We start from the raw sequence: 113,511 nt of genomic DNA, 5'->3' as shown, positions 1-113,511 counted from the left end.
ATTTCTTCATTTTTGGTTGGCTGGTGGAACTATTGAAAGGACACTGATCTGAGGAGCCAAGAGACAGTGACTAGCCACAATCCGGGTGGGGACAGTCAGTTTCTCACCTCAGCAGCTGCACAAGAGAGCACAGGGGAGCACACAGTCCCCTTCTCACCTCTCCCTGCCAAGGACTCACGTCTCAGGCAGATTCCAGCTGGTTCTCCTGGGTGACCTTCACTCTAGAACCTTTGATCTCCAACTCAGCTGTGCCAGGCTCTGCCAATAGATAACTGTCCCTCCCCCTCTCTCCCCCCCCAGGGAGGGGGCACAAGCCTGTCTCAGCCTCCTAACCTTGATAAGGGCACCTGCTCCCAACAAGGGAGGGATCCCTTCCTAGCACTGCTCTCCTATTGGCTAGTGAGAGGGGGTACTGCCCTATCTCCCAGTCAGCACTGGCTGTGGCAGGGGAACACCCCTCCACCTCTCTCCACCCCTCAACCCCTGCTCAGAGCTCCAGAGCTGGGGACAGGTGGATTGTTTCACACTGGCAGACACTTTGCACTGGTTCCTGGGTCAGGGGAGGGGTGAAGCCCTGGGGCAATCAGTGTGGTAACGGTCATATGGGCAGCAAATGGGGCAATCAGTGGGGCAGGGGTACCATGGAGCAGGGAATGGGGTGACTGCTGGGTGAAGGAGCTGGGGGGCAGGAGCAGCTCCCCCTTGTCCTGCAAGCAACAGGAAACTGCAGGGCTGTGTCTAGACTGGCAAGTTTTTCCGGAAAATCATCTGCTTTTGTGGAAAAACTTGCCAGCTGTCTACACTGGCCGCTTGAATTTCCGGAAAAGCACTGACGATCTCATGTAAAATCATCAGTGCTTTTCCGGAAAAACTATGCTGCTCCCGTTCGGGCAAAAGTCTTTTTCCAAAAGACTTTTGTGCAAAAGGGCCAGTGTAGACAGCACAGTACTGTTTTCCGTGAAAAAGGCGATCGGGGCTTTTTTGCGGAAAACCGCGTCTAGTTTGGCCACGGACGCTTTCCCGCAAAAAGTGCTTTTGCGGAAAAGCATCCTGCCAATCTAGACGCGCTTTTCCGAAAATGCTTTTAACGGAAAACTTTTCCGTTAAAAGCATTTTCGGAAATTCATGCCAGAGTAGACGTAGCCCAGGTGGTTATGCCACGAAGGTGCATGTGGGGGAGCTGCACCCCCTGGGGCTGGGCATCGTGCGCCACTTCCCCCACACCCTGCGTGGGGGGGAATCTCACTGGTTCCCTTCACCAGCCCTTGGGGCAGGGGTGGGGTACAGCCCTTGAGGGTGACCAGATGTTCTGGTTTCAAAGCGATAGTCCCGATATTTGGGCCTTCTTCTTACATAGGTGCCAACCTCCCCCCCCCCCACCACCACCATCGAGCTTCCCCCCACTCGTGCCCCTCCCCCCGCTGGTGGGTTGATCCCGTGTCATGGGGGTTGCACCCAGCGCCCCTCCACACCCCTCCCCCCCCCCACACACACACAGAGCAAGGGCGGGGCTGCCGGCTCCTGGGTGCTATAAAGCGGCAGCGGCCCGCGTGCTCCTCCTCCCGCCATCGGCGCAACCCGGGCTCAGGTCAGTCCCGCCGCCGTCCCGCGTTGCCCGGGGGCAGGTTTCCAGCCAGCGCGCGCCCAGGGGCCACGGGGCTGCACGAGGGTGCCCGAGCCGCGCGCTGAGAGGGGCCCCGGCAGGGTGCGGGATGGGGGGGGGGTCGCTCTGCCACCCCCTGGCTCCTGCTGTCCCAGCGCGCGGGGCCGGACCCCGGGGGCCCCGTGCAGCGCGGGAGACCCGCGGACTGAGCTCCCCAGGCACGCGGGCTGCGCCACTCGGGCGGCCCCGTCCCCTCCTGCAAGGCGCAGCCCGGTGCCGCGCGCTAACGGGGCGCCTCTCGCTCCCCAGGACCAGGATTATGCCTGTTACGTGCCCCGCTTCCAAGCGACCGTCTATGGCCAGTCCGGGGCCGCGGAGAGTCGTGGCCTCAAGCACGTTTGACGAGCGGGCCGCGTTCAGAGAGTCCTGATCAAGCGGCAGCGGCGGTCCCCGGGTCCGGGGATAAGGTAACGCCTCAGTGTACCGGCTTCCGGCCTGCTGCCTGCAGTTTCTGGCCAAAAAAAGTGGCTGCGTTACTGATCTCTAATGTGTTACGCTCCGAGTCTCATGAATAGGGGAGTCCAGTAACGGCGAGTCGAATACCCCAGCGACTAGATGGCTGTGTCTATGTAACACCTGCCTGGAACTGAACCTGGCACCTCTGGAGCTTGGTGCCTGAGCAGTTACAGCTTGAGCTAAAAGCCAGCTGGCTTTCCTCTATGGTTGTAGAGGAGACTCATTGGTTCTCTCAGTGGGCTAGTACACCACACCTAGTAGGCGTGCAGGTTACATGGTGTCTGTACCCCTGTGGAAAGGTCTTTCTTCGAGAGCTCCATTTTCTAGCCTCGGTTGACCACCAGCCATGTTCCCAGAGCTACTTCAGGAGGCAGTAAAGCCTTATCCTCTTCTGTCACCCTGCTAACGGATGAAATATTCATTTACGGTGGCAATTACCCTGTTTAGGAGAGACCTCGACAAGAAAAGCCTTGCTATCTGGAGGGTGACTCAGTGACAGCTCTCAGTTCCTGTTGACTCATCACTAGTCCTGACATGGTTGCAATGGGGAAAGCCACCCCTGCAGGAAAATCTCAGTGAAGGCCAACACGAGCCTGTCTGCACTGGGACCAGAGGTGCCCTACCCTACCTGTGCTCAGGGTTGGTGCTGCTAGAAGGCTGCTAGTCCAACTGTCTTCACTAGATTGACTTGTCTGAGAACCTTCTTTGAAACAGTGTTACACAGCTAAGACACTTAATTATTTTTAGAAGCATTCACTGGTGGCCCAGCTCCACTCCTGTTAGTCCTGGGAACCCTTGCTAAAGGAGCAGAGGTAGATTAGTGCTCAGGAGTCTGGAAAAATGCCACTTCTAGACGACACTACAATTCCTACCATGCTACCAACACAGCCACCTGGCAGGTTGGTCTTCCAGAGTACAGGCAGTCCCCGACTTACGCGGATCCGACTTATGTCGGATCCGCACTTACGAACAGGGCTGTCTCGCCCCGGAGGTCGGGGCGAGAAAGCCCCGTTCGTAAGCTGCTCCGGTGCCCCTGGTCTCCTGGAGACCGTCTCCAGCAGACCAGGGGCACCGGGCGGGTTCCCGCGCTTCTGAGGCTTTGCCTCAGAGGCGAGGCAAAGCCTCAGAGGCACGGGACCCCGCCGCGGCTGCGGTTTCAGTCCGGGAGCCTGTGGTCTGCTGGGGATCGTCCCCAGCAGACCACAGGCACCCGGACTGAAGCCACAGCCGCGGCGGGGTCCCTCGCCTCTGAGGCTTTGCCAGAGCAAAGCCTCAGAGGCGCGGCACCCCGCTGCCGCTGCGGCTCTGCTCCCCGTGTCCCTGGTCTGCTGGGGGGGGGGGGGGCGCAGCTAGTGTGCTCTCCCTCGGCCCCCCCCCCCCCCGCAGACCAGGCTTTTGTTTTGGACTCTGGGGCAGAGCAGCTGGGGTGCTGCCGATTGGTCCTGCAGCGCCCGCTCTGGGCACTACTGGACCAACCCGGCAGCACCCCAGCTGCTCTGCCCCAGGCATCCCCAAGTCAGCTTCTGCTGAAACTGACCAGCACTGACTACAGGAAATCCCAGGCAGAGTTGCTCTGCCCCGGGCTTCCTGGAATCAGCTGCTGATCAGTTTCAGCAGCAGCTGACTTGGGGACGCCTGGGGTTCTTAAGTTGATTCTGTATGTAAGTCAGAACTGGCGGTCAGTTTCAGCAGTGTCTGAATCTGGACACCAGTTCCGACTTACATACAGATTCAACTTAAGAACAAACCTACAGTCCCTATCTTGTACGTAACCCGGGGACTGCCTGTACATGGCTCCGAACTGTTACCTTCATCCTATCACAACTTTGCTGAAGTCCCTTGGGAAATGCCCAGACTGCATTTTGCCAGTATCTCTGAATGTATTAGATACTCCTGGGGGTTTTTTATGCAGGCTCACATAGGGGTATAGTTACACAGCTTTCAAGTCCCTGGGCTTGCATTGAGCTATGCTACTTAAAATGATTTTGTGCAGCTCAAAGTCAAACTGTTGAATTTTGATCCCTTATATTGATGGCTGGCCCACTAGGGAGTGGCTGTGTGTTGAAAGCTGTCTAATCACCACATCCTGGACAATGGGAGCTTGGTTTCTCTGCAGGTCACAGCCTAGCAGTAGGCGCATCCAATCACATCAAAGCTCTATGCTGGGCTGATGCATGTTGTGTCTACCCCATCAGTCACTAGGACAACAGTCTTTCAGCTGAACAAAATAAGCATTAATAATCTGGGTGGGGTGGAGGGGGCTGGCTAGTGATGTTGCTGCATGGGGAAGTGTTTGCTGCAACTGGCCAAATGATTCATCCTCATTTCCAGCTTGTGTGGGTTAATCGGGCTTAACTTGCCCCTGATCCTGACTGCTGTCCTAGAGACACATTTGCTTCCTCCGCCCTGACTTTGCACTGAGGCTGTGTACCTCAGCTTTACATATAGTGTCTTCATGCACACAAACTTGGAAGAACTCTTCTCCTGGTTCAAGCAACCAAAAATAAAAATGTCATCTTCACTATTGAATGAAAGCCTGGCTGGACAGACCCAGGATGTGGGCTGAGTTAGTGATGAAATCATCTATCACCAAACCTTTTTTAAACTTGAGACAATTAGTGACACTTCCCTATTTGCAAAATTCCTGCTCTCCAAAGCAGAGAAATGGATAGCTTAGGGCGTAGATTTTGCATGGCCCAGACAACAAAGACATGTACTAAATGCAGAGTGATGCCTATTTCCAGGGCTGGTCCTAACCAATTGGCGACTACCCGGCTCGCCTGTAGGGTTGCCAGATGGTTTCAAAAAAATACCAGACAAAAATTTGTCAAGCCAAAAAAAAAAAAACCCCAGGGAAAATGGGGGGGGGGGGAGGCGAGAAGAGGGAGGGGGAAAAAAAAGGGACGGGGGAAGACTTGAGAGGTTGGGCTAAAATGACTGGCTCTGTCAGTGGCCCCTTGAAAATGGCAGTCCCGGGCAACCGTCCAGCTCGCCCACCCCTAAGACCAGCTCTGCCTATTTCATCACCCTGTAGAACAGCATTCAATGTGGGTCAGAGATGAGGGTATGTCTGTATAAACCTCCAAAAGATCCTAAATGCACACAGGATGGCTACGTCTATGCTACATTCTTCTTGTGCAAGAAGCCTTTTGAGCAAGAGTTTTTGTGCAAAAACTTCTTGCGCAAGAGCATGTCCATACCTCAAAGCACAAGAGAGCATCCATGCTGTATAGACACTCTTGTGCAAGAAGGCTCTGATGGCCATTCACAGAATGGCCATCAGAGCACTTGTGACTTTTTCCCATAGAGGTTTCTTGCACAAGAAACCCTTCTGGAGCATCCACACTTGCCTTTTTTCACAATAGCTGTAGTGCAAAAAGGAGTTATGCCTCATAAAAGGAGGTTTACCTACACTGGCAAAAGCCCCCTCTTCTGCTGTTTAATTACTGATTTACTTGCGCAAAAGTGTATTTGAGGTGTGGACATTCCATGGGTTTTTGCACAAAACCCTTGCAGTATACGTGTAGCTGATAAGTTAAACTTAGCTAGTAACCTAATGAAGCAGTAATGCCTGCACTTCTCTTCATGCCAGATATTTAAATGCGTTTAATATCTCAAGTTGAGCATGGGAGCCAAATCAAGAAAGTGATGTGGACTAGGGAATGATGAAGCCAGGTTTTCCGAGTCTCTTAGTCTCAGGTCTGCCATTAATTCTGACTCCATTTGCCCATCTCACAAATGGCTGGTATGAATGGCAAGAGCCCCCTGCCTGCCTCTTGCAGTGGGATACCAGTATCTCCACTTGGAATGGGAGTGGCTAGTATAAGGTGAATGGAATGCCAGAGGCCAGGGATGGAGTGATGTTAAAGTCTTGGTTGATGCAATGTAGAAAGTGGCCGAGTGTGGCCCAGATTTTAGACCTCTATTTACTGCTCTTGTTTTGCTTCCATCTAGACAGGGGCGGAGTCCGTTGGTCTACGTCAGAACGCAGCTTGTTCCCCTGCCACACCTCGTGCATCCCTCAGCTTCTCCAGCGCCACCCAGAAGTTTGCAAAATGGTTGGATTCAAGCCCACCGATGTGCCCCCGACAGCCACAGTGAAGTTCCTAGGGGCTGGGACGGCTGCTTGCATCGCGGATCTGATCACCTTCCCCCTGGACACGGCAAAAGTTAGACTGCAGGTGAGACTTCTTGCAGGCACATGTACAGGGCCTGCAGTGCCTGCTCTGAGCTCAGGGCTGTTGTGGAAGATGTGGTTTGAGCTTTTGTTATGGCACGTTGCTGAGCAATGGCAGATGTGCCTTTGTGTGTCATCCATAGCTATGTCTGTTCTAAGCCTGCCAGCCCCAGCCAGTCCAGTAAATGTGCTAATATGTGGTCCCAACGAGTGACTCCATTGCTGCTTTCTTTAGACAATAATGTCACAGTTTAATCCATTTCAGTGCAGATCCTAGTAGATATCAGTCTGAAATTTTCTCCCCCCCCCATTGTTCCTAATTACACCCCTTTGTACTGGCCCCTCTTTGGTGTGTATCCCTTTAACAATCTGTGGACTTGCCCGAGCTGCTCCTTGCGCCTTATATGCACAGCTTGGCCGTGCCATGCCTTTAGCCCTCTAGCTCTTCCTTCCAGCCGCAGGGCCAATCCTGCAATGGGCTGAGTGCTTCTTGTCAAGCACCGAGCGCACCCACAAGCCTTGCCGCTGCGAGTCACAGGAGCATGCGTCTCTCCAAAAGTCCTTTGGATTGGAGGAGGGGGAAACGAAAGCTGCTATGTTGCTGGCTCAGGCGTTAGAAGCTTTCATTGGCCTTGAGGGAAAGGCTGCAGGGGCCTCAATGGACTCATTGGGCTGGGCTCTTGGTGCAAACCTGGCTTGGGCCAGTGGGGCTCTAATGAGACTGGCTTTTGCACTTGGCCTAGATTTGGGGGGATGGGGCATCATTCATATTCAGGCCAGCAGCAGGCCACTTGCTATGGGCCCAGGTGGGCAGTTGCTCTTTCCCCTCCTCCCCCCGCAGACTTTTCAGAAGTCATTTAAATTTAACCTAATGACCCTTTGTCTGGGCCACTGGAAATTGGTTCTGACCCAGCCCGTTCGTGTTCTAAGCTTGTGCTACTGTCAGATGCGCCTGAGGCAGCGGGGGCCACCCCAACTCACAGCTTTTTTTGCAATTTCTGCTTTAACCACCAAGGACCCGAAGGTGCAGTCCAGCCCCGGTCTCCAGGACGGAAAGGCGGATCGCACGTCAATGCAGGCGTCTCGTGGGCTGGGGTAGTGAGTTGGGCCAGAACCCCAATCACTGTAAAGCCTCTTCATCCCATTCTCTCCTGTACAGATCCAAGGAGAGACCAGGTCAGCAGGTAGCACACATGCTGTTCAGTACAAAGGTGTCTTTGGCACCATTGCCACCATGGTGAGGACGGAAGGTCCCAGGAGCCTGTACAACGGCCTGGTGGCTGGGCTCCAGCGTCAGATGAGCTTTGCATCCGTCCGTATCGGGTTGTACGACTCGGTGAAGCAGTTCTACACTAAAGGGTCTGACAGTGAGTGCCTGCTAGCCTGAGAACTTGGTGTGGGCCTCTGTCTCCCTCTAGTGGTTGGGGTGTATAAAGGTTTGCCTCTGTGGTGGCCTCCGAGCAAATGGACCAGGTCCTCTAGCTCAAGCAATAACAGCTCATGATCTGATCCAGAGGTTGTGGGTTCTCCCCCCGTCTCAGAGGGAGTCGTGCGTATCTGTTGTAATGGGTTCAGCTGTACTGAAATTAACTCCTGTTGCGACCAGATGAGTGTCCCAAGTGGGGCCTGTGTATTTATGGGCACTGTGCTAGACCGCCAATAAGGGAGTCTCTTAGGGGCTCAGCAACTCGTATTGCTGCTTGTGATAATTGCCGCACAAGGGCTTTGAGTCCCTAACACTGAGAGTAAGGGTGGCTTTGTGGCGAAGGCGGTGGGAGATTTGGCAGCCATTCTCCATGGCATTAGGCTAAGTCATTTAAACCCTCCATTGCCTCCCTTTCTCTTAGTGGGGACAACAAAACTCCTCCCTCAATGTGTAAGGGGCTCTACTTCTGGGGAGTAGAGCAGGCTAGAAAACCATTACCCATTGGTTAAAGGGCTAGTCTGGGCCATGGGAGACCAGTGTCAGGTTCTTCTGTCACAGGCTCAGTGTGTGACATCTGCCCACAGGGTAACAGCCCTGCCCCGCCTTTAAAGTCCAAGGCTCCTTTGGGTTAACTTGATCTTCCTCTTTCTGGTCTCACTCGATTCCCTGCTGTTTGCTAGATGCTGGCATAGGTAGCCGACTCCTGGCTGGCTGCACCACAGGAGCAATGGCGGTGGCTGTCGCCCAGCCAACAGATGTGGTGAAAGTGAGGTTCCAGGCCCAGGCTCGAGTGGAGAGTGGCAGGCGATACCACGGGACTTTGGATGCCTATAAGACCATTGCCAAGGAGGAGGGAGTCAAGGGGCTGTGGAAAGGTTGGTGCAGTTACAGAACCCTGCATGCAAGGGGCTGGTTCTATAGCAACACTGGGTATGTTTACACTGTTTTTAATAAAAAAAAAAAAAAAAAAAGAGCAGTGGCTCCTCTCAGAGCCTAGGTCAGCCGACTCAGCCTGACAATATGGGACTAAAGAGCAGTGTAGACGTTCCTACTACGGTGCCGAGACCTGCCCCATCACAGGATTCTAGCCTGAACAGTTGGGTCTACACTGTTTTTATCTCCATCGTCCAACTCTGTTGACGTTAGCATCTGAGACTTGCTGCTGGGAGTTTTGCAGTGTAGACTTACTCAAAGAATCTGTTTTGCTGACAGGTTTTTTTTCCTTGTTCTGCAGGAACATCCCCCAACATAGCCCGTAATGCGATTGTGAATTGCACTGAATTGGTGACCTATGACATAATAAAGGACACGCTGCTCAAAAACAACCTCATGACAGGTGGGTGTCGCAGGCTCCCTGGAAACTCAGGGTTGCCATGGAGCCTGGGTATGATTATTGCCAGATGCTGAGTGCTTTCAGCTCAAACTTCACTGGGTAGCGCGGAAGCTAACTGCCAGCCAGGCGTAGATACATGCAGAGCTAACTCTGACTGAGGACATGGGCTCCTACTCCTAAAAGGCATGAGATTGCTTGGTGCAGGCTGGACTGCACTAGCAGATGTTACTCCGGCGTGACGTGGCACCCCTGCCTTAGGACTGTTGCAATCACTGGAAGATCAGGCTTTCCTTAGACACACTAAAGATTGCACAGGTGAAATGACCAACCCGCTTGCTATGGCATTAGCTGAAGTGGGTGTTAGGCTTATTCTCCTGCTGGTGAATTCTCCCCTGTGATTGCTGCTGGCGGAGAGTGGGATAAAGAAATGTTCCCAAGCCACAAGGGGCTAACAGAGCCAGTCCTTGGCTGCTGTGGGGGGCTGGGGAGGGTGCTGGCTGGGAGAGCTATGTAGCAGCAGATCCATTGGCTAAAGGAGCTCACCAGCCAGGTGCGAGAGGCATGCACGGAATGCAAGTACTTCCCCTCACTCCCTGCTAGTCCGGGAATGGGATGAAAAGCAAGCCACATCCCAGAGCGCACGGCTGCTGCCTGCCCTACCTTCTCAAAATGGCGCCCTTGATCCCATGGCACTGTGCTCCTGCCAGACTTCCAGAAAGTCCTGTGGAACTGCACCAGGCGGGAGGGGTCAGGGTTTGCCCCTGAAGTGCATACTGCCTGGCCTGATGCTGTGCCTTGTCCCCTGGCGAATGCTCTAGTGGTGCTAGATTAGCCCCCAGGCAGCTGTGAGCCAGGTCACTGACACACATGGCTCAGCCCCCATCTCCTCTCTGTCTGGCAGATAACCTCCCGTGTCACTTCACCTCTGCCTTCGGGGCCGGCTTCTGCACCACGCTCATTGCTTCCCCCGTGGATGTAGTGAAGACCAGATACATGAACTCTGTCCCTGGCCAGTATGGCAGTGCCATCAGCTGTGCCCTCACCATGCTGAGGAAGGAGGGGCCCGTGGCTTTCTACAAAGGGTGAGTGGAGAATCCTAGCACTTGGTCACACTATGCTAGTGACTTTCCATAGGGCTGTACTGCTGTAGCTGCATCCCTGCACCTGCCACATAAATGCAGCCACCTCTGGTGTGGATCCCAGGTTCACAGCAAAGCTCTGCACCGAGACAGCAAGTGGAAATAGTCCCGCCTAGGGAAGCTGTGAGTAGTGGGGAGAACCTTGGGCAAGAGAATGGTTCTGCTTGAAGTGTCTAAAGCCCTTGGGTCAAAGTGCAGGCTGCTCCCATGACCAACTAATGCATCAGGGCTGAACTGATCCTGAGGGAGGGGGAGGGAAAGGAAGAGGCTGGAGCCATGCTAGGAGGGATCTGTTTCCAGGGTGACAAGCTCTTAGGGAGTGGATCTGGAGACCAGTGGCTGAGTTGAGGGGGCAGTTGTAGTCTGCAAAGGAACCATGTGCAGGGCTTGTCCCTGATTGTAGATCTGCTCTTAAGTCAGGGGCCACTGATTGTGTAACGCCTGAGTAAACCAGCAGCGTGAGCCCCGTGGAGCTGGCCCGGCCGCTGGAGCACCAGCTGGACTCTTCTTTTTACACTTCATCAACAGAATCCTGGAGGCAAAGGGCTGTCACTGGTGTGACTGGGAATAACTCAGCCTACTGTGCAGGGGAGGTGTCACGTGGGAAGGGTCTGGCTTGACACAGATTCCAGGTTTGCTGTCAGCACTGCAAACTCAGACCATCTTGCTTAGAAACTGAACCTGTTTGACCTGAAAACTAATGTACGTGGAGCTCCAGTTCTAGTCTGAGCGCTGAACTGCACTCGGAGGGTTCTGCTTCCATGTAGCTTGGTCAGATCAGTTCCTTGCTGAAGAATCACTTGGGTTCACATCAGCTTATCTCACCATGCACCTGCAGCAGATACATGCAGGGGAGTGACCCAAAAGCAGAAATGCAGGACATTCTAACCCAGGGCCCTAGCTCTGATTTCTTCTCCCCTCTCGCTCTAGGTTCATGCCCTCGTTCCTGCGGCTGGGATCCTGGAACGTGGTGATGTTTGTGACCTACGAACAGCTGAAACGTGCCATGATGGCTGCCCGCAGCTCCTGGGAGGCCCCTTCCTGAGCCTGCCGATTGGTGCCATTTACATCCGCTGGCGCTGTCTGTCCTGGCGGCTCTCTCTCCAAGATTGTCTCCGGACTCTTCTGAAATGCCTTCGGGTCTCCAGCCTGTCAGCTTCCAGACTCTGAACACTTGATTCCTGTTCACCTTGAACAAAGCTTGGCCTGGAAACCTCTTGTTAATGAGGCAGGAGAGGAGACTTAGCTGTGGTCCACAGTGAGTGGAAGCAGGAGCCTCCTCCGCCCTAGTAGTGAATGTGGTGATGGTTTAAAAATTCACAAACCCCAATTGAATGGCAAGTTTTCTTTCTCCAAATTAGAAGGGCAAATGTAACATTTCCCAGTGCCAAGGGCTGACAGAGCTAGGATGGCATGACCTTCTGAGCCATTATGTGGGAGAGGTGCTAGAGTTAGCAGCTGGTATGTAGCAGAGCCCCACAGCAACAGCCAGCCCTGTTACTGACAAAATCCCTCAATCCGGAAAATGCTGGTCTAGAGCTTTGTGCAGCAGCTCTTCTGGGGATAGTCAAGGACTATGTAAGGATTCCAGGGCAGTGATGCTGGAATATTGGGGAGGAAGGTTGGTGGTTTTTTAAAGTCCTAGTAACTATTTATTTTTTAAATTAAAGTGGAGAAAATGTGGTTCTGCTCCTCACGCCTCAACTCTCTTGCTGTAACTTTGTTTTGGTAGGACAGCAATTCTGTGGTGGAGCAATGAACACACGTGTTTCATGTCTTAAAATAAAGCTGGAGTCCAACACTTCGTCTGTGCCTTGTGAACTTAATTTGCTGAGGAAAGACCTGGTCTACTGACTTTTGCTCATAATAGACTAGGCCTTTATGCATGGTCCTTGTCATTCAATCTATGGAACTCCTTGCCAGAAGATGTTAAGACCAGGACTCTTAACAGGATTTTAAAAAGAGCTAGATAAATTCATGGTGGATAGGTCCATTAATGGACCTATTAGCCAGGATAAGTGGGAATGGTCTCCCTAGCCTGTCAGAGGCTGGGAATGGGCAACAGGGGTGGAGTAATTTGATTGCCTGTTCTGTTCATTCCCTGTGGGGCACCTGGAATGGCCACTGTCAGGAGACAGGACACTAGGCTAAATGGACCTTTGGTCTGACCTAGTGTGGCTGTTATGTTCCTGGTCAGAAGCTGCTGTGGTCTCTCGGTCCTGAATGGGGCACCTTCAAGCTTCTGTGGGGTGCACCTCTCTTTAAAAAGGCGCCACTGAAAACCTTGTTAATCCAGCTGTTTCTATGCTTCCATTACAGGCAGTCCCCAAGTTACGCGGATCTGACTTATGTCGGATCCGCAGTTACGAACGGGGCTTTTCTCCCCCTGGAGGACGGGAGCGGCGGGACACCCAGATGCGCCGCGGTCCGCCGCCCCCGTCCTCCGGGGCGAGAAAAGCTGCTCCCCGTCTCCCTGGTCTGCAGTGAGACGGGGAGCAAAGGCTTGGAGCACGCCCGCAGCGGGACAGCCCAGGCGCGCCTGGACTGTCCCGCTGCCCGCGTGCTCTGTGGCTTTGCTCCGCATCTCCCAGGTCAGCAGACCAGGGAGACGGAGCAAAGCCGTGGAGGACTTGGGCATCCCGCCACCCCCCCACCCCTCCCTGGTCTGCTGCGGGGGGGGGGGGGTGCAGCTAGTGTCTCTTCCCCCCCCCCCCCCCCAGCAGACCAGGCTTTTCTTGCCTACCCCTGGGGCAGCTCCGGACCAACCCGGCAGCACCCCAGCTGCTCTGCCCCAGGTGTCCTGATTCAGCCGCTGCTGGTCAGTTTCAGCAGCGGCTGAATCAGGACGCCTGGGACAGAGCAGCTGGGGTGCTGCTGGGTTGCACCAGTAGCGCCAAGGAGCCGCGCTACTGGAGCAACCCAGCAGCACCCCAGCTGCTCTGCCCCAGGCGTCCCCAAGTCAGCCGCTGCTGAAACTGACCAGCGGCTGACTACAGGAAGCCCGAGGCAGAGTTGCTCTGCCCCAGGCTTCCTGGAATCAGCCGCTGATCAGTTTCAGCAGCGGCTGACTTGAGGACGCCTGGGTTTCTTAAGTTGAATCTGTATGTAAGTCAGAACTGGCGTCCAGATTCAGCCGCGGTTGAAACTGATCAGTTTCAGCAGCGGCTGAATCTGGACGCCAGTTCCGACTTACATACAGATTCAACTTAAGAACAAACCTACAGTCCCTATCTTGTACGTAACCCGGGGACTGCCTGTACTGGTATCTGAGCTCCTTGACATCACCATTCGAACGCAAAAGCAACATGGCCAAAGCACCTTTTGTGAACCATGCTCTATCAGGCCTGCTCTGAAACTTCAGCTCTAGTCTCTGTGCTGTGGGTTCTTCTATTCTCTAACTTTCAGCAGCTGCCCCTCAATATGTGCATGCTGATCAACTCATTTTGCTATCGCTGGATTAAAGACATAGATGAAACACCTCTCAGTAGCATCTCCTGCCCAAACAGCCAGGCTTGGAGCTGGTGCTCTGCAGGTCATAGTGAGCCTCTGTCAAATTAAGGGGTCAGGCAACTGCTGTGACCCTAAAAGTGTTCTCTTTTTAGGAGTTCAATTTCAGGGCACTGCAGGAGTGGCTCAGTGCAGCTGCCATAGTTAATTGGGATGTTAGGACACAGCAAGGGGACAGCTGATGAAGAGGGAACAGATTTAAAGCTGATGGAAATAAGGTGATGTGCAGTAACACTGGAGAAAGCTCACAAGATGGTGGTGCTACTAGAAACTGATGATGGCAATGAATATCCAGTGATGGTATGTGGGAATAATTGACTAGAGCAGACTAATGCTTATCTGCCCTAGAAAGAAGAGTCTGGCTCACTTGTGATTCCACAAACCAGCCATGAGCTTTAACACCACCCTGTGCCTTGCTCCCCATCCCATTGTCCAATGAGAGGAGTTCAGATGATAAAAACGTCGGACTCCTTGTCATACTTCCCTTTTTCTGCCCACAGGCAGATCAAGCAACTCCCAGAGGGGACTGTTAGCATGGGCTGGTGATTCTCTGACTGTTGGGATGATTGAGGGATATATGCACAGAACACATGACACTCCAAAGATGGATGAGCAGGACTGCCAGTGAGGGACACAGTCAGGGAAGTAGCCCAAATTCTTCCCTTGCAGACTGTATCTTCCTATAGAAAGTCTGTCTAGGCACAATCCCCATCCATATAAGTATCCACCCTACCATGACTGACTCTATTAATCTTCCCATGGGGGATGCACCCAAACACTTACTCCCTAACACCTAAAAACTCACCTGCCTGAATCTGGATCCCTGCTAGTTACGTACTGTATGTATCTCGTGACTGCCTAAGCGAGGCTTTTAACTTGATAATCCAGGCATGGTCCTAGATGGACAGAGCCTTTCCTCTAAATTTGCAGAACATGAATTTTGATTTCAAACGTTAGCTTTGATCATTTTACTGCTGCGCCCTAGATTAGCACACTGTCTCCTGCACTGACAGGAGCTTTTTTTGCTCATTTCTCCCCAAATCATGCTACTACTCTAGCAATGTAACAGGGCTACTTCTACATTGGCATGATTTTGCACAAGAACTCTATTGCGGAAGAGTTCTTGTGCAAAAATTCTTCCAGAAGAGAGTGTCTACACTGGCATGTGCCTTTGCGTGAGAGATGTGCTTTTGCGCAAGAGCATCCATGCCAGTGTAGACGCTCTCTTGCACAAGAAAGCTCTAATGGCCATTTTAACCATAGGGCTTTCTTGCACAAGAAATTCATGTTGCCTGTCTACATTGGCCTCTTGCACAAGAACAGTTGCACAAGAGGGCTTAGTCCTGAGCAGGGACACCATAGTTCTTGCGCAAGAAGCCCTGATTTAATACATTAGAATGTCAGTGTTCTTGCACAAGAACTCGTGGCCAGTGTAGACAGGCAGCAAGTTTTGGCGCAAAAGCGGCTGCTTTTGCTCAAGATCACGCCAATGTAGACAGCCCTAGAGAAAAAGGGCTTGGGGTAATCTCAAGGCAGACTCAAAGGGCTTGGTAGAAAACCCATGTGTTTTACTTAAATGGACTTCAAACCTCATTTAGTTAAACCCCATATTGGTTTGATCCTGGCTTACAGCACAGCTTGCATCTTCTGGATGTAATGTGCAAAAGGAGGCACATGCCATGTAAGTACTGGCTTGATACCAAGGCTGCTAATGGACACACCTTAAAGCTGTAGCTACTGGCTCTGTAACCATCATCTGAAATGAGAGCAGCAAATGATCCTGCATGAGTCTCTGGCAGATGCTTCTTTTATGAGACTGTTGTAATCAATGTTTGCAGCTAACCAGCCCCTTAGCTAACCTGTAACTACTAGAATGATAGGAGGTAGGGCTGGAATAGGTGATGAGGTGGAGGTAGGGCTGTGAAGAGTCATCAAGTCCAGCCCCCTGTGCAGGCACATCCAAGCACACCAGTCACTCACTCCTAATGCTCCAATTCTGTGCCACTGCAGCCAAGGTGAGCAAGTCAGGCCTGGCTGGCTGGACATGCCAGCAGGAGCTGTAAACTCCAGGGGACAGGGCAAACAAATCTGGGGGAGGTGCAATGGGTTGGCAGCTAATGCCCAGCAGCAGGAGCAAGGGGTAGTTAATACATCATGTGATCTTGAGCAAGTAAAAGCTCATTAGTCTGTAGTGGGGTGTAAATGGGATAGCCCCTCCCCTGGGAGGCCTGGGTTAGGAGGGGCGGTTTCTGCAAAGTGCTTTGAGAGCCTCAGCTGGATGCTGTTGTAGGGTAAGAACTGATGTCTGCATTTCTGACTCACACAAGGGGCTCTGGAGCACAGCGAACCTACTTCTAGCCTGCACCCATCCCCTCACAGAAACAGCACTCAGCCTGCATCCCCTCCTACATCTCAACCCCTGCCCCATCCCAGAGCCTGCATTCATCTCCCTGTCCTGCACCCCCAGATGCCATCCCAGAGTCTGCACCCCAATCCTCTGCCCCAGCAGTGGCAGTAATAGCAGCGCTCAGCTGTGACTGCACAGTGAAAACAGGAGCTGCAGTGGTGCTGCCAAGATGCCTTGCAAACAGAGCTATTTTCATGAGGGGTGGGGTTTGGGGGGTCTTGCTTTGCCTTTAACTGGGGTGCTGGGCAGGAAGGCTCAAATCAGGGTGGCTGGACCTGTGTGAGTTAAAGGAGCAGTGGGAACGGGCCGCCCAGCCCAGTAAGCAGCAGGTGAGTGGTTGAGCTGCTATCTCAGTCATGGGGGTAAAAGGTGAGAGTTAGTCACAGTAACCTGTAGGGAGTGTAGTTGGAGCTGCTGAGCCCCTCCCATAAGGGTCAGTGCCAGTTTACAGGTGGGAACCTGAGCCACAGATAGGAACTGACACTCCCAAAGTCACAGGAAGTGGCCCCCGAGGTGAGGCCTAGCGTGGTGCTGTACCTCCGCAGTGAGCCTTGTGCTCTCAGCACAAAGGCAGGGGTCCCACTGACAACAAGGCTGTTGGGTTTGTTGGTGCCCTGCCAACACGTCCAATTCAACCCCTAAGGATGATCCCGCAGTGGCAGGAGCTGACCTCAGGAACTAGTTCCGAGCTGCAGAGGCCTTGCTAGCTCCGTATCCTGACACCAGATGGTTCAGAGACTGGCATAAACAACCGCACAGTAGCAGATGGGGGTCAGGTCCCCACCTGTAAACTGACACTGACCCTTGTGGGAGGGGCTCAGCATGATATCGGCTATTGTGATCTCGACACGTTAGAAACTGGCCTAACCTGATGCATAAGGTGCCATGTGGGAAGGGATATCATGTTGCTTTCATTGATTATAGCATCGCAGGCCATTCTTGTTATGCAGCTACGTGTCCAATCCCCATTTGGAACCCTACCAAGTTCTTGGTCTCAGTAACTTCCTGTTGCAGTGAGTTCCACAGTCTAAAGACATGTGGAAAATGTACTTTCTCTGATCAGTTTTGCCCCCTTTTGACTATCTCCTTGTAAACGATGCAAGCAGTTCTTGTTAGTAACCATCCCTTTTGCCTTGCCTCTTCAACTGTCAGGGACCAGGGGGACAGAAGTAGAGTATGTAAAAAGTCCTGGGGGGAGGGGCACCTTCCATTGCCACTAAGCAGAATTCTCGCTGACTGGCGTGCCCCCAAGTTCCCACTCCCAACTTTTCTCCCGAGCGCCTGTAAAACACCACTGCCTCCACTAAGCCACTTTTCAAGCAGCAATAACTGCTGTAAGCATCACTGGATTTACACTGCTTCTACCCAGTTACAGGGCACACAGCATAACTACAGGCTTTGACACCACACTGGATTTAGCCCTTTGAACTGTGAAGAAGCAGAAATACTCCCCTCTCCCCAAAACAGAATGTCTGCTCCACCTCTGCCCCCCTAACAAGGCCCCTGGCAGAGCCACAGGAGGGGAGGAGGGACAGGATGGAAACCAGGCCAGGGCAAGGAGACATCTGCTTGGTGCTGAGCAGAGGGAGGGCAGCAGCACCTGAGTGGTGGGCGGTGGTGTGATTTCTGCCTGTGTTTTGGGGGTGGGGATTTCCAGTGCTAAGGCCAGCACTAGGCCAAGGGGTGGGTAGTGGCTCTCCTGCCCTTTAGGTAACAAACCTTCCAACAAGGGGAAAGAAAGGTGTTTCTTTCTCTGCATGGCACTGCACTTTGCACCCTGCTTCAACCACTACAGAAATGCAGCCACCTCTAGGGAGGAACATGGCGGCTCTTTAGCTAAGCACAGTATCCCTCCAAACCGCGGTGTAGGACTGAAGATGAAGAACACTGTGTGGGGAGGAATTTAATATGGCCAGGCCAGCCAGGTTCCCTGCTGTTATAAAAAGTGCTGCAGCGCTTTATCCGGCACCGGCAGTGCAGAGCTCAGTTTTGTGTTTTGTCACTAACCTTGGGTGAGTCTCTCATTGCCCTTTCAGGCAGTCATTGAAGTGACCGTTTCAAGACTGTGCAGTGGGAGAGCCATTGAGAACATCAATAACATACAGCAGAGATGGGCAACCAAGGCCATAGAATGTGCCGCATAAGTGGCCCTCCATCTCAGCGGGCCGCAGGTGGGCAACCTGCAGCATGGGGCCCACAAGGGTTCTGCCTACAGCCCACGCATCTCCTCTCTTCCCCTTTCCCCCACTCCTCTCACGCACTGGAGCCCCACACTTCCTACTCCTCCCCCTCCCTCCCTCCCAGCATTTTCAGAGTGCCCTGAATCTGCCGATTTGCATTCCTCCCCCTCCATCCCAAAGCCCGAACAGCCACAATCAGTTGATTCATGGTATTCAGGGGGAGGAACAGAGCACCAATCAGGCCATTCCAGTGCCCCAGTGTGCAGGAGGTGCATGGGAGAGAGGGGAGACTGGGGTCAACAGGCCACATTCGGTCCATGGGCCACAGGTTGCCCACCACTGATATACAACCAACATGATGACTATAAATATCTAGAAAGCTTTATTCTCTTGGGCCACATGGAGATGAATTCACAACAGCCTCAAGTCAGGAGTGCTTGTCTCAGGAGCTGCTTCTTAGCCGGAGTGAGCCTCTCCGGGAAGCGGATATCAAAAAACATGATGAGGTCCCCTTTACACGTGGGGTCACTGGGCAGAGGCATGCCTTCCCCTGGCACGATTTTGAAGTACTTGGGGCTGCAAACGCAAAAGCCAGCAGCATTATGCAGGAAGGTGCAGGGAGTAACTACCTAAGGTTGCAGCAAACACACACACCCCAGCGCTGTGTCTACATTGGCACCCTTTTCAGAGAACAGTGCTTTAAAGAAATTACGACATGTGTCTTTCCAAGTGCGGTGCTACATATTGCCCACCTAGACCAGCTTCTGCCAGGAGCGGGAGCCACAATTGCTCCTTAATGAGATTAGCCCTCCCCTGTGTACCAGACACCACCGCTGGGCTGTGTCTACATTGGCACCCTTTTCCGGAAAAGGGATGCTAATGAGACAAGTCGGAATTGCAAATGCCCCGGGGGATTTAAATATCCCCCGCGGCATTTGCATGAACATGGCTGCCGCTTTTTTCCGGCTCGGGGCTTTGCCGGAGAAAAGCGCCAGTCTAGACGGGATCTTTTGGAAAATAAACCCTTTTCCGGAAGATCCCTTATTCCTCTTAAAATCAGAAATAAGGGATCTTCCGGAAAAGGGTTTATTTTCCGAAAGATCCCGTCTAGACTGGCGCTTTTCTCCGGCAAAGCCCCGAGACGGAAAAAAGCGGCAGCCATGTTCATGCAAATGCCGCGGGGGATATTTAAATCCCCAGCGGCATTTGCAATTCCGACTTGTCTCATTAGCATCCCTTTTCCAGAAAAGGGTGCCAATGTAGACACAGCCCAGCAGTGGTGTCTGGTGCACAGGGGAGGGCTAATCTCATTAAGGAGCAATTGTGGCTCCCGCTCCTGGCAGAAGCTGGTCTAGGTGGGCAATACGTAGCCCCGCACTTGGAAAGACGCATGTCGTAATTTCTTTAAAGCACTGTTCTCTGAAAAATGACACTAAAATGGGCTTTCAGGCTTGCTCTTTGCTCTGTGCCATGCTTGGATTTTCTCAGATTGTTGTTCCACCTGCCACCCCTGGGATCTGGATTTGACTGGCTCAGGCATTGCTGCAGTCTGCCCCAAGTGACATCAGCACAGGGAGGTTGCGTGGGTGCAGCGAGCTGCCTCCAGTGGAGGCATATGGGTACAGAGGAGGGCAGAATTCAGCAGTCAGAGTAACAGTCCTGTTAAGCAGCCAGGTCACTCTCCTGGGGCAGTGTGGGTTCCGCAGGGCTGAGAGGAGAAAAAGCACTAACCCTTGGCGTTGTTTGTGTCTTAATGTAACTAGATCATGCTCTGCACGCACAGGAGGAGCAGAGATGCTTAGGAGGGAGGGGCCATTTTGACAGCCAGGCAAAGACTTTCAAAAGTGAGCTGTGATTCGGAGTGCCCAAGCTAAGACCCCGAAAAGGGCCTGATGGCTGGAGAGCACTGAACTCCCGCCCTCTGGTGCAGCTTGAGCATCCCAAAACACTACAGAAAATCTTGCCTCCACTTGTCAGAGCAGACCCAGGCTTTACTAACCGTGCCATGAAAGAGCCTTTCTGAACACAAGGAGAGCAGAGTAGCTCCTCTCTGTACGGAGTGGTGCACTTACTGGACTATATCGTTGATGGGAATATTAAGCAGTCTGTCATCTAGGGTCCTCACATCCACTGTGCAGCCAATCAAAGCCTGCAAAAGACACAGCGAGGCAATGAGCTCAGAGGTTCAGTGATTAACAGGCAGAGGCTGAAAGAGAGTGTGATACATGGAGCCTGAATAAGGCTACTGCTAATAGCCCTTTACACCTGATAGTGCAGAGTCAGGATATTTGCTTCTGTGCCGCATGCACCCAAATGTCCAGCTGCCAGCTAGGGGATGTAGCCAGAGAAAAGGAGGTACGGCTGAGGCTCTGCCCCAACCTTGGTGGTCTCCATCTATTCGTGCAGCCCCCAAGCTGATTAACATTACACTGGGTAGATCAGATCAACCCACTCAGAACTGAAGGACTTAAAACCACCTTTGCACATCCCCTCCCTCAAGTTGCATTTTGCACACCTCTCAGCTAGCGCACAGGATGTGGGGCAAAAAGTGGCAAAGTACCAGTGAGTGTCCACATGTCAGCAATGAGGAGAGAAGCTGAAGCTATTTCTAGATCACTCGCCTTCATGGGGAAGGAGATGAGAATACCTTGTCCTAAAAGGCCAGGTGAGCAAAGAAATGCAATGCAGAAAGAGACAAGCTTTTACCAAAGGGGGCAGAGGCCAGAGCACACATGGAACCCTTCAGAACAGATGATTGTAACAAAGGCTGCGTCTACACGGCTTCCCTCTTGCAGAAGAGGAAATGCAAATGGAGTGCTCATTTGCATATGTCATGCTCTCATTTGCATATCCTCTTCCAATCCTTTTTGTGGAAGAGGTTTTTCTGCGTTTTTTGCACTGTAGATGGGGCCATTTTGTGCAAAAAAAACATTTTGGGCAAGAACCCTTATCCCTCAAAAAAAAGATGTTTACAGAGTTCTTGCACAAAATGGCCCCTTCTACACTATGGGTTTTTTGTGCAAAAACCTCTTCCACAAAAAGGATCAGAAGAGGATATGCAAATGAGAGCGTGGCATATGCTAATAAGCACTCCATTTGCATTTCCTCTTCCCCAAGAGGGAAGCAGTGTAGACGTAGCATTAGTGATAATCCCTAGTTCTGCCATGGTGCTTGTCATCTGTGGCTCTCAAAGGGCTTAACGAAGCAAAATGTCATTCTCCCCATTTTACAGAGACAAACTAGAGGTACAGAGAAATGAAGTGACTTGTCCAAGATACCCAAAAAACCACTGGCAGGGTGGGAACAGAACCCAAAGCACCTGAGTCCTAGTCCAGTGTGCAAGCCAGTAGGTAACATTGTCTCCCATGTCATTAGTCAAGACCTCCCAGAAGCTGATATTTTAAATAAAGACCTTTTGGAAAAAGTATAGGCATAGAATCATAGAGTACTAGAACTGGAAGGAACCTCCAGAGGTCATCAAGTCCAGTCCCCTGTACACACAGCAGGACCAAGCACTGTCTAGACAAGGGCTACTCAACACGTGGGCCTGTATGTTTGCAGCCTGCGGTACAGTTTGGGTTTACACGGGGTTCAACACACAGCCTGCAGGTGGGATACTTTGAACATGGCCTCCACTGGGAACACGCTCCACAATGGTGAGGCATCTCCCAGGCATGGTGAGCACTGAAAGATGCAAATAGATGGACTGGCTAGAACAAGGTGTCGGCGTTTCTAGCGCCCAGGGAGGAGGTGCTGGGAGCACCAGGGCATTGTGGGAAGTGCTTTGTATTCATGCCTGCAAGTGTGAAAGAAGCTATTTGTATATATTTGCATATATATTTGCATGTATATGCAGCCACACTTAAGTTGCGGTCCTCAGCATGTGCTGTGAGTATTATTGTGGCCTCTGGAGCTTTCAAAGTTGAGTAGCTCTGATCTAGACCATCCCTCACAGGTGTTTTTTAACCTGCTCTTAAAAGTCCTCAATGATGAAGATTCTACAGCCTCCTTAGGCAATTTATGCCAGTGATAAACCACCCTGGCAATTAGTAAATTTTTCCTAATCTCCAAGCTAACTCTCCCTTGCTGCAATTTAAGTCCATTGCTTCTTGCCCTATCATCAGAAGTTAAGGAAAATATTTTTTTCCTGCATCCTTGTAACAACCTTTTAGGTACAGGCAGTCCCCGACTTACGCGGATCCGACCAGGGGGACGAGGAGCAAAGCAGAGCAAAGCCACGGAGCCCAAGGGCAGCAGGACAGCCACGGCGCGTCTGGGCTGTCCCGCTGCCCCCGTGCTCCGCGGCTTTGCTCCGGACACCTGTGGTACAGCAGCTGGGGCGCTGCCAGTTGGTCCCGTAGCGCCCCAGCTGCTCTGCCCCAGGCGTCCTGATTCAGCCACTGGACGCCAGTTCCGACTTACATACAGATTCAACTTAAGAGCAAACCTACAGTCCCTATCTTGTACGTAACCCGGGGACTGCCTGTACTTGAAAGCTGTTATCACGTCCTTTCTCAGTCTTCTCTTTTCCAAACTAAACAAACCCAGTTCTTTCAGTCTAACCTCATAGATCATGTTTTCTAGATCTTTTACCATTTTTGTTGCTCTTCTCTGGACCTTTTCCAATTTGTCCTCATCTTTCCTAAAATGTGGTGCCCTGACCTGGACACACTACTGCATTTGAGGCCTAATCAGCACATAGTAGAGTACAAGAATTATTTCTTGTGTCTTGCTTACAACACTCCTGTTAATTCCACTCCTGTTGTGGAATCTCTATCACTGGAGATATTTAAGAGCAGGTTAGACAGACATCTATCAGGGATCAACTAGACAGTGCTTGGTCCTGCCATGAGGGCAGGGAATTGGACTTGATAATCTCTCAAGGTCCTTCCCAGTTCTAGCATTCTATGATTCTATGAATACATCCCAGAATGATGTTTGCTTTTTTTCAAATAATGTCACATTGTTGACTCATATTTAGCTTGTGGTCCATTATAATCCCTAGATTCCTTTCTGCATTACCCCTTCCTAGACAGTCGCTTCCCATTCTGTATGTGTGAAACTGATTACTCCTTCTAATATCAGTACTGGGCAAATTAGTTGAAACTATGGTAAAGAATAAAATTGTCAGACACATAGATGAACATAATTTGTTGGGGAAAAGTCAACATGGATTTTGTAAAGAGAAATCATACTTTACTAATTTACTATCGTTCTTTGAGAGGATCAACAAGCATATGGACAAGGGGGATCCAGTGAATATAGTGTACTTAGATTTCCAGAAAGCCTCTGACAAGGTCCCTCACCAAAGGCTCTTTAAGTAAAGTAATTTGTCATGGGATAAGAGGAAAGGTCCTTTCATGGACTGATAACTGGTTAAAAGACAGGAAACAAAGAGTAGGAATAAATGGTAAGTTTTCAGAATGGAGAGAGGTAAGTAGTGGTGTCCCCCAAGGGTCCATACTGGGACCAATCCTATTCAACCTATTTATGAGTGATCTGGACAATGGAGTAAACAGTGGGGTGGAAAAATTTGCAGATGATACTAAACTGCTCAAGATAGTTAAGACCAAAGCAGACTGTGAAGAGCTTCAAAAATATCTCACCAAACTAAGTTTTTTGCAAATGAAATTTAATGTTGATAACTGCAAAGTAATGCATATTGGAAAAAATAATCCCAACTATACATACAAAATTATGGGAATGAATTTAACTACAGTTAGTCAAGAGAGAGAGATCTTGGAGTCATTGTAGATAGTTCTCTGAAAATATCCACTCAATGTGAAGCAGCAGTCAAAAAAGCAAACAAAATGTTAGGAATAATTTAAAAAGGGATAGAGAATATGACAAGTAATATCTTATTGCCACTATATAAATCCATGGTACGTCCACATCTTGAATACTGCATACAGATGTGGTTGCCTCATCTCAAAAAAGATATATTGGCATTGGAAAAGGTTCAGAAAAGAGCAACAAAAATTATTAGGCGTTTGGAATGGGTCTCATATGAGGAGAGATTAAAAAGCCTGGGACTTTTCAGTTTAGAAAAGAGGAGACTAACAGTCTATAAAATCACTGGGGTGGAAAAAGTGAATAAGGAAAAGTAATTTACTTGTTTCCATAACACAGGAACTAGGGGGTCACCAAATGAAATTAATAGGTAGCATATTTAAAACAAACAAAAGAAAGTTTTTTCTTCATGCTGTGCACAGTCAACCTGTGGAACTCCTTGCCAGAGGATGTTGTGAAGACCAGAATTTTAACAGGGTTCAAGAAAGAACTACATAAATTCATGGAGGTTAGGTCCATAAATGGCTATTAGCCAGGATGGGTAGGAATGGTGTCCTTAGCCTCTGTTTGTCAGGCTGGAAATGGATGACAGGAGAGGGGTCATTTAATCATTGCTTGTTCTGTTCACTCCCTCTGGAGCATCTGGCATTAGCCACTGTTGGAGGATAGGCTACTGGGCTAAATGGACTTTTGGTCTGACCCAGTATGGCCGTTCTTATGCTCTGATGTTATCTTCTTCCTAATTGGATTACTTTGTATTTGTCCTTATTGATTTTCATCCTGTTTACCTCAGACCATTTCTCCAGTTTGTCTGAGCTACTCGTGCACCTGACACTCTGAGTGGAATTCTAGTTTTAATGACCTATTTCCTAACACATACTGAATATTTGTGCAGTGAAAACAAAAAGGAGTCTGGGAGCCTTTTAAAGACTAACAAATCTATGAGGGTATTAGAGCATAAGCAGCAGAGTTACAATTGCTCATTGTGCTGTTCTGGCTTGTCCATGGGACATTGTAACTACAGCTGGTTAACACTGTGACCAATACCACCACCAGTAATTGCACATTCAGCAGAAATCAGGGTCACATGACCGAAAACTATGCTTCAGGGCATGAATGGACAACAGAAGGGGACTGCAAGGAATTCTCCCTCCATCTATTATGTATGACATTACAAAACTGGGGAGGTGCGCTGTTTCAGGTTGGTATGGGCAGTGCCTATTGAGAAACAACAGGCATTAGCCATTAATAGATAATCAATAAGATGCCTACCTTTTAGGACAAGGATCAAGTCTTTGTTCTGACAAGAGCCCAACACACTTTTGAGCACTAAATAAAGAAAGAATACTGTATATACTGAATTCCTGGGGCCTTATTTTCATACAGTTGATACATGTGATTGCACATCTAACTGGCATGTACAGCTACCAGGAGAGTGTATGTGCATGCATACGTGCACACACATGCACATACACACAGAGATAATTAGATGTATTTGCAGGCATGATGGTAGTATCTGCAGATGCAAAACTCCATATCGCAGTGCATTAAAATGAGGCACCCAGATCTTCTGTTCTCTCCTGTACGATCAAGGATGACTTCAGTCAACTCAAGAACAGTTAATCAATAAAAGCTAAAAATTAAGATGGTAAGTAATAAGCAGCCTCCCAGCAATCTGATTGGCTGGCCCAGACTCTGTTTGGTCCAATTATAAACTGGTGATTCCTTTCACCTCCAGTGCAGTTTGCTGTCAACATACAAACCCTGCTGCCTTATGGGAAGGTAAGAAAAGGAAAAGGAAAAGGAAAAGGAAAAGGAAAAGGAAAAGGAAAAGGAAAAGGAAAAGGAAAAGGAAAGACACCATCCATTTCCCACTGGAGTCAATGTGCATCTCTCCCTTTTCCTATGGGCAAGCTGGATCAGGCCCCAGGTGCCTTGTCAGTACCCTTACCTTACCAAGGGGGATGGTGGCTACATACAGCAGGTTGTCATCCTCCCTTTTAAACCTTGGATGGAGTTTCTCTCGTACAATGAAGATAATATCAGCAGGGATAATGTTCGGGCCCTAAAATACAATAAACCAAGAAGCAGGTCAGTATCTGGCAAACACAGGCCCAGTTTAGGGGGAAAGATAATCAGGTCTTTGCCCCCTTTTTTGGCTTATTTCTGACCTCTCAAGAAGGCCTGAGAAGCAGAGGGGCTGGAACAATTAGTGTAGTGGGGGTTCTGCGATCCATTGAATCAAACTGGACACCCTGTATATAATGGAAACCTCTTCAAGCCAGGGGTTGCTGCAGTCCCTCACACCCCTAGTTTCAGCACCTGTATTGGGAAGTGAGGTCATGACATCACAAACACAAGGAAGCAAAACCTCAGCAACTGAGAAAGGGAAAGGATTTTAATTGGATTGTTTAAAACCCTTTTTGTTTATACAAAGGCCTTTTAAACTCTTAACATCTGCTACACATTTGGGACAAAAGTTGTCTTTGTTAAAGAGTCAGGTTCTTGCTTACATACTCTTGTTTTCCCTTATTGCAGGACTCTTAAAATATTTGTAAACAAAATAAAGTAAGAAAACTAGTTCTGCTACAGGAAAACTGGTACTTCTCCTGTACTACAGTAATTCCTCATTTAACATGGTAGCTACGTTTCAGACAATGATCGTGCTAAGCGAAAACGTGTTATGCGGGGTCAATTTTCCCATTGAAAATAACGGAAAAGGTGGGGGTTGCGTTTCAAGCGGTAGTGTCGAAGTCAATTTTCTGTTGGTGCTGAGTCGTCAATGTCAACATTAGACGTTGTACTGTACAGTAAAATTCCAATTGTCCAGCATCCAATTGTCCAGCATCAACTGAAACCCGGAAGTGCTCCGGTCAGCTACTCTCTCGGCCAGGCTGCTGTGAGACGCATGTGTGCTCGCGGCTCCAGCCTGCACATGCTAGCAGCTGGCCACTGAGCACAGGCAGCTGCCTTGAGACCAGGACATAAGGTTGAGGGAGAAAGGGGACTGGGTTACAGCAGGGAGGGGAGGTGTTTGGCTCTGGGGAAGGGAAAGGGAGGAGAGGGGAGGGGGACTGGGTTGGGAATATGCCCGTGACAGGTCTGCCGGGACCCACACTGTGTCCAGCGATGCGGGGGTCGGCAGGGAACGGCGTGGCGAGTGGCGAACCCTCCGCTGCTTTGTGGGGGGGGGAGGGGAAAGGGGAGAAGCCCCGTGCAGCTGACAGCGACAGGCCAGCTGGGGAAACCAGCCGCTGGCCTGCAAGCGGGTGCAGAGGAGAGGGAGCAAGGCATCCGAGGACGTGGGCTCCCTGGATGCCTCACCCCCTCTCCTTCGCCCCCGCTTGCAGGCCGGCAGCTGGGTTTTCCCAGCCGGCCTGTCGCTGACGGCTGTGTGGGGCTTCCTTTGCCTCCCTGCAAAGAGGCGGAGAGTTCGCCGCACGCTGTGCCGTTCCCCTCCGATCCCCCCCCTCACTGGATGCAGCGCGGGTCCCGGCAGCCGCCTTATAGTACCTCCTGGTACACCGGGTTATCAGAAGTCTACTGTATTACCGCTGTTTTCATAATTTATACCGCTGCACAAAGTAGTCCACCACTTGATTTTTTTTCGTGTTATTTCGGGGACAGTCGTGTTATTCAAAAAAAAATGTAGTCCCTAAAAAAAATCGTGCTATCATGAAAATGTGTTAAGTGGGCACATGTTAAATGAGTAATTACTGTATTTAGATGAGAGATCACAAATGTTGCAAAAAGCCAATTACTGAAGCCACCAAAAGAATATTCTTGCATAAGCAACCTTAATTCTGGAATTTCCCAGCAAATGAGCGCTTAACATGAGAACATAAGAATGGTTATGGTGGGTCAAACCAATGGTCAATCTGACCCAGTAGCTTTCCAACAGTGGCCAGTGCTGGGTACTTCAGAGCGAATGAGCAGAATAAAAGATCTACCTCCTGTTGTCCATGCCCGGCTAATAGCTTGATTTTGCAACCGTAAGGTCATTCTTTTAATGTAGTTTTTTGGATATAATTTCTGTACTGACCACTGCTGTATGCTCTCCCTTCACCCCACGCAGAGGGCCAGGACACGCCACATGCTTCAGCTAAATCCCACTTAAGCACTCAAATAGGATGTGTGAAGTGAAGCCTGAGCCTGGTGCGCACACTCTGTATGGGGTGACTTTCACCCAACAACTTTGACATCTTGCATTTCTGGGACCTGGTTCTCAGTTACGGCTCCCCAGTACTGAGGGCTGTCTGTGCCAGCCCAACCCCACTGAGAGCGACAGCAGCCAAGAGGCTGCTCGACTCTTTTCCACTGGCCAGGCTCCCCTTTCTCCCGACATCTGCTAAATGGGGGGCAGGGAATGCAGAGGCCACCTCCTTCAGCTTCAAGCTAGCAGTTTTAGTTTTATGGTCCTCCAGTGCCAGGAGAATGCCTAGCTGGCTACGTGTAAATGGATTCTGGGCCCTCAAGAAGGCCTAAGCAGAACCACAGGGCTGGATCTCAGTGGAGAGTCGGGCCCCTTGTCATCAAAGCATCCAACAAATCTAAATTAGTTAATCCTGACAATGCCCTGCTGAGGTAGGGGAGGGTTATCGGATGGGGAAACTGAGGCAAGGAGGTTATGTGATTTGATGGCAGGAGTCTCTGTCGGTGCTAAGACTGGCTCCTGCATGGGACTTGTGTTCCTAAAGCCCTTAGGCAATATAAAAAAAATCTGCCCCATAGACTCTCTGTGCTTCATCTTAAAATAGACATAATGCTTCGGGCATGTTTTGTGGCTTGTTGGTTGTGGGTGTGCCCCCATCACACAAATATGATTCAGTTCTGTGGGGATCTGGAATCCTATTTTCGTCGCCTCCACCTGAAGGAATATTTCCAACACGCTGTATATATACAACATACTGACCTCCCTGCTCCCCCTGCCATTCCCACAAGAGGAGGGCTTCTATGTGGACCCCCACCAAGGGGTGTAATGAAAGTCTTGATTTCTACATCGACTGCTTCCACAAACATGCTCGAGCTGACATCATCAGCAAACAACAACATATAACATGCAACCTCAGTCATGCAGAACGCAATGCTATTCACAGCCTCAAAACCAATCGTATCATCATAATTAAAGAGGCCAACAAAGAGGATGCTGTAGTCATCATGAAAGGACAGATTATGAACAGGAGGCGAACAGACAACTCACCAATACCAGATTCTACAGGCCTCTCTCCTGTGACCCCACTAAGGAATACCAAAACACATGAAAAAATTGCTCATGAAGCTCTCTGATGGTGCTCAGGAACAAATTTACACTAACACTTCCCCTAATCCCCAACCAGGAACTTTCTATCTGATACCCAAAATACACAATCCTGGTAATCCTGGATGGCCCATCATCTCAAGCATTGGCACACTCACCACAGGATTATTTGGCTATGTCGACTCCCTCCTCAGACCCTATGCTACCAGCACTCCTAGCTAACTCTGCGACACCACTGACTTCCTGAGAAAACATCAGTAATCTACCTGAAAATACCATCCTGGTCACCATAGATGTAGAAGCCCTTTTCACCAACATTCCACACAAAGACAGATTACAGGCCATCAGGAACACCATCCCCGATAACAACACTGCATACCTGATTAAAAGAGCTCTGCGACTTTGTCCTCACCCACAACTACTTCCAATTCGGAGACAATTTCTATCTCCAAGTCAGCGGCACTCGCATGGCACCACAATATGCCAACATCTTTATGGCTGACTTTGAACAACGCTTCCTCAGTTCTCGCCCCCTAACACCCCTACTCTACTTATGCTACATCGATGACATCTTCATCATATGGACCCACGGAAAAGAGACTTGAAGAATTTCACAAGGATTTCAACAACTTTCACCCCACCATAAACATCAGCCTGGACCAGTCCACATGAGAAATCCACTTACTGGACACTACAGTACAGTTAAATAATGGACAAATGTTCACCACCCTATACCGGAAACCCACTGACTGCTACACTTACCTTCATGCCTCCAGCTTCTATCCCGGGTGCATTTCTCAGTCCATTGTATACAGCCAAGCCCTAAGATACAACCGGATTTGCTCCAACCCCATAGACAGAGACAATCACCTACAGGATCTTTACAGAGCATTCCTAAAACTGAAATACCCACCTGGAGAAATGAAAAAACAAATTGACAGAGCCAAAAAAGTATCCAAACATGAACTACTTCAAGACAGACTCAAAAGAGAAAATAACAGAACTCCTCTTGTTATTACATATAGTCCACAATTCAGACACCCCCCCCCCCCCCAGCACATTATACACAATCTACAACCCATCTTGGAAAATGATGCCTCACTCTCAGAGGCCTTGGGAGAAAAGCCTATTCTGCTTACAGACAACCTCCCAACCTGAAACAAATTCTTTCCAGTATCCATGCAACACAACCACATCATAAGCATCCAGGAACCCAGCCCTGCAACCAAACATAATGCCAACTCTGCCCACATATCTATACTAGTGAATTCATCACTGGAGCCAACAACATAAGAAACCAAATCAAAACATTATTTGACTGCACATCCAGTAATTTGATCTATGCCATCAAATGCCAGCAGTGCCCCACTGCTATATATATTGGACAAACTGGACAGTCTCTGCGGGAAAGAATCAGATACACGTAAAGGAAACATACAGAAACCTATAGGGGAACACTTGAATCTTCCTAATCACAGTTTAAAAGATCAAGTGGCTGTCTTGTCACAAACCAGTTCTACTAGCCAGATACACAGAGAAACATTGGAATTAGAGTTCAACAGCAAATTCAATTCACATGCTAATGGACTCAATCGTGATGAAGGATGGTTGGGGCACTATCAACTTAACAGTCGTTGAAGGTGCAAACAGCTCTTTGTGTAGACTCTTATGTCAGGAAGGATACTATCAATTGACTTTTGATCCTTATCTGCTTTGTTTTAACTACCCAACCTTCAGATACTTACAGATTCCCTCTAGCTCCCTGTCTCCTACCCCCCTCTTTTTTTATCCCCCCCCTCTCCTATTTATTTTGGGTCTGCACATCCTAAACTCAAAACTCCGGTCATCTGAAGAAGTGGGCTGTGCCCACAAAAGCTCATGATACCCTCTACATGTTTTGTTAGTTTATAAAGTGCTACCAGACCATTTGTTGGTTTTTTTGTTGGTTAGTGTTTGTCAGCACATTTAGACACAAGGTATCAGCAAACAGTGAATGTTCCAGGAAGTACTGATGACATTGTGTCCAGCAGTTATAGCAAGAGCATCCGACAGTCTTTGTAAATTACCTGGTCTCCTTCTTTTTGGAATGTAATCCTGGTGCCTGGCTTCCACCCTGGCTGCACGTCAATCGTTAAGATCTTATCTCTGATGGTGGACGTGTGACCGTCTTCATTCATCACCTAGGGTTTGAAACAGCTGATTGGGGCCATCCAGTTTGATCTGTTTCTAGGCAACCTGGGCCTTTGTTTGGCAAGGATACCAGTGATACAGCACCAGCTGTGTGGACAATTGTCTTTAGAAGCCAAAATCAGTTACTTGCTTGGATTGCAGAGCTTCTGTGCTTAGACAGATTGGCAAACTGGGTTATTACAGTAGCATCTTGGGACCAACCAAGACTGGGCCCCCTGAAAAAGGTTGGGGGAAAGGGGCAAAACACACAGAGGGCACAGCAGGATGGATGGAAAAGCAGGCCCACTTGGAGACAAATGTGGCTCCCAGTTACTCCTGTGCTACCTCAATGGAGTCTGCCACAGAGATTAATATTTGCACTGAATTTCCCTTGGACCTTAGTGAGCTACCAGTGAGTCACTGGACTTCATGTTTGGGGATTGTTTTTTGTTAATTTCAAGGCAGTCTGATCGCCAGCACAACCCACCAACCCCTCCGAGCCTTGTTGATGGCAGGCAATGAGTCACAAACCTGTTATGTCAACGCTAAGGAAGCCCAAGCCTTTTCCTGTACCCTGCTTGATGCGGCATGGGACAAAACTTCCAGCAGGGCCTCCTGCGTTCTGGTAATAGGACAGGGTCCCACATCACCAGGGAAAGCCCTGAAACTGGCTATCGGGGTCTTGCCTGAACCTATTGCTCTATTCAGTGCGAGCGAGCCTGATCTGCCCTGCATCACTCACGGAGTAGGCTACTCCTCACCTGTCCATCCCCCTGTCGCCTGGGACTTGGAAAACACTACCACAGAATATACTAATCAGTCACATCCCCAGATTTCAGTGAAACTTCCAATGCCCTGGCTTCTAGTGAAACATACAACCCATCCCAGTGGTAAGGAACTGCTCTTCCACTACAGACTCCCTTCCTGCAGCCATCACACCCCTAATGCCACCGATTCAGAATTATGTCTAATTCAGTCCCCATCTTTCCTTACCCTGCGAGAAATCTTAATTTTCTTGGTGCATCCGTAGAACAGGTCCTCCAGCGACAGGTAGAGATCTCGCTCAATTGGGGGGTCCTGCTTTGCCACCCCTTTTCCTCGCAGCCCCCCGAATGCTGTGTTCACCTCAGATCCATCTGGAGTGAAGAATTCTGTGCATATGGGAAAACAGAATCCCAACTGTGCATACAAACAACGGGGTCTAAATGAGCTGTTACACACAAGAGAGAGATTTCGGAGTCATCATGCATAGATCTGACATCCGCTCAGTGTGTAGCAGCAGTAAAGAATGAACATAATGATACTGACAATTAGGAAAAGGACAGATAAGATGACAGTTAGTATGACAGTGCTATGATATAAATCCATGGAGCTCCCACACCTTGAACGCTACATGCCGTTTTAGTCGCCTCATCTGAAAAGAGATACAATATAAATGGAAAACTGGGAAAAGAGAAGGGCAACAAAAATGATTAGGGATATGGAAGAGCTTCTATATGAGGAGAGATTAAACAGATTGAGACTGGTCATCTTGGAAAAGATATGATTATAGAGAGAGAAGGACAGGGGTCTATAAAATCATGAATGGTATGACATGAATAAGGAAATACTGTTTACCCCTTCACATAACAACAGAACCATGGGTAACTCAATAAAATTAATAAGCAGCAGGTTTAAAACAAGCAAAAGGGAGAACATCTTCAAACAAAGCACAGTCAATATATAGAATTCATTGCTAGGAGATGTTGTAAGGGCCAAAACTATAACAGAGTTCAAAAAAGAGTTAGAGAAGGAGGATGGTTCCTTCAATGTCTCTTAGTTAAGATGCACATGGATGCAATCCCACGCTTTGGGGGTTCCTAAGCCTCTAACTGCCAGGGCTGGGACTGGATGATGGGATGGATCATTTGATCACTGCCGTCCTCTGTTCTTCCCCTTTGAAAGCCTCTGGCACTAGCCACTGTTGGAAGACAGGATACTGGGTAAGATGGATCAGTGGTCTCACTCAGGATGGCTATTCTTATGTTCAATGATGCAGAAATAAATGTAGATGCAATCACACCATTAGCTGAGAGTGGTGTGAGCTAGCAGGCTGAGCATAGGTCTGAGAGACAGGCATGCCTGCGTTTTACTCCTAACTGTGATAGTGAATCTCCTCTTTGTCCTTGGGCAAGTCACTTAGGTCATAAGTGTCTTGGTTTTAAGATGCCCAGCCTGAGGCATGCCGGGCTGAACATAAATGCCCACAAACCTCCCCTACCCAGTTCTTACCAATTTCAGATGGTATTGTGGGTGCTTGGTATCTCTGAAAATCAGGCTCAAGGTGGTTCACATCAATCACCCATCAAGTGGGGCAATCCAAGACACTGATGGCTTTAGGCAATTTTCAAAAAGATCTCCCCATGCCTCAGTTTCTCTGTAAAATGGGGGTGATCTCACCATTCTACTTGCTAGGATAACTGTGAATGTTTGCAAAATGTTCTGAATGTGAAAAGCATGAATTTATGTATGTTATACATATGTATATATAATGTCCTGAGGGACAACACAGTGACATCAACACATCACAGTGTCCACAGGCTGGGAGGATACACATGGGCAGATAAAGCACCACCCCCAGCACCACCCCTTCCACCCCAGGGCCCATCCCTGGAGCCAAGCCCCACCCACTGCGAGCCCAGCCCTATCCAGTGGCTACATGCAGAGCTGGGCCTGGTTCACCGTGGCCCGGACTTCCCCAGCTGCAGGGGCAGAGCCAGGCCTGGCACACCATGGCCCAGTTTTCCCCTGCCGCCGAGGGCAGAGAGGGGCATGGCACAGCCTCAGCTGGGACAAGGGGAGTTAGAGTTAGGCCGTGGTGGGGGAGACGGGAGGGGGAAAGAAAGGGCCCAGAGAGGAGAAAGGGCTCGGGCTGGCGCAACTCGGGGGGTAGGTGGGAAAGAGGAGAAAGGGCCCAGGCTGGAGCGACTGGGTGGGCGGGGAAGAGTGGAGAAAGGGCTTGGGCTGGCATGGCCCGGGGGGTGGGAGAGAAAGAATCCAGGCTGGAGGCAAGTGGGGGCAGCTGGTGCGGCTGGCGACGGAGAGAAGGCCTGGGCTGGCGAGGGCGGGGGCAGCGAGAAATGGCCTGGGCTGGCACGACCGCAGTCAACCCTCCCTGTTGGCCAGGGGGAGAGCTGGGGTTGCCTACCCCCCCCCCCACAAGAGGGGGGTTGAGAAGTGTAGCAAGCAGGGGGCACAACCCCCTGGTTATTTATGTATTCTGTATTTATGCTCATGGAAAAGGAATTCCTGTTTCTTCCAGGAATCCCTGAAGTTGTTGTCACTCCCTTTGTTTAGGAAAGTTTTATAATCCCCCTCCCCACCTTTCTAATCAAACATAAACATTAGTGCTGCATCTAGACTGGCAGGATTTTGCGCAAAAGCAACTTCTTTTGCGCAAAATCTTGCCGCCTGTCTACACTGGCCGCGAGTATTTGTGCAAGAACACTAATGTTGTAATGTATAAAATCAGTGGTTCTTGCACAAATATTCCGACGCTCCCACTCAGGGATAAGCCCTCTTGCGCAAGTATTCTTGTGAAAGAGGGCCAGTGTAGACAGCCATGTTAATTTCTTGCACAAGAAAGCCCGATGGCTAAAATGGCCATCAGAGCTTTCTTGCACAAGAGAGCGTCTACACTGGCACGGATGCTTTTGCGCAAAAGCAAATCTTTGGGCAAAGGCACATGCCAGTATAGACACTCTCTTGCGCAAATACTTTTAACAGAAAAACTTTTCCGTTAAAAGTATTTGCGCAAAATCATGCCAGTCTAGACACAGCGTAGAAGTTTTCATTCCACCATCTAAGCCCTAACATCAATAACTAGACTTTGCTCTCCTGAGATACCTTCCATTCAAGGACTGACAACATTTATGAAGTAAGCCTCCCAACTCCTCTGAGAGGTGAGACAATAAGAATTATTAGCCCCATTTAAATAAACTGAGGCATAGTGATGTTAAGTGACTTGTCCAAGACTGCCAAGTGAGTCAATGGCAAAATAGGGAACAAACCCTATGTCACCTGACTGACAGACAGGTACCTTACCCGTAACAACCTTCTTGCTTTCAGCATGGCTGTTTGTTGTAAATTGCAAATCTTTGGGACCTGACCCTGGGACCTCCCCAAAAGGACTGTAAACTTACTTGTGCAGATTTACAATATAAAGGCTTCAGTTTGTTTGAAAACTTCACCAGATTGGGAAGAAACCTTTCCATCAGACCTTGTGAGTGTCCTGACCTCAGCTTAGACCACGGTGTGCTTTCATGAAGGAGACATACACATGAGTAATCTGGGGCTGAGAATGTCTCAGTACTGATGGTCTCAATTACAGGAGAAATTGAAGACATGCTTTACGACTCTTTATCACCACCTAGTGGCTGGCCACAGCATGGCATTAAAGTCTCTGGATCTCAGGATTATGGTAGTTACCATTATTTGGCCCAAGGAATTTTCAAGAGACAATACTGGATTCTGGTGAAGACATGACAAATTCTACATGTGTGGTTTAAAGCACTGCCCAACAACGCTTCCGTGGAGATATGGGGTGGCGTTACAGGTCAGGTAAAACCTGACCTTCAAAGTGGAATTCTTGAGGCCTGATGGTGGTAAAGGCAAAAGCACAGAGTCTGGTTTCCATGTGACTATGCAAAACTTTAACCCACTTCTTGACAGTGACAGGGTTGGTTCTGTTGAAGAGACTATACTTGGGACAATCACCATAAAAGCATACCATGAAGCATATGAGGAAGGGATTATACTTACCGGAAAAGGGATTATCGCCACCAAAGAACTCCTTGAAGACTTTCTCAGCATTGCCATGAAACACATAGCCAACAGACCAGGGGTTTTCACTCCCAAATTCCAAGGGGATCCCTCCTTTGAGACCCTCTTCTCCAAATTTATCATAGATGGCCCTCTTCACAGCTAAGGGAGAAAGAGGCATTAGTAGATGTGCAAAAGCTTTGATCATTTGTGTCAGATGAAAGTATACCGTTCTAGATTCAGGTCGGTTCAGTTGCCCAAAGCCATCATTAAGCATTCTCCTTGACTTCAGAAAGCCCAAAGTAGCAGAAAGGATGCTATTGTACCAGTGTGGTTGCAACTTCCTATCGGAGTCGCATCCTTAGATCCAATCTTAAAGACTCATTCTCCCAGCTGGGGAACGGAGATACACTGAATGATCCAGGGAAAGGTGGTTGATACCCTCTTCTCATCCAAGACCCAGAATGGAAACCACAGAGAAGTCTGTTACAAATCATTTTCTTAATAAGCTTATTAAAGTTTCCCATGACACAGTTTTCACACAAGTATTCCTTTATTAGTTCCAAAGGCTGCTAGGGGTAAATTACATCCAAAATACAAACATAAGCATATACACACCTATATTCTATACCCCAATGCCAATGCAGTTACAATAACTGGGCAAAGTGCTCACAAGAGGATCAGGCGTGGGAAGCACCTTGCTATCATAGGCTACGTCTAGACTGGCATGAATTTCCGAAAATGCTTTTAACGGAAAAGTTTTCCATTAAAAGCATTTTCGGAAAAGCATGTCTAGATTGGCAGGATGCTTTTCTGCAAAAGCACTTTTTGCGGAAAAGCGTCCGTGGCCAATCTAGACGCGCTTTTCCGCAAAAAAGCCCCGATCGCCATTTTCACAATCGGGGCTTTTTTGCGGAAAACAGTACTGTGCTGTCTACACTGGCCCTTTCGCGCAAAAGTCTTTCGGAAAAAGACTTTTGCCCGAACGGGAGCAGCATAGTATTTCCGGAAAAGCACTGATGATTTTACAGGAGATCGTCAGTGCTCTTCCGGAAATTCAAGCGGCCAGTGTAGACAGCTGGCCAAGTTTTTCCGCAAAATCAGATGATTTTGATTGGTAACTAATCAGATTATTTTGATTGGTAACTAATTGACCATTCATTATCAGTGGGAAATAGGTCAATGGAGGGATGATAGGAGTTACTATAAAGAACTTTCTGGGTGTCTGGCTGGTGAGTCTTGCGCACATGCTCAGAGTTTATCTGATCGCCATATTTGGGGTCGGGAAGGAATTTTCCTCCAGGGTAGATTGGCAGAGACCCTAGAGGTTTTTCGCCTTCCTCTGTAGCATGGGGTACAGATCACAGCTGGAGGATTCTCTGCATCTTGGGGTCTTCAAAGTATTTGAGGGCTTCAGTATCTGAGATATAGGTGAGAGGATTATTCTAGGAGGGTGGGTGAGATTCTGTGGCCTGCACTGTGCAGGGGGTCAGACTAGATTATCATAATGGTCCCTTCTGACCTTAAAGTCTATGAGTCTATGATTTTGCGGAAAAAACTTGCCAGTGTAGACACAGCCATAGTGTGACTCTAGAGCAGCGTTTCCCAAACTATGGGCTGTGGCCCGGTACCGGGCTGCAGGAAAAAACTACTGGGCCTCAGCGTGGTTGCCAGGGTGTTCTGCGCTCCTGGAGTGCCCATGTGGCACCAGGTCCCCAAGCCCTCGGCCAGCCTGGGTGGAGTCTTCAGCCAGATGTTCCAGTTCCCGGCAGAGTCCTAGCTAGGGGAGGGCAGCGGGGGGAGGAGAAGGGGAGAGCCGGCCACTGGAAGCAGCACTGGACAGAGAGGGGCAGGCTGGGGAGATTGGGGGGCTAGTGGAAGCAGGGCTGCCGGGGGGCATGAGGTTGGGGGGTAGGAAGCTGGCCAGGGAAGATGGGGGAGGGAGGGAGAAGTGGCCGCCGGAAGCAGGGCTGGACGCGGGCAGCGGGGTTGGCCAAGGGAGATTGGGAGAAGTGGGGGGAGAACTGGCTGTCCGGGAGGGGGTTGGGGGAAGTGGGGCTGGCCAAAGGCACAGAGGAAGGAGCGGGGGGAACGGGAGTGAATCGGCCGGCAGGGAGTGGGACTGACCTGGCCATATGCAGATCTCGGGGCCTTGCCCCCCCCCCCCCCCCCCCGCGGCAAAGCACGAGTTAGTCCGGCCCGGGGATTCTATTGTGTCCCCCCCACACACACCCACACCCACACACACCCTCGAGTAGTTGCGACCTGTCTGGCTGGTAGACACACTCATGCAGCCTGAGCACATTTACCAGCCAGGCAGTTTGAAACTACAAACTGATACATCTAGTAATAATAAAACTTACCTAATGAGAAAATACCAGACATGTTATATGTTATATGTTACATGTTTCTCAGTTTGTTTTTTATGTGTTTATATTTTTGGGCTGCAAAAAACAGTCCTGAAAAAAAAGGGTTCCAACTAAAGTAAAAAGTTTGGGAAATCCTGGTCTAACCAGCTTTCTGTCTGTCTTACAGTCCATTTATCCAATCCATATTCCTTAACTTGCTGGCAAGAATATTGTGGGTGACCATATCAAAAGCTCCTAGGTGGAATGGGGGGCAGAGCACACACAGCTCCAGGCACTGCCTCTGCCCTGTGCACTAACTCTACACTCCCATTGGCTGGGAACCTGCTGCTAGCTCTTTCTAGGGTGCAGCATGTCTGCAATGTCAGGAGAGGCAGGAAGCCTGCCGTACCACCCCTGCTGACCAGGAGCCGTTCAAGGTAAGCACTTCCAGCCAGGGGCGGATATAGGGCAGGGCAAGCGGGGCAGCCGCCCTGGGCCCCGCGCTTCACAAAGCCCCGCGCATGCGCCGTGGTGCCACCGCGCATGCGCGTTGCGTCGCTGCACATGCGCCGTGGCAAAGGGGGACCCCGCAAAATTATGCTTCCCTGGGCCCCGCAAAACGGTCATCTGCCCCTGCTTCCAGCCACAGCCTCAAAGCCAGAGCCCCCACCTACACCCAAAGCTCTCATCCTCAGCCCCACTCTGGAACCCACACTCTAGTTAAATAATGTTGAGTCACAGACATCAACAATTTTCTTCAACTGGATCATGAGAAAAAAAGTTTGAAAACCACTATGGTAGATAAATCAGACAGCTGACCCAGATGCAGTTGTCAAGGTAGGTTGAGAGCCACTGCTACAGACCATGATCAAGTCACCTCTTAACTATCTCTTTGCTAAATCTAAACAGATTAAGATGCATTTACTCCTACTATAAAGCATGTTTTCCAGATCTTGAAACATTAGAGCTCTTTTCTCCATTCTCCAATTTTTCAGGATCCTCTTTGAAGTGAAGACACCAGAACTGGAGACAGTTTTCCAGCAATGGTTTCTCCAGTGCTGTAAACAGAGATAATATAACATCCCTACTTCCGCACCCAAGGTTCATGCTAGTTCTCTTAGCCACCGCATTGCATTAGGCCCTTCTTCTGCAATCTGACTAGCACAGGCAGGCCCTTGAATCCATGCTAGTGAAATCAGTAGGTCTCCAAACACATTCTAAATACACCAGCCTGGATCAGACTGCAGGAGCAGGGATCAGTGCTGCATGCAATAGATAAACAATTAAGTAACTGACATGGACAGACAGACAGAGGTATAAAAGCTAACCAGCATGGCAACAAACCAAAGGACATGATGTGCCTGCCTAATGAAATCCCCCTGCAGTAAGTGTACTCTGTTCTTGGATGTGACTTTCCAGTCCTTCTCCTTGAACTGCACGGTTTATCTGTGGGAAAAGAAAGATGTTCCTACTTACGATCACTCAGCACTTCGTAGGCTTCTGCGAGCTGCCTGAATTTATCTGGCACCCAAGGTTCTTTATTTTTTAAAGGATGGTTCTTCAAGGCTAGTTTCCGGTAGCTACAAAAGAGAAATGAGGGGAGAGAGGCTTCAGCCCCACCGTGAGCACAGTTAGATGCGTTTTTGACAAGCAAACTGAAGCGCTATTCAATTCAGTGAATTTTTTGTTAAAGATCCTGAATTATCAGCAAAACAGGTGCGTAGGATTAGGGCCCAATCCTGCCCTTCTTGCAAGGTAAGAGTTTTACCCTAGGCTGTGTCTAGACTGCATCCCTTTTCCGTAAAAGGGATGCAAATTAGACATATCGCAATTGCAAATGAAGCGGGGATTTAAATCTCCCCCGCTTAATTAGCATAAAATGGCTGCCACTTTTTTCCGGCTCGGAGCTTTGCCGGAAAAAAGTGCCACACTAGACACGGATCTTTCGGAAAATAAAGCCTTTTCCGAAAGATCCCTTATCCCTCTTAAAATGAGGGAATCTTTCGGAAAATAAAGCCTTTTCCGAAAGATCCCTTATCCCTCTTAAAATGAGGGATAAGGGATCTTTCGGAAAAGGCTTTATTTTCTGAAAGATCCGCGTCTAGACTGGCGCTTTTTTCCGGCCTAGCTTCGAGCCGGAAAAAAGCGGCAGCCATTTTTATGCTAATGAAGCGGGGGAGATTTAAATCCCCGCTTCATTTGCAATTGCGATATGTCTAATTTGCATCCCTTTTACAGAAAAGGGATGCAGTCTAGACACAGCCCTAGTGTTTTCAAACTGAGTTCATCTGCATATTGCACAGTCTGGTTCCAAGATCCTGTCTCTCTGCCTGTCTGTGACAGAGGAAATCACTACAGGTTGAACCTCTCTAGTTCAGCACCGTTGGTACCTGATTGGTGCCAATCCAGAGAATTTGCCATTGCACAGGAGGTCAGTATTGTCTAGCATTGTTATAAACACTTCTACTGCTTACTGGGTTCTTAGAAGATATTCAGAGTTCAATTAGAGCTAAATAAAAGCCCAGAACACTGAGAGCCAGGACTAGTGTCTGTAAACAAACGTTATGGGACAGCAGGAAACTTGGCCACACCTGTGATAAGTGGACTTCCGGCTAACTAAAATCACGCCGGACCACGGATATTGCCAGACCAGAGTGTTGGACTAGAGAGGGTTAACTGGTAGCACCTAAATGCAACTCCCTGTACGGATTTGGGGCCTGATCCTCTAGCATGCTGAACACTGGGGCCAGTGGATGGTACGTCAGCGCAGTTACCATCACTCCAGGCACCTTGCCAGCCCCTGGCACTGACAGGCCCGTGGCAGAGGTGCCCCCACCCCGGCACTGACAGGCCCCTGGCAGAGGTGCCCCCCCCCGGCACTGACAGGCCCGTAGCAGAGGTGCCCCCCCCCGGCACTGACAGGCCCCTGGCAGAGGTGCCCCCCCCCGGCACTGACAGGCCCGTGGCAGAGGTGCCCCCCCCCCCGGCACTGACAGGCCCCTGGCAGAGGTGCCCCCCCCTCCGGCACTGACAGGCCCGTGGCAGAGGTGCCCCCCCCCCCCGGCACTGACAGGCCCCTGGCAGAGGTGAGGTGGGGGGCGGGGCGAACTCCCCCTCCGCCACTTACGCTTTTTTAATGTCAGCGTCCTTGGCGGTGCGGTTGAGCTCCAGCACCACGTAGTAATCCTGCCCCATGGCGGCCGGCGCTGTCGGTCCCGCGTCCCCGTTGCTATGGGCACCGCCGCGCTGGGGATTGTGGTCGTTGTAGTTCTCGCGCGCATCCCGCGTCCGGGCGCATACGTCACTTCCGGACTACACACCCCTCCCCTTTTCTTTGCTTCTCAAGGGCGTGTGTGGCCCTTCCTCCCCGTCCCCTTGTCCCCAGAATCTGAGGTGTGCGGGGGAGGGGCTTCAAGCTTAGGGAGAATAAAGGAGCCACTGAGCACCCCCCCATCTCCTAGGGGCAGTGGCCCAGCTGACTCATTGCAGAGCCTCCCCTCCCCCCCATGGGACACTGCACCCCAAGTCCCACAACAGCACTGAACCCTGATCCTTCCCTCACACCTCCATCCACCCTGCTGGGTGGGGCCACCTTTTATCAGTTCTCCCCTTGCACAGCTTCAGCAGAGCAGAGCCCTCCACATGCCTGGTCCACTGGGGCAGGGAGTGAAAATCTGCTTTAGAGGGCATTCCTTGCAGCAGGGAGTAAAGCTGCATAGCACCAAACGCCTGCCCTAGTGTGCATTAATTCACCAACACGGCCTAGCTCATCACACACATTTGTGGTTCAGTGGGTGTGATGGTAACCTTATCAATGACAGGGAGGGAGGACAAAAGTCTTACAAGTGGATAGTGAACTAGATTGGATGGAGCCTTGTTGCAGTTTAACAAGCCAATCCACTATGGCATACACCATGTTAGTAATTTAAGAGTAAATGGTTACTTGTCTTCAAAGTACTTTATATACATTCTCAGCCATTATAAATTCAGCTGGGTCTAGTGGATTTTATGAACAGATTTTAAGGAGTGAAAAGTAGGAAAAATTTTGTATGTAGGCTAAATTCTCATGACAATTTTGATTGTCCATAAGATAGTAGCATTTCACCCCTTTTTTATAGCTGAGGAAACGAAGACAGATATTCAGTGATTTGTTCAAGGCCACACAGTGAATCAGCTGAATTTGATTTCTGGAGTTCCTGAATCTTAGCCCACTGTTCGTTCGCTCTTGGATATCATGAGCTAGCACAGGAATTTACAGATACATGCACACAAATTGCGTAGATAGACCAGAGTCCACAGGATTGTACATATAGCTGAGAGAGGATTTCAAATAATGGCAGACTGCCTATAAGGGAAAAAAAAAACATTTTCCCCATATATGAGCTATACAATTACTGATTTAAAAGTAACGGGTGGAATTTTAATGTGGTCTTCGCTGTAATGGTTTTAACTACAATTGGATATATTTTAATTGCCTAAGAACATATGTATTTCATTTAAGTGAAGATCAAACTGAAATCTCAAATTTCATCTAAGATCAAATCGTAGCTGCTCATTACATTTACAAAATAGTCATACTTTTTGTTATTCATGATAGTCACAAGAAAGATTACGAAAAATTGAATATGGCATGGACAGAGTGGTTTTGCTTTGAAATTAGCAATTTTGAAAATGCACGAACTTTGAAAATGCACAAGAAGTTAACAAAAGTCAATCCCTTTATTTCAATCATTTCTGCAGTACAGTAACTTTTAGACGACTTCTCTCTCCAGCCTCCAAATCAGTCTTCTCTTCAAAATACCAAATTGCTCACTAAATGTGTAAATATATTGCATATACAAAAGATCTTACACTAACATCTTCTATAAGCTTCTTACTGGAAGAGACTTGTCTGAACTTTGGTTTTAATAAGCAGCAGATCAAGAATTCCATGTACAGTCTTGTTCTTAGATTTTTATCATAAGTGTTCGCCCAGCTTATATATACACACGTTTCGTATATACCGTACAATCACAGAAAGCTAGCATTACTTTTATTTCGAAGTGCTATGTAGCCTAGGTTCAAACCTAGCCAGACTTTAGCTTAGTTCTGAATTTATCTGTTTTCCATAACCCTCAAATGCTCAGAGGTCAGAAAGCTGGTATCTCCTCACCACCCCATCTCTGCAGCATGTATAAATCTGTTTCTCCCATGTAGCAACCTAGAAGGAAATGAAAATATTTAAAAATAAAATCACTTGCATGAACATCATCTTCGTCTGCCTTTGTAGTTTCTCCTGTGCAACCCTATATATATATGGCCAAAAACTTCCATCCTCTTAAATCCCTCCTTTAAACAAATCTCTCCCATGAGACACACAAATCACAATAACAGGCGACTGGAAAGATGAAAGATCAGCTGGGGCTGCTTGACAACTCATAATGGAAACAGAGCTATATTGGGCAGGGAACTCCCTCCAACCCTCATTGTTTGGATAGCCTTCTGGACAATAGGCCTCTCTGATCTTTGACTGGAACCGCTATGAGCTACTGCAATATACAGTGAATGTATCAATATCTGGCTTTTAACATCTCCCTTGACTGTTATGGCTTCAAAGTCATGTCAAACATTCTTGGAACGATAATTGTCCCTAGATGTCCAAAAAGGAAGATATCTCCATGTGTTAATTAGAAATCCTACCAGTATCACCATGGACAGAGTAGTTTGCTACTCACAAGAGCTCATGTACTTCCCCAAATGCTACACTGTAGTGGGCTCTGAACTGAGAAAAAGCCTGAAGAAAAATGGGAACATTTGAATGTTTTTATTTTATGAGATGGGAAAGGAAGAAATCAGCAACCTTTGAAAAAGTATTAGCTCTTAAACTAGCCATAGAACACTACAACTAGCTGAAAATGCAGCAGTTTCCCCTCAAGATGCACTGGAGGATGAGGGAAGAGGATACATTAGTAAGTCCTGTTGAACAGCACTATTGAGCATGTTTCTTGATTTGCATGCATGTTTTTATTTCAGCTTTGCCATTATAAAGATGACTGTGTAATAGCACCTGGGGTCTACAGTGTGATAGCTAAGTGCTTTATAAATCAGTGAGCAACAACTTTTAGACACAAGGTCCTTGGGGTTTGAAATTGTTTCAAAGACGACTGATCAAACACACTCCATTTACAGGACAGACTTTCTGTCAGATCTGAGGGTCTCTACTACGGGAAAAGGTTGAATTAAGATATGCAAGTTCAGCTATGTTAACTGCGTAGCTGAAGTTGAAGTACCTTAACTCGGCTTTTGGCACTGTCTACACTGCAGGAAGTCAAAGGAAAAAACACTCGCCCTTTGACTTCCCTTACTCCTCTTGAAAGCAGGACTACTAGCATCGAGCAGTACGCCCCTCTCAGTTCAAATGAGCTGTTTTAACTAGACCCACTAATTAAAACGCCAGAAGATTGACAACAGCAGCTTTGTTCTCCTCTGTAGTGTAGGCAGACCCTAAGAGAGAAGATGGATTTCTTTTGCTCGCACATCACCACCAATTACAAGTCTGCAGGCCAAATGCTGCACTCAGGTATGCTAGCCTACACTGCCTTCAAGGTGCTGTATTGTTACAACAGATGGCAAGGTATGGCATTGCAACTGGAACCTGTTACAAGACGACCTAAGCAGCAGCAGCATCAGTACCATGGCTGTACGAAACGGGATGCTAATCCAGCACCCTCTCCAACAGCTGTGTTAGCTCAGTGGGGTTTATGGAAATAAAGGGCAGCAAAAACTCAGTTTCTGAAATCAGCTGATGTGATTCAGAATATGAACAGTGGGCAGCTCAGCTAAGTAAGGATTTCTGTAAAAATGGCACCACTTTTCTAAACAGAATTGCCCTTTAAAACAGACAGGCCTGAATGCAGAAGTAGAGGCTCCCAAGTTGTAATCAGAGCTCTCTGACAATGGACAAGTTACTTAACCCCCGCCTCAGTTTTCGCATTTGAGAGAGGCGAAATTACGCTACTGCTCCTTAGCCAGGTGACCAAAGGATTTGTTTTTGTAAAGAGTTAAATTATTCAAATACAAAAATTAATTTAAAAAATTGACTTTTCAGAAAGGTGACAGCTCTGTTGGTTGCCAAATCACCAGACAATGGCAGCCATGGCAGGGTGGCACCTTTATTTCCCCCTTGCTGTTACTCAGGTCAATGATAAGCAGACTTAGCCATTACCTTGTATACAGGGTCACAATCTGCTTCTGTGAGGTCAATTACGTGATCAAGATCTTGCTGAATAATAAAACAGGTTCCATCACCTAGGGGGAAAAAATCAAAATAGAGAAGGAATACAGAACTGCTTGCAAGATCCGACATTCCCATAACTACAAACAGATGCAGGTGGGCGTATATAGGAATGGTTTTGTATTCGAGCCTTTGAATAGGGGTTGTGGGGTGCCAGTTTGGCCAAACAGACTCTCGGAAGGTTGGGATATCTCATGGAAGAGTCAGTGGTATTGGAAGGGTACTGGGAACTGATGACAGAGGAATATGAAATATTAGGAAGTTAATGAAACACTGATTAATACTATCCCTATTATGTCACTTGTCATCTACTTGCTGGGGACATGTTCTCTAAAGGTGTGTCTACTCTTGAGCTAGAAGATGTAATTTCCAGCTCGAGCAGACATGCCCATGCTAGCTCTAAATGTAGCCACAGGAAGTGGAAGGAGATGCTAAGTACATACTCAAGTTGGCTAGTCCCATCCACCCATTTGCACCACTGCAGCTACTCTAGTAAGCTAATGCAGGTATATCTGCTCAAGCTGGAAATTACACCTGCAGGTCCAGTGTAGATGTACCCCAAAATGTTACTGGGACAACCAGCTATCAACTCACACCACAACCAAGGAATTCAGAGAAAGCACAGATCCATGATTGCATGACATGTAGAGTGATCATATGGAGGGATGTGCACATAACCAAGAGGAGAGAGAAGAGCAACTCCAGCTAGTTGGAAGCCCCTCTCCAGCATCAGACTGAAAAAGGTCAGAAGGGGAAATAAAGACATGATCTAAAAGCTCTGGTCTTTGGTCAGAACACTCATTGCATCCTCTTAATTAGGGACGTAAAAGGTTAACCAGTAAACCTCACCATTAAAAGATGAGGCTTACCAGTTCCAGCTCCAACCCTATGGGGCATGCTGGGCAGCTTCTGTCTGTGGCAGTCTCACCCTGCCACAGAGGTTGTTCTAGCCAGTCAATCAGAACAGCCCTTGTCTGTAGCAGGCTCAGTCCCTACACCACAGATTATATGCTGGCTCTCTGGGAGCAGGGCCGGTAGGGGCTGCCAGTCCTTGTTTCATAAACTGCCTTTAACAGTTCTTCATTTCAGGTGACGGCAACAGAAACCAATGCTGAAAACTCAGCAAAGAAATGTGCAAAAGTGTCTTATAAAGATTCTGATTAAGATAACCATGTTGCAAAGTAAACACTGTTGCCTCAGTACAGGCAGTCCCCGGGTTACATGGATCCGACTTACGTCCGATCCCTAGTTACAAACGGGGGGGGGGGGGGGCGCTCAGCTAGTGCGGGGTGCCTCCCCCACTGTCACCGCCGGAGGAGGCGCAGGGGGCGCTTCCCCCCAGCAGAGCAGGGAGATGTGGAGCTAGCGTCGTCCCCCCCCCCCCCCAACAGACCAGGGAGACGCGGAGCAGCTTTTCTCACCGCGGAGGATGCGGGTCTGCTGGGGGGAACAAGACACCAGCCAAAAGGGGGCACCCCAGAGCGGAAAAATTAATTTCCTAGGGAACAGCAGGAGCAGCAGGCAGTGAGACCCATTGTGTTACAGTCCCCACCTTGGGAGCAACAGCTCTTTCCCTCTTCAGCACTAGAGCTGCAAGTATCTTGTTAGCGTCACGTGAAATTAACAAGTCCCTTCCAGCTTGGCAGAGGTGAAGCTGAAAAATTACCCAGTGGTTTGGGTGGGCAAGAATGGGGAGGAGCAGGACAGAAGGGAAGAGGGGATAAGCCCCAACCACACACCCTGGCTGGAGTGGAGCAGGGTAAGCCCCGAGGGGATGGGTCTGGTTGCAAAGTGGGTGAGTGGACAATGAGGACCCACCTGTGGCTAAACTCCTGTTCCCAACACAGAATTTTTCTTTAAAATTAATCCTGTGGATAAATTCACACACACACACTTCACAGGAAGGGATTTCCATATTCTGCTGAGCAGAATACAACAACAGCTTTGTTTGTACAGGCAGTCCCCGGGTTACGTACAAGATAGGGACTGTAGGTTTGTTCTTAAGTTGAATCTGTATGTAAGTCGGAACCGGCGTCCAGATTCAGCCGCTGCTGAAACTGATCAGTTTCAACAGCAGCTGAATCTGGACGCCAGTTCTGACTTACATACAGATTCAACTTAAGAACCCCAGGCTCCGCGGCTTTGCTCTGCTTTGCTCCCCGTCCCCCTGGTCTGCAGACCAGGGGGACGGGGAGCAAAGCGGCGGAACACGCGGGCAGCGGACAGCCCAGACGCGTCCGCTACCCGCGTGTTCCGCCGCTTTGCTCTCCGTCTCCCTGGGCTGCAGACCAGGGGGACGGGGAGCAAAGCAGAGCAAAGCCGCGGAGCATGCGGGTAGCGGACAGCCCAGATGCGTCTGGGCTGTCCGCTGCCCGCGTGTTCCGCCGCTTTGCTTCCTCTCCCTGGTCTGCTGGAGACCAGGGAGAGGGAGGGCCCCGTTCGTAACTGCGGATCCGACATAAGTTGGATCCGCGTAACTCGGGGACTGCCTGTATCAATATTTCACTGTGCTCTCCAATGACTATTGATTACACTTAATACCCATTTCACTGAACCATCTGTAGCAAATTCTATTTGGAACAATAATATGCATTGAATAAACTTTTTTTAGTTATAAAAAACAAAGATTCTGACTATTAAATGAATAACTGGGATCTTTCAGGTACCCCAAAAGGAAGATTTGGATATAGCATGAAACACTGAAACTTATGATCAATTTTTAATTAAAATATCAACCAAAAAAACCTTCATATCAAAACAGTATGTGTTTTTCTTAGAATAAGGAAGTTGTATGAGAATCAGGGTCTTTTCCACCTAACTCCAGCTCCCCGTCCCCCCCCAAAATATGTACGAGTTCCGACTTACATACAAATTCAACTTAAGAACAAACCTACAGTCCCTATCTTGTACGTAACCCGGGGACTGCCTGTATTACCTTGGCTGGCAATAAATCCATCTCTATAAGGGAGCAGACAAAGCACTGGTGCTCCTGATCTATGAATGATCTGAATCGGGGCCCTAAAAAGAAAGTGGTAAAAACAAGGTGAAAATATTATAATCAAGGACACTGTTGTATTAATACAGATGGAATATATGAGCCAAAGGGGTTAAAATAACTCAATCACTATTTAACATTTACACCGCACTGCAAACTGCTTAGTACCAGGGCAAACACACAGTTTAACATCCTTTTAGCCTATTAACAATACTGCAAAAAAGGAAACACAATCAAAGCATCTGAAAGGCAAAGTATTACATAATGCTTCCATTCTGACAACATCCCTTAGACCCTTTCCCTTTAGCTGGAGAGTTTTGAGAAGAAAAATCCATTTGTGTTTGACAGTCTCTTAGCAGATATCAAAGCTGGCAGTAACTGTCCTTTGGGGTAAAAAGAGAAGTTAGCAGAGGTGGGTTGGAGCTGTTGAAATCTGATCCCATTTCATCCCACCTGATGTTTGCAGTGGATGGTGGTGATGTCATCTACAAAGTAAACACCGTTGCCCCAGTAACTCTAGTACTAGTCTCTTTGTCTGGGTCTGGTTGGGACATCTATCCGGGTTAGCACAACAACCCAGGGTCCCAGGAGATGGCAAAAGATGGCAACATGATGGTTAAGCTTGCTTCAGTGACCCTGTCCTTCCACTTCCCCTCAAAATTTTCTTTGTTCAAGGACCCAAAAGGGGAGCAGAGAGTGGAACAGCTCTATCCCGCATTTTATCTACCAGTTAGGCCTAGTTTCCAACACACCAGTTTTGGCTCAATTTGCAAACCCACATTTTCTTGTTTACAAACCCTGATCTTAAGAGCTCTTGAGCTACATCAATAGGCTTTTTTGTTGGAGGAATTCTGTTTCTGTGTCTGGTTTTCTCGCACCTGTTTATAACATTCTTTATTAAAAATAACTTGACCTATGTTTCATGGTTAATTCCCAAGCAGGCAAAAAGTTATAGGCCCAATTGCCAGAACTCTGCCCATATGCAAACATAATAAAGAACAAGCAACAGAACAGAGCAAGAAGGTGATTAAAGATGCATCAGACAACCATTAAGGTCACATGAATTATGCAGAATGAGATTGGCAAACTGATGATTAGCCACCATGACAAGGGCTAAAACTGGAAAGCTACAGAAGCATCCAGTCTGCTTAGCTCAATATTTTAATCTTTCAGTGGATAGCTCAAGGCAATGATCCCTCTAAAAGGCCATTCCAGACAATATAAAGGGATCTAAATGCTAGTTTCTTTAGAGGCATGTACCAGAATTCCCTCCACACAGAATTTCAAAGAGATTATTATTAATCAAACAGATGGAAACGTGGAGATTATCCAACAACAGAAAAGGAATTGTTCAGACACGGAATGCTAAATTCTCTTGTTTCTTTATCCAAAGGTACCATCTTGACTGCTTCCCAACTGGAATGTGCATTTGGCACTAATCCAAACAATGTTAATCACAGTACTGTCCGTATGAGCTTGACTAAGTGCTTTCAGAAAAAGTAATCACTTGGCAGTGAGCAAATCAATTTAACAATACCAAATGGGAATGGAGGATCATATTGCAATGAGAATGCACCACTTACAAGGCATGTTATATCTAGCACCTAAAGAATTAAGCTCATTGTCAGAGGCAGTGGAGGATGGGATTTCCATCAAGTGGAAAGCATTTTAAACTATTGCTTATAAGACAGCTGATAAAATGATGTGGTAGGAAGAAGTGCTTCTGCTTTTAACTGTTTTACATTTAATGCCTATATTTTTGTGATTTTAAGTGTATATCAAGAATATCGAAAGCTTTGGATGAGTGCACACTCAGCAAAACCCAAAATCTACATAAAGCAAAACAAATTCCATTTTTCAGTATCTCAGCAGTTTGTATAAAATAAATCTGTATAGTAGTCTCAATCTAGGTCCTAGTGAAGGGAGTCTATAGCAAAACCACTGCATACACAATGATGGGTGAACTAGGGATATGTTACACGTTTAAATGGTTAACTGATGAGTTCATATCAGAGGCAGCAGCTCAGGGGGCGGGATAGGAGAACAGGCAGGAGCCGGTGCTCACAGGGAGCTAGCTTTTAAGCAGGCTCCCCGCAAGCACCACCATCTGCCCCTCCACACTACTGCCATGGGGGGCAGGGAGGGCCAGTACATGCAGGGAGCCCTGCAGGAGGCATCATCCCAGGAAGTCTACACTACTGGAGCGTGTGCTGTTCCTGCTTTATAGTCACCAGAGCTGTCAATTTAGCTCCTTTCACCAGCTGAATTCACTGCTTTATACACTCTCTCCCCCGCCCCGGCTTGGCACTTACTTTGTATTTCTCACATCCAGCTGATATATATTTCCATCCTGTGTCCCTGCTAGGAGATAGATGCTTGAGAGGAATGTACAGCAATTGAATGCATCAGATCCAACAAAGAGAAACACCTGGGAATTAAAGAACATTTTAAATATCAGTTTATTCACAGGTAAGCTGAAAGACCAAATTTAGATTAAAATATGTGCAGGTGCTATTCATTTACTCCTCCATCCCACCTGATAGAAAGCTTCAGAATAAGAGTCAGAGAGCAGAAAAAGTGCTTGCCTTTTTATCCCTTGGAAAGCAGAGTTAAAAATTATAACTACTCAATTCATTAAGGGAGATGTGATCTCAGCTTTGTTCCATTAATGGAGTTATTATGAAGACGTCTGGCACAGCTATGCCCAACAACTTCTCCACGTCATTCCTGGTATATCGAGGTTTTGGAACAAGCACACTCTGCCTCTCCCCCCTTCTTGAGACGATCACAGGCCCCACTACACCATCAGTGCACATTTGCCACTCTCATTCCAGCTTGGGTGGCTCTAAACCTGTCACACAAGTGAGAGAGAATCCCCAGCTCACACATAGTTAAGCCAGACCATGCACAATTGAAGAAAGACAGAAGGTACTGGTTGAGAGACAGCAGGTCTCCACCTGGTAAAGTGTCACAATCGCTCAATAAGCTACTCTAGTGAAGACATTTTGAGGAAGGCTGATGTTATTGTAAAAATGAAACACGGAATGTTGTTGCGGACAAGAGAAGAAGCCATCTCTTGGAGTGACTTCATAGAGATTCTACTGGGAGGCTGATTGAATACACTTTTCCAATTATTTTTTTTAAATAATGTAATCTTTCTATGAAGGGGTTGTTTTTAGGAAACGTAAGAGATGGATGAATATTAGCAAGATTACATTAGGCTGATTTTATACTGGGTTTTCCAAACTGAACAATGTTTAGAGAGTGTATTGAGGTTTCTCTTTATTTCTCAAGCCAATAAAGCATTTTTCTAATATTACAGCATACAAGACTAAAATCAAACATCACCATGCATTTGAAAGGGGAGGCCTTAAAATCCACAGGACAATGTGAGCACACTAAGAATTCCATGATACTTTTTGTAAATGTAGGACTTGGCTTGGCCAAAATTTCCCCTCCCTCCACTTTTATATTGTGTCAGTTATACCATCCTGCTGAAGGATGTATTTCAATGGTGTTCTATGCATGACTTGCAAAGCATTCTGAGATCAGACACATGATAAAAAGAACATTTTGAACCTCTGCATTAAAATCCTGAACACAACATATGAAAGGGAGGAAATGCAAAGTTATAGCTCCTCCTGCAACTCTGCCCCTTTAGTGTTAAATTTATGCCTTAATTTACAGGTATAAGAGACAAGTTTTTTGAATTCTGTAGTTAAAAATTGCTAATTTCTACCAGCAGTTTTTGCATTTAATATCCTTTAGGAAAGGAAAGGATTACATAGTGTATGAAATTTGTTACATATCCTCATTTCAATGTATAATCACTGCACTGGTTTCAATACATCATACTTTGGATATGCACGCTCTACTATTTCACTGGCTCATAGCACATCTGTGTGTCATGAAGTAAGAAGAAAAAGCCTATTATAATATATCATTGCAAACAGACATTAAAGAAGTTCCAAATGCTTGTTAACATTTCATCTGACAGGACAAAAGGTAACAAGAGGTTTTGAAAGGACGAAAATGAACATGTCTCAGAAGACCCTTACCGGCTGCCTGCTCTGTAATCCTACACCTTGGAGCTTTTTGTCTTCCCGAGCCAACAGCAGGATTTTCCCTTCTGTCCCAATTTCACGTTCGCCTGTTAAAATTCCAGTTGTTAACATCATCGGCAGTGATACAAGGAGCCTTAGCAAGAGAACTGGGGAAGATTATTCTCATGGTACCAAAATCTCTAACAGACACTTACAGGATGTGCCTCTTTCTAGATGTATATACAGAAGGTCCACTGAGGTAGAGACTAGTACTTGGTGTGGCTAAATGTCCGATGCCATTGGCGTGGGAAAGAATCATAGAATACTAGGACTGGAAAGTACACGAGAGGTCATCGAGTCCAGTCCCCTGCCCTCATAGCAGGACCAAATACAGTCTAGACCATCCCTGATAGACATTTATCTAACCTACTCTTGAATATCTCCAGAGATGGAAATTCCGCAACCTCCCTGGGCAATTTATTCCAGTGTTTGACTACCCTGACAGTTAGGAACTTTTTTCTAATGTCCAACCTAAACCTCCCTTGCTGCAGTTTAAGCCCATTCCTTCTTGTTCTATCCTCAGAGGCCAAGATGAACAAGTTTTCTCCCTCCTCCTTATGACACCCTTTTAGATACCTGAAAACTACTATCATGTCCCTTCTCAATCTTCTCTTTTCTAAACTAAACAAACCTAATTCTTTCAGCCTTCCTTCATAGGTCATGTTCTCTAGACCTTTAATCATTCTTGTTGCTCTTCTCCGGACCCTCTCCAATTTCTCCACATCTTTCTTGAAATGCAGTGCCCAGACTTGACACAATACTCCAACTGAGGCCTAACCAGCACAGAGTAGAGCAGAAGAATGACTTCTCATGTCTTGCTCACAACACACCTGTTAATGCATCCCAGAATCATGTTTGCTTTTTTTGCAAAAGCATCACACTGCTGACTCATATTCAGCTTGTGGTCCACTATAACCCCTAGATCCCTTTCTGCCATACTCCTTCCTAGACCGTTGCTTCCCATTCTGTATGTGTGAAACTGCCTGTTCCTTCCTAAGTGGAGCACTTTGCACTTGTCTTTATTAAACTTCATCCTGTTTACCTCAGACCATTTCTCCAATTTGTCCAGATCATTTTGAATTATGACCCTATCCTCCAGAGCAGTCGCAACCCCTCCCAGCTTGGTATCATCTGCAAACTTAATAAGTGTACTTTCTATGCCAATATCTAAATTGTTGAAGATATCGAACAGAGCCGGTCCCAAAACAGACCCCCGTGGAACCCCACTTGTTATACCTTTCCAGCAGAATTGTGAACCATTAATAAGTACTCTCTGAGTACGGTTATCCAGCCAGTTATGCACCCACCTCATAGTATCCCCATCTAAATTGTATTTGCCTAGTTTATTGATAAGAATATTGTGTGAGACCATATCAAATGCCTTATTAAAGTCGAGGTATACCACATCCACTGCTTCTCCCTTATCCACAAGACTTGTTATCCTATCAAAGAAAGCTATCAGATTGGTTTGACATGATTTGTTCTTTACAAATCCATGCTGGCTGTTCCCTATCAGTTTGCCACCTTCCAAGTGTTTACAGTTAATTACTTCCTTAATTACTCGCTCCATTATCTTCTCTGGCACAGACGTTAAACTAACTGGTCTGTAGTTTCCTGGGTTGTTCTTATTTCCCTTTTTATAGATGGGCACTATATTTGCCCTTTTCCAGTCTTCTGGAATCTCTCCTGTCTCCCATGATTTTCCAAAGATGATAGCTAGAGGCTCAGATACCTCCTCTATCAGCTCCTTGAGTATTCTAGGATGCATTTCATCAGGCCCTGGTGACTTGCAGGCATCTAACTTTTCTAGGTGATTTTTAACTTGTTCTTTTTCTCTTTTATCTTCTAAACCTACCCCCTTCGCACCAGCATTCACTATGTTGGCATTCCTTCAGATTTCTCGGTGAAGACTGAAACAAAGAAGTCATTAAGCATCTCTGCCATTTCCAAGTTTCCTATTACTGTTTCTCCCTCCTCACTGACCAGTGGGCCTACCCTGTCCTTGGTCTTCCTCTTGCTTCTAATATATTCATAAAAAGTCTTCTTGTTTCCCTTTATTCCCGTAGCTAGTTAGAGCTCATTTTGTGCCTTTGCCTTTCTAATCCTGTCCCTGCATTCCTGTGTTGTTTGCCTATATTCATCCTTTGTAATTTGTCCTACTTCCCATTTTTTAATAGGACTGCTTTTTTATTTTTAGATCATGCAAGATCTTGTGGTTAAGCCAAAGCGGTCTTTTGCCATATTTTATATCTTTCTGACGCAGCAGAATAGCTTGCTTTTGAGCCCTTAATAATGTCCCTTTGAAAAACTGCCAACTCTCCTCAGTTGTTTTTCCCCTCAGTCTTGATTCCAGGACTTTACCTATCAGCTCTCAGAGTTACCAAAATCCACTTTCCTGAAATCCACTGTCTCTATTTTGCTGTTCTCCCTTCTACCCTTCCTTAGAATAGTGAGAACTCTGTGATTTCATGATCACTTTCACCCAAGCTGCCTTCCACTTTCAAATTCTCAACCAGCTCCTCCCTATTTGTTAGGATCAAATCTAGAACAGCTTTCCCCCTGGTAGCTTTTTCAACCTTCTGGAATAAAAAGTTGTCTCCAATGCAGTCCAAGAATGTATTGGATAGTCTGTGCCCCGCTGTGTTATTTTCCCAGCGTATATCTGGATAGCTGAAGTCCCCCATCGCCACCAAATCTTGGGCTTTGGATGATATTGTTAGTTGTTTAAAAAAAGAAACACTCTTTTATCCAAGACAGGAAAGGCAAGGAGATTCATGTACCAGCAGACAAAATACGCACTTCCAAAGGCCCTAGTTATTTAGGGCCTAATCCTTCTCCTGCTGAAATCTATGGTGAAGTTCCCTATGGTGCAGGAATGTAATCTTCAACACCAACAATAGCAGGGTGGACCAATAACCACATGAATCCTAGAGCCAATGGAACCTCTTGCTAATTTTAGCCAATACATAAACTTTATATATAGCATACACCACATTAATGGTATTAGGTATACTGTATTAATATATATTATACACGCACACAAGCACAAATAAATAAGTGTTGGGAAGTTGTATTAAGTAAGTGTATTATGCTCTCCTCAGAGTTCAGTTCACACATGTCAAGAATCCCACTACATTTTGCAAAATGGACATCAGTTTTGGCACTTGAAAATGGGAAGCCTTTCAAAAAACGAGATACAGGCAGTCCCCGACTTACGCGGATCCGACTTACGTCGGATCCGCACTTACGAACGGGGCTCTTTCGCCCCGGAAGTCGGGGCGAGAAAGCCCCGTTCGTAAGCTGCTCCGGTGCCCCTGGTCTGCTGGAGACCGTCTCCAGCAGACCAGGGGCACCGGGCGGGTTCCCGCGCTTCTGAGGCTTTGCCAGAGCAAAGCCTCAGAGGCGCGGGGAACCGCCGGTGCTGCCGCTTCAATCTGGGTGCCTGTGGTCTGCTGGGGACCGTCCCCAGCAGACCACAGGCTCCCGGACTGAAGCTGCAGCCACGGCGGGGTCCCTCCCTCTGAGGCTTTGCCAGAGCAAAGCCTCAGAGGCTCTGCTCCCCGTGTCCCTGGTCTGCTGGGGAGGGGGGGGGGGCGCAGCTAGTGTGCTCCCTCCCCCCCCAGCAGACCAGGCTTTTGTTTTGGACTCTGGGGCAGAGCAGCTGGGGCGCTGCCGATTGGTCCTGCAGCGCCCGCTCTGGGCACTACTGGACCAACCCAGCAGCACCCCAGCTGCTCTGCCCCAGGTCCTGATTCAGCCGCTGCTGGTCAGTTTCAGCAGCGGCTGAATCAGGAGGCCTGGGGCAGAGCAGATGGGGTGCTGCTAGGTTGGTCCAGTAGCACCCAGGAGCGGCGCTACTGGAGCAACCCAGCAGCACCCCAGCTGCTCTGCCCCAGGCGTCCCCAAGTCAGCTTCTGCTGAAACTGACCAGCGCTGACTACAGGAAGCCCCAAGCAGAGTTGCTCTGCCCCGGGCTTCCTGGAATCAGCTGCTGATCAGTTTCAGCAGCAGCTGACTTGGGGACGCCTGGGGTTCTTAAGTTGATTCTGTATGTAAGTCAGAACTGGCGGTCAGTTTCAGCAGTGTCTGAATCTGGACGCCAGTTCCGACTTACATACAGATTCAACTTAAGAACAAACCTACAGTCCCTATCTTGTACGTAACCCGGGGACTGCCTGTATATGAATGGTGTGTCCTAGCACAAGTTGGGATGTCTCTACAGCCAACTGGTTTGGAGTACAGTATCCAAAATTGGTGGATTTTAGTAAAGACTTATCACACTGGAAATACTACTAGCTGAAATTCTTATCTTTGAACCACACCTTTTAGTAAACATAAGAATGGCAATACTGGGTCAGACCAGAGGTCCATCTAGATCAGTATCCTGTCTTCCAACAGTGACCAATGCCAAGTGCCTCAAAGGGAATGAATAGAACAGATACATTTAGACAATACATTTGAATAAATTTAGGCATTTGGTCTCAAACATTTTTAAGAATGAACCAGGAGTATAATCAAATAATTGGCTATACCATTTAGTCTACATCATACTGTAAAAGGGAACTGTATTCTTCAGCTTCTCTCAAGACTCCAGAGAACGGCCCTAGTGGCTCACTTCTCTTCCTCTTGGGTTTATGCTGTCAGATGAGACTGCTGAGGATGGAACTGCCACCCAGAGTGATAAAGGATTCCTCCTCTCTTTACAGCAGTTACATATTTTCCCTAAAGAACCCGCATATGGCATGTGTAAACAGTAAATGTTTTAAGGGAAAAAGAAAACCTCCATATATTACTTACTAGGTGCTTTTTCAGGTGATCCCAGATTTATTGTATTGTCAGCAATGCCCAGAGCAATGCCATTCACAGGAGAACCACAATCTGCAACAACGCCTAGACAAGCAGATTTACCACAATCCCAGAGGCGGGCAGTGCCATCTCTAGAACTGGAAATGACATTTCTTCCCCGATCCACGATGGCTGTGTCCAAGATACCTATGCCAAGGCAAAGAAACCTCTAAGAAGGGTAGAAAAAGAGAAGATTGGAAAGTGCATCTATCTTGCTTTCAAAAGCTAGAGAGCACTCACCAGAATCTTACCGACAATAGATCAATTGTGTGACATCCCGCTGGAGTTACATTTGCTTACACCAGAACTGAATTTGACTCATGAGCTAGATAACCCCATCATGAGTTGGAACAAGTTAGTGATACTTGTGTATTCTAGCTACAACAACATGGAAAGCATGTTTCTTGCCAGCTGTTAATGTTTTCTCACTGTTTTATATCATCGTTATTTTTAACATGTAAAGACAACATAGACTTTTTTAGAGGCCTATATTTGAACGGTTACAAGATTTAATTAACAGTCTGCATACAGAAGCAATGTTCAAATACCAAGACTACTTTTCAGACAAAAGTCAACTGCAACCAGACAAAACCAAATTTAATTATTCTAGCTGACTGCTACTGCTGAGACTGCTTGAGAGCCAATCATGCACATAATGGATTAAGTCAATTTTGTAGACAACAGAGATCTGCTAGATTTCCTCTCACTGATGCTCTGCTACATTTCCTGTCAGATGAATTACAAAATTGTTGCAATACATCTGCAAAGCACTTCACACGTTTTAAACACACAACAAAGAGGTGAACTGAAAATTATGGCAGGTTCATTACAGGACACCAGAAAGATTCTGCATTAATGTTTTGCTCAAATATTTGGACAGATGCCACTTAGGCTATACCTATATTACGTTATACCTATATGTCAGCCTAATATACATCATTCAGAGGCATGAATAAACCACCCTTCTGAGGCTAGCTACGTCTAAACTACATCGTTGTCGAAAAAACCACGTCTAAACCGCGATTTCAGTTTCAAAATGGCACTTGTTTGAAACAGTGCCATGATGCAATTATGCAAATGTAGTGTGGGATATTTAAATCCCCACTTCATTTGCACTTTCAAAACGTCTAATTTACATCCCTCTGCCGACAGCGGGGTGTAGTTTAGACATAGCCTGAGTGACATAAGTTACACCAAATAAGTGCTAGTGTGCACAGCACAATGTTGGTAAAAGGGCTTCTCCCGCTGACATAACTACCGCCACTTATGGAGGCGGTTTTATTGTGCCCTTCCTTTCCCCTGCCTTCTTGGCAACTAATCACCCTCTCCTAAATTCAGCATGACACAACAGACCTCATGCCCTGAAGCATGAGAAGTGTCTTTACTTATTTTATGAGGCACCTACAACATTGCTGGATACTGGAAAAACAACTGGTCATGTGAAGCAACTCCAGTACAACCTTCATTATCTTATCATCTTATCTTGGGTAATGCTGTATAGCATTTATACTGAAAATCACTTCCAGTATAAATGCTATCTAATTCAGGGGTCATGAGCTCAGTTAGGATACCAAAGAGTTTGACAGTCAACTGAACGGAGGAAAAGTAAAACACTACCCGAGCTCCATGTTCACAACTCTGAGCAGACCTTTGTGCTGTTCTCCCTTATTTTCCCTACTATACAGATTGAAAACCTGAAATGCAACAGGAACAGCTTCAGATGCTTACAACTGTTTCATATTCTAAGGCTTAGAGCCTGGACACAATATAACACATCTAAATGTTAATGCGCAGCACAAAAATGTAACAAGTTGAGGCTTAAACTTTAGTCTGCTGATATGGTGCAATTATACAGACAGCATATTGAGCATTTTAAAAGCTAGTTTGTGTACCTGCTTTGTGACCTTTAAACGTTACTGCGCAGCTAGCATCTTCTGCTGACCAGATCTTTAGCTGGGCATCCATTCCCCCACTCAGAACAACAAGGCCCGATGGGAAAAACCTGCAACAATTGACATCATACACATGGCCTTCCAATAGTCTCTGGAAAAACAAAGAACTGTGTGCTAATTCCACGGTTATCATGCTGAGGTCATCCTGCATTCAGCTGTTCAGTACTGGGAAAGCACAGTGCTTCGACCTAAATTGTGGACATGATCAAATACCTCAGGGACAAATGCAGTTTTAATACAGCCAATTTTCTAAGTGGATAAGTGCAGTGGATTTACCAGGTAGATTAGAAGAGGACAGTGAACAACTGCACCATAGTTACCATCACTTCTAACTATCCCTCCATGTTCTAATATTGGTACTCATCACCCTGGCCTATGAGCATCACATTTAGGAGACTATATCACAGTAATAGATCTTTGACCTTAGAAGCGAAATTTATGCTAATGTCCCACTCAAAGGCAGCACCATAACTACACTGGACCTCAAGTAGGGATGTTAAAATTAGATTAATCAACTAACTGAATAGTCGATGGAATTTCCATCAACAATTCAATTAGTTGATGAGGGCACTTCCACTTTAAAATATAGCAAGACCCCACTGGGCTGTTGCTACATTTCAAAGGCAGAAGTGCCGCTCGCATTCCGCCTTTGAAATACTGCATGGAGTCTGAGGCCAGCGTCCCCCACTGGTGGCCCCAGGTTCCATGCGGCACTTCCACTTTGAAACATACAAGAGCAAACTCTTGTACATTTCAAAGACTGAAATGCCACATGGAGCTGGCCCCAGGCTCCAAATGGCGCTTCCTCTTTGAGATGTACAAGAGCCCCAGCGGAGACTCATGTACATTTCAAAGGAGGAACACTGCTGCTTCACCCCTGTCCCCTCCCACAGAGCTGGGGGGAACTGGCTTTTAAACTGGCTCCCCCCAGCGCCCTCTCTTCTGCCGCCTTCCCCCACCGCCTCTTTCTGACAGTGGCAGCAGGGCAGGAGGGGGGGGGGGAGCAGCTAACTGACTACTGTATCGACCATCCGATAAACTTTTGCTTATTAGATAGTCATCTAGTCAATTAGTCTGTTACATTCCCTAACCTCAAGGTCACTGAGTTAGGGACCAATGCTAGGGCTGGGACACTGGAATCTATGAACTTGAGACAAAACGCATACAAGAACAGAAAGATATAGCCAAAATTCTTACTCTTATTTCTCCATTCGCAGCCTGCCAGATTTTCATGGTCCCATCAGTGCTGGTAGATACGCCAAGGCCTCCGCCACTGGAAATATCAATGCAGATTATCTGTTTGGAAAGACATTAATTAAGCATTATGAGTATTTTACATGACCCAGGGAACACATGCTTTCGCTCACTACTGCAAGGAAATTTTGCATTGAAGATCTGCTAACAAAGGATTCGGTATAAAGAAAGATACTGCAGACTTCATAGCACCTGACCAACCATAATCAGTCACTTCACATACATAAGTGAAGGATTTTGGTCTGATAATACTCTCCACGTACAAAGTACCTTTCATTTGGGTACTCAGGATCTTTTACAGACTTCGGCCTCACAGATATTAGGAAGCACTAGTTAAATGTTTAAAACGTGTTTAACAACCTCTTTCTCTCTCATTTACTCTAACAAAAAAGGTCATCTCTCTTTCAGAAGGGAAGGGGCTTTCACAGAAGGGAGGAGGTAGCTAAAATGAGCATTTCCCAATTAAGTTGTATTACATAGACATTCTATGTCCTTCCCTCAAGGAGAAGCAACTGGTACGATGTGACCTGAATCCAGGATTCAGACGTGTTGATTGACTAGAATATCAGATTCAAAGCCATCTCAATTTCTTACAATTTGGTGGCATTTACAAGCAGAGATATTTAAGAGCAGGTTAGATAAATGTCTATCAGGGATGTTCTAGACAGTACTGGGTCCGGCCACGAGGGCAGGCGACTGGACATTATGACCTCTCGAGGTCCCTTCTAGCCCTAGTATTCTATGATTCTAGGTTGAACAGGGGCCAGGATTTCTCCATACTGGAGGCACAAGCCCCCTTTGGCAAATAAGAAACTGAAGCAATAAGGTGACATCTGACCCAAAGTAGCACACTCAGCAGCAGAGCTCAGACTAGAACCCTCATACAGTCCCTTGCTAATTACTAAAAAATGTTCTCTTCCTTACACAATATAGTACCTATGTGTAGCCTCTTCTGTTTAACTCCCAGTGCCATGAAAGGGACTGTGTTTACAAGCATAGGAAAACAAATCTAAACCTTCAAAACATCAGATTTGAAGTCATCAGACGCCCAGTAGCCACTGTCTCAAATTCTAGTAGGCCTGACTTCATCCTCATTAAGTAGATAAACTGACTCCCACACAGTATACCACTCTTTGTTAACAGCAAATATTTGCCTTCTATCAGTGGTCACTAACCAGTTGATCGTGAGGCAGTGTTCCCAGCCCCCTCTCACTCCCCCCACCTGCAATGAGGAGCCTGCAATGGCGCTACCACCTCCTGCCCCTCACAAAACTGGAGCCAGTGCCGGCTTCCTGTGGCGATGGGAGGAGAAGTCCCATGGCTCCACGCCAGAGCCGGCTTCTCCGCAAGAGCGTGTGCTGCTCCTCTCCACACAGCAGCAGGCACACTTTCTGGTCTTCCCTTCCTTCCCTGTGCTCTGGAAAGGTGTGTGTGGATGGGCTTAAGATGGCAGCAGAGGATCCAGAGATCCAGCATGAAAGATCCTCGTCCCTGGAGACTTCTAGGTACTGGCTAAGCTGCTCCTGCCTCCTTTCCCACGGCCAGACCCCCATTAGCACCCTGCCCCCTGGCCAGACCCCATCCAGCACCCTGCCCCATGACCAGACCCCCCACAAGCAGCCTGGCCCCTGCCAGACCCCCACAAGCAGCCTGGCCCCTGGCCAAACACCATTCAAGCACCTTGCCTCTACCCCATGACCGGACACAATCCAGCACCCTGCCCAGACACCTACCCCCAGCTTGCTCCTGTACCCTACTTTCCACCCAGATTCTGCACCCCCATTCCTATCCCACTCACTGGCAGGTCTGTCCTGCACACTGAACTCACTGAACCCCACCTCAGAGCCCAGGGAGGCCCACAAAATCCACTAACCCTGGAACCCCAGAAGAGTTAATCTGGCCTGAGGCCTTGAACCTCAGTCCTACCTACTTTCCCCCTGCCTACCATGGAGCTGGAGCCCCAGGGGAGTGAGGTGTCTCAGTTGAGGCCATATCAGTGAGGGTTGGGGGGCTTTGGAGGGGTTGGTTTTTTTGCATCTCACTTGTGTGGTCCCCCACTGATTTTTATGTGGGTCAGTGGCCCCTGACCCAAAACAGGTTTCCCACCCCTCCCATAAATAAAGACAATGTTGAAACATTTTGTGTTGGACATAATATTTTATTTAAAAATGAAGCTGGCAAACAAGCCCCTATTTGGAGCCAAGCCTCAATCTGGCTGCAGCATCATAACACCCCAGCACCCCTCACACTCCCCAACCCTGAGCCCATCATACACCTGAACCCCCTGCCCTGACCACCCCCTCCCACACACATCCCCAGTCTTGTTCCATAACACTCCTGCACCACCCACACACTGCAAATTTGTGCCCTGAGCTCCTCATATACCCCAACCCAAATTCTTGCACCCCCACATCCACAAGCTGTGGCTTGTCCCAGCGCCCCAACCCTCCACCTGACCAACACTCTCCAGCCTGGAGCCCCCTCCCCTTCTCCACTTCCTCCTGCACCCAAATACCCTCCCAGAGTTTGCACCTGTCACCCCTTCCCGCGCCCAAATCTCTCATTCCCACCCCAGAGCCAGCACCTCCAGTCTCAACCCAGTGAAAGTGAGTAAGGGCTGGAGACAGCAAGTGATGGAGAGGAGGGTAATGGAGAGGGCAGAGTCTCAAGGAAGAGGTGGGGAAGATCTGGGCTTGCCCTGACCTCTAAAAAGTGATCTTGGGTGTAAAAAGGTTGAGACCACTGTCTTATATCCTTGCACAAACTTGTCTTTCCCCCACAATATTATGCATCATTGCTGTGATCTGATAAACAGCTTTCTTCTATTCAGAAGGGGGCTGCATTTTAGTTGTGGATGAAGTAATTTTGCAAGGTACTGTGTAATCATATTACTTCACCCACTGATAAAGTACAGCTACTGCTAGAGTGGAATGCAACAGTTGGGTAACAAATTGCAGCAACAGTGAGCAATTTAGGGCCCAACATTAAGAATAGTCATCAGCTGAAGGAAAACAACATAATTATTCCAATTGGAACTCTGATAGGGTAAGAGCATGGGCTAGGGATGTGATATTGCAAACATGTATGTGATTAACCTTCATTGTTACACAGTCCTCCACCGCTGCTTCTGTATCAGAGGTAAGGGTGGGGCTGAAGCGCAAGCACCAACTCCCAGAGAGCTGCCTGCCTCCTCACACTACTGCAGCAGTGTGGGGGGAAGCAGGTAATGTGTGGAGCCACATTCCCCCTCTCCCGCCGACACAGCTGCCTCTGTATCAGAGGCAGCAACATGAGAGGGGAAATAGGCAGCTCTGCCAGTACGTGCGGGGAGCCAGCTTAAAATCCAGCTCCCCTCACACACAAGCTCCCAGGAAGTCACCTCTCCCACCACGTGTGTAAATGTGTAACTGCTGAATTTCAGTCACACGTTTACCTAAATACACCAATTTTAACATTAAACCCATTTTAACGTTAGCGCTAACATCGTATCAAAAAGGATATGGAATCCTTACTAAGCATAAGTAGTCAGCACTTGGGTTTTATATCTAGCCATTACAGTCTAATATGCAGCAAGGCTCAAATAATGTAACAATAGTGAAAATGTAGATCCATCAGATCCTCACAACTGGAAAGTTTGTTTGTTGTTCTTTATTATAGCTGGCCAGTTCCTTCTAGTTGTCAAAGCAGGATTGGATCTTGAGAAGGATTTTGAGGAGCATGTTTTTCCACAAATTTCTACTAAAAAAACCAAAGTGCCTCTCTGCATTATATGTACAGGCAGTCCCCGGGTTATGTACAAGATAGGGACTGTAGGTTTGTTCTTAAGTTGAATCTGTATGTAAGTCGGAACTGGCGCCAGCCGCTGCTGAAACTGATCAGTTTCAACTGCGGCTGAATCTGGACGCCAGTTCTGACTTACATACAGATTCAACTTAAGAAACCCAGGCGTCCCCAAGTCAGCTGCTGCTGAAACTGATCAGCGGCTGAATCAAGATGCCTGGGGCACAGCAACTGGGGTGCTGCTGGGTTGGTCCGGCAGCCCCCAGCTGCTCTACCCCAGGGGTAGGCAAGAAAAGCCTGGTCTGCTGGGGGGGGGCACTAGCTGTACCCCCCCCCCCCCCCCAGCAGACCAGGGAGACGGGGGTGGCAGGACCGCCCAAGTCCTCCACGGCTTTGCTCCGTCTCCCTGGTCTGCTGACCTGGGAGACACGGAGCAAAGCCGCAGAGCACGCGGGCAGCGCGACAGTCCAGGCGCGCCGCGGCTGTCCCACTGCTGGCGTGCTCCGAGGCTTTGCTCCCCATCTCCCTGGTCTGCTGGGGGAGCAAAGCTGCGGAGCACGCCTGCAGCGGGACAGCCCAAGCACGCCTGGACTGTCCCGCTGCGGGCGTGCTCCAAGGCTTTGCTCCCCGTCTCCCTGCAGAGCAGGGAAACGGAGAGCAAAGCCGCGGAGCACGCCTGCAGCAGGACAGCCCGGGCGCGCTTGGGCTGTCCCCCTGCGGGCGTGCTCCGCGGCTTTGCTCCTGTCCCTCTGGTCTGCTGGGGGGGTCCAGCAAAGCCGCTGGACCCCCCCAGCAGACCAGGGACACCAGAGCAAAGCCGCCGCCTGGGCAGCTTTGCTCGTTTGCCCAGGAGCAAAGCAGGCGGCGGCTTTCCTCTGGTGTCCCTGGTCTGCTGGGGGGGTCCAGCGGCTTTGCTGGACCCCCCCAGCAGACCAGGGGGACAGGGAGAAGCTTTTCTCACCCCGGAGGACACGGGTGGCGACCCGCCGCCCGTGAGCTCCGGGGCGAGAAAAGCCCCGTTCGTAAGTGTGGATCCGACATAATTCGGATCCGCGTAAGTCGGGGACTGCCTGTAATTGTTTTATGTGTTTGGGGAGCATGTGGTAGAATTTAACCATGACTTAGATTACAGGCGATAGATTAATTAAAAAAAAATCCTCACAAAAGGCACCAAAATACAACAGCACCATGATCTTCCATGTAACTAAAGGTTTTATATTTTATTTTGGATTGTTTTCATACACAACCCTTCTATGAACTGTAAAGACCAAGTTTAATTATAGAAAGTGGAAATATGAACTTAATTCCAACCTGATTATAATAGTTTTTTGAGAAGTTTCTATGCAAAGGCACCTTGCACTCCATTTTGCTTAAACGGTCTGCAACAACTGCAAACAAAGAATGTTATTAACATTCAGCTCCATGTATCTCTCAACCACTCTGCAAGATTACTTACACTTTTCTGATGAATTCTGCAAAAGCTTGTGTATGGTGCCAAAAATTTTGTTGAAACATTTTCATGAGGGCAAGAAACGAGAATGCTTTTCTAAAGAACATGAGAAAAAAAAGATTATAAAATTGTTAGAATTAGCTCTGCGGAACTATGTTTTTCCTTCACATCCTATTTGCTCATTTGACTGACTCAAAAATGTCTCTGTTCCATTAGCATTGTAGAGATAAGTCATTTGTAGAAGAACAAGCTTGATGTGATCAATTTACCTCAATACTGTCTACTGCAGGATTCTTGCGCCTTCCTGAAACAGCCAATTTTGGCTAATGTTGGAGACAAAATACTGGGCTAGACAGACCACTGGCCCAAGCCAATATGTCAATCACTGTGACTTTTTATGCTTTATGCACCAGAATCCATTTAGAAACTTGATCACAAAATGTGTTGTTAGCTTCAACTAGCACCTCTTAGTATCAGACATTGGACCTGTGAAACAAGGGAGTGCCTCTAGATTTTGTTTATGCAGTTATGTATCTAATCAATCCTTACTTACAGTAAAATTGCACATAAAGCCATGTAGATGGTTTTGAAAAGCAAGTGCTGACATGTGAAGATACAAAAGGCACTGATTTAAGGACATTCACGATTTGTGCACAAAGCATAACTGACTTCTATAGGGAAACCTGAATAACGTATCTTACTAAAGCATGACGTAGCATTTTCATCAGTTTTCTTTCCATACATGCTTCAAATATAGATTCATCTAGAACAGTCAAGCTGCAAAAGATAAATAATCCACAGTGTAGCCACCAGTGTTTCCTGTAAGCTGAGCATTTCGGTGGCTGCCGAGGAGAGATTTAAATGCTGCCCAGCTGATTAGCAGAGCACCCACAGCTGGCAGCATGAGTTTCTACTAGTGGTGCACATTCACATGTACCTCAGTGCATACACAAATTTATTCCGCACATGGATGGAAAAATTGGAGGGAACAGTGCTGGCCACACACCAACATAGCTACTACTATTATTAATTCTGAAGTTAAGTGCCAGTACACTTCAGTGGAAAAAGTACATGGCCTTTCACTTTTAAGATCCCAGTTTAAGATTAAACATTTTCAATGAAAAAAGTTTGATGACCTCTCTTCATGTCTACAAAACACTGATCCAAAACCCACCATGGGCAATTAATTTCAATTGGTGAAGTTACCATGTCTAATCAGAACAAATTGTTAAGCACTTTCTACGCTATGGTTCAGATCATAAAGCAGTATAAGGAAGAGCACGCTGTATTGCTGGCACCACATTAGTAAATGACTATAGCACTTTAATTTTCAGTACTAACTACTTGTTGATCCGTCAAGCCTACAAATACACAAATAAAAGTACCTTAGTTATTTCGTTTACAACAAATCCTTCAGAGGCTGAGATCTCTGGAATGCCATCTGAACCCACTCCCTGGCATGTCAAACTGCCATACAAAGTAGATTTCCCTGAAATACAGCACACACATTAAAGATGAAAGAATGATAATTTAGCATTTTACATACTTAAACTGTAAATATAACTCACTGTATTACTTTTCAGACATCATCAATTTCAGTGACAGATAGGAACCTTGGGGTTTTTTACTTTTAAACCATTCAAGTAACTGTGTGTTGATTTTAGAGATGACGGGTCAAAGCAGCACACGTTGTATTTGAAATGGAAGGAAGGTAGGTCTGAGATGGTCCTGAGTTCCACAATTTGAGATCAGCCCTTAAGAAACTACAACTTCATACACAGACGAGCTTCACTCCTATGCTAGAAAGTTCCAGTGTGTCAGAGTAGCAGAGTTGTTGACTACATTCTTCACCTCACAACTTTAAGCTCTTATGGATGTCTTAGGCCCAGGCCATTTGAATACCTTGAAAATAAAGACCTTGCACTTGAATCCATATTCTATAGACAAAAAATGTAGAGTGGAAGATAGACGCAATGGGCTAGCAATTGCTTGTGTTGATGAAGTGTCCTGAAGCCTTCTGCACTACCTGAAGTTTTCTAAGGGTTGATGACTTCATGTCCAGCCATACTGCGTTGCTGTCCAGATGAGAAATGACAAAGGCATATATAATGGAGATCAAGTTATTGTCCACTAGACATTGTTACTTGCGGATGCTGCTGTGTGAGAGGTAAGCACTGAAGAGGAATCCAGGCATATATCTAGACGATGGACTCAACTGACCAATTAGGTGTTTGTACCTTGAATGAGCCAGACATGGATGTAAACTCTGATCTAACAGGGCTTTTCCCTAAAATTTATTCTAAAGAGCTCAGCGCAAAAATGCTATGGTTGACCCCAGCTCCAACTCCTTTGAAGGAGAGCAGGAGGGGTTAACATGTGCACATGGACCCAGCTCTAACTTTCCTGGTGGGGGAGGGCTCCAGCTGTGTATACGGTCTTCCTGTGGGAGCAACTCTCCAAGAACATAGGATAATTAATAGATATCAGGTTTAAAACAAACAAAAGGAAGTTTTTTTTCTTCACACAGCAAACAGTCAACCTGTGGAACTCCTTGCCAGAGGATGTTGTAAAGACTAGGACTTTAACTGGGGTCAAAAAAAGAGCTAGATACATTCATGGAGGTTAGGTCCATCAACGGCTATTAGCCAGGATGGGTAGGAATGGTATCCTTAGCTTCTGTTTGTCTGGAAATGGACGACAGGAGAGGAATCACGCGATGATTACCTGCTGTGTTCTCTCCCTCTGGGGCATCTGGTATTGGCCACTGTCAGCAGACAGGATACTGGGCTAGACGGACCTTTGGTCTGAACCTGTATAGCCGTTCTTATGTTCTTCTTATGTTCCTATGACAAGGGGCAGGGCAAAAGGTGAAATCAAGCTGTATAAAGCTTGATGGGAGTGTCATTCCCGGATGGAGATCTCATCATCCACACATTCCCTTTTTTTGAGACAGGTAAGGTGCTTCATATGGAGAGAAGACAAAGTCCCACGTAGCCCCCTAACTCCCTATATACCACATCATAATATAAAACATCTGTGCCTGCCAGGAAATCTCTTCCAGTAACAGGAGAAGCCAGGGGAGTCACCACTCACCAGGGCTTTTGCAGCTCAGCCAAGCTTCACCTTCGTTCCTCCTGCAGAGAGCCACAAATGGCCTATCAGTTACAGACAGGACCTGCAGCACTAGGGAGGGAGCATGGCAGCCAGGAAGCTGAGAGTGTCGCTCTCACAGAAGGGAAAAGGGGGTCTACGGTAGTGCCATTGGGTGCTACTTCCCCACAAGGGGTGGGACCCTCTGGCATAGGAGGTGTCACTGCAGGGGCAGTGCTAGCACTCCCCAGGAAAAAAGGGTCCCTGGGATGGAAGAGATGGGGGTGTTGCTCTCCCCAGAGAAGGGGGCTGGCTGCAGGGGAAGCAGGGGGTGTAGTCCCAGGGAAGGAGGGGCTGGCTGAGGGGAGAAGTGGGGTGTGTAGCCCCAGGTAAGGGGGGGAACTGGCTGAGGGGGGAAGTAGGGGGTGTGGTCCCAGGGAAGGGGGGGCTGGCTGAGGGGGAGGCGGGGGGGTGGCCCCAGGGAAGGGGGGGGCTGGCTGAGGGGGAGGCGGGGGTGTGGCCCCAGGGAAGGGGGGGCTGGCTGAGGGGGAGGCGGTGGCCCCAGGGAAGGGGGGGCTGGCTGAGGGGGAGGCGGTGGCCCCAGGGAAGGGGGGGGCTGGCTGAGGGGGAGGCGGGGGTGTGGCCCCAGGGAAGGGGGGGTGGCTGAGGGGGAGGCGGGGGGGGGGTGGCCCCAGGGAAGGGAGGGTGGCTGAGGGGGAGGCGGGGGGTGTGGCCCCAGGGAAGGGGGGGTGGCTGAGGGGGAGGCGGGGGTGTGGCCCCAGGGAAGGGAGGGTGGCTGAGGGGGAGGCGGGGGTGTGGCCCCAGGGAAGGGGGGGTGGCTGAGGGGGAGGCGGGGGTGTGGCCCCAGGGAAGAGGGGGCTGGCTGAGGGGGAGGCGGTGGCCCCAGGGAAGGGGGGGCAGGCTGAGGGGGAGGCGGGGGGGTGGCCCCAGGGAAAAGGGGGGCAGGCTGAGGGGAAGGGGGAGCCCCCAGGAGAGATCTCTGGCGAGGGAGACTCCCCCGGGAGCGGGGGGGTGCCTCTGGGCGGGGCACCGCTCCCCGGGGGGTGTCGCGGGGAGGGGGAGGAGCTGGCTCCCACCTCAGCACCTGGTTCCAATCGCTCTGGAGGCGCATCGTCGCCGCCATCTTCCCTTAGCACCGGAAACGCTCCCTGCTGACCCGGAAGCACTGGGAGAGGCTCGCCCAATAGCGAAGCGTTTCTCTCTTCGCCCTCCCGTATCCTTAAAGGGGCCGGCGAGCGACGCGGCAGCGGCCCGCTCCTGGGCTCAGGTAAAGGGCGGCGCCCCGGGTAGCGCCCGGCAGGCGCGGGGGTGGCTCCACTGAGGGGAGCGGGTTGGATCAGGCCCGTTTCTCCCCGTCTCCCCCCCTGTGAATCGGCCCCGCCCTGGCTGCTAGCCGGTGGCCACGACCCCCCCCCCCCGTGGGCACGGTTTGGTGGCAGGTGCCGTGGCGCTGCTCTCGAGCCGTGTGCAAAGCCGCGGGGCGCTCGGCGCACGTGCGGGGCCGGCGGTTATGAATTTCCACCCGCTATTCGGTTAGTCCGTCGTGGCCCTTCTGCTTTGAAAGGGAGCGAGCGCCGGGCGGCTTCTGCCTTTGGGCCGGACACGAGCCCCAGCGGGAACTTTACTGCCGTGCCCCTGCCCCCTCCCACAGACCTGGTCCTGGGGGGAACCGGCTTTTAGGCTGGCTCCCCCTAGCCCCTCCTCCTTTTCCACCCCCTTTGCTGCCTTTTTCTGATAGAGGCAGCAAGGAGGGAAAGTGACTAGTCAATCCCTATTGGGGATCCCTATGTTGTAAGTGAATTCATCCTTCTGGCCCCCTGACAGGGCGTTTCATCCCCTTATCAGATGCAGAGGGAAGCTATGCTGTCTACTCTCTCCAGTGCTTGGCATGCTGGTGCCCTAATCTTCCTTTGTCCCTGGGTAGACTTGCTTAACAGCACACAGTGAATCAGTGCTAGAGATGACGCATCCTGCCCAGGCCCATAGGGGCGTGTCTATACAGCACCCCTACCTCAAAATAAGTTATACAACTTGTACTACGCAAATTGTGTAGCTTATTTCAATGTTATTTTGAAATAAGGTGCTATTCTGAAATGTCCCTTATCCCTCATGCAATGACAGGAGCGGCCCTAGACTAGCTGCCAGCAGCTGGCGCCCTAGGCGAATCATACAATCGGCACCCCCACCTCCAAACCCCTCAACGATATTGCGCCTACATTTAACTTGAATTTGGTGCCCCATTTAACTTGGTGCCCTAGGCGACCACCTAGTTTGCCTATATGTATGGGCCACCCCAGCAATGAGGTTTACAAGGATGTCGGCATAGCAAGCCCGTTATATTTCAATATAACGGGCATGCTCTGAAGATGCAGAACAGCTATTTCGGTATCCTGAAATAACTTCGCTGTGTAGACATCACCTAGGTGGGCTACAATGTGTAACAAAGATTCAGAACATGGGTCACAAAAATAAATCATGCAGTAATATTAAAATATCATTGGATTCCAGCGCACAGTGGCTCTTTCTGTAACCTCATTTTTCTGTTTGTTTGTTTTTCTTTCTTAACTAAACAACTTTTATCAGGGAAGATGGGAGGAAACCAAACCTGCATAGAACATACATAATGTTGAGTCAAAAATGAGCTGCTGTCCTCAAAGTTAGCAACATTTTGAGAGGTGTAGGCATGATAGGAATAGTATTCTTAAGCTCTGATTTGCAAGCCCATTCTTTAACCACTAGAAAACCTACCTGACTGAGTCACATGAATCCAGGAGCTAGGATTTTTTTTAAAGGGGACCCTCTTGTTAACATCACAAGAGATTTAAATACTGTCACTATTAGAACACATGCAAAAATGCCCACTGAGTATTGGTGAGGAAAGGTGGGGGTGAGTATAAGATGGTACATCTTGATGTGTTTGCTCATTCTGTGCAGTATTTATGGTCTATTTGTTTTAAATTCTGTATAGCAACTAGAGATGTTAAAATTAGATTAATCAACTAATCGAGTAGTTGATGGAATTTCTATTGACTATTCGATTAGTCAATAAGGGTGCTTCCACTTGGAGGCCTGGGCCAGAGGGGGATCTCTGTGAGTCCCCCGCTGGCCCCAGGCTCCATACTGCACTTCCGCTTTGAAATGTACAAGAGCCCCTGTGGGGATTCTTGTACATTTCAAAGGTGGAACACGGCTGCTGCACCCCTAACCCCTCCCACAAAGCTGGAGCTGGGGGGAACTGACTTTTAAGCCGGCTCCCCCAGCACCCCTTCCACTTCCCCCCTCTTGCTGACTGATGCAGCAAGGTGGGGGGAAGCGACTAGTCAGTTAGTATGTCGACTATCTGATAGTCAACTAGTTGATTAGTCACTTACATCCCTAACAGCAACTAGGTGTTACAGCAAGGGTCAGCCACTTTTGGTACGTGGCCCATGAGTGTAATCTGCTAGCTGGCTGTGAAACAATTTGTTTACACTAAGCATTCACAGGAGCCGCAGGAAGCAGCACAGGCCTCAGGACCATGCTGGCCATGGCTTCCCACAGTACCCATTGGCTGGGAATGATTAACCACAGCAAGTACTGTTCTACTTATAAGAAGCACATGGGATCTTTATAGGGAGGAAAGGTAATATGCCACATTCATTGAGAATACAATGGCAAAGCAGTTAGCGTATGCTTACATAGATAGACACACACACTGGTTGTCTCTCTCTCTCTGTCTCTCCTGACACAAATGGTATAGTTACCAGTCTGGTGCTCACATTAGCTTGGTGGCCAAGTAGGCTAAGTGTGAGAGAGGAACCAGGTTTGCTTCAGCCCAGACTGAGGTTCTAGTCTGATAATGGCTGGACGAATCTGGCTCTTATGGGAAAGGAGTCCTTTTATAATAATCCTTTGCCATCAGGATCAGTGGGTTTTACATTGTCATGCTGTTTTTCTGATGTATGTCTGTTACCCCGGTTGTTCTTCTTGCTGCTTATCTTCTGCTATGCTAAGCTGGTTTGGATCATGAATATGTTGTCCCAATTGATAAATGCTTGCTCTTTCCCTCAGTGCCCTGGGTTGCCAATCTGCCCTCTCTTGTTATGCCTTCTAGTGTTTTGTTCAGTATCCGTGGTTCACTGGTGGCCTTCATCCATATCTCTCATGCATTCCTTACTCTCGCACATAAGAACAAGGGTTACAAGCAAAACCTTTTTTTAAAAAGCAAATAATTACATTCTTCCACTGTACTTATACTACAATATCTACTTTAAAACTAAAAGCAAAATAACCACCATAAAAATCAGAATTTATTTCTACAATAATTCTAAATCAAATACTTCTAAATCATTTCTATAACAATAACAACTATAAAAATCTAAATCTATTTCTACTTCAAAATAATTTAAAATGTTTTAAAACTTAATACATTAAAACTTAAATGCTTAAAATATCACTAAAAATAAGAAATAGGAATTTTTCTACTACATTACATCCTTGCAACCTGCTCCACTTTCTGCAGACCCTGCATACTTTCAGCATAGACAAACTGTCTTGTGGCCAGCCAGAGGCTTACCCTCACAGGCTGCATGCCAAAGGTTGCTAACCCCCGTGTTACACTAATGGCTGACAAGTAATTTTACGCATAATAGAATATTCTGTTTGGAGATAGGAAATGAACTACAGTAGTTGCAAATTAAACTTCTTGATGAGGATGAGCTGTATTAGTTTTTTTTAGTGGATGTGGGATGTGGGGTACCTAGCAATATGATAATCAGGCAGCTAAAGGAGAAAGAAAAGTAACTTTTTCATCTGTTTTTAGGTTCTTGCATGTAAAAAATGTTCAGTGGATCAGATGCTTATGTATTCAAGCAGAATTTTGTCTCATAGGTAATGGAAACAATATAAGGCCCAGAGAAATATTGGGAATCCAATAGTTTGTCATTTGAAGTTAAATTGGCCAAAGCGCTGGAGAATATGTTGTGTAGGCAGGTCATAACCCTGCCCTGTCTAGGAGACAAACTTAATAGATATTTTCCATCCCAAGAAAACTGATTGGGCCAATATACTAGTAGAACACATCACCCCATTAGTCTGTGTTCTGACCCCTGCCACTTCATTCCCCAGTTTCCCAGAGCAGGACGGCAAACTGAAAGAAATAAGCTAAAAAGCTGTTCAGAGCATGTTATTTTCAAATTGATAATACTTTCTTGGTATGACCAATTATATTTTATACACATGTTGGGACATGCACCTGGTGAATTCCTCTGAGGTATCCAGTATTAAGCCTCTGCCTATAACAGGGCTTTAGTGTGTTTCAGGTTCAATTCCGTGTCCATTTGCACTCTGACTCAGTCAATGCTCTTCATAAACATCATAGCTGTGATTAAGGCACAGCACTGATGTTCAACTGGCCTTGATTCTGAGCTGAATTTTCAGAGGTACCAAGCATCCAAAACTCAAGCTGAAGTCTGTGGATGTTGTGGCTACTCAATAGTACTGAAAATCTGGTTCTGTATTTCTCAGTGTCTCAATTTCCCCAAAGGTACGTAGAATGACACCTTGCAGGATCATGGGAAAACTTCAGTCTTTAATGTTTGTAAAATTCTTTGAGTTTCATAGAAGATGCGGTATAAGAGGAAAATATTGATTAGAAGCATGGGAGGCCTTCCAAGGTGAGTGCAGCACTAGGCAATGCTGGGAACATGGAAATGTAGTGTTAAGGCTGGGAGTATGGTACGTCCACTGGCCTTTCTCCCGTAAAGCCCCATCATTTATTTCTGATTTACCATTGGCACAAGCTGAGTTTGTGTGCCATGACAGAGCTTTCCAATGACCTTTTCCTTCCCCTCATCTGCTCTCCTCTGATCCCATACTTTTCAGATCCAGCCAAATGTCTGGTCCCAGCCCTCAGGGTCACAACTGGAACCGGAAGTCGGAGGATGAGGAGGATCCCTTTGATCAAATGATCTTGAGCACTGGCTGTGCCACTTTTCATTACGCAGTCCAGGAGTGCATGGCTGAAAACCAGGACTGGAGGAAGTGCCAGCTACAGGTGCAGGCCTTCAGGGACTGCATGAAGGAACATCAGAAGCAGCGAACGGAGGAACTGCAGAAACGGCAAAGGTTGGCTCAGGCCAAAAACTGATAGAAAAGAATTGAGCATGAAGCTTAAGAGATCCTAGAATCTAACACAATCAGCACATGGAGAATTTAACTCCTGAGAAGTATCCTGCTGAATCAGAGGGGTAAAACCTATTCCCTCTTGTATCTGGCACATACATTAAGGGGACTGATCACAGTAGTCAGAATAGGGGTGGCTTTGCTGATGACATGTCCCTGAATATATTTTTTTCAGTGGAAATATCATGTAACATTTTATTTTTAATTTTCACATGATACAATAAATGGATTTATTGTTACTACTTTGGGAAATCCTGCCATTCCTGTCCTGTCTCATCTTGTTCTATAGTTAAGGCCCTACCAAATTCATGGTCCAGTTTAGTAAATTCCATCGTCATAGGATTTAAAAATATTACATTTCATGGTTTCAAGTTACTTACGTCTGAAATTTCACTGTGTTGTAACCGTGGGGAGGTCCTGATCCAAAAGAGGAGGGCAATAACAGTATAAGGGGGTTGTGGGATTGATATCCTTAGTTCTGTGTTGCTGTTGGCAGTGGCACTGCCTTCAGAACAGGGCATCCAGCCAACAGCCACCCAGCTCTGAAGGCAGCATAGATGTAAGGGTAACACTACCAGCACCCCCTAAAGTACACAGATTTCACAGGAAAGACCATGTTTCACAGTCCATGATCATTTTTCACAGCTGTGAATTTGGTAGGGCCTTATTTAGGGTGCCCATCACTGTAATATAGGAGCTAAGTATGATCTAACATTGCACCCAGGGAAGCCACTGGTATATCCTAAGTTCAATGCACACATGTCACGTAAGAAATCTAGAAACGATTCTTTGCATGGCACTGCAGTATGGGCTTAGTTCAATTAACTCCATGCTGACAGGCTGGAAATTAGCTGGGACATCAATTTTATACCACACTGTAGTAAGATGAGGGCCTGAAACATAAGTCCATACATCCCAGGTCTGATGAGGCTTCACACCTAGCCAACAACGATCGAGACTTTGTTAATATTAAGCTAAACTATGAACAAGAGGCAGGCCTCTGCTCCTGGAATTCTTGGAACAGTGTAAAATACTAATTGGTAACAGGCACAGGTGTAAACCAGTAAGTGGTACTAGGTACTGGCTCTAAAACACTAATTGATATTGGGCACGGGTTGAAAGCATATTCCAGAGGGATGATAACAACACGTCATTAAAAAGCATCTTGGTACCCACGTACTCCTCCCAGATAACAGGCACATACTGACCCAAGTTCAGGAAAGGGGCTAAAATGATAACATGATGCATAGAGTTGTTTTGATTGAACCCCCAGCCCAAGGTGTTGGGGTGGTATCTAGGTAACATCAGAGGGTGGCAGCCTGATACATCAGGAGTGAGGTGTAACTTGTTTGTACCTGTGTATAAAGTTGTATCTTGGAGGGGCTGTTTTTGTCCAGCCTAGGGGGCAGTGGGACCTTCCACTGACTGAGCTGGTCCATTGTCAGGGATTACATGCGTGCAGTGATTTGGTAGGGTCTACTGTCAACTATTACGGTTCTTTGACAATAAATCTGGCCTGGTGCCTTCAATTCTTATCTGATTTAGGGGGCTCTCTCGGAGGAACACACACACTCAGCCAAATGGTTGTCATCATTGGACAGAGCAGAGACCTATAAGGACACCATGCCGGTGACTTCTGGGAACCACACACATCTTTCAGGCTGGCAGACCCAAAGCATTTCAGCTGGACAAGGCTGTAACACACGGGGCTCTGGGTGAGGAAGATGCCACATAGACACACCAGAGAGGAAGGCTGTGCTTGGAATCACTGGCCAGAACTGCCTCTCCCCACTGTGTTGCAGCTGTTGGATGGTTCTAATGCTTTTTGTCCACTCTGAATATCAATGACTGAAGTCCCTCTGTGGGACTCTTCCTCTCTGTAACAGACCTTCCCTCTTAGAAGTGTTTGCCTTTTCTTTATCCTCCGTTCCCTCTTGCTAGTTCCTATCAGTCCTTCAGTCCTGTAAAAAAGGGGGCCTTTTTCATATTGTAAGGTCTAAGGCCTTTGTCTGCAGATAGATTAAAAGAGCAGCGGCTTTTAATTGAGAAGCAGGAAGTCACTGCTTCACATTCCATTCAATTACATTAAAACAATGTAATAGAGGCATGCCAATTCTCTTTCAGAATATGATCTGAGGAAGTGGGTCTGGCCCACAAAAGCTCATCACCTAATAAACTATCTCGTTAGTCTTTAAAGTGCTATATATTTTTTCCTTTCATTTTACCATCCTACTGGCAGCCACTATCACCAGATAACTAGCTGTTAAGATGGTTGAAGAAAACTTAGTTTGACAGCATTCTGTCTGGCAAGACATCACTGATCAATAGTAGAGGTTGTGAAATCCTCATTTCTTTATTCTGTCATTATGGTCCCCACTTCCCTGTTGTTTGTCTGTATGATCTCTGGCTTTTTGATTATATAAAAGACAGAAACAATTTTGCTACATGTAAATGAATGAAGTGGGTGAGATATGATTGTTTAGAGAATTTTGTAAGACCTGATTAGTAAATTTCTGGTGAAGGTACAACTGAGCAGGACTCAAGTTTCAATGTATGAACGGGTCCAAAAGGAAGTTCTTTGGGAACCAACTCCAGCACACCTCTCCAGGGTCAGAACTGCCAGACCTCAACCCTGTGTCAATGACACGGTGCAGAATTGGAGTCCCACAGCTGGACCTGAACTTGACAGGCCATTAAGAAAAATTCACCTGTCTTATTGAGAGTTCTGAGCAGTGTATGCTTAGCTTGTGCATTCTGGTTTTTGTGATTAAGTAGAATATTGCTGTGTAAGGCTCTTTCACTGGTAAAAAAAAAAAAAAAAAAAAAAAAAAAAAACAACCTGCAGACCCGCACAGTGTAAGGTTATGCCTGAACGCTAGAAATGAGTACGGGTAAGTGCCAAAATTGACAGAGTTATGCCTGTGCCATAGGAACTGGGTAAAGGTGGGTGCCTCTAGTATAACCTTTCCCCTCCACACACTCTTGGAATGGGGAGGGGACTTGTTTCAGGCTTTTATCCTCTATGAATAAAGGGCAGGAAGGGAGCTAACCTGTCATTTTTCCTTTCCAGGTCACCTTTAAGCTCCTTCAGCAGAGGTAGAGGCACGGGTTCAGTAACTATCTCCCTTACAGCAAATGCTCCAGCAGGGGACAGTTTGATTCTTGGGTAATGGCTTGCGGTCCTGAAGCCATACTGTTCCTGCTACTCCATGGAGCAACTGTTTCTGAAAATAACCAGGAACAGTTTACTCCTCAATTACAGCACATTAGATTTTCCTGATATTGATCACCCTGGAAACAGGGCAGAAAGCTCCCTGGGGTAAAAACCAACTCACTTCCATCCAGTGAATATGATGACAGCGGTCACTGATGTCTGCTAGTTTGGGATGCCTCATAGTGCAGGTACCCAATGACAAACTGCTAATAAACAAGTGAGAGCAGGGCAGAACATCCCTGACTTCCATGGCAGTTCTGAGTGCAGCAAGAGAGAGCCCCTAAGTAGCCAGGATCTGAAACCTTTAAAGAAGTTAGCAGCAGCCCCAATTTGAAGCAGAAGCAGTGAGATCCCTTGTAAAGCTCACTGTTGTAGGAGGGCAACTAGGGTCACTCAGATCTGCTAACCAAATTCAACCAACTGACCATATTAAGAAAGCCTTTGGAATCTTGTTTTGGGCGTGTAAGTGACGAGCACGTGGCAATCTTTTCTGAGGCTTCCAAAACTGAGTTGCTGTATTACCCACTCAGTCTCAGCAAGGGGGTAGAATTCTGAAACTATTAACCTGTTGCTAATACTACTCCTTGACCCACCAGCTTGCCTGCAGAACTTTTCTGAATCTGCCAGTTGAAGTCATGTGTTGCAGGGAACAGACAGCAAACTCCAACCCCCACATTTCCCACTGACACCTCCCATACTGAGAGAGTATGCAGCTCTCTCAGCCAAGTTAAGTTTGTTGCAATGTAGCAGGATCAACCTAACTTCTTAAGGCAGATCAGGCCTTGGCCAAATTCCCTTGCTGTAAGCGTGTGCAGCATTGGATGTGTTACACCTCTGCAAAATGTACTATTTCTGCTGTTACTAACCCATGAAAACGTGTGCTTTCTCCCTGATTTCACTGGACCCCCTTCTTATAGATAACCTGAACGCAGGCCACCAAGCACCTTGAAGAAAAGGACCAAGACCTTGACCTTGACCTGAGGTTAATGGGAAGCCAGGTTAGAGAGGGGAGGCATCTAAAATCCAGCTGTTGTCCTCCTATCCCGGAGGGAACTATTATTTTTACACTGGGTTTAATAAGAAACAAAAAGTGATTTTATTAAATATAAAAGTAGGATTTAAGTGCTAGCAAGTAATAAGGCACAGATCAAAATTAAGTTACTAAGCAAAATAAAACATGCCAGCTAAGCTCAATACTCTAATTGGGCTACGTCTACACTGCAGGCTTCTTGCGCAAGAACTGTTTTGCGCAAGAGTTTTTGTGCAAAAGTTCTTGCACAAGAGCGCGTCCACACTGCAATGTGCTTTTGTACAAGAGATGTGCTTTTGCACAAGAATGTCCATGGCAGTGTGGACGCTTTCTTATGCAAGAAAGCTCTGATGGCCAGTTTAGTCATAGGGGTTTCTTGCGCAAGAAATCCATGTTGCCCATCCACACTGCCTTCTTGTGCAAGAGCTCTTGTTTAAAAAGGCTTATTCCTCGTGGGGAGAAGAATAACTCTTCTGCAAGAAGCCCTCTTTTCCGACACTGTACTGTAAATGTACTTGCGCAAGAACGTACTTGCGCAAGAACGCACTTGCAGTGTAGATGCTCTGCAAGTTTTTGCGCAAGAACAGGTGTTCTTTTGTCAGGTGCCTGAGGCCATTATGCAGATCCCCAGTAGACATGAGAGATACGGATGCAGAGAAGCAAACAGCACCTTTTCCCCTCCTCTCATTACAAGAACCGTGCCGGAGAGCATCATCAACTCTGTTCTCTGTTTAATCTGCATCTAACCTACTGTACAGCCCCTTCCCAGTCAAAGCAGCACTCCGAGTTTAAAACTGGGACATTGGCTTTCCTCCTAAGAGAACTAAAAATGGGATAATTGGGCAGCACATGGGCTGGTCCCAACTCGGGGTCAGCTCAAACTCAAAAGCAGACGCTCAGCTGGTAGAATATAGGGACTCAGTCACAGAGCTTGGAAAAACCAAGATAATGAGGAGTAAGAAAGACAAGTCAATGCCCCAGTCAGTTCAACCCAAAGCATGTGTCAAATTGTACAAGCAGAATGCTCTGTGGCAGGACTAGCGCTCTCTGTACTCCTCAGGCCCCAGCTGGGAGCAGATCCAGCCTCTGGAATTGAACAGAAATGCATTATGAGGGGGGTGCGCTCTCCCTTTGCTGATGTAGCTGGGGAAAGGGAGGGAGATAGTTGGTTAAAGAGAGCAACCGATGAATGGAGTCTCTTGTTCTTCATCCCCTCCGCAAATGCACACGCCCTGGAGACGCAGGGTTTCTCACAGGCTAAAGGAAGAGAATGTTTGTGTGCACCCCTTGTTTAGCTGTTGGCAGCACCTCACAGCTCCTCAGTATTCCTGGGTGAGTGCAGGGCTGTGAAACTCCAGCCTCCTCTAATAGCTTTTGTATAATGCAGGCACTTAGGCATGCCAACTTCAGACTCCCAGCTAGCATGCTAAAAATAAGTGTAGCTGTTGCAGCACAGGCAATGGCTAGAGCTAACTGCCTGAGTCCAAGCCCACCTGAGGCCCTGGGTCTCAGCTCAGGTGGCTACCCTGAGTCTCTGCCTGCACTGCTATTTTTAGCACTGTAGCATGAGCAGAACTGGCGTGACTGTCTACCCAGGCTGGGAGGCGTGCTCCCAGCTGCAGTGTAGACATGCTGGAGGGCCCAAGCCACCTCCACTGCAATTAACTGGTGTTACTGGCTGCTCAGTATGTTTGAAAGCCTGGCCCCATAGCAAAGTGTTCTTAAGACAGAAGCTTGATGCTAGGCATCTGACTCTGACAATCTCAGCCTAAGAATCTGCAGGTAATTCAGAAAAACAATTTGGATTTAACAACAACTTAACAGACCTGCACAACACAAGACAAAGTTCTAAACTATTCCACTGCATTCCATCATCCCCCAAACGCCTCAGTAGGCTGTCGAGGGACCACACACAACCACTGAAACAGCAAGAAGCATTACAGCAGAATCCATATTCATGGGCAGATCATATATTGAGATGGATGGGAGAGCTCCCTTTTCACAGCTAACCTTTTTGTAGGCATTGCATTTACAATTAACGGCAAAAGGACAACCGGCATGGACCCTAAAAGTGTCTTGGCAACTATGACTATGTGGGAAAGCCCACTTCTGGTTCCTATGCTGGCTAAGGGGAGTGTCCATTTTATTAATCTCACAGGTCAACAGGAACCCAATTTTCCTCTCTTTTGTACCAGTATAAATATAGTGTGACTCCTCGTAGTAATGGAATTACATTCTGCTAAAACTTACACCAGTTTTACACAATCAGACCTGTACTTCATTAACCACTGAAGCAGGAAGTCAATGGACCAGATTCTTTTGCATCTTATGTTGTCTGTAACACATGTGAAGTAAGTGCAGCCCAGGTGTAAAATGATACCAATGAGGCATTCATAAGAATGGCCATACTGAGTCAGACCAAAGATCCATCTAGCCCAGTATCCTATCTTCCAACACTGGTCAATGCCTGGTACCCCAGAGGAAACGAAGAGAACAGGTAACCATCCAGTGATCCACCTCCTGTCACCTATTCCCTGGTTCTGGCTAACAAACACTATTTTCCATCCTCACCGCTGGTTTGACTTCGCACAAGAAAAAGTGACTTTGAAAGCACTGAGGCAGTAGAGAATCAAGAATTGCCAAAAGTGAAAACCGATTTTTCTGCCTCCCATTGTCAACATTTCATAGCCATATTGCTAGCACCCTTTCTACAGCTTCAGGGGGTAGCCAAATTAGTCTGTTACAGAAAAAAAACAACAAATGGTCTGGTGAGCACTTTATAGACTAACAAAACATGTAGATGGGATCATGAGCTTTCGTGGGCACAGCCCACTTCTTCAGATGACCAGAGTTATGAGCAGGGGATATGAAAACTCGAAATAAATAGGACAGGGGAAGGGAAAGGGGGAGAAAAAGAAAAAAGGAAGGGGCCATGAGACAGAGCATCATTAAGTACAGGCAGTCCCCGGGTTACATGGATCCGACTTACATCGGATCCCTACTTACAAACGGGGTGAGGCAACCCCGCGCTAGCTGCTTCTCCCCAGCAGACCAGGGAGTCGCGAAGCTAGCGCCCCCCTTCCCCCAGCAGACCAGGGAGACGCGGAGCGGCTTTTCTCAGCAGACACCTCAGCTTGAGAATAAAGGACTGAGGGAAGTGAGGTGTGGGAGAATAAAACTGAGCTCTGGAGAAATGTTTGGCTAGAGATTCCCCTACAATATGTACCAGTTCCGACTTACATACAAATTCAACTTAAGAACAAACCTACAGTCCCTATCTTGTACGTAACCCAGGGACTGCCTGTATCTGGAGAATAGGTATTTAAATCTAAGCAGATAAAAAAAAATCAAAGTCAATAGATAGATTGCTAAAATAGGAAGGATATTACAGGCAGTCCCCAGGTTACGTACAAAATAGGGACTGTAGGTTTGTTCTTAAGTTGAATCTGTATGTAAGTCGGAACTGGCATCCAGATTCAGCCGCTGCTGAAACTGATCAGTTTCAACAGCGGCTGAATCTGGACGCTAGTTCCGACTTACATACAGATTCAACTTAAGAACCCCAGGCGTCCCCAAGTCAGCTGCTGCTGAAACTGATCAGCAGCTGATTCCAGGAAGCCCGGGGCAGAGCAACTCTGCCTCGGGCTTCCTGTAGTCAGCCGCTGGTCAGTTTCGGCAGCGGCTGACTTGGGGACGCCTGGGGCAGAGCAGGTCGGGTGCTGCTGGGTTGGTCCAGTAGCACGGCCGCTCCTCGGCACTACTGGACCAACCCAGCAGCACCCCAGCTGCTCTGCCCCAGGCGTCCTGATTCAGCCGCTGCAGACCAGGGAGACCAACCCGCAGCGCCCCACCTGCTCTACCACAGGCCCTGGGCTTGCTCCACGTCTCCCTGGTCTGCTGGGGGGGGCACTAGCTGCATTCCCCCCCCCCAGCAGACCAGGGAGACACGGAGCAAAGCGGCGGAGGACCCGGGCCGGACCCGCGGCACTTCCAGATCAGCAGAGGACCCGGGCCAGACCCGCGGATCTGGAAGTGCAGCGGGTCCAGCCCGGGTCCTCCGTGGCTTTGCTCAGCGTCTCCCTGGTCTGCAGACCTTCCCTGGTCTGCCGGACCCGCGGCGCTTCCAGATCAGCGCTGCGGGTCCGGCCCGGGTCCTCCACCGCTTTGCTCCGCGTCTCCCTGGTCTGCTGGCTCCCCCGGAAGACCAGGGAGACGGGGAGCAGCTTTTCTCGCCCCGGAGGAGGCGGGCGGCGAGACCAGGTGTCCCGCCGCTCCAGTCCTCCGGGGCGAGAAAATCCCCATTCGTAACTGCGGATCCAACATAAGTCGGATCCGCGTAACTCGGGGACTGCCTGTACTCAGAGAGCTGTTAGCACCTTCAGTGGTTATTAAGTAGGTGGTGTCCTAGCCAGCCCATATCACATTGAGTTCATTAGCATGTGAATTGAATTTGTGGATGAACTGTGATTCCAGTCCTTCTCTATGTATTCAGCTTGTGGAGCTGGCCTGTGACAAGACAGCCACCTGTAGGTCTGTTAAACAATGGTTAGGCAAGCAGAAATGTTCATCAACAGGCTTCTGTGTGTTCCCTTTACATATATCCTATATATAGTAGTGGGGCACTGCTGGCATTTGATGGCATAGATCAAATTACTAGATGTGCAGTCAAATGACCCTTTGATGTTGTGGCTTATGTTTGCTCCAGTGATGAATTCATCAGTGTACATATGTGGGCAGTTGGCATCTTTTTTGGTTGCAGGGCTGGGTTCCTGGAGGCTTATGATGTGGTTGTGTGGCATGGTTACCAGAAAGATAGAGCAAAGCAATGTGGGTAGGCATCCCATAGTGCACTGTTGTAGGAAGGTAGAGTTGATCCCTGTGCTTCTTGAGATTCCCTTGTATCTCTCTCTGTGAACTCTCCGTGCAGAGGAATGTCAAAGCAGCACAGCAGTCTCTCCTCCCCACCCGTAGAAGTAGTCTGACTGCTGTTGTGTTCCTAGCAGGGCAGAAGAGGTGCATTCCAATTATTTGTTCCCCAAACAGAGTGGCTCACTCAGCTGTCAGATACTTCCAGGAGCTTTGGAAGGGGAGGGGCGCATGCCTGCAGGGCAGCAGAGATCGTAAAACAGCATTTCCCAAAGTGTGGTCCGCGGCCCAGCACTGGTCCTTAGGAAAACAAAATACCAGTCCTCAGAAAAGTGTTCGTGCACGATTCTTGGGAGAGAGCCCGCCACCAGGGCCTCTCTGCCGGGCATGCTCCCAGGTGGCGGGGCTAGGATGAAGAGCGGAACAACCCGCCGGACAGGTAGGGCCAGCGATATGCCCCAGGGCAGGGTGAGGCCCTCGGTTTTACCCACGAATGCAGGAGCAACTGGGGGAAGAGGACATGGGGCTACTCACCCGACCTCCAGGGCCCGTATGAGCCGAGTCACCCAGCAGGCCTGAGAGGGACCTTCTAATCTTACTGGTCCCAAATGGGGGTGTCAGGATCATGAGGGTTAACCAGCAGTCTGGGGACAAAGGGGTTAACTATGTCCCTTACCTAGCCAGGTGGAGTGGCCAATAGGAATGTAGGTAGGATTTTGAAACTGGGACAAAGGAATTTTTGTTTTTCCCCCCCCTCTCCTTTGTCTCTGGGGAATTCCCTCCAGCTTCTGAGGGAGACAGACATGTCTCTGTCTCTAAGGGTACGTCTAGACTACATGCCTCTGTCGCCAGAAGCATGTAGATTAGGCTACCAGACATAGTAAAATGAAGCGGCGATTTAAATAATCGCCACTTCATTTAAATTTACATGGCTGCCGCGCTGAGCCGACAAACAGCTAATCAGCTGTTTGTCGGCTCAGCGCGGCAGCCATGTAAATTTAAATGAAACGGCGATTATTTAAATCGCCGCTTCATTTTACTATGTCTGGTAGCCTAATCTACATGCTTCTGGCGACAGAGGCATGTAGTCTAGACGTACCCTAAGAGCCAATTCTTCACTTTCTGTAAGTAGGCTAAAATTTAGATAAATCTGTTAGGTTTTATTGTTTTATGGTTTGGGTACGGGATTTGCTGCTGTCTGTGCACTTTTTAAAAAATGTTTTGGCTTTCCTTTGTAACCAAGTTCTAGGCGCATGGTATAGTTTCTCCATGAGTATTACTTTGTTACTTTTTCATCTGATCATTATACTTGCAACAGGAATATTGTGGTGATAATAAAAGTTTTGCTCTTTTCTTTTTATTAACCTGGTATTGGTTAATTGTTGTGTCCTGGATTTACTTTAGGGGTGATATTTCCCAAGTGATCTCTCCCCTGGTTTCTTATTATTACTTGGGTGGTGGCAACGGAGATTTTATTCTCAAAATCTAGGCTGTTAAGATTTTGGGGGGAAGTTTTATACCAAAGCCTGATAAATAAGGTTTTGGGGTACTTTTGCTGGCCCCTACTTCTGCATTTATCGTGCCAGAGTGGGGAAGGAGCCATGACAGGGGGTGAAGTAGACACCTCAGGATTGGGGTTGGGAAACCGCCCAGGGCAGCCGACTAGGCCCACTCATGTTGTCAAGGGGGACTTTGGGAGGACCAGAAACAATTTATTTTCATATTCATCATTTGCTTAATGAATATGCAAATAAACATTACCAGTCCTCCAAAAGCTTGTGAATGGGTTTACTGGTCCCCAGTATCAAAAAGATTCAGAACCACTGGTCTATAGCAATAAGTGATAAGCTTTTGCTCATCGGTTAATCAGTTAATCGACTACACTATTACAACCCTAGTGGGACCTAAAGGCACGTCTTGAGTTCTAGACTGCCGTGTGCAAAGACTGCAGGATTGGACCCTCTATTTCTAAACCAATACATTGCAAAGGCACCCACACAGGAACAGGGCAGAAGGAATCAGACACGCAATCCAGCCTTTTCATCACCTCACGGCTGCCACTCTCTCTAAGAGTATATTTGACTTCATTAAAATAAGCTCCTTAACAGCACAGTGGAAACGTTTTCCAAGCAACAAACATATCAATAAGACAGTATTAAGAGATGCCTTTGAAGGTCACCAGAAGCCAATTAAAGGAGGCTGCAGCGTCACAAACACGGCTTAGAAATGAATTGGATGGTTTTAGCTGGACCTTGGCTCAGCTCATTTGCGCTTTCAGCTCTTCAAGTTCTGGTCGAGTCTTTAATCGAACCATGAAGTCTGCCTCTGTATGCTGGGGGGTAGGAGGGGAGAAATTAAAAAAAAATAGGAATTAGTCTTGATCGTGTTCCAAAGTAACAGCAAGGCAACTATATCCTGATACTGGAAGAGGTAGCACCAATGTTCTGGCTTGGGCATGCCGTAAACATTGACAATTATACTCAGCCCCACAGTGATGGAATCCTTTCAAGCAGAGCTTCATGTGTCATGCTACTGTAGCTCAGTAACTCCATATTTTAATCTCTAGTATAATAGTTTTAACTCATCTGGAGTATTTTTCATCCCAGGATTTCAAAGCACTTTACATCCATAAACAAAGCAAGCATTACATCACTGCTACAACACAGGCTCAGAATCAGTGTTTTACAGATGAGGATATGAAGTCAGAGAGGGATTAAGAGACTCACCCAAGGATATAGTGAATCAGTGGCAGATGAAGGAATAGCCTTCAAAGGCTTTAATTCTCAGACCCCTGCCCTGAATCACACCCTCTTTAGAATCCATTGCATATTCGGGCATGAATCTTTGTGCAGAGACTGAATCATACACAGAGGTAATAAGTCTTTTGAGAGCTGAGAATTTATATTTCTTGAACAAAATGTGTTCTAAAAGGAGTTTTACCAGGGACTTAACTGAAACTGCTGACTGAGGGTCTGATTCTCCTCTCACTTAAGATGGACTAAACCAGTGGTCACCAACCAATAGATTGGGATTTAACCGTAGATCCAGGAGCCACTGACAGGCGATCCTCACTGGTTTGGCCGGGAAGCTATCAAGCACTGGCACTTCAGTTGCCCCTCCACCCACTGTCATGCTGCTCCTACCCTCTGCCTTGGAGCTGCCCCCTGGGAGCCTCCTGCTTGCTATGTACAGTATGGGAGGGAGAAGGGGGGGTGCTGATGTCAGGGCATCCCTCCTCCCCCCCTTCTTTACCCCATCTCCACACAGAGAGAAGGGAACAGAGGGAGCTTGGCAATGCAAATCTCTGCCACTCTCACACAGTGTGTGTGTCTCTGTCATTCTCACAAACACACACTGTCCTTCCCTCTCCTCTCCCGACCTAACACATAAGTGGGTGGGGGTGGTTGTTAACTCTTGCAAAGTGGGTTATTTTTTGGTTTGTGGCTGGTCTGTGCTTTTCATAATTTTCATTTCTCTCATGCTGAAATGTAATTCTTAGTGAATTCATAGTGAGTTCTAAAATGCCTAACCTGTCATGGCTGGAGTCATTCTCCCTATTGTAATTGCTGCTCCTGGAAGTGGCTGGCATGTCCCTGTAGCCCCTGAGAAAGGCAGAGCAGGGGTCTCCACATGCTGTCCTTGCCTGCAGACACCATGCTTGTAGCACCATTGATCAGTAATAGGGAACCATATAAGGGCCATGTATATGCCAGCTGCTTTCAGGAGTGGCGCAGGGCCAGGACAGGAGTAAGCCTGCCTTAACCCCACTGTTCCACCATCTGGAAGCTGTTGCAGTTAAACGGTGCCCAGCTAGAGACTGCTTCCTGAACCACTGTGCTGCAGTGAGTTAGCTTCTGAGGTTCGCAGATCATGAGCTATTATGGATGGATAAGTTAGGAATAAGCAGAAAAAAATAGGCAACCATTCAACACATGGAGATGGTCAAGTGCTGCAATTTGCATTGATAGCTGAAGTTCATTTTCAGAGACAGATACAGTCTGTTTTCTTGGAAGGAAATGGAAGATCTACCTCTCTTAGGGCCTGAGCCAAATCTCACCAAAGCCCTTTGATTCAGTCCTTTAATTGTTATGATAATTCCCATTCCCTTAGCATCCAGGCACTATTGTAGAGCTGCCATCTCTTCAGGACTTCACAAGACCATCTGGAGCTCCACACCTTCTTGTGGGTTACCAAAGGCTAATGTAGTCCATGGATGCAGAGAGCATCACGGACAATGCATATTTCGTGGTCCACAAAAACTATCCTGAAAAAACAGCTTCCCAGAGCTGATTTGCTTTTGTAATACAAGGACAAGGACAAGCACATATAATGTATGGTGTCTTGAGGGCTTAAATTTTCTTCACCCCTTCACAGCAAAAGTCCTATATACCCAGAGCCCAAGTGAGGAGTGTGAACCTCAGTGCTCTGGTGAAACAGAATGTGAGAATGAGCTACTGCAGAAAGCAAACACAACCCCCTTCCTGCGAGGAAGGGTGATCTAGTAGTTACAAGAGGGCTCTTGGAGCTAGATTTTCTGGGTTCGATTCCTAATCTGCCAATGACTTTAACAGATTAACCGGGATTTTGCATCCCGATTCTAAATGTGAGGACATGAAGAAATTTAATGGTACCTCTTTCATTGACAGATGGACCCCTTCAGGCTGGTTACTCTGAATAATCTCCAAGAGTATTGGGGCAAGCGTTGAGCTCAAACCACTGATCTGAAAGAACAAACAAAATGCTGCAGAAGAAAAGGCAAACACAAAGTGACACAAGAAATATGGCAATTACAATGCAAAACCAAGGCAAAGCCCAAAGACAACCCTTGCAGTCCAAGCACTCTAGCCTAATGTATGTAACTTTAGTTTGCAGGGTATCTTAAGGACATAAGAAAGGCCATACTGGGTCAGACCAAAGGTCCTCTCTTCCGACAGTGGCCAATGCCAGATGCGCCAGAGGGAGTGAACAGACTAGGGAATCATCAAGTGATCCTTCTTCTGTCATTCATTTCTATCCTCTAACAAACAGAGGCTAGGGACACCATTCCTACCCATCCTGGCTAATAGCCACTGATGGACCTAACCTCCATGAATTTATCTAGTTCTTTTTTGAACCCTGTTGAAGTCCTGATCTTCACAACATACTCTGGCAAGAAGTTCCACAGGTTGACTGTACGCTGCACGAAGAAAAACTTCCTTCTGTTTGTTTTAATTTGTACATTTCAAAGGAAGAAGCACAGAGGGGAACCTGCACTAGTGGAGACTGCTTTGCTGCCCGCTGGCGTGGGTTCCCACTGCCTCTCTCCCTTTGAAATATACAAGAGCCATGGGCGGCTCCCGTACATTCCAAAGGGAGAGGTGGAGTGGGATAGCGAGCGCCCCCATTATCAACTAGTCAATGGAAATTCCATCAAGTACTCGAGTTGCTGATTAATCCCTAGCAGGTGAAGAGGCACTACCCTAGTAACATCCCTAGTAGGTGCAGAGATACATTCATACAGGGTGTAGATCTAGATTATAATCAAACAGTCAATGGAAATCCCATTGACTATTCAATTAGTTAGTCTATAAGGGTGCCTCTACCTTTGAACTGTATCAAGAGCCCTGCCCCTCTAATAGAGGCAGCAAGGGGAGGGGGGAGAAGTGACTAGTTGCATCACTAGTCAACTATCTGATAAGCTTCTACTTATTAGATAGTCGACTAGTTAGAGAGTTAGTTCATCTTGGTACAGTGCTTTGAGATCCTCAGATGTAAAGTGCTGTACAAGAGGAGAGTGTCTTTACAAGCAAATAAAATTTCATACCTGAACAACTCGCTGGTGGGTTGTAAGAGTAGCATCGAGGGTTAGCTTGGAGCCATGTTCCTGCATAACCATTACCTCCATGGTTTTAGTGGGCATTGCATAGCTGTAGAAACAACAATTTAGCCTTTAGCAATTGGAGGAGGGCGGGGGGCAAATGAAGAAACCAGTGAAGTTTCAGCAGAAGAGAACATAGCAGGAAATGAAGCATTCATGAGAAATGAACTATGCAAACAAGACAGACTGCATTGGGGCTGGCATAAGCAAGACTGTATAATCATTTGTGTTACGAGACACAGAGGAGAGGCATTATTGCTTCCCAGAAGCTCTCTTAACCACAAACACTAACACAAGAGAACTTTAGTCAATGCCTTTGTTGTTGGAGAGATTTAAAGCAAACATCATCTAGTATACAGCTAATATACCAGTACCTAGTTTTTATTTTCATTAGCAGTCACTGAGCTGTATCTTTCACAGGGGCTATTAAGAAGGATAGAATCCTAGAACTGGAAGGGACCTTGAGAGGTCATCGAGTCCAGTCCCCTGCCCTCACGCCAGGACTAAGCACCATCTAGAACATGGGTTCCCAGACTGGGGGGCATGAAGGAATTCCGGGGGGGGGGGGGGGGGGGAGGCGACCCAGTCCCCCTCCCCCCCCGGGTCAATCCTCTCCCCCTAAGTTTTGCTGCTATTTTTGTTTTTCAGCACCAGTCAGTTCCTTTTTCTTTTTCCCTCGACAAGTTTTGCTGCTGGGGGGGGAAAGAGGCGGGGGAGTTCTCAAAAATCAAAAAGGGGGCATGATGCCAAAATGGTTGGGAACCACTGATCTAGATCATCCCTGATAGAGATCTATCCAAGCTGCTCTTAAATATCTCCACAGATGGAAACTCCACAACCTCCCTAGGCAATTTATTCCAGTGTTTAACCACCCTAACAATTAGCAAGTTTTTCCTAATGTTCACCCTAAACCTCCCTTGCTGCAATTTAAGACTTAATAGGTTGATCGGTTACATGAGATGATTTCTGTTCCCTGATTCAATGACTTGTGTGCAGGGCCTAACCAACAGCCTTGCAAATTTCAAATGGCCTATTTAAGTGGGTAGTTCTCTGATCTTCAAAGATTGTACTGTTGTTGATTCTAGCTCTGCAATTTGAGATTCACTAACACTGTGACTATTTGCGTGTAAATTTTACTTTTGACCTGAATGAGCACTATAAAGCTTGTTTATTAGAATATTTATGGATAGTAAATACATGCATATAATAAGTACTGTGCAAGTATTCAGATACCACTATGCTAGGTATGATCAGAGTATAGTTAGAAGAATAAAATATTCCCATAAAATTCCCTCTCCTTACATAAATGTCTGGTAATTTCCTAGTACTGTTCTAGGCTGCTGGGACTGCATTCAGAACCATTGGTGGCATGGAAGATGCTAGCAGAAGCCCTAGATGTCAGAGAAATAGCTGGTGTAGCATGCCACTTGGAAATGCTTCATTTTCACCAATACGGGCCTAGTACGTACAGAGGAGAGAGACTTGGCCAAATTGCCAAAGTAACAACACTGAACTCTGTGGATTTATGCTGGTGTAAATGAGACAGAATTTGGCCCAGTGTGAACTGTTTATATCGCAATTCAGTTAGGAAGGAGAATAATCCCGTGGTTAAAGCACTGGACTCTGACTCAGGAGATCTGGGTTCAATGGCCAGGTCAGCCACTGTGTGACCCTGATCAAACCATTTAATATTTCTGGGCCTCAGTCAAAAAGGGCTAATATATCTCTTCTCACCTACGGTGTCGGTCCCGTCTGTTTAGCCTGTAAGCTCTTGGAGCAGGGATTGTCTCTTGCTACATGTACAAGCACCTAGCAATGAAGTCTTAACCTCAGTCAAGGCAGGCAGGCAATACGAGTAACAATCTGTGTAAGAATCACCTTCTCTAGCTCATGATGCAATAATCTAGGACAATGGTCCCCAACGTAGTGCCCGTGGGTGCCATGGCGCCCGCCGGGTCATTTCTGTGCGCTCGCCGTGTGATCGGGGCTGGCCCCGCCCACAGGCGCGCAGCACAGGGGCAGAGCCAGCCCCGGGCATGCAGCACATGGGCAGCCCTGCCCCTGGGCATGCGGTGCATGGGCTGTGTCGGCCCCGGGCACGCTGCATATGCACATCCCCGCCTCTGGGCAAGCAGCACAGCAGCGGTGCCAGCCCCGGGCACACAGTGTATGGGCATCCCCGCCCCTGGGCGCACGGCATAGGATTGGTGCCGGCCCCGGCCGCATGTCATATGGGCAGCCCCACCCCTGAGCGTGCGGCACAGGAGAGGCGCCAGCTCGGGGACTGCAGCGCATGGGTGGCGCTGGCACTGGGTATGCAGCCCCAAAAGGTTGAGGACCACTGATCTAGGATGCAGGGTCTTCCTGTAAATATTCATAGGTGCATGTGAGCAGAAAACATCCAAATTTCCTAGCATCTGTGGGTCTCAATTGTTTAACAGAGAGCTGGATTATTCAAGGGACTGGTGACCCACAGACCTTGAAGGCCAATGGGACCATACGATCATCTAGCCTAACCTCTACTGGATATCCAGGATCCAAGAGCCTTTTAATTTAACTCTGTGCCATTTGACAGCTGTTCACTGAATTATGAGAAATTTGTTAGTGAGAAGCCTCATTTTGTTGAGCATCCACAATATAGAATGAGACCATCAGTACTGGTCTATGCATGCAGGACTTTAAACTCCATAACTGCTGATGCAGCACCTCATGCAGAGTCTAAAGAAATCAATTCACCTCTTTGCATTTTTAAATAGAATTTAAAACAGTGAGCATTATGCACTATGCACACATTAAACAGCATTCAGAGAGAGATTTCCATGTGCATTAACTTCCTTTTACAGTAGCTATGACAGGTCCTTTGGGCAACATCATGAAGGCCCAAAGGAATCAAGCACTTATAATCACAGTGGCTGGTCAAAACTACACAGATACTCTTTGCACATCTCCCTCACTGAAGTGTCACAAATGGCTTGGTTTCTACCTGTAACTATTGCTTTCCAAATATAATGCCTCTGCAAAGACACTGCAGAAGTCACTCACCCTGCTACATGATCCACAGACCCATTCAGAACAGTACAGCTGCACGCTGGCTTCTCAGGTCTGATATTGGAATCACAGTTATAAGAGACTCTGTCCCTCCACCTCAAGGAGGGCATCATGACTCTAAACTAGAGATGAGCAGGACTAGTATGGATCTGACAAGGAATATATTCAAAGAATATTTCCTTAATGATATTGTGTCTGCAGATCCCCAATGTAAGACAGCAGGGAAATAGTTAACGTTCACATGTAAAATGTCATTATTAGCATCCAGCGTGAATATCATTTTTGGATGAGCAGGAATAATTCACACATCGTAGAGCTGTTGTTACAAATAATCTACAGGCTCAGATAATGCTGCAGCAGATCACATGTCTAACTACCCCCATGGACAGAAACAAAGTGAAAGCATAAATCCTAGTGACAATATTGGGGTCCCTGGAGAAGAAGAACTACAACTCTCCCCTCCCACATCTAGTTCAATCTAGCCTCTGCTATTTATAAACTGAACAAGTGCAGGCCAGCCCCTCTGCAAAAGCTGCCTTGTGACAAGCCTTTCCATGGCTTCAGGAAGCAAAAATACAGACCTTGAAGGCTCACTCGTCCTATTTTTAGGAAAATTATAGCTGTGGCAGAAAAAGCAATATGTAGGACAAAGCCCACTGTTCTGCCTGATCCAAGCTCCATGCTGCTTCTGCAATTGTCAGAGCTTTTAGATGAGGAAAAGACCAAGGCAGACTGGTGAAAAGGGAGCTTGTCTCTAAATGTGGGGCAGGGAAGAACGATCCATCCACGCAACAGATGTACAGGAACAAAATCTGCAACAAAAGTGAAATGTAGCAAAAGGAAAAAAATCCAGCACAACCGAAAGAAGTGAGATAGGGCATTTCAACACCCCACAACATGTGGAAAAGACACATGGAGGGCTAAGACTCTAATTATATTTATGGCACTTTTCATCTTCAAAGAACTCTACCCACATCCAGCCATCCTCAAGAACTATGAGGTAAGCAGGCATTAGTCAATACATTTTGCAGATGGAAAAGCTTGCACAGAGAGACAGCAAGTCAATGAAGCAGCCAGGATTAGAACTCAGAAGTTCCCCTTTCCCATTCCTATGCTCAAACCACTAGCTAATGCCCCTTTCTCCACTGACTGAAAACTGAGAGGTAATTCTTCCCTGAAATCTAAATGGCCAGTCTTTTTCCTAGGGTTGCCAGGTGTCCAGTTTTGAACTGGACAGTCCAGTATTTGAGCTTTCTGTTCGGGAAACAAATTGAGAAAATATAAATGTTCGGTATTTTCTAAATAAGATGTAATGTCGATTGTGATGTAATGTCAAGTGTGTCCGGTATTTTTGCTGAAAGCATCTAGCAACCCTTCTGTGACAGGGTCAGGCCAGGGAGCTGCTACAGAGAGGGGGGCCTATTTGAAAGCATGGGAAGGTGGGCGGGCAAAGCCCGCCCACCTTCTAAAAGCCCCTCCACAACCTTATGGGAGGGACACTGGACCCATGTCCAACTGAATCCGGGGGACAAAAATGACAACAGGGTCAAGGAGTGCGGGGAAAAGGCAGCCCAAAAGGGTAATAACCCCTGGCAGAAAAAAAAAGCAGAGAACTGCAGCCCAATTAGATGCAGCTGGGAGGGAGCTGACTCAAGCAGATTGGGGCCAGCTGACTTCTCTGCTGGCTGACTGAGGGCCTTTAAAAGCCTCAGCAGTTGGAGGCTGGGGGAGAGTGTGAGAGGACGAAGGGGGGGGGGGGAATCTGGATCAGCACTAGGTAAAGGCAGCTAGGGCGGGAGCCTGAGGGCACGTGGCCGGGCTCCCTACCATTGAGACCCACTGCAAAACCCAAACCCTGGGGCTAGGAGTAAGAGGCCTACCCAGTGGTGGCTTGGGGAAGAGGGGCCCTTGCCACACCTTTTTCCTACTTGAACAGAGCTCTCACTGAGGGCAGAGGAGAACCCATGGAGACAAAGAACAGAAGAGAGGAAAATTCAGACACACACAAATGTCACAAAGGCCTCTGTGTTCTTGTCTGTGCAACACCTTCACAGCTCTCCTTTCTGCGCTGTATCCCAGCAAGACCAAAGTACACAGCCGTGTCACAGACGCACACAGATCACACACAGTGGCGGTCTGTATACCTTTCTTTTACTCTAATGGAGAATTGGTTGCAGAGTTTATGAACATATTGAGCATAATGCTCCACCAGGCACATGTCGTATGCAGTCATCTGTATGTTCAGGTCTCCATATTCATGATCTGATCCCACATTAATCTCCTTCATCTGTACCTTGTCCCTTTTCTTCTTTGAAACCTGTAAGAAAGCATAATACCATTCAGCATTCTTGGAAATGTCTAACTATACAAGAGTCGTGCTCAGTAGTGATTGGGACAGAGGACTGGTAGCCTGGACTGTATTCCTACCTCTGACACTGATTTCTGAGTAACCTTGGGCAAGTCAAGGCTTCTCAGTGCTCATTTTTTTCTGGTTGTAAAATCAGAGTACTTAATTTATTGAAGTGTTCTGAGGCTTAATTGGTTGAGGTCCTGCAATGGCGGACCTTGCAGAAGCACCACACTCTCCTGAACAATGTATGCTTAGCATGATAAACTACTTCTTCCAGAAGGAACTAAGGAGTTGGAACAAACTGCTTCTATTTCAGCCTCTGCCTTTGAGGCACCTGTCTAGATGAATTATTGTGTCATTTTTCCAGAAATGTCTCCCTTCCAAAATCCAAGAAAAGTAAAAAGTTTAAAATGGTCGGAGACTTTACTTGCTAATATTTAGCAATTGCTTGTGATTGGTTTGGTTAAATTCAACACACTTAAGTTTCCATTAGCCAAGCCACTTAGAGACTTCAATAAGGAAGTAATGAACAGCAGAATGTATTTTTGTAGTGCTTTGACTAGGATATGTCTCTGGGAGCAGCAAAAGGAAAGCAACATACTCTTTTCTTCTATCGTCAGCAGCCCATAGAATTAGCAGCACCAATACTTTAATTAGTCTATAAACATATCCTAATAGATTGGAAGCCAGCACTGCCAGAGTGTGAAATGCCTACCTCAACAGGAAGCAGGTGTCTGAACCTCCCAATGCCATGTGTAGGCTGGGACCTATAGTGTCTCTTGCAGCTCAGCGTCATGCTGCCTTTAAAGAGAAAGAACAAAACAGCTTTCAAATGAAAGGTCAGACAGCTCCTCTCCCGACAAAGCTGTGCAAGTATGGAAGATAGGAGCAACCAGGAATCTCCTGAGGAGAGGTGGGACAGAAGCCTGGAAGAAGAGAGTCCGTCTGTCTGCCATTAATTATTTTACAGCAGTGGTTCTCACCCTTTCTGGACTTCTGTATCCCTTCCAGGAGTCTGATTTGTCTTGCATACTCCCTAGTTTCAGCTCACTTAAAAACTACTTGTTTACAAAAATCAGACAAAAATACAAAAGGTGCCACAGCACCCTATTACTGAAAGATTGCTTCATTTTGCTTTTTTGCCATATGGGCTATGCCCACGAAAGCTCATGATACCATCTATATGTTTTGTTAGCGTATAAAGTGCTACCAGCCCATTTGTTGTTTTTGGAATATAAATGTTGTACTTACATTTCAGTGCATATGAAGTAGTATAAACAAATCACTGTGTGAAATTTTAGTTTGCACTGACTTTGCTAGTGCTTTTAAAGGTTACCTGTTGTAAAACTAAGCAAATATCTAGATGAGCTGATGTACCCCCTGGAAGACCTCTGTGAATCCCTGTCTTAGAACCACTGTTTTAGAGGGGCCACAGGTGAGCAAGATGCTTCATATAGAAGACATGCCCCTGCCCCAGTCTACAGTGTAGGTTACTCAGAGTTAGGCATGTAATAGGAAAAATCCTATTTTTTATTGTAATGATATTTTATGTTGTATACTTTGCCAAATTATTTTGAAGTAGAAATAGATTTAGATTTTTATAGTTATTGTAGAAAATATTTAGAATTATTGTAGAAAAATTTAGATTATGGTTATTATTTTGGTTTTAGTTTTAAAGTAGACTAGGAGGCTGCACCCCCTGCTTGCTACGTTCACCACCCCACCACCCTCGTCCGCCACAGCCAGATCATGGCCTCTCTTCCTACCCATGCCACAGCAGGAGGGGGGCCACCAGCTCTTTCTGCAGCCAGGATCGAGGCTGGGGACAGGACGTTACGACCAGACGAGGGCTGGGCCCCGATTGGAGTCTTGTTGTCCAGGCTTAATTTTAAATAAAGTAAAATATTATGTCCAACACAAAAAGGTTTCAACATTGTTTTTATTAATGGCAAGGGTGGGAACTTTTGGGGGGTTCTGGCGGTGGGCCCCAGGCCACCTCAGGTTCAGTGCTGTAGTATGACAGGGTGCAGAGAGTCTTGAGCACGCAAATCACAAAGCCGCTGTCTGAGCAAGTGGGGCGATCCCTATCCACCTGGCCTGGCCCTGTAACAGCTGCTTGCTGAAGGAGCGCTTCTCCTTAGCACTGCCAAGGTTGGCTGGCCTGGGGCTGCTCACCCTGGACAGTCTCTAGTCTTTTTCCTCCCCTACAGCCACTGTGGAGAAGGGAGGAGGGGAAAAGCAGCATGGCTAAGGGCAGAGGGGAGGCAAGACGAAAACTTTTCCTGCAGGATGCAGAGTGACATACTGACATCACTTTGTCGTCCTGCAGGAAAAGGTTTTTTTAATACAGAGAGAGCTTATAATATAGTGGAAGAATGTAATCATTTGCTTTTTCTTGAAATTTTGTTTGTAACCCTTGTTCTTGTTTTTATGATGTGTGAGAGTAAAGAATGTGAGAGAGATAAGGGTGAGGGTCACCTCCGAACCAGGGATACTGAAAGGAAGGTTCCAACAATGGACTGGATGACATAACGAAAGAGGGCAAATGGGCAGGCAACCCAGATGCTGAGGGAAAAGGGCAAGCATGTATCAATTGGGACAATTGGGGTATTTGTGATCAAAACCAGCTTAGCATGGCAGAACAAAAATAAGAGATACAACTGGAGATAAACATCCATCAGAAAAACAGCATAACGATGTAACACTTAATGATCCCAATGAAGAAAAACTACAGGCAGTCCCCGAGTTACGCGGATCCGACTTATGTCGGATCCGCAGTTACGAACAGGGATTTCCTCGCCCCAGAGGACTGGAGGGGCGGGACGCCTGGTCCTGCTGCCCGCCTCCTCTGGGGCGAGAAAAGCTGCTCCCCGGAAGCTCATCTGGAAGCGGCCGCGGGTCCGGCCCCGGGTCCTCCGCCGCTTTGCTCCCCGTCTCCCTGGTCTGCTGAGAGGGGGGGGGGGGGGGAACGCAGCTAGTTCCCCCCCCCCCCCCCCAGCAGACCAGGGAGACGTGGAGCAAAGCCCGGGGCCTGTGGTAGAGCAGGTGGGGCGCTGCCGGTTGGTCCCGCAGCACCGCTCCTTGGCGCTACTGGACCAACCCGGCAGCACCCCAGCTGCTCTGCCCCAGGTGTCCTGATTCAGCCGCTACTGATCAGTTTCAGCAGTGGCTGAATCAGGACGCCTGGGGCCGAGCAGCTGGGGTGCTGCTGCTGGGTTGGTCCAGTAGCGCCGAGGAGCGGCCGCGCTACTGGACCAACCCAGCAGCACCCGAGCTGCTCTGCCCCAGGCGTCCCCAAGTCAGCCGCTGCCGAAACTGACCAGCGGCTGACTACAGGAAGCCCGAGGCAGAGTTGCTCTGCCCCGGGCTTCCTGGAATCAGCTGCTGATCAGTTTCAGCAGCAGCTGACTTGGGGACGCCTGGGGTTCTTAAGTTGAATCTGTATGTAAGTCAGAACTGGTGTCCAGATTCAGCCGCTGTTGAAATTGATCAGTTTCAGCAGCGGCTGAATCTGGATGCCAGTTCCGACTTACATACAGATTCAACTTAAGAACAAACCTACAGTCCCTATCTTGTACGTAACCCGGGGACTGCCTGTACTACAAATAGGGACTGCTTTGCCATGAAACTTTGGGGAACGCCCTGCCAAGACTGGAGTATAGATCCAGACTGACAGACCTCCCCGCTCCTCTGCCCATGATCAATCCATGGACTGGTAAATATAACATCAAGTGGTTGGACTCTGTGTGTGTCTATGTAAGCATATGCTAACTGCTTTGCCATTGTATTTTCAATAAACACGGCATATTGCCTTTTCCCCCGAAAAGATCCCGTGTGCTTCTTATAAACATAATACATGTACCCCACACACCATAGAGAGTCAGTTAAGTGAACTGGGGAGGGAGTAAATATGTGCAACAAATAAGGGTGCGTCTGTCCCATTGTCTTGTCCTATGCTTGAGTAAGACAAACGAGGAAAGGGTAATGACTTGACAGACCACAGTAGAGTGAAGCAGAGAAACGGAAGGAACCCCTAGCATAGCGAAACTCAAGGGGTTCAGCGTGGAGAGGGCTGGAGCAAGATGGTAGTGCTGAAACAGTAATGGATCCGGTCTTTTAATCATGTGAGAGGACTACTACATTGTAACAGAATCCATCAGCACAGTAGATCTTGATATGTAGAAATGGAACCTTAAATTGGGTTTAAGATTGGTTCCACTAAGAGTTCCTGACCCAGTGTAGACTGGGAACATTGGGCTAGATTCACAAAAGGACTTAGGTATTTGACTGCCACTTCAGTCATGTAAATCTCAAAAATCAGGCCACACTGGGCATCACCAAAAAACCCTCAGCTGCTGCCAAGGTCTGTGGCATAAACTCACTCAGCACTAGGGATATAAAATCCCATTTAACCAGTTAACTGGGATCTCGCGGGCAGGGGGGATTTTAGCCCGACTGCAGTGTGACACAGCAGGCCTGGTCAAGCTGGAGCAGCCTACCATCCACAGCATGACAGGCGCAGCTGGAGGAGTGGCCCCACGCCCAGGCTGCTCCTGCCAGACCAGGCCGAATCTGCTGCGGGTGGAGGGCTGCTCTGGCCGGGCCAGGTCCATGGCATAGCAGGCCCAGCCAGGCTGGAACACTCCTAAGCCTGCGGTGCAGTGGACCCAGACGGGCTGAAGTAGGCCTCCTGCCTGCCAGGCTTCCGGTTACATCCCTACTCAGCATCTACACTTCTGCAGTGAAAGTCCTCTGGGCACTTACGGCTCTGCTTCTGAGCATGCGCATTGCAGCTCCACACCAGGTGCCCAGATATCCAAGCCCCAAAGCGATGCACAATCCAGAGGAAGACAAGTGTTCCTCCACTTCACTACTTGTCTGTTGTACTCAATCGAGCAAGCATGCCCAAAGCTCATCCACTGGACCAGGGCCCTATAGGCCAGTTTACAGAAAATGGCTGCAGGGGAAAGGTGGGAAAAGGAAACAGGAGGAGAAAGACTCCTTCATAACTTACAATGCAGTGGTCAGGGTGCTCACCTGGAATGTCGGAGACCCCATGTCAACTTCCCCCTCTGCCTGATGAGGAAAAAGGAATCTAAACAGGGATCTGCCATCTCAGGTGAGTGCCCTAGCCCACAGTCTATTGGACAGTATGATATGGGGCTCTCTCAGTCTCTTCGGTTGGAGCTGTTCCCCTGGGAATAAACGATGAAAAAAAAAATGACTGGGACAGAGTGCGCACACAAGCATAAGAATGACTCTCTAGCCCGGGGCTGGAGCACTCCACAGTGGGGAGCTTCAACAGAAGAGACCAAGGGAGCCCAGTACAAGAACATAGCCCCATGGCAAGGGCACTCAGACAAGCAGCAGAGCCCATTCAAATCCCTTCTCATCAGGCACAGGGTGGAACTGAGCCATGGTTTCTCACATCCCAGCAGAGTACCCTACCACCGGCCTAAATGTTACTGGGCAGGTACTCTTCCTCTCCCCTCCCTGCTCCAGCTTTTTCCAAAAATGGGGCAGGCACCTAACACCCCTCCCCCCCCCACCCCCAATAGGGTTTGCAGCTTAGAATCCCAAGCAGAGAGAAGTGACTCCCTGCAACCTGGATTTAGGAGCAAGAGGGGCGGGGCTTAGGACTAGGGATGTTAGGAAACAAGTAATCAGCTAATCGTGTAAAATTTCTATCGACTACACGATTAGTCGATAAGGGAGGAAACCTCCAGGAGCTACCCCTTCGGTGGCTCTGCAGTTTAAATGTAGTAAGTCCAGCTCTTACTACATTTAAACTGCAGAGCTGCTGCAGGAGAAGCTCCTGAACCTGGCATGAGCCAGGCCTCAGCAAAAAGCTTCCAATGCTGCTTCTGTTCGAGGCCAGGGGTGCAGCAGGGTGAAGTGGGATGCAGGATGGGCAGGCGGCACTGTGGAGACAGTCCTGGGGGAAACTGGCTTTTAAGCCAGCTCCCCCCAGCACCGGCTCCTGCTCCCTCCCCTGCTCCCTCTTAGACAGAGGCGGGGGGGGGGGGGGTGCAAATAGTCAACTCAACTACCAGATAAGCCTAAGCTTCAATACACCCCTCTCCTTAGCCAATGAGAAATACCATTTAGGTGGAGAGCTGTTTAGTGTGCTGGCTTCTGTGACTCCCATTCCAAGGTGCATTTCTGCCCATACACATTTCTGCCCATACATTGCACAGAGCTGAGATGCCACACTAACATTTGTGAATCCCAGGGATTGTTTAGGTGCTTACAAGTTAAATGTGGTGCTGTTCAGCATCACCATGCCCACATCTCTTTGTGAATACAGCCCACAGTCTATAGCAGATGTTTCTCCACAACATAAAGTCAGTCTCACTAGAACACTCTGCTTAGCTGAGTCCCAGGAATGGAACAAGAGGAGGATTTGTGATCAGATCAAATGTGCGACTGAATGCTAGTCTGGTGCCTGGCTGAATAATTCATTTTAACACCATCATTAAGCTCAAATTTGGTTTAAAGAATTAAGCAGCAAGGCAACATGAGGGCTAAAATATCAGATCACTAAAAACCTTGTTGTATTATATTCAAAATCTACAGCAAGTTCTTACCTACAGCACAGATGGGGCTCCCTCTGGCTGCTGTTATGCTAAAGGAAAAGCCAAGATGAAAGTTAAAAGCTGTTGTTTCATTTATAAAAGTACTATATAGAATTTCAGTCTCTAAATGGAGAGTCATTCTTGAGTGGCAGGTTTTACAGGCAGAGTGTGGAAACTGGCTGAGAGTTTTACCTAACTATGGCTCTCATTACTGCATTATCTGCATACCTCACACCCATTAATGGATTTTATCCTCACATCACCCCATTGCTTAGAGTAGCATTATGCTCACAGGACAGATTAAATGACTTTTCCAGCACACACAGAGTCTGGGGTTGAGCTGAAAAGTGACCTCAGATATCCCAAACCACAGTCCGGTGCACCATCCACTGGACTCGGGGTGTCAAAATCCCTTGAGGGAGGGAGAGAGAGATTCCTTATTTCAGAAGCTGAATGGCAACCTCTGCTTTATCCACAGTGCAGACTTCATTGACATCAGCAGGACAATCACAACAATCAAGGAGCCAATAATAGCTTTTATGTAGTAACTAAAAGTTTTATTTATTCTTGCATTTCTCTAATGGAACTCTCAATTCCCACCGCGGGAAGACTTCACTCCCATGCCAAAACATTCCATCTGCTACAGTGATACATTAACATTGACATTACAACACCATCACGGAGCTTTAGAACTGATGCTGTGATCAAATTAATAAGTAGGTTACCCAGCTCACTGCAAACTCAGACAGACATATTCTTATGACATCATGACACTGGTTTATTTCCCACACCCCACTTACATCTGGAAGATCATGTCTGCTTTCTTCTTTCTGTTTTAAGTTTAGATTCTGCACAGTTTGAGTATGGCATATGAGCTATAAATGCATAACGCACACCAGATCTGGCCCAGGGATTCTGAGTTTGACACCCATTCAGCTGATCAGAGAGACCATTCTTCCTACACTGATGGTGCAAGGAATCATCTCTTCTACAGATCGTGCTATTGCAAGAGGTTCCAGATGTCATCTGAAACATTCCTTTCCCTGTATCTCAATGGTTTTCCTTTGTCTGATACTATTTTTCAGCTGTGTGATTTTTTTTAGAGCTGTCAATCACAGTTAACTCATGCAATTAACTCAAATTAATCATGATTAATCACACTTAAACAGAATGCCAATTGAAATTAAATATTTTGGGATGTTTTTCTACCTTTTCAAATATATTGATTTCTATTACAGAATGCAAAGTGTACAGTGATCACTTTTTATATTATTTTGGATTACAAATATTTGCAGTGCAAAAATGGTAAACAAAAGAAACAGTATTTTTCAATGTACCTCATCCAAGTACAGCAATACACAATCTCCTTATCGTGAAAGTGTAACTTACAAACATTAGGGGGTTTTGTTACATAAATGCACTCACAAACAAAACAATGTACAACTTTAGAGTCTACAAGTCTATTCAGTCCTACTTCTTCAGCCAATTGATAAGACAATTAAGTTTGCTTACAATTACAGGAAATATTGTTGCTTGCTTGCTTCTTTTTTACACTTGAAAGTGAGAACAGGCATTCTCCCGCCACGTTTTTATCCGGCATTGAAAGATATTTGCTTCATGCACATGCTTATCGGATAAATGCTTATCGGATAATCAGTCAACTAGTCGATTCCCCCTCTCCCACTCCTGCTGCCTCTATCAGATACAGGCAGCAAAGCAGGGTGGGGGAGGAAGAGGTACTTCAAAGCGGCAGTGCTGCACAGCTGAGCCAGAGAGCACCTATGCAGCTGCCCCTTTAAAATGCCAAGGCAGCGTTCAAATGGGCAGTGCTGCACAACTGAGCTAGGGATCAGCTGTGTGGCACTGCCAAACATGGAGCCTGGGTCAGTTGGGGACTCCCCAGCTGATCCTGGGCTCCAGTGCAGCATTTCCGCGGAACCCACAATCAGCTGGAAAGTCCCCAGCTGACCAGGAGTTCTGGGGAAATGCCATGTGGAACCCGCAGTCAGCAAGGGGAGTCCCCAGCTGACCCAGGCTCTATGTGGCATTTCAAATCAGCAGCACAGCATGGAGCCCGGGGTCAGCAGGGTATTCTGAGTCCCCTACTGACTCCGGGCTCCATACTGAGCTGCTGCTTTGAAGTGCACAAAAATCCCCACCGGAGACTTCCTGCTGGCCCTGAGCTGCACAGAGTTACATAACATAAGAATGGCCGTACTGGGTCAGACCAAAGGTCCATCTAGCCCAGTATCCTGTCTGCCAACAGTGGCCAGCGCCAGGTGCCCCAGAGGGGGTGGACCGAAGACAATGATCAAGCAATTTGTCTTGTGCCATCCATTTCCAGCCTCTAACAAACAGAGGCCAGGGACACCATTTCTATCCCCTAATAGCCTTTTATGGACCTAAGCTCCATGAAATTATATAGCTTCTCTTTAAACTCTGTTATAGTCCTAGCCTTCACAGCTCCCACTAGCAAGGAGTTCCACAGGTTGACTGTGCACTGTGTGAAGAAGAACTTTCTTGTATTAGTTTTAAACCTGCTACCCATTAATTTCATTTGGTGTCTTCTAGTTCTTTTATTATGGGAACAAGTAAATAACTTTTCTTTATTCACTCTCTCCACACCACTCATGATTTTATAGACCTCTATCATATCCCCCCTCAGTCTCCTCTTTTCTAAACTGAAAAGTCCCAGCCGCTTTAGCCTCCTTTCATATGGTACCCGTTCCAAACCCCTAATCATTTTAGTTGCCCTTTTCTGAACCCACCTGGGGCTCTTGTACATTTCAAAGGAGGAATGCAGAAGTGCCTATCGACTAGTCGATGAAAATTCAATTGACAACTCGACTAGTAAATTAAGCATTACTTAACATCCTTAGGGAGCACAGTACACTTTGTATTCTGTGTTGTAATTGAAATATATTTGAAAATGTAGAAAACAATCAAAATATTTAAATAAATGGTATTATATTACTGTTTAATTGCATCATTAATCAGGATGAATTTTTTTAATCACATGATTAATTGCAATTAATGTTTTTAGTCATTTGACAGCCCTAATGATTTTTTAATTTTATAAGCTTTCTGGGCTTGTTAATAAGAGAGACAAGGTATAAAAATGTTATCTTGAATCTTACGTTTGCTCAGTCAGATTTCAGAATCCTTACCTGCTAAGAGCAAATGCCTGTTTTAGAAACATTTCCTTCCCTAGGCATAGCACCTATAACAAACCAACACTGTTAGAACACAAACACGTAAGAAAAGCAACAAGAAGGTTTTCAAAGCAATCAGTTCTTAGTTTACTCATCTTGGAATGCATCTTTCTTAACAAAATTCAGTAACTTCATAATGTATCAATAAACTTCCCAACCAGTTGTTATTGGCCTAAAGCAAATCATCACTTCTAAGTACACTGCTACAATACAAAATGGGACAGAGTAACAGAAAGATAGATAACTGTAATTTCTCTTTTGTACACGTGGATTCCAACAATTTGATATTAAGGCACCCAATATTGACTAAATTCATCCCAGATATCACTCCACTAACTATGTTAAACTATATAATTTACCTTCCCATTTACTCCAGCTACACATGGTTTAATAAAGACACAATTCCACTTCTCTGCAATAATATCTAACATCCACCCAAAACACCTGTGGATTGGATAAATGGACAGTAAGATGGATAGAAAGATGGCTAGAAGGCCGGGCCCAGCGGGTAGTGATCAACGGCTCGATGTCAGGATGGTGGTCGGTTTCTAGCGGAGTGCCCCAAAGTTCGGTTCTAGGACCGGTATTGTTCAATATCTTTATTAATGACCTGGATGAGGGGATGGATTGCACCCTCAGCAAGTTTGACGATGACACTAAGCTAGGAGGAGAGGTAGATACGCTTGAGGGCAGAGACAGGGTCCAGAGTGACTTAGACAAAGTGGAGGATTGGGCCACAAGAACTCTGATGAGGTTCAACAAGGACAAGTGCAGAGTCCTGCACTTGGGATGGAAGAATCCCAAGCATTGTTACAGGCTGGGGACCAACCAGTTAAGTAGTACTGCAGAAAAGGACATGGGGGTTACAGTGGATGAGAAGCTGGATATGAGTCAACAGTGTGCCCTTGTAGCCAAGAAGGCTAATGGCATATTAGGTTGCATTAAGAGGAGCATCGCCAGCAGATCCAGAGATGTCATTATTCGGCTTTGGTGAGGCCACATCTGGAGTATTGTGTCCAGTTCTGGGCCCCCCACTACAAAAAGGATGTGGATGCATTGGAGAGGGCAACCAAAATGATTAGGGGGCTGGAGCATATGACCTACGAGGAGAGGCTGAGGGAGTTGGGTCTGTTTAGTCTGCAGAAGCGAAGAGTGAGGGGGGATTTGAAAGCAGCCTTCAACTTCCTGAAGGGAGGTTCTAAAGAGGATGGAGAGAGGCTGTTCTCAGTAGTGACGGATGGCAGAACAAGGAGCAATGGTCTCAAGTTACAGTGGGGGAGGTCTAGGTTGGATATTAGGAAAAACTATTTCACTAGGAGGGTGGTGAAGCACTGGAACGGGTTACCTAGGGAAGCAGTGGAGTCTCCATCCCTAGAGGTGTTTTAAGTCTCGGCTTGACAAAGCCTTGGCCGGGTTGATTTAGTTGGGATTGGTCCTGCCTTGGGCAGGGGGCTGGACTTGATGACCTTCTGAGGTCTCCTCCAGCTCTATGATCAGCCTCCTCAATAACTTCCCTGCCCCCCACTGCCTTCCAGGGCATCCTTCCCACAGTGCCCAGCCCCCCAATGGAACCACCTTCCCTGGCACCCCTCCCCCATGCCCAACGGCCCCCATGGAACCACCTTCCCCAGAGCCCCCTCCTGGCCCAGTCCCCCCACAGAACCACCTTCCCCGGCACCCCCCACGTGCCCAACCCCCCCAATCACCTTCCTCGGCGCCCCTTCCTCCCCCACGTGTAACAACCTCCCCCACGCCCCTCCCCCCGGGTAAATACCTTTCCCAGCGCCGAGCGCATCCTCGCCCGCCCCCCGGCCCGAACCGCACAATCCGGACGCCCGCAGGAAGCGGGGGGAGGTCAGTCAGGCAAACGGGTCCCCGCGCTCCAGAGTCCGGTGGAATGCGTAACCTCCCCCCCACTCCCAAAGCCTCACCCCTTCAGTTCCGCAGCAAATCGGTTCCCTCGCCCGCTGCCTGGGCCAGGCGGGGTTAATTCCGGATTCCCGCCCCACCCGGTGCCATTAGCCAATCAGAGCATGGCTGGCGTTCTAGGGGCGGGGCGGCCTTGCCGGGGGGAAGCACATCTCGCTCTAGAGCGGCCCTGAGGAGAGGGGGGGATTTGCATACCTCAGGGTGGGGGCGTGGCCTATTATTTCCTCTGCTCTGCGCTGGCGGGAGGGAAAGTCCGTCGCTGAAAAGAGCGATCTGGGAGGTGGGAGGGAGTTTCAGGCCCCTGCTGCCCCAGCCTTCCCGCGGGGGTAGATGCAGCAGCCACGGGGAGTGCTCCCATGCTGAGCTGCCAGGGTCCACGGGGCTGCCTAGGAGATGCACGTGTGTGGCCAAGGTTGCCCATATCCATGAATCTGTGTGTGACCCCTCCACGCCCATGTGTGTTGTGTTGGCAAGTTCTTTACATCCACCCCGGCGTGCTCAGATCCTTTTAAGGTGTTCTTAAAGATCTGCTTTGTTCCTGTATTATTGTGCTCATTAGAACTGCTGATGCAGCTCCCACAGGCCTGTATCATGATTATTTTTTTCTTTGTCTCTCCTTCCCTGGTGTTCTGCATGGCTGCGAGCAGCCAAGGAATTGCCCTGAGCTCTATCATAAAAGTGCCAAATAAGCAAGGTGAGCTGCGGAGGATAACTGGCTAAAATCATGCTTGCAAAGCACATTATCAACTGGGTTGCAATTTCAATTACAATTTTTATTTTCCTGTAGGGATGTGATAGTGTATTCGTTTAAATGATTAACTGATGACTCAATGGAGGAGAGCAGGTGTTGGCAGGGAGCCCAGCTTTTAAGCAGGTTCCATGTATCAGAGGCAGCAGCGTGGGGGGAGAGGAAAGGGTTCTATGAAGTAGGCTTAAAAACTGGCTCCCCACCAGCAATGGTGGAATTTCGGGAGAGCAGGGTGGGGCAGCAGCAGTGCATACCAGGACATAGCCTGCTTTTCAGCCTGTTCCCTGGACTATCAAGGAGTGAGGGGAAAGTACTTGGATTCCATGCATGCCTCTCACTCCTGGCTGGTGAAGAGAGGGGGCAGCAAATCATGGAATGCAAGTACTTTCCCCTCACGTCCCAGTGTGCACGGTGGCTGCCCCTGCCCTCCCTAAACTCCACCCTTGCCCGCCAGCACCGGCTCCCATAAAGCTGCCTTCCCCCAACCCCAAAAAAGTGCTTTTTAACATCCGTTTTTCCCTACAGCACTAGAGCCCTTAATACAACAGCCTTATCCTACTGCCTGGGAACTTGAACGTGTAACTGACATCTTGAATTTTGGCATTCTTCTAATAACCTGCAAGCATGACATTTTAATTCCTTTATCTGGACATGCAGAGCAATTTACATTTTGTTGCTGTTAATTGAAAGATGAAAAGGTTACAGACTAGGTGATCTAACATGGGCTTCTAACCTCAGTGATTCTATGAATAATGTGTTATATTAGTAATACATGATATAGAGGGAAATTAATATCACCCCTGCTAAGTAGCTCACATTTGGTACATACAGGCAGTCCCCGACTTATGCGGATCCGACTTATGTCGGATCCGCACTTACGAATGGGGCTTTCTCGCCCCGGAGGTCGGGGCGAGAAAGCCCCGTTCGTAAGCTGCTCCGGTGCCCCTGGTCTGCTGGAGACCGTCTCCAGCAGACCAGGGGCACCAGGCGGGTTCCCGCGCTTCTGAGGCTTTGCCAGAGCAAAGCCTCAGAGGCGCGGGGAACCGCCGCTGCTGCCGCTTCAGTCTGGGTGCCTGTGGTCTTCTGGGGACCGTCCCCAGCAGACCACAGGCACCCAGACTGAAGCGGCAGCAGCGGCGGTTCCCCGCGCCTCTGAGGCTTTGCCAGAGCAAAGCCTCAGAGGCGCGGCACCCCGCTGCCCCTGCGGCTCTGCTCCCCGTGTCCCTGGTCTGCTGGGGGGGGGGGGCGCAGCTAGTGTGCTCCCCCCCCCCCCCCCAGCAGACCAGGCTTTTGTTTTGGACTCTGGGGCAGAGCAGCTGGGGCGCTGCCGATTGGTCCTGTAGCGCCCGCTCTGGGTACTACTGGACCAACCCGGCAGCACCCCAGCTGCTCTGCCCCAGGTCCTGATTCAGCCGCTGCTGGTCAGTTTCAGCAGCGGCTGAATCAGGACGCCTGGGGCAGAGCAGATGGGGTGCTGCTGGGTTGGTCCAGTAGCACCGAGGAGCGGCGCTACTGGAGCAACCCAGCAGCATCCCCAGCTGCTCTGCCCCAGGTGTCCCCAAGTCAGCTTCTGCTGAAACTGACCAGCTCTGACTACAGGAAGCCCCAGGCAGAGTTGCTCTGCCCCGGGCTTCCTGGAATCAGCTGCTGATCAGTTTCAGCAGCAGCTGACTTGGGGACGTCTGGGGTTCTTAAGTTGATTCTGTATGTAAGTCAGAACTGGCGGTCAGTTTCAGCAGTGTCTGAATCTGGACGCCAGTTCCGACTTACATACAGATTCAACTTAAGAACAAACCTACAGTCCCTATCTTGTACGTAACCCGGGGACTGCCTGTACATAGTACAGTAGATCGGAGGAAGCAATAGACATGCTGTCAGGGCTGTTCCCCATTCTGGCACTCTGAGTGCAGAAGGTGGGAGCCAACAAAAAGCTCAAAAGAAAAAAAAAACCTGTGCCACTACAGGCACTGGCTACCAAACATTCCCCCCTCTCCCTCCCGATCACAATACAGGCAGTCCCCGAGTTACGCAGATCCGACTTATGTCGGATCCGCAGTTACGAACAGGGTTTTTTTCGCCCTGGAAGATGGGAGCGGCGGGACACCCAGATGCGCCCCGGTCCCGCCGCCCGTGTCCTCCGGGGCGAGAAAAGCTGCTCCACATCTCCCTGGTCTGCTGGGGGGGAAGCTCCCCCCCAGCTGACCAGGGAGATGGGGAGCAAAGCCTTGGAGGATGCTGGCAGCGGGACAGCTGCGGCGCGTCTGGGCTGTCCCACTGCCCGCGTGCTCCGCGGCTTTGCTCCGCGTCTCCCTGGTCTGCTGGTCTGCTGGAAACCAGCAGACCAGGGAGACGGGGAGCAAAGCCTCAGAGGACGCCAGCAGCGGGACAGCCGCGGCGCGTCTGGGCTGTCCCGCTGCCCGCGTGCTCTGCGGCTTTGCTCCCCGTCTCCCTGGTCTGCTGGTCTCCAGCAGACCAGGGAGACGGGGAGCAAAGTCATGGAGGACCTGGGCGGCGGGACCGCGGCGCGTCTCGGTCCGCCACCCGCGTCTCCCTGGTCTGCTGGGGGGGGGGAGGGGCGCAGCTAGTGCACCCCCCCCCAGCAGACCAGGCTTTTCTCTGGCCTGTGGTAGAGCAGCTGGGGCGCTGCCAGTTGGTCCCGCAGCGCCGCGCTGGGCGCTACTGGACCAACCCAGCAGCACCCCAGCTGCTCTGCCCCAGGCATCCTGATTCAGCCGCTGCTGGTCAGTTTCAGCAGCGGCTTAATCAGGATGCCTGGGGCAGAGCAGCTGAGGTGCTGCTGGGTTGGTCCAGTAGCGCCGAGGAACCGCGCTACTGGAGCAACCCAGCAGCACCCCAGCTGCTCTGCCCCAGGCGTCCCCAAGTCAGCCGCTGCTGAAACTGACCAGCGCTGCCTACAGGAAGCCCGAGGCAGAGTTGCTCTGCCCCAGGCTTCCTGGAATCAGTCGCTGATCAGTTTCAGCAGCAGCTGACTTGGGGACGCCTGGGGTTCTTAAGTTGAATCTGTATGTAAGTAGGAACTGGCATCCAGATTCAGCCTGTTGAAACTGATCAGCGGCTGATTCCAGGAAGCCCAGGCTTCCGGTAGTCAGCCGCTGGTCAGTTTCAGCAGCAGCTGAATCTGGACGCCAGTTCCAACTTAAATACAGATTCAACTTAAGAACAAACCTACAGTCCCTATCTTGTACGTAACCCGGGGACTGCCTGTACACAGATTTTGGGGAATCGCTGCCACCATCTAATGATTTTTATCCGTAAAAACAGGGGGGGACACTTGAACCCATCCCCAGAGGTACCCCAAGCTCTTTTGCCCTACAAGAGCTTGAAAAAAAGAAGAGGAAAAACATGTTGCAGTCTCTGGTAGCTGATCCCTCAGTTGGAGGCATGCAAATACACACAGACAGACCTTCCAGGACACAAGAATCAAATCATCACCTTAAAACGTGATTTTTATTATAAAACAAAAGATACAATTGATAAAGCATACTTGGTTGCTAGATGTTACAGAGCAACTAACGAAAACAAAACACAGAGAAAAGTCTCTGGGCACACTGCAAGATGTTAAATGGGGAGGAGAGGTATAGATTCACACAGAACAATTCAAACCAAACCACAAAATAATGAAAAGTACCCCGATCACAACTAGATCCAGTTTTCCTTTTACTTACTTCCAATTTTATCTTGGTTCAGTCTATTCCCATGCCCCAAATTCCTTGGAGACATGGTAATCCTGCCTGGGTTGAAATCATTCTGGGCTCGTCTACACTGGCCCCTTTTCCGGAAGGGGCATGTTAATTTCAGCTATCGTAGTAGGGAAATCCGCGGGGGATTTAAATATCCCCCGCGGCATTTAAATAAAAATGTCCGCCGCTTTTTTCCGGCTTTTAGAAAAGCCGGAAAAGAGCGTCTACACTGGCCCCGATCCTCCGGAAAAAGCGCCCTTTTCCGGAGGCTCTTATTCCTACTTCAAAGGTACTTTGAAGTAGGAATAAGAGCCTCCGGAAAAGGGCGCTTTTTCCGGAGGATCGGGGCCAGTGTAGACGCTCTTTTCCGGCTTTTCTAAAAGCCGGAAAAAAGCGGCGGACATTTTTATTTAAATGCCGCGGGGGATATTTAAATCCCCCGCGGATTTCCCTACTACGATAGCTGAAATTAACATGCCCCTTCCGGAAAAGGGGCCAGTGTAGACGTAGCCTCTGTGTCTCTCCACTCCTGGTTTTTCTCTCTCACACAAAGAAAGCAAGCAAGGAATCCATATCCAATTCAAATTTCAATACTCTATCTCAGCTGGTTCTCCCGGGCTCCTAGCCAACACATGTGCTAGCTACCTGAGTTTAACCCCTTAGTCACTGGGTACTGGTCAGCACTCCTCCTGTCCATAACAGATGCTATATCTTGATTTTAATAAAACTTTTGACACAGTGTCATATAACATTCTCAAAAGCAAACTATGGAAGTGTGGGCTAGAACAAATTATTATAAAGTGTGTGCAAGACTGGTTGAAAGATCAAACTGAAAAAAACATGGCAGTGGTTTGCTGTCAACCGGGGTGATCATAACTAATGGGGTACTGCATCCTGGCTAGGCTCTGCAGAAAAGGTTTTGGGGGTTAGAGTGGGTCATAAACTGGAAATGCGCCATCAGTGTGTATAGCTGTGAAAAAGACTGTTATGGGGTTTATCAACAGGAGTGTTGTATGTAAGACATGGGAGGTAATTATCTTGCTCTAATTGACCCTGGAGAGGCCTTATCTGGAATACAGTGTCCAGTTTTGATCACCAAACCCTAGGAAAGACATGGCTAAATTGGAGGGATTTCAGAAGATAGCAACAAAAATTATCAAAGGTTTAGAAAACCAAGTTTATGAAGAAAGCATAAATAACTGGGGACACTGTTGAGAAGAGAGGACTGATGGGGAGCTTGAAAGTTTTGAAATATGTAAAGAGTTGTTATAAAGAGGACGCTGATCGATTGTTCTCCTGTCCACTGAAAGTAGGAGCAGTAGTAACAAGCTTAATCTACAGCAAGGGAGATTTGAGTTAAATATCAGAAAAAAGTGTCTAAAGTATAAGGCCCCGCTAAGCACT

At 47.9% G+C, this 113,511-nt stretch overlaps 5 protein-coding genes across 11 annotated transcripts; 2 read left to right on the top strand and 3 right to left on the bottom strand.

The window, feature by feature from the left end:
• The first annotated feature begins 1,469 nt into the window (after positions 1-1,469).
• On the top strand, positions 1,470-11,998 carry LOC102459166 (dicarboxylate carrier UCP2). The gene is made up of 8 exons (XM_075919588.2): positions 1,470-1,588; positions 1,913-2,070; positions 6,074-6,300; positions 7,456-7,663; positions 8,403-8,597; positions 8,957-9,058; positions 9,957-10,137; positions 11,125-11,998. The coding sequence occupies exons 3-8, from the start codon at positions 6,175-6,177 to the stop codon at positions 11,237-11,239; spliced, it is 927 nt and encodes a 308-aa protein (XP_075775703.2). The 5' UTR covers positions 1,470-1,588; positions 1,913-2,070; positions 6,074-6,174; the 3' UTR covers positions 11,240-11,998.
• A 6,652-nt stretch (positions 11,999-18,650) lies between these two features.
• Positions 18,651-41,948, bottom strand: DNAJB13 (DnaJ heat shock protein family (Hsp40) member B13). Of its 3 annotated transcripts, none has more exons than XM_075919579.1 (8): positions 41,780-41,948; positions 40,129-40,260; positions 36,305-36,466; positions 32,498-32,655; positions 31,402-31,515; positions 26,030-26,143; positions 20,361-20,437; positions 18,651-18,864 (listed from the first exon to the last, which is right to left on the bottom strand). In XM_075919579.1, exons 1-8 carry the CDS (start codon positions 41,931-41,933, stop codon positions 18,711-18,713), a joined length of 1,065 nt encoding a protein of 354 aa, XP_075775694.1. In that variant the 5' UTR covers positions 41,934-41,948; the 3' UTR covers positions 18,651-18,710. The 3 variants fall into 3 exon arrangements, with proteins under 3 accessions (XP_075775694.1, XP_075775695.1, XP_006127582.1); XM_075919580.1 differs by having other exon boundaries at positions 26,035-26,143; XM_006127520.4 differs by having other exon boundaries at positions 40,129-40,232; positions 41,780-41,934.
• A 1,404-nt stretch (positions 41,949-43,352) lies between these two features.
• Positions 43,353-70,615, bottom strand: PAAF1 (proteasomal ATPase associated factor 1). 2 transcript variants are annotated; one of them, XM_075919577.2, is made up of 12 exons: positions 70,492-70,615; positions 69,398-69,438; positions 67,690-67,793; positions 66,311-66,400; positions 61,018-61,116; positions 59,761-59,911; positions 57,821-58,015; positions 52,979-53,070; positions 51,233-51,348; positions 48,861-48,943; positions 45,857-45,939; positions 43,353-43,852 (listed from the first exon to the last, which is right to left on the bottom strand). In XM_075919577.2, exons 1-12 carry the CDS (start codon positions 70,536-70,538, stop codon positions 43,775-43,777), a joined length of 1,179 nt encoding a protein of 392 aa, XP_075775692.1. In that variant the 5' UTR covers positions 70,539-70,615; the 3' UTR covers positions 43,353-43,774. The 2 variants fall into 2 exon arrangements, with proteins under 2 accessions (XP_075775692.1, XP_089631919.1); XM_089775793.1 differs by having other exon boundaries at positions 70,500-70,608.
• Positions 70,552-75,816, top strand: COA4 (cytochrome c oxidase assembly factor 4 homolog). 2 transcript variants are annotated; one of them, XM_075919581.2, is made up of 2 exons: positions 70,552-70,682; positions 75,278-75,816. In XM_075919581.2, the coding sequence occupies exon 2, from the start codon at positions 75,288-75,290 to the stop codon at positions 75,540-75,542; it is 255 nt and encodes an 84-aa protein (XP_075775696.1). In that variant the 5' UTR covers positions 70,552-70,682; positions 75,278-75,287; the 3' UTR covers positions 75,543-75,816. The 2 variants fall into 2 exon arrangements, with proteins under 2 accessions (XP_075775696.1, XP_075775697.1); XM_075919582.2 differs by lacking the exon at positions 70,552-70,682 and adding an exon at positions 70,801-70,947.
• Positions 75,817-86,724: 10,908 nt separating this feature from the next.
• On the bottom strand, positions 86,725-107,654 carry MRPL48 (mitochondrial ribosomal protein L48). 3 transcript variants are annotated; one of them, XM_075919574.2, is made up of 8 exons: positions 107,504-107,654; positions 105,685-105,737; positions 102,530-102,567; positions 96,658-96,743; positions 95,737-95,909; positions 90,491-90,593; positions 89,319-89,408; positions 86,725-87,019 (listed from the first exon to the last, which is right to left on the bottom strand). In XM_075919574.2, the coding sequence occupies exons 1-8, from the start codon at positions 107,522-107,524 to the stop codon at positions 86,945-86,947; spliced, it is 639 nt and encodes a 212-aa protein (XP_075775689.2). In that variant the 5' UTR covers positions 107,525-107,654; the 3' UTR covers positions 86,725-86,944. The 3 variants fall into 3 exon arrangements, with proteins under 3 accessions (XP_075775689.2, XP_075775690.2, XP_075775691.2); XM_075919575.2 differs by having other exon boundaries at positions 105,685-105,753; positions 107,504-107,586; XM_075919576.2 differs by lacking the exons at positions 102,530-102,567; positions 105,685-105,737; positions 107,504-107,654 and adding an exon at positions 100,980-101,118.
• Positions 107,655-113,511: the final 5,857 nt, after the last annotated feature.

The sequence above is a fragment of the Pelodiscus sinensis genome, chromosome 1, assembly GCF_052426305.1.
Source record: "Pelodiscus sinensis isolate ZL-2025 chromosome 1, ASM5242630v1, whole genome shotgun sequence".
NCBI classification, from domain to species: domain Eukaryota; kingdom Metazoa; phylum Chordata; order Testudines; family Trionychidae; genus Pelodiscus; species Pelodiscus sinensis.
Note: the sequence above shows the minus strand (reverse complement) of the source record. Positions and strands in the feature narration are given on the sequence as shown.

What these genes read in the sequence shown, in the direction of transcription:
- LOC102459166 (XM_075919588.2), top strand. Translation starts at nt 6,175, where the DNA reads ATGGTTGGATTCAAGCCCACCGATGTGCCCCCGACAGCCACAGTGAAG. An exon ending in CGGCAAAAGTTAGACTGCAG is followed by an intron (nt 6,301 to 7,455) that starts GTGAGACTTCTT and finishes TCTCCTGTACAG; the next exon opens with ATCCAAGGAGAGACCAGGTC. An exon ending in CAAAAACAACCTCATGACAG is followed by an intron (nt 9,059 to 9,956) that starts GTGGGTGTCGCA and finishes TCTGTCTGGCAG; the next exon opens with ATAACCTCCCGTGTCACTTC.
- DNAJB13 (XM_075919579.1), bottom strand. Translation starts at nt 41,933, where the DNA reads ATGCGCGCGAGAACTACAACGACCACAATCCCCAGCGCGGCGGTGCCC. An exon ending in GACGCTGACATTAAAAAAGC is followed by an intron (nt 40,261 to 41,779) that starts GTAAGTGGCGGA and finishes GTGGGGCTGAAG; the next exon opens with CCTCTCTCCCCTCATTTCTC. An exon ending in TGGCGATAATCCCTTTTCCG is followed by an intron (nt 32,656 to 36,304) that starts GTAAGTATAATC and finishes CCATATGCACAG; the next exon opens with AATTCTTCACTCCAGATGGA.
- PAAF1 (XM_075919577.2), bottom strand. Translation starts at nt 70,538, where the DNA reads ATGGCGGCGACGATGCGCCTCCAGAGCGATTGGAACCAGGTGCTGAG. An exon ending in TTGTAAACGAAATAACTAAG is followed by an intron (nt 66,401 to 67,689) that starts GTACTTTTATTT and finishes CATGTTCTTTAG; the next exon opens with AAAAGCATTCTCGTTTCTTG. An exon ending in GCAGAATTCATCAGAAAAGT is followed by an intron (nt 61,117 to 66,310) that starts GTAAGTAATCTT and finishes CTTTCCAAACAG; the next exon opens with ATAATCTGCATTGATATTTC.
- COA4 (XM_075919581.2), top strand. Translation starts at nt 75,288, where the DNA reads ATGTCTGGTCCCAGCCCTCAGGGTCACAACTGGAACCGGAAGTCGGAG.
- MRPL48 (XM_075919574.2), bottom strand. Translation starts at nt 107,524, where the DNA reads ATGCGCTCGGCGCTGGGAAAG. An exon ending in GAGCCCCATCTGTGCTGTAG is followed by an intron (nt 96,744 to 102,529) that starts GTAAGAACTTGC and finishes TTCTCTTTAAAG; the next exon opens with GCAGCATGACGCTGAGCTGC. An exon ending in TCCATTAGAGTAAAAGAAAG is followed by an intron (nt 90,594 to 95,736) that starts GTATACAGACCG and finishes TTGTTTCTACAG; the next exon opens with CTATGCAATGCCCACTAAAA.